This window comes from Haemaphysalis longicornis, unplaced genomic scaffold (assembly GCF_048455015.1).
Source record: "Haemaphysalis longicornis isolate Haplotype H1 unplaced genomic scaffold, Haemaphysalis longicornis Haplotype H1 scaffold_12, whole genome shotgun sequence".
In the NCBI taxonomy this organism is placed as follows: domain Eukaryota; kingdom Metazoa; phylum Arthropoda; class Arachnida; order Ixodida; family Ixodidae; genus Haemaphysalis; species Haemaphysalis longicornis.
Window position 1 is genome coordinate 41,286,436 of NW_027526225.1, and position 116,278 is coordinate 41,402,713.

Sequence of the window (116,278 nt, forward strand, 5' to 3'; positions counted from 1 at the left end):
AGCTGCTTCGTGCCTATATTCGAATATATAGAGGCGTTTTTGGTATAGAACAGAAAAACAGAATTGTTACCGACCACTGAAAACAGCTTTGTTTGTGCGCAAATTTAACAGATGTGTCTTTTTCGCATCTCTCAGAATACAATGGGACGAACTTTTATGCACCATTTTTCCCGAAGTTTGCGGAGAGCCCAGCGCATCACACAGTGTCACTAAAGCGGACTTAGAAAGATCATGTGGGGGTTCGCTTTCATACTTTTTTCATTTTTTGCGAATGTCACCTTGGGTTGGTGGGAAGATAGAGACGGTAAGTACGCAAGAGCTCTAGGACACTTAAGAAGTAACAGGTACTATCAACAAGCGTTTTTCGTTAGTAACCACTAAAAGTGCTTTCGAACTTCAAAAAAATCTTAGGGGGCTAACGGCAGTCACCGAGGTTTGTACCCAGTTGCCGCTGTTGGGGTATGTTCAGCATTGTAATGATTTATATGTACTGAATTATAATTTTGTCAGGAGAGTGTGGGGAAAAGGAAGCTGGAAATAGCGCGAGAAATAGTCTAGCTCCATAAGACGACACGGATCGCTATGGGGCTACGGCAACCAGAGCTGAAATATTATGGAGGTAAACTGAACGGTAGCTTATAAATTGTATGATTGATTGTGTTTTGTTTAATGCGCCGACGCAACGCAGGCGATGAGGCGCGCCGTAGTGGAGGGCTCCAGATTAATTTTTACCACCTGGGGATCTTTATAGTGCGCCGAAATTTTGTGCACACGGGCGTTCTTGCTTTTCGCCTCCAGCTCAAAACCGGCCGCCGCCGTTGGGAATCAAACCCGCGACCTCGTCCTCAGCTGCGCAAAGCCTCAGCCACTTAAACACCGCGGCGGGTTAGGTTATAAATAAACGAAAAAAGACAGGAAGTCTGCCGCTTTACAGCGTTCCCGGCATTATTGCTTATTTTTTCTAGCTGTGCTACCAACACAAGTAGACAAACGGTTGCTGTAATGTGAGATAGGGGCTATCTTTATGGGAAGTGAGCTCTCTCCGTTACGAGAAGGGTTCCAAGATTATTTTAGGTCCGGCAATCTCTACTAAAATAAGCAGATATTAATTTGGCGCCGGACGGGTCTAAAGCAGTAAGAGCCTTCTCCTGAAATTATGGCGCTATGTACGTGACGGAACTTCTATGTAGACAATTAAAAGCGCTAATTTTGCCGTCCTAAATACCGAGGAAGAATAGAACTTAGAAACAGCTGTCAAAACTAGGAAATGTAGTTGCTCCTCTGATTCGTGTTTGATTGTAGCGCTATTTTTTATATTTGCGCAGCATCAACTTGTCTGACCTAATAGCATAAAAGATTTGGTCTGCACTTTTGTGGGAAGTAGCATAACTGTTTCCGGAAGTAATTAGGCACTTCCGTTTTTGGAATGATTCGTGCCGCCCTTATTAGACGCACAACTTCAAGATAAATCGCAGACCAGTCGGGTACTTTTTAAAAACAATCAAATCATCCCCGTTGAATTTCGACGACGGTGGAAACGCGAAGATTTCTTCTATGCAAAGTTCACACCTCGAAGTGCCAGGGTCAAAGCCGCTGCAATCACACTCAAAGCGTCAACGATCAAAGGGCAAAATACCTGCGAGTCAAAGAGGACCGTAATTGAACCACACGCGAGGACGCCGAGCGCTCCCAATTCACAGTGGCTGTTGTTAGCCCATCGTCGTCGAAATGATTTCAACATTTGTGGGACCAGTTGGGTTTTCCAAAAGTTCCACTCCAAACTTTGCCTGTGTCCAAGGCCAGCGCACTCGCAACAAACAAAAATAAAAAGCAGCACGGCGACCGGCATGCGATGTCCGCTGTCCTGACTCCGTTTTCCATACGGTACTTGGTCGTGCACTCCCATGATGACGTTCTCTACGAACTTTCGTTTCTTTGCCTGCACAGTCTGTTGAGATCTCCGTTAGCAGATCGTAATACCGGCGTGGATGAGCGCCTCGCCGTTGAGTACTCCGGCGAGATGGTGGCCATTGCGCAGAGTGCCTTGTCAGCGATCTGTAAGCCCCTGGATTAGGTTACGATATTTGTAAACCTCCCCACCATCTAGGATTCATATATTTCAAAGCCAAGCTGTGTATAGACCTTACGTTCGTGTGTATTACCTGTGTGTATAACACTGGAGCACGCAGAGTGCAAGGCACTGCCATGCGTAAGCCTGCGAATTGGGTAAAAATGTTACATTGGTTCCTCAATTCATGCGACTTTCCTAGAAATATTGCACATGTTTTTCTTCATCACTCATAATATTTTTTTAAAATAAAAACGTTACTTTGTATTTATATGGGGGATATGTAAGTGATGCCACCTGGAAATTTTAACGCGATAGCGTTATTATAGTTATTCGATTTCCACGTAGCTGCTAGCCGTCCGCTATAACACCTGCTCATCAAGCGCCCACAGAAACACGTCATCGCTGTCACCGGGGAGTTACTACTGGGACAGTGAGATGCGAGGGCTTGCCTGATAATGGCGCAGTGGCAACTGAACTGTAGGAAATGAGGACAATAACACAACGGCTGAGATGATAGAAAGTACGCACTTTCAGCAGGTGGCCTACCTGAGCAGGGAGATTTATTTTATGCCAGGGCAGTGGTAGCTCGCTCGACAGGCATGTGCGCCAGCAGTTTCCGCTACTGATACCATCTCACCAAAGCACCTCTCCCGTGGAAGATAAAAATCGCCATTTTTGTTCATTGCTGGGCTGAAGCCAGACATGGCCTACTAGGCGTGCAGTAATGAAAGGTTCAGAATTATTTCCGACAACCTGGGGACCATTACGCTCGCCGCAAAAGAGGCGCACCGGCGTTTTTTTTTATTATTTTTACTCCATCAGAAGAATGGCCCCCGTGGCCTGTAATCGAACCCCGTGCTTGGGCTCTGCAGTGCAACGCCTTCAACCCTGAACCACCCCCGCGTGTTTTCCACGGGAACTAATAATGGGACAAAAAATTAAGGCCAGTCTTACAAAAATTAGGGAAGGCTTAGATTATAAGCAGTAACGAAGTGAAATGAAACCTAGTGTATTGCCCATAAATAAATCAATTTTTAAACAACTTTTGGATATTCCCGTAGTTGTGTTTCCGCCGAAAACTGTGTTTGGGAAACAATGGTTAGCGTCATGCAGCCAAGTTAAAAATTATCCTGAGTATAGGTACCGATGTCCTCCCAAAGAACAGTCACATAAGAGTCATCGGCGTGGCTCGAGTCAAGAAGCACAGCAGATCTCACAATCGGCAAAATAGAAAATACATAAATAATTGACCACATTACGAAATGACTAATCAGGAGAAGATGAGGAATTAGAAAAGAAACGATAAGATTTATGCAGCCGCAGACCGTGAACCGAAATTAGAAGCGCCTACCTTGCAATAAGCTTACCAACACCAAAAAAAATGAAATGAACAAAATCAGGGCAGCAGTTAGGGTAACCCTCCATCTCGCAATCTTTAAACTGGGACGAACTGAGAAGCGGAGTACCACCGGGGTAATAAATTGTGGGGACCAGGGTTCTTACGGCGACCAAGCTCGACTCGTGAGACTCGGCCGCAAGGCTTGCGCGGCTGAACTCCGCCACGGACCGCCGACCGGCGTAGCGGCAGAGAACAGCAAGGAACACACAAGACATAACGAAACGGCCAAACTCGCGCTTATTGGCGCTCCACCAATAACTTGGTTGACTCCTCGCTCGTCCTGACCCAGCCGTCCGGCGAAGATCGGGAGGCCGGTGCAATGGCGCAGACAAAGGAAAGGGAAAGCCGGATCTCCGGTACTCGCGTCTGCCTTCGTCGCTTGCTGGAACCCAAGAGACCCCTTCTTCGTCCCGCGCACCCAGACCGGCCCCCCTGGGCCACCGACGAGCGGTCACGTGAGGACGGACAACAGCGCCACCGCTGCGACACGCCTGCCCCGCGGCGAAAGACGCATCCGCCGAAGGGAGAGAGCGATATTTCCTCCCTCGCCTCGGCGGCGGGCGGCGAGAAATTGGAAATGCGCCAAGACTCTGGGTTTCCCACAAAATAGAATTCCGAGGGATGGATACAGTACATAAGGAACGTCATTAACTTGATGCAGGGACGAAAAAAATCCGAGGCAAAGAATAGAAAAGGGCAGCCCAGCACAGTACCGGGGGAAGGTCAATCGTCGAGGTCTTTGTCGTGAAGTGGCAGTAAATTGGATGTTGTTTTCGGTTTTGATACTGATAGTAATAATGATGGAGGTGACTACGTTCTGGGATTGTACTTCCATAACATTTTTTTAAGAAATCAGAGGAGAAACAACTCTCGTAGCACCAAGGGTGTGGGCCGGAATCACCTACCACGCGATAAAAAATCGACTGCACGGCATCATGTGCATGCCACTGATCCAGCGACTCTGCGTTAAAACTCCCTGCCAAAAACATGGATCGAAACCTTCACAAGGAATGCTGATTCGGAGGGATCAAGTTCGTTTGAGGGAACTTTCAATATCGTGAGAAGACTCTGTAAGGTTCGAAAGTGAAAGGAAGCAATTGTAGTTGACTACTCTGGCAATCTCTGTGAACCTCCTACATACAGGAACAAAAATGTTGAAGACATCGTTTTGACAATCCGTCTAATGTAAGTGTCAAATAGAAGCCTAAAAAACATCCCAGGCTCTCGAAAGGTGTTATATTGATGGCTGCAGGAACAGCACGTAAACACTACGGTAAAATACTCCCACATGCAATAAAGAAAGTTATCGACGTCAGCTGGGCAGCAGGACACAAGGTTCTGAAATAGAATGAGCAACCGACGAAGAGTTGCGCGACCTTGTATGCCAGGCCCTTGCTTCCGTGACTGACGGAGTGCCACCAGAAAAGTGTTAATAAAACGTCTTTACACTCTACACCGACAAACACAATTCTTCCTATTGCCATAAGATTGTCTCAATTCCAAAGAATCGTAAACGCTGTGCAATTAAAAAGACAAGTATCTCGAAATCCCCCGCACGGGGCACCTTGAGTAATAATGGTGGCGCTATTGGCGACACCACGGACCACGAGCCCCCCAACATATACTGTAACCTATCGTGGTGATGTGTTTAGAGATGAAGGGTAACAAACCACAAACGGTGGCCGTTGGAGTCTTGGTCAAGCTCCGGCGGATGGGCTCCCTGTCTGTTTACCAGGCAGGGATATCCGGGACATCAATTAATATCCGGGTAAGGTTGCAGGAGAAAGAACCCTCGTGCCCTACTTTTCTCGAATTCGCACGTTTTTTTCTTTATCTCCCCTGCAATGATCGGCCCCCAATAGGGGCCGATCATTGGCACCCGAAAGGGTGCTGCGTCCTGTGAGCCTGTTCTGCTAAGCACCCCACCGGACATCTGAAGGTTAGATGAATGACGCACCGTTCTCGCCAGCGTCGCAGTGAAAGGAACGGTCTGCGGCGTCCAGGATAACAGAGAACGTAAACAAACCTTCTAAGAGTCCAAGCCCCGAAAGCCCTTAGGTAAATAATCACAATCCAGTAGCTCTGAACCACTTAATAATGGGAAAAGAAAATATTGTTTAATGGAACTGCAGAGGTCCTCCAATGTATCTTAACGATGTGTACGAGATCCTGCACGCTAATCAGCGAAGTGTAATCTGTGTTTAAGAAACATTAAACCTCCAAGCACAGATATTTTTCGAATAGTTGTATGGTATTCAGAACGGACAGGGATAGCAGCACACACTTTTCGGGTGGTGTGGCAATAATCGCCATGAAATTCATAGCGTGCCACCCTATCACTCCGAACTCTGTCGTTGAGGCTGTAGCAATTCGCACAATAATATTTAATAGGTCGATAACGGTGTGCTCATTATCGTGCACTTTCAAGCTGTGACTTCGAGGCGCTGGTTGACGAGCGCCCAAAACATGCATCCTCACAGGCGACCTCAATGCGCAAAGTTCTTTTTGGGGCTCTTCTCGCACGGATGCACGAGTTCGGCTGATAGAGAAGTTTCTAACTTCCTCTGCAGCATGCCTTTTCAACAAGAAACAGCAGACATACCATAACATTGGACACAACACATACTCATATGTTGACTTGCCCATTGGTTCCAAAGTTCTCTATCCTTGTCTCGAGTGGGGCGTGGGCATGGACTCTTATGATAGTTACAAATTCCCCCCTTCATTATTATACTGGTAAAGGCCGAAGCAGTTCATCTTCCCATGATAGCTTCAACGAAGCAAAAGCAATGTGTAATACATTTACAGAAACATCCAAACTACAAGACATCCATAAAACACCTACACGTGGAAGAAGCTACCCAGCTCACCGCGAACAACCTCGATGCCGCCGAAAAGTCCTTTCCCAATGCCTCTGGTGCCCCGTGTAACCAAAGGAGGCCGTGGTGGAATGAGGACGCTAAGAGGGCGCGAGAGGCCCAGAGCAGGGCGTCGAGTACCCTCTGTCGGTACCCCACGTCGGGTAACCTCTAATTGTTGGAAAGGGCAAAGGCGTTTGGAAAACGTGTGCGCCGTTAAGCGAAACGAGATAGTTGGCGCTGATTCGTAACATCACTACACTGATCCGCAGACACACGCAAGGTGTGGACACAAATACGCAAACTTAAAGGTCAACAAACACACCGCCTGTCTCTGGTCAATACGACAAGGGACACACTAGAAGACCAGGCTAACACACTTGCACAACACTTCCAACATGAGTGCAGTTTAGCACACCACACAAACACTCATAAAACGCAAATAATCTACCGAAAAGAAGCCATTAGGTCACAACATATACAACAACTTCTTTAAACTCAGAGTTTTCACTGAATGAGCTGAGGGCTGCTCTGAGCACGTGTAAACCCTCAGCTCCATGCCCAACCAACATCGCATATGCAATGATACAGCACCTTCACGCAGACGCTGTTCTAACACACCTCGCGTATATAACAAGATATGGCTTTCCAGTCCCTTTCCCATGTCTTGAAGGGAGGCTATATTTGTAGCTTTACTGAAAGAATGTAAGGACCCTTCTTCTTCCTCTAGATCACGACCCATTGCCCTGACCATCCTCCTCTGCAAGGGCCTTTAGAAGATGATAAAGCGCATGATCATGTACATCCTTTCGTACAATGGTGTTCTCGAAAGCTCACAGGCAGACTTCTGGGTGGGGCGATCGACGAACGATCAACTCATCGCACTTGACTCGTACATCAAGGATGCCTTCGTAACCGGGAGGATTAGGAAGGCTTATGACACGGCTTGGCGGCACGGGATCCTCATGTTAAACGCCATTTTTACTTACTTGTCAGAGAGAACCTTTCCAGCGAGAGTTGGTTGGGCACTCTGAAAGATTCACGTGTAAGAAAACGGCGTGCCGCAATGTGCAGTGATGAGCTGGAATATTTTCCTAGTTTAGATGAACTCTCTTGGAAAGCACTGCCACCCACAATCTCTTATTGCATGTATGTAGAGGACGTCCAGATATCCTTAAATAATGTAGTAGGTCAATCTGTGAACGTCAAGTGCAGCTGGGCATCAAAAAACTTGCAGGTCGGAATACAAGAATGGTTTTAAACGTAAACATGAAAAAAGCTCTTGCCTTGTGCCCTCCACGAGATGTTGGGTCCATCGAACCCACACATTGCTGCTGGCGTGTCCATTCCAGTGAAAAAGTAGCACAAGCTTTAGGTGTTGTGTGTTAGCAAAACCTTACATTCGCTTCCCACGTCAACGAACGTAAGCATAAATGTCATAAAACAATGAATATTCTTAAGGTTTTCTCGTACCAATCCTATGGTGCCGACGAAAAACTCCTGCTGCGCGTGTATTCTGCTTTGGTTCGGTATTGTTTAGACTAGGGCAGTGTAGTGTATGGGTCGGCTGCTAAAACAGCATTTTGAAAGCTTGATCCAGTGCTAAAGTTGCGGCTTCGTGTTGCGTTGGGTGCTTTCCGCGAGAGCCTGGTGCGAAGTCTGTATGTTGAGCGTAACAAGTGGTGCTTTGAGAACCAATGGACGGGCATAAACTTCCTCGCGCTTTTAAGATTTCATCGCTGTATAACCATCTTTTTTTGTCCTCAATTTAATATTATTTCCACACCTCTGCTGTTTTTATAATGCGCATCCGTTCCTCTGCCCTTTTCACTCAGAGTGAAAGAGCGAGCTTGGGATGTCAGCGTTTTGTTTTTAGACGTGTACAGATAATATGTTTCACATATTTTACCGGCTTGGCAAGTTCACTTTGAATCATGTGACTTTTCATTTTGGAACTTGACAAAGTTTACAGTGGTGCTTCTAAAACATCACTGTGGTGTCTTGTGCAGGTTATGGTTCAACTTTAATGCTGCCAGAATTATGAGCCTACACAAAATCATTTTTTAGCAGACGCATATAAAATTTTATTCAATGTACGACGCATTCTTGAGAATGAAATTCGGAGTTCTATCATCTACAGATTTCTTGAGTGTTGTATGACCATTGCCATCCACAAGCACCGACAAAACCACATAGGTGATTTCGCTGTCAGCACCATTATGTCTGTTTATGCACAAAAGCATGAACTCTTCCTGTGCAGGGTCTCAGGACACGCTAGGATCGCTAGCAACGAGTTGGCAGACGACAGAGCCGCTGCTGCTGTGTTCAGGAACATTGTAGACATAAAGCGGTACCTTAAACAGACCTCAAGGCACCTATAGGACATTACTTGCGTTGAACATGGCAAGCACTCAGGTGTTCACAGACAGGCAGCAAAATACCAGCAGTAAAGCCACACTTGGGACGATAAGCGACCTACTCTCCTAACAGACACACAGGTGTTGCCTTAGCAAAATTACGAATAGGTCACACACATGCAGCACACTACCACCTGCTCACTGGATCACCAAGACCCTTGTGCAGCCGTTGCGAATAGGGCCTATTCATAATCCACATATGTATTCAATCGCAAGACAAATGACACAACGCAACGCAAACACCCCCCATAACTATAAGCATGCATATTCTACAACATCCGTCGTACTTTTACGATACGAGCTATTGTTTTCTGTGAAACCTGTTTTTAAAATACTCTGCTACATCAAATTTTTAGATCTAATTTCTTATCATGCATCTTAACCTGGCATTTACACCAGTCATCTTCATTGTCTTGGGTTTTACTTCACTCTTGCTTTTACTGGAATACTTTTTTTAATTTCGCTCTCACGAAATAACTCACTTTCGGCGGTCTTTGCCCTCAGTGCATACATGATTCTCAGCAGTGTCTCCATATCTATGTGGGCGAAGATAGTAGTTCACACATTAACCTAAACTGTGCTAAATTCAGAAAAACGTCCGCCGGCTTCCACTAAGCCCAGCCAACCACAAGGGTATACTCAGGGGAAAACAATTCAAACATTACATATTCCACTTCTATCAGGATATAGGAGGCGGCATTTACCAGCTCTTCACTCACGATCAGCGCGAGATGACTGTGAGCACAAGGAAAGATGGTACTGCATCAGCAACACTGTAGACTTCCAGTTCCACCTTTCAGACCTCTAACGTCTGTGTACGATCTTTTCCTAAGCCCTGACGATTCCTTTCTAAAAAATTCTCTCTCTCCCTCTCTATTCATATCTCTCCCCTCTCTCCCCCGCTCTCTATCTATCTATCTATCTATCTATCTATCTATCTATCTATCTATCTATCTATCTATCTATCTATCTATCGGTCTGTCTGTCTGTCTGTCTGTCTGTCTGTCTGTCTGTCTGTCTGTCTGTCTATCTGTCTGTCTATCTATCTATCTATCTATCTATCTATCTATCTATCTATCTATCTATCTATCTGTCTGTCTGTCTGTCTGTCTGTCTGTCTGTCTGTCTGTCTATCTGTCTATCTATCTATCTATCTATCTATCTATCTATCTATCTATCTATCTATCTATCTATCTATCTATCTATCTATCTATCTATCTATCTATCTATCTTCCTTTATCTCCCTCCCCCTCCAACCTCTCTCCTCTTTCTCTCTCTCTCTCTCTCTCTCTCTCTCTCTCTCTCTCTCTCTCTCTCTCTCTCTCTTCGAAAAAGCACGAGAACGTAGAGTCGACCTAGGCGTTAGGAAATAAACACCTTAAAACACTGACACCACCAAATTGGCCAACTGACACCGCCAACACTACAAACAGTTGGGCGTTCAGCTTCGCATAGAAACAGTCGCTCGTGCGTGTTTGTCTTTTGAACTTTTTCAAGGCAGCGGATTAGCTTTTTCTGGAATGCTATTTGAGAATTCCGTCAAATTTCTCAACCAAATAATGCACATCCTACAAAACAGCATTTTTGGCAACGTAACAGTAATAAAGCCAATAATAGGTTTCCCTTGCGCCATGTTCTCAACGGAAGTTCATGAGTTGTGCGCTATATGTTGTGCGCTAAAGGTTTCCCATTGCCGATTCGATCATGCTGCAAACCCATTCAACTGACCAAATTACATCCGCACGGATAGTCAATTTGCCCTCAGAGAATTCGCAACTAACTCCTTACCTGCGCACATTCATCACGAGCTGACATACTACGTGGCAGCCCACAGTCACCTGCGCGTATTTCTAGAATGGGTCCCCGGACACCAGGGAATTGTAGGGAATGAAAGGGCTCATGACCTTGCTCTTGCAAATCGAAACCCGAGCGACCCTCAAACCTGGCCCCGGGACTACAGCCCTAAGGAAGAACGCGCCGCCCATCGCAAGGACCGGAGGCAACAGCTGAAGGACCTTCGCAGATCCCGCCGTAATCTTCCTCCTTCCACGTCTGACCTCACACGCCGCGAAGGCACTTACATCCGCCAGGCTCAGACTCTCTCCCTCCCTTGTGACCTCGTTCTTCACTATATCATGACCCGAGATGGCACGCCCCACTGTCAGATGTGTAGTGCCTATCCCGACGTTAAACACACCTACTGGACTTGTCCTCGCACCAGGCGATCATCTCACTTTCTTCATCCACTCCTTTAACCATCCCACATTCTATACTCATGGGAAAACTAGGCCGCTCCTCCGCCTGATCTTCGCCCCATCCTTTGGCCTCGCCTCGCCCGGCACATTGCCCACGTGCGGGGCCCTGACACCTGCGGAATTCCCACCTGAACGTCTTCCAGGCCCACCAGAACCACATTTTCGGCAGCCCGGACATGGGCCGCTTTAAATAAAGTTTGATCTCTCTCTCTCTCTCGAGCGCTTAAAATTGCACGCACTGCGTGGGGGAACATCATCTTCATCACCAACTGTTTTTTTAGTAAATGGTGCCAGGTCCCACCACTTTTATCGGACTATTTGTGCCCGTGCACTGGTGTATTTGGCGCATATCAGCGAGTATCTACGTATTGAGTACGCGCCAGCGGCGTGGACGAAACTGCTTTCCGAGTTTCCGGTCGCATATCAGAGTCTTCGTTATGAGTATGCGCCAGTGGTGTGCTCGCGATATATTTCCGGATTTTTGGGCGACGAGGGTGCACACAAAATGTGAAAAAAGAAAACGAAAGCACATTAAACAATTTGAATTAAAAATAGATGTCAGTGTTCAAAACATTAAAGAAGTTAAATTCATCATAAGTAGCCCCATTTGCCTCGATCCAAGCTATGTAACCTCGACAATCCGCACAACGCCTTACATACCGATTAAGGGGGTGGGTGGAGGGGGTAACCCGTTCTTAGCATCCGCAAAGACCGTATGCACGCTGTTTACCGAAATGTGCAATTTTTTCAAGCTCAATCATATGAAATGAAAATAGTACACAAAATTTATATCACAACTTGCTGCAAGATGCATTCAAAGTTTTGACTTCCCCAACGCGCCTTTTGTAAATTTGTTGCGAGAGAGAATTGTGTATTGTAGTTGGTATTATTAAGAGACTTAAGTTGTGACGACTTTCGAATGCACAGCCCCTTTTATCATGGCGCCGGTGAGCTTTAGTGTAGTTAGTTTTCGTAGGTCCAACTGAAGAAGTATACTCACTGCAACATCATGCGTTTGCATTTGTTTTTTGAAAATGCAATGATGTAAACAACACAAAACAGAATAGGGATAAATGAAGCATATTAATACGGGTAAAGCGGGTGCAAAGTTGTTTATTGCGCTTCGAAGAAAACTGTCGCAAACTGCGTAATCGACTCCAAATAACACGTACCGCTTGCGCCTTCGTACGCTTTAGCCGAACGGTTTGTCAGTTAACAGGCATCTCGGCCTAACGCAATGTAAATGTAAAAAATTAAAGTGGTTCCACTCGACGTGAAAGCTGTCCGAAGTGCGGAGCTGAGATTTGTGATAGGGGATTTGGCGCCGTTCTCCTCTCTTTGCTAGAACACCTCACGCTCTACGCCTCGCTGTCTCGCTCCTGTCTTGCCTAATTAAACAGAGGTTTGTGCAATGCATTTTCAATTTGCCGCCTTCGCAGTGCTCGCGCGCCTTCTGCCGGAACAGCATGAGTGAGAGTTCGGTTGTTTTTGTAGTTGCTTGTATATCGCACGGGCTGGAGACTCGCTGCGCCATTCCCGACGGGTCGCTGTTTTTTTTCGCGCCGCGCCTTTTTTTGCTTACTCTAAAAAAGCCTACCCAATGAGCATTCTTAACCTAATGAACGGGGGGGGGGGGGGGGGGGCACCAGGAAAGTACATATACTTTGCATCAAATTTACCTGCTGTTTTCTTTGAACCAACGCTGACACGTATAGTGAAGGTGGCAGCGGTTCCATGAAGTATCGAACTGTTATGCTTTTGCAAGCCTCTTTTTCAAGGATCCTGGTAACGTTTAGCCCGACGGATGAATCGGGGGACAAGTGTATACCTTTTTGAAGCCTCTGCTTGTGTTCGTGACGTGCGGGGCTCTGTTTGGGTGCGTTACGGTGCTTGAACGTGGTGTCTAGATGGCGGAACAGCGGACGAGGTACGACGACAATCCGGGCTCCTAAAGCACTCTGTGTATCGGGCATGCGCTGTGTGCCTAAACTTTATCACGACAGCGCGACACGCGCAGTGCTCTTGGTTGTTATCACGCTCTTGCCTATATAACGATATGCCAATAAACCCTCCACTCATTCTTGTTCCTGCCATCATGTAGTTGTCTCGATCCTTTACGAGCCGCTCGTCGCTTACAATACATGGTGCCAGAAGTGGGATCGGGGCAACGACAACGATGGAATTACTGAAGGCTCCGCCACCCTTGCAACTGACCGGTAACCTCTCCGAGCAATGGAAACGCTTCAAACAGAAGTTTGACCGGTTTCTCGTGGCGACCACAACGAAAGAGCAACCTCGGAGTGAAGCGGCAAAAGCGGCGCTTCTCCTGAGCGTGGCGGGTGACGACGCCTTGGACGTGTTCATCACCTTCACGTTTGAAGCACAGGAATGCAAGGAAGACTACGCAACCGTTGTTAGCAAGTTCGAGTCCTACTGTTCCGAGGTGAGCAACGAAGTGCATGAACGATATGTGTTTCGCTCGAGGAGGCAAGCAGACGGAGAACCGTTTGAAAAATTTGTTCGAGACCTCAAGAAGCAAGCTGGGCAGTGCAATTTTGGAGACCAGCGTGATTCTATGATCCGGGACCAAATAGTGTTCGGCACGAATAACCCGAAGTTGCGCGAAAAAATGCTTCGGGAACAGCAGTTAACGTTAGGGAAGGCAGAAGAATTTTGCAAGGTAGCCGAATCTGTGACGCAGAGAAACGAGGTCTGGGGCGCTACGCACAGCAATATTGATACTATTGCAGGGCCCGCATATGTACCAAAAGGCAAAAATGCCCGGGATAGCAACACTCAGTACCGCTGCAAAAAGTGCGACCGGCGCCACAGACCGCGGCAGTGCCCGGCATACGGAAAGAAATGCAACATGTGCCACTTGCTTCACCATTTTGCAGTGTGCTGTCCAGGAACATCTAAAATTGCCGATGTCAGCAAAGACGACTTTGATGATAACTTCGCCATCCTTGAGGTCGGCGCTCGGAAGGGAGGAAGCAAAGACTGGATGGTTGAAGCTGAGGTTGCGGGCAAAAAGGTGTCTCTCAAAGTAGACACCGGGTCACAGGCCAGCCTCCTCCCATTTTCAGTGTACAGGAAACTGCGTGCTGCCGAGCAACTGAGGTCTACCAGCTCGGTGCTACGGGCCTACAACGGAGGCGTCATAGCGCACTTCGGAGCAACGTCGCAGAAAGTGACCATCGGCAATGCTTCCACCACAGTGCGGTTCTTTGTCGTCAAAAATGATCGTCAAGCCATACTAGGACTGGATGCGAGTGAAGCCCTGGGCCTTTTTCAGCGCACAGTGGCCAGTATAGGTGCTTCAGAGTATGTGCCGGTTAAAAATTTCAAGCACCTCTTTCAGGGTTTAGGATGCCTGAAGCAACCGTACAGCATTGTCTTGCAACCAACAGCTGTTCCTGTGGTGCAACCAGCACGGCGTGTCCCCCTGTCCCTGCGGGAGCCTCTTCAGGACGAGCTGCATAGACTGGAGCGCGAGAATATCATCGTCAAAGAAAACGAGCCTACGGACTGGGTAAGCCCCTTGGTCACTGTCAAGAAAAAGGACGGCAGAATTCGGATTTGCATGGACCCGAGAAAAATTAACGAGCACATCAAAAGAGAGCACTACCAGCTTCCGAGACGTGAGGACATGGAAGGTGAATTGGCGGGGGCCACTGTGTTTAGTTGCTTGGACGCGAATTCAGGCTTTCACCAGATTGCACTTGACGAACAGACATCCAAAATATGCACTTTTGCTACTCCATTTGGCAGGTACCGTTACCTCCGATTGCCATTCGGCATCGCCTCAGCGCCCGAAGTTTTCCAAAAAGCGATGAGTCAAGTCTTTGAGGGCCTTCCCGGTGTTCATGTGTACATCGATGACGTGTTGGTGTGGGGAGCAAACAAAGAAGAACATGATCAGAGACTGTTGGCAACCTTGAAGGCGGCCGAAAAGGCAGGCTTAACGTTCAACGCAAAAAAGTGCAAGTTTGGGGTTACAGTTCCTTGGCGATATAATAGGGCGTGAAGGCATATCGCCAGACCCAAAGCTTGTAAAAAGCGTGCTTGAAACGCCGGAGCCCAAAAACAAATGCGACGTTCAGCGCATGCTCGGTGTGCTCAATTACTTTGCCAAGTACGTGCCACGCTTGTCTGAGCGGACTGCGCTTTTGCGTGCGCTTATCAAACAGCGCGCGGTGTTTGAATGGACTGACAACCACCGCAAAGAGTGGAAAACCATTTTGCAGATTCTAAGCACGACGCCCGTGCTTGCTATTTTTGATCCCCGGAAGCAGTCCAAGATAACGTGCGATGCATCAAAAGACGGCGTGGGCGCAGCCCTGTTGCAGTATCACCATGGTAGCGAGTGGCGACCAGTGGCCTATGCATCCCGTGCGCTAACGCAAACTGAACAGCGTTACGCGCAGATTGAAAAAGAGGCCCTCAGCATTTCTTTCGGCTGCGAGAAGTTTCACCAATTCGTGTACGGTCACAAAATCATCATTGAAACTGACCATAAACCCCTCCTGTCCATTGCTGCGGAAGGGATTTGTGAGATGCCACCCCGCCTTCAGAGGTTCTTCTTGAGGCTTTTGAAATACGATTTCCTATTGCAGTACGTACCAGGAAAACACCTCATCCTGGCTGACATGTTGTCTAGGACGTCACCGGCTATGCTGGACGACCGCGCTGGTGCCGCAGATGACGTGGAGGTGCACGCTGTGCAAATCCTGGGCTACTTGGTCACGGATGCTACGCGGCAGAAGCTGGTGCACGAAACTGCTCGTGACTGCTACCTGAGCACTTAATATCTGACCTGTCAAATTGTGAAAGCGTGCAGGGGGAGCTGAAGCCATTTTCCTCGGAGCTTTCCATCGTGAACGGAATACTGCTAAAGGGAACAAAAGTGGTCATACCAAAAAGCATGCGACGTGAAATCCTAGGACGAATTCATGCCGGGCACCTAGGATTGCAGAAATGCAAAGAGAGAGCACGGCGTCTGGTTTTTTGGCCTGGGCTCAGCAACGACATCTCCCTGATGGTTCAGAGTTGCTCTACGTGTCGGAAGTATTCATACAAGCAACCGAAAGAGCCATTAATTATGCGCCCAGTCCCATTGTGCGCATGGTTCCGTGTTGGTGTGGACATTTTTTCGTTTGGGGGCAGTTCGTACATCGTAGCGTATGACGCGCATTCAAACTTCCCCGAAGTCCAGCAACTACGAGACACCACTGCAAACACATCGATTGCGGCACTCAGCGCCATGTTCGCCAGGTACGGCGTGCCTCTCGAGGTGTGCACAGACAACGGGCCGCAGTTTTCGAGCTACGAATTTGCAGAATTCGCAAGAAAATATGACTTCAATCATGTTACGTCAAGTCCGCACTACCCACAGTCTAATGGTCTGGCAGAGAAAGGTGTACAGATAGTGAAGCGCCTCCTGAAGAAAAGTGAAGACTCGGGCGACGACTTTTGGCTAGGCCTCCTTGCCTACCGTTCTACGCCGCTTGAGGACGGCAGATCCCCCGGAGAACTTCTTCAAGGTAGACGTCTCAGATCTGATGTACCAGACTTCGGCGACGTGCAGTCTACGGCGGTCAAGAAGCATCGCCAGTCCAGCAGCGGGACACCTTTATCGCCCTTAGATAAAGGGTCGGTAGTAAGGCTTAGGAACGCAACATGGTCACCGAAAGGAACTGTGACTAGAAGAACTTCTCCGAGGTCTTACGAGGTGGAAACGGAAGATGGTCGTGTGTTTCGACGTAACAGACGGCACCTCCTTGCGACTCGCGAACAGTGTGCAGCAGGCGCAAGTGACGATGACGACTACGGTTCACCCGACAGCACGTCTGTCGACTCTAGTGCACCTTCATCGAGCAGCGCCAGTGGTGTTACAGTGCCTGCACCGTCGCAGCAACAGCCGTCGTCCGCCGATGGCACGGACCCTTTACGGGCCCCTCAAGCAGTGCTGGCAACCCCTCCAAGACCAACGCAGGTGCCAAGGAGGTCGGGGCGAGCAGTCAAGCCACCAAGCCGGCTTCGTTACGATCAAGACTTTAATCAACTAACGTGAACTGTTGTGCTTCTGTATTCCCCCCAGAGGATGTATCGGGCATGCGCTGTGTGCCTAAACTTTATCACGACAGCGCGACACGCGCAGTGCTCTTGGTTGTTATCACGCTCTTGCCTATATAACGACATGCCAATAAACCCTCCACTCATTCTTGTTCCTGCCATCATGTAGTTGTCTCGATCCTATACGAGCCGCTCGTCGCTTACAATACACTCTGTACTTGAAAAAAAAATATTTTGCCCCCCTCTATAAACCGCTCGCATTGTGGGGCCTATTGCGGTGCGCTGAATCTTGTGTATTCATATCCCTCGTCAATTCGTATCTGCCTTGCCACTTGGAATAAAAAAGTCACTTTCCATCCTTCCTTCTGCTTCTTCAGTTAAAAACCAGCACTCTCGCAATATGTTGTTCTTTACACTGCGTTGAAGCACGTATGCGATGAAAAAAAAACACGCACAAAAGCTAGCTTGCAATCTAACTACCGCATGATCTCAGCCATAACTCACAGACTGAACGGAGCAGCTGGACCGAAAGTGGATGCTGCAGACCACTTCACCAAAGCGTACCAATTATTGCTGCGAATTCGCGCGGTGGCTTAGATAAAATGATTGTGGTGCTTTCCGAGCTTTAGCGACTTTGGGATATCCAGTAGTGTCCTTATTTCAATTTACAGGCTAAACTCCCGCATGCAGTGCGGCCTAACAGCAACGCCTTTGGCAACGGTGCAACACCAACACCACCTCCGACGCTTTCCGTGTGAATGATATTTTACATTTTTGGCGCAACATGATAGCCTTCAGTGTCGTACACTCCTAAGGGCCAACGTCTTTTTTATGCCCTCCAATAACAGCATTTTCACCTGTGCAATATGCCAAGTCTCCCCACCCGTATTGACACAAGCGTTACCAGGCCAGGGACGCTACTCCGGACCCCACGCTAACCCACAACGTCCGGCATGCAGTATGGTCCCGCGTCCCGCCACAACGAAATCCTGGGCAGCGAACATCAAATCATCCAACTTATGATATCGCCATCATCCATCCATCACCAGCCTATCTACGCCCACTGCAGGGCAAAGGCCTCTCCCATTATTCTCCAATTACCTCGGTCCTGTGCCAACTGTAACCAATTTATCCCCGCAAACTTCTTGATCTCATCTGCCCATCTAACTTTCTGCCGCCCCCTGCAACGCTTGCCTTCTCTAGGGATCCACTCTGTTACCCTTAATGACCAGCGGTTATCTTGCCTTCGCATTACGTGCCCTGCCCACGTCCATTTCTTCTTCTTAATTTCTACTAATATGTCTTTAACACCAGTTTGCTCTCTGACCCACTCCGCTCTCTTCTTGTCCCTTAATGTTACACCTATCATTTTCCGCTCCATTGCCGGCTGAGTCGTTCTCAATTTGAACCCTCTTAGTGAGCCTCCAAGTTTCTGCCCCGTAGGTGAGTACCGGTAAGATGCAGCTGTCATACACTTCCTTCTTCAGCGACAATGGTAAGCTGCTATTCATTATCTGAGAATGTCTGCCATATGCACCCCACCCCATTGTGATCCTTCTAATTATCTCTGCCTCATGGTTGGGATCTGGGGTCACAACTTGGCCTAAGTAGATATATTCGCTTACCACTTCCACTGCCTGGCCACCTATCTCAAACTGCTGTGTTGTCCCGAGGTTATTGATCATTACTTTAGTTTTCTACATATTAATTTTCAGGCCCACGGTTCTACTCTGTTCGCCCAGTGCGGAAAGCATGCTTTGCAATTCGTACCCCGAGTTACTTAGCAAGGCAATGTCATCAGCAAATCTGAGGTTACTGAGGTACTATCGATTAACCCTTACTCCCACCTGTTCTTCATTCAACGTTCTGAATACTTCTTGTAAGCATGCTGTGAATAACATTGAAGAGATTGTGTCTCCTTGTCTGACACCCTTCTTTATAGGTATTTTACTGCTCTCCCTATGGAGGATGATGGTAGCTGTAGACCCACTGTAGATATCCTCTAGTATTCTTACATAATGCTCATCTACCCCCTGGTTCCGCAATGCCTGAATGACTGCTAGGGTTTCGACCGAGTCAAATGCTTTCTCATAATCTATGAAGGCTATATATAGGGGTTCAGTATACTCAGCGCACTTCTCTATCACCTGATTGATCGTGTGAATATGGTCCATTGTTGAATAACCTTTACGGAACCCTGCCTGTTCTTTAGGTTGACTGAAATCTAAGGTTGCAGAGATTCGGTTAGCGATTACCTTGGTAAATACCTTGTAGACGACTGACAGTAAGCTGATCGGCCTGTAATTTTTCAAGTCCTTCATGATATCGCACTTCCTCCCAAAGCACCCTCAATCGGCACGGCTCGCATCCCCAATTGAAGAGGGTGTCGTAAACAACACCGGCTCAGAAAATTGATTGCATCGACACATGGAACTAAATTACTGGACCTCAGTCGGCAACACACTACCACTGTTAACCTCACGCATGAAACCCCTGCGGAAGACTCTCACCTCCTCCACATATGCGATGCTCGCCGCAGCCTCACCAAACGGTGGAAGCGCAACCGCACTAACCGTAAGCTTAGACTGCCCATCGCAAAGCTGACGGAAGAGGCAGAGAACTACGCTCGCCAATTCAGCCGGCAGAACTGGGCAGAATTCTGTGCGAGACTTCAAGGTACCTTGGGCACCTGCAGTACCTGGCACCTGCTCCACTCCCTTATGGAAAGATGGAAACGAAGGCTACCACACACCATCACATCAAGCGCCTCGTCCACTCCCACCCCGGTACCGCAGACCAGCTGTTAAGTAGTCTCCAGCGAACCCTTCAGGAAGACCCTACGCAACCCACCGCCCGCTACCCGCCCTACAAGGGACCCCCTAATCCCTCTCTCGATGCCCCATTCAAGCAGCAGGAGCTGGAAGCTGCACTCTTATTGATTTATTTCCATTTACCCTCAAAGCCAGAGGCATTAAAGAGGGAAGTGGATACATAGATACAGGTCAAATACAAAATTCATTGGATGAGTACAGGCTTGTTAGGTTCCTGGTTAAAGGAGCCATAAAGAGAAAACAAAAGTTTGTTTTATTTGAAAGATTAGGTGTTTCATAGTACCCTAAGCACTTTCCCGGAAGCAAATGACGCTTTATTCACTGAGAAATAAGGCAATTTAAGCCAAAATTTTAAATCTCCCGGGAAATTATACATTTCGTGACGTGAACAATGGTGTCATACGCGCCGGTCCATGAAAGGGATATTTAGTATGTCGACTCCATATAGCACCCATGCGCGGGAATCAAACAGGTACCGGAACTAGTGCCGAAACCGAGACGGTGGCCATTTTAAAAATACTAGTAAAACCTAGTGCACCCGCAGCCCTAGTCATGGAATCGCCTGATCCGGAGAACAAAACTCTCACCGAGAAGCTGGGGCTTGCATTTAACAACCTCACACCACTTGAACGCTCAATGCTTCTAAGTGCGCGAGCGGCAGGAGTTGTGGGATACGCGGATGGACCGGAAAGCGGCCATTCCGCGATAGCCACAACAGAAGAACGGCCAGCCGTCGGCACCGCTGCCTCGTCAGCCCCGTCGCGACGGACTAATACAGACTGCTACGTATGTGCCGCATTTTTATTACAGTTAATAATAAAACAATTTCAGTAGCAGTATCGCTTATGCCAGTTGGCCGGTATCATGTATGGATAGCCGTTCGCGCGAGCTCTCTGCTTCGACCAGAAAGATACGTGCGTCAATGCGCGGTGTGTACGGCATTTTTCCCCTAAGGTCAGAGCGCTTTGACGGCGATTTGACGAAGTCGACGACGAGCACCAGCATGTCCCAGGAGTGAGCTAACGTAAGGGTCCCTGCCGTAATCACTTCCTCGGAGATGAAGCGAAGCACACTCGTATTTCCTTTAGCTCTCTTTCGCCTAAGTTTGCAAAGTTCACAAAACGTAGCCACTTGCTTCACCGAGGTTCGTCGTTGGGCAACACATGAAAGGATATCTCCTCACCGGCAGGGATGTCGCACTCCCTCGACGATTTGCCCGTACTACATGGGCATTTCAAAGCGTAGCAACGAAATTTCATTGTAAAGTACTCGAACAAACTGAAGTTTTCAGTGGTTGTAAACTGGAAACGAGCTCCTAGCAATAGCAGCAAGCCGACACCATTCCGAATCTGCTACGAATGTCACTATTCCGTCACTGCTTGCTGTTCCTTACTCCCCTCGTTTCTATTTTTACCTTTGCTGGTTGGCGATATGACGGCCAACCTCCTGTGAAGTGATTACGATACCAAGCAAGGTTGCGGCTATGCGTGCTGGGACGGTTCGTTGGCCCCGAAGAGCCTCGAACCCGAAAATTCGTCTGCGCGACGGTGGCGACGGCGAGATGTCGAGTTCGGCTGGCGGTAGGTTCGTACGCATTGGCGTACACGCTTGCGTGTTTATTCGCCACTTCAACCGTTTACTTCACCGTCCTTAGTGTCATAAAATGAATGTGCAGTATGTTTAACGGGCATATAGCTCACTATACAAACTGGTAAGCCCTGCCTAACTTGCGTTTGCTTTTGCCGGGCTTCGCCCATCGCAGAACATTCTCGTGTGACATCATAGGTTCGGTTGCGGGAAATGAGCTGGTGGGTCGCATGGTCATTCCTTTTTTTCTAATTATTTAGTTTATTTGAGCGAAGTTTGTGTTAAAAGTGGTGTCAGTATGGTTCTAACTAGGCAATCTTTCGAATGAACCAAACTTCTGTTTCCTCTTCATAACTCCTTTAAACAATGTTAGCTAGTGAGGTACGAAAAAGTTGGTGATCGACAATGGTGGCTGTTGGTCCGGGAAGGTGGTTCCATTCTTTTGAAATGCGGGGTATGAAGGACTGAAGGCAAGCTCTTGTTCGGCAGGGCTGGATTCCAACTTTGTGAACGTGATCGACTCGTGGGGATATGTACATTGGTGGAAGTATGAGTTCGGTGCGCAAATGAGAACTGTGATTGAATATTTCATGAAATTGGCATAGGCGAGAAAATTGACGACGGGATGCAGGGGAAGGAAGGTGCAATGTGTTTTTCATGGACGTTATGCTAGCGGCACGGTTGTAGTTATACATTATAAAACGAGCGGAGTTATTCTGTACTAGCTCTAAGGAGCTGATTAGGTTGTCAGTACTGGGATCCCATATAGAAGAGGCGTATTCTAATTTACAATGGACTAATGTTTTATATAACGTTAGTCTTAATGACATACGTGCGGAAAAGAAATTACGGCGAAGATACCCTAACGTTCTGTTAGCACTGTTGATAATCGTGTTAATAGAAGTGACCAGGTAAGGCAGGAAGTAATATGAACACCAAGATAGCGATAAGAAGTGACTGACTCGAGAGGGGAAGTTTTAAGATAGTACGTAACAGGATTATATAGGGAGCGAGAAATTCGCATTGCTTTACATTTGGTAGTGTTAAGGTCCATTAGCCACGTGTCACACCAGTTTGAAATTGCGTTCATATCAGTTTGCAGAATGTCAACGTCAATTATATCATTAATCTCTCGAAATGTTACTCAGTCGTCCACGAATAAGTGAATGTTAGTAGAAACACAAAAGGGAACGTCGTTAATATATATTAAGAACAAAGGCGGACCTAAAACTGAACCCTGAGGGACGCCGGAATGAACAATACTAAAAGGAGAGTTAAAATTGTTAGCAGAAACAAACTGCGTTCTGTTGCAAAGAAAGTGCTCCAGCCATGTTAAAAGATCGTGACCAAGATTTAATTTGCTTAGTTTAAGAAGTAATAGCTTGTGTGATACCTTTTCAAACGATTTCGAAAAATCTAGAAAAATACAGCCTGCCAGTGAACAACGATCTAGGATTATGTTAAGTTTATGAGTAAAGGAAATAAGTTGGGTTTCACAAGAGAAGGTTCTGGGGAAGCCATGTTGGGCGCTGGTAAAAAATGAGTTACTTTCGAGAAATTTTACAATGCTTGAGTAAAGAACGTGCTCCAGTATGTTGTAAGGAATGCTTGTAAAGAGATTGGACGGAAGTTGAAAGGTGAATTTTTGCTACCTGACTTATGAAGGGCCACCGCCTTCCCGACCTTCCAGTCCTCAGGAAGAGTGCAGGTGTCAATAGATTGCTGGAAAATCTTTGACAAAATAAGAGAACAATACAACTGAGTACCTTTTAAAAATTTGGGGTTAATAAAATAAATACCAGGGCTTGCGAAAACTTTTAGCTCTTGAATTATTTTTTCTATTCCTTTGGGCTCGATCATTATTGGATCCATTTGTAGAAATTGATGAGTCGATATGTTTGGAATAACAATGTTGGGACCAGAAGTAACAAAATTACCACAAAACACATCGTTTAAAATTACTGGGCATAGTCTGTCAGGAATGACCAAGCCATCCTCATCAAGTAGGTTGATTGAATCACAAATGTTGGGGTTAATCACTCGCCAGAACTTTTTTGGATCGCTTAAGAGCATGTTAGGTAAAGTGTTTTGGGAGAAATGTTTTTTTCACTTCTTTTATTTTTGACACGTATTGAAGATTAGCCGCCTTCTAAGTATTCTATTTGGCAGCACAAGAAGAATATTTTGCAGCACAGTACAGTCGTTTCTTCTTGTTCGAGAGGCGCTTTAAGTATCTGGTGCACCACGGGGCTCGGGAATGGGATGAGATAATGCGCAAAGGGACGTATTTGTTTATTAAGGCGTTCACGTTTTCTTTAAATATAGACCAGTTAGTTTCTGTTGTACGGCTGTCAAAATCCTGGAGGAAAAGGTCGAGGAAAATTGAGAGCTCCTGGTTAAGTGTTTCAAAGTCCGCTTTGTTATAAGCGCGAATATGTTTCGTTGTTTTATCGGTTTTTAGTACAGGCATCAGGATGTCATAACTAAGTGATAAATGGTCACTCAGGGATGGTAAGTAAGATATGACTGATACAGTATCTGGGAGGGAAGTTAGTATCAAATCGAGAACATTAGCAGAGTCGTTCGCTATCCGAGTTGGTTCAGTTACAAGCTGTGTAAGCGAAAAAAGAGAGCAGAGGCTAACAAATTCCGCACTCTGGGGCGAAAATGGCTAACGGATGCTCCAGTTGGGAGCCAGTTTATATTTCAAAAATTAAAGACGCCCATTTAAAAAATTGTAGCCGTAGGGTGCCGCGTGACAACGATGTTTAGCACGTCGTGAACCTTGTCAACGAAATTGGGTGGGTAGTTAGGAGGGCGATACCGCACCCCGACAACAATTTTTGGTGCCCAAGTTCCAAGTATGCCCATACAGTTTCTAGTTGAGTGCGTAAGTTAATCGGATAAGATATGATGGATTTGTTTATGGCTAGAAGAACACCACCGCCTTGTCGTAAAGTACGGTCACAGCGGTAAGTGTTAAACCGAGATGGATTGTTATATAGTTCAGCGTCATGCACGTTTGCATTCAACCAAGTTTCTGTTATTGCAATAATATCACCATTACACGTGTCAACTAAAGAGTTAAATGACTCTCGTTTATTAAGAATACTTCTAACATTTGCAACTAGTACGGTCACGGGTGTTAATGCACCCCGTCCCCTCGCGTTTCCCTACGTGGTCTGAGAATTCGAGATTTGTGCCGCGCTTTCGGTTTCGTGAGGTATGTTAGATGAACGTGCTTGAGAGACTGCGCGCGCAGATTCTGTTATGACTTCGTTTCGCGAATTGTACACGTAGCATTTTTTACCAACGAACAGCTTGTCATGTCGCAAATAAAACTCCGGAGAATTTGGCAAGTTATTTGCGAAATCCAGAAGCTTTCGCCGTACTTCGCGAGTAGCCGGTGAGTAGTCTTCTGATATGGCAATGTCGCTTTCTTTTAGTTTTGAACGCAGAGCGAACATCTGGTTCTTTACTTTAAACGACGGGAACCTAATTATGACGGGACGGCATTTTGAAGGAGAAAAAGAGCTGATACGGTGCGCACGCTCTATTTCATTCGGGGACAGCTCACTGCCGAGCGCTGCTGACAACACAGTAAGCGCCTTTTTTTCGCTCTCATCCCATGTTTTTCGCACATCTGGAATGCCATAGAGGAGAACGTTGTTTCGTCTAGACCTGTCTTCAAGGTTTTGTAGTCGAGAAATTACGGCATCGTTCTGGGTTGTCAAGCGCTGAGCAGTGTTCATTACAATTTCAAGTTCCTGTTGTATTGCACCAAAGTCGTTATTTGCAGTCTGAAGAGATTCAAGTCGGGCTAATATATCTACAAGCTTAGTTTCCATAGCAATCTGACTGGATTTTATTGCTTTAGTGTCAGTGCTAAGCTCCGTAGTACGCGCGTCAATGGCTTGTAATAGTTCGAGCACCTTCCCAGAATTGTCTGGTTCCGTTTGCGTATTATGGGAGCGAAGTGTCGGGCCCGGATTTGATTCAATATCCCCAGAACAAAGTAGCAAAAAACATGTCATAGCACTTGCAAGCAATCACGAAAAGCACGTGTGGGCATGGGAGCAAAAATAGAAAGCGATTGTCTTTTTTTTAATGCAGAGCATTTCCTTTAACTCGCGATGTCACCCGGCGTTGTCGGCGTGCCTCGGCGTCCGCAACAGCCGTTCCAGGTGCGCCCTCTCCCCCACTCCTCCTCTCCCGCATCAGGCTACCCTCCTCGCTCTCAACAACAGGTCCGCACCCCTCCCCCTACACTATATAAAAAAAATAATACTTACCGGCACCTGGTGTCGATCCCACGACCCTGCGGGAGGAACGCAAGGTACATGGTACCCACTGCGCCACAAAGCCGACACTGCATGGAAGGCTACGAACGCGCCATATGTCCTTGACTCATTCAAACTACGTCAAGAAGCTGCTGATACAACGCATTCACTACCACGTAACTCCCCCAACACTAAACGTTAACGCAATACACCCACCCCCTATGCGACGCATTTACTCGAGTCCCCCTCGCGGGGAGATGGGCCCTTTTTTTGAGAAAAGGGAGGAGCGTCTACACACCTGAGGAGCGTAGAAAAGATGCTTATAAGCCATACTGCAACGAAGGCAGCTCCCATGCCCACTGAAGATTCCATCGGAGAGCCGGGGCTTTATATGCGTCGGTTGAGAAGAAGTCACTGCTGTCGTCTTGATAAGCAGGTCTGTGTAGTTGTAGATAGCCGGTACGGGAAGTATTCCGCATGCTGGGTTATTGGCGTCAGGCAGCGCGAAGGCACGTGTGCCACAGGAAGCCGGGTGCAAGTAGGGGGGTGGAGTGGCCAGCAGATAAGTCGCTGCCAGGATCATCAGGGCCTGAGGAACGTAGAAAAGATGCGTATAAGCCATACTGCCACGAAGGCAGCTCCCAAGCCCACTTGAAGCTCACACGAAACACCACCCGGGGCAACGAACGAATTCCCAACAAGCTTCTCCAGAACCTTGACGCAGAAATTGACCATCTTTTAGATTACTTTTAACCATTGGGCGGCTGGTACCCTCCCCCAGCAGTTGCGGCATGCAGACATTACGCTGATCATTTACCCAAACAAACCCATTACCACCAAAAACCTTCGTCCCATCTTCCTCACGTCCTGTGTTGGCAATCTTTATAGAACACATGGTGCTGAACCACCCCACTCCTTACATCGAGGACAACGGTTACCTCCGCACAACCCTGTTCGGATTCTGCCCGCACCTTTCTACTCAGGACATCCTCTTACAAATCAAAGAGGACGTCATCGATCCTCTCACCACCTCGAGCAACAAGTCTGTCGTTGCTCTTGATAATAACGGTGCATTCGACCACGTCACACACGAGACCATCCTCAAGGGACTAGCAACCACAAACTGCAATCCACGAATGCACGCCTACGCCTATTTCACTGCATTTCTCCAAAACCGCACGGCCGCTGTCCGCCTCGGGCATTTACGATCCACGAACTTCACTCTGCGCTCCTGGGGGACAGCGCAAGGATCAGTGGTGTCTCCGCTACTATTCAACCTAGCGTTGCGAGAGTTGCACCTTTAGTTAGCGCAAGGCACATGGTCAATCCTGCTCTATATGCACATGACTTCACACTGTGGATTGCACAGGGCTGACCGCGGAGCAGTAGGATTCGCTCCAAACTGCTATTGATGTCATTTAGAAGTACCTGCAGTAGAGGAGCCTCAAATGCGCCCAAGAAACGCGCCGACCTAATCCCAAATCCTCGCCTCTTCATCGACAACCAACCAGTACCCAATGTCGCCTCAAGAAGGATACTCAGTCTAAACATCTCTAAGAGCGGTAGCATATCTAGCACAATCCCCAACCTCCAGCAGACGCTCACCCAGGTCACTCAACTTGTCCGCCGTGTTGCCCACAGTCGGTTCGGCCTTCAAGAACACGATGCGGTTCGCATCATTCAGGCCTTACTGACCAGCCGCCGTATGTACGTGACCACATACCTGCCCATCACAGCTGCGGAGTGAGACAAGCACAACGTGATAATTCGCTAGGCATACAAGACCGCGCTCGCCCTTCAGCCCACTACATCCACACGCAAGTTGCTCCAATTAGAAATCCACAACACCTTAGAAGAATTTCTTGAAGTGCACAAGCAGTCACAGCAACGACGTTTTCTCTCTACATATACAGGGCGATGCACTCTTCAATGCTTGGTTATGCTACTCCCCCACCTAACGACTGGCCGGTTGGCACCGCGCCTGTTATCCGGAATCGAATCACGGTGGCTCCTATCCCCAGAAATATGCATACGAAATACAACGTCGCCCACCGAGCCTCTGTACGGCCGCTTGGCACCGGCTATATGCAGCTAGCTTCAGCAATCGGTACACGGATGCCGCCCGCTACTCCACCCAGCGATCTCACGCTGTTGCCGTTGTCGCCCACCGCTTTAAACAGCTTTCGGCAGCCACTATTGACACCACCACTGCCACAACGGCCGAAGAAGCAGCCATTGCGCCAGCCGCCACTACAGCCGAAGACTACGTCACCATACTTAATGCCGCCGATATCGGCAGCTACTACATCTAAGGACCACGACGCCATACTTAATGACTCGCAAGAAGCACGCCACCGATATCTTCGGGGCCGCATTATTCCCACTGCTCTTCGCATCCTTCAGGCTGATTTTAAACTACCCGACATCGAACTCATCATGGCAGCTGGCCACGCTGACCTCCCCGGAAACGATGCGGGCCGCTGCCTGCAAGTATGCACTCCATGCCGTCTCTGACCGGCGGCCTCCTTGTCCAGATACCCCTCCCACCACCCCTGATCTCTTCACCCACTGCCACCTCAGCCGTCGCAGATATCCCCCCTCACCGTCACCTTAGTCCTCACGAAGCCACTGCCCTCCGAAGGCTACAAACTAACTCTTACCCCAAGCGTACCCTCCTCCACAAAATGTAACATACCCAATACAACACAACCTGTGTCTACTGCCCATCCCCTGGCACCTGGCCCATCCCCTGGCTCCTGGTATGAGAATTCCAGCAATCCCCGTCTTTATATCCGATCTCCAACCCTACATACGAGCAGTGGGTGGACCAGCTGACCAGTTCGGACCTAGCGATTCAACAAGAAGTCGTCTCTAGAGCCCGGGCAGCCAGCCAGGACCACGACATCCCTGACTAACGACACCCCTCACAGGGCTGGTGCTACTGCCAGCTAGAACAAAACTAGCTCGTTTTTATTAAACGTGTATTTATCTCTCTCTCTCTCTCTTCGATGTCGTAACGCGAGGTTGGATCTCGGACGGAAAAGCAATTTTCTTTTGAGAGCCTTTGCTCCTGCTGAGCTGAGTCGTCCTTCTACGTCATTGGTCACGCGAACGAGCATGTATTCAATTAGTTATAAGGTGTTAACTGAAATCTACAAATAGCTGAAGAATACAGATGGCATTGTCTACCTCCCGGAATCAAGAGGTAAGTTCCGCTCAAATAGGATGCGCCAGCATGTGGCCTTTTCCCGCTCATTCATGGATGGCGCCACTCGTTACCGATGATGATTGGTAGCAGTTCGTACAGTGTTTCATATATAACTAAGCCGTTGTGAAGATATTTTATGGCTATTTTTATTCCAGGTAAAATGCCTACTTTTTGTACGCGTTTTATATTTCATGCTAATTTCTCCCTCATCACGCCAGTGGTTTAGGTTGTACATAGGCAGTTTTAAAGAGTTTAATATTGTTAACCCGCTGCCGTTTGTGAGGATTGTTGCGCATACTCAAACAGTAAGTAAGTGCTTTTCGCCTCATGTAACCCTAACCATGTGTTGAGAAAGGGAGATTCGATTGTTTAGTTGATTGATTTGTATGAAGTGCAAATGTGTGGTAACCACAAGAGGGGGGATCTCACCTTTGGTGGCATTTTCGCAGTTACTTGTGCCCTGGTTCAGCTCAGTGTCAACGAAGGGCAACAACAGCAGGATTGCGTGCACATAAAGATTGATCACGCCAACACACTATGCCACTTCCCCACGCCACACACGATGCCCCAGGAAGTTTTCTTTACCGTACAACACAAAAAACAGCGATTGCTGCTACATAATTCTTAGTAAACATCCATGTCTATACCTTGTAAAAAGAGCAGCTAATTCATATCTCCGGGGCAGAAGTCCCCCACCGCCGATATGGGTGGGTTTCCGTGAGGTACAAATACTGCCGGGTGCGCACCCAAGAAGAGGTACAGCGACGATTTCGCATGTTGCCAGGTTGACGGCACTATGTACGGCAGAACAGGGTGTGCTCTCGTGCTAACAGTAACTGGCTGTTTTCAAAGCTTTCAGCATAAATTGTTGTCCAAAGCTTTTTCTCAATCCAGAAATGAGGTCACAGGTATGGTATCGTGGCGGCGGCAATCCAGATCGACAGAGCCTGAAATTGTTGGAACGATACTTCACCTTCACCGCTGCTCATGTCATGCCCAGCTACTTATAGTAAAAGCCGATTTTGATAATTATTTTTTTCGCTTGCTGTATTCTAAAAATTCCCGCGCAACGCTTTGTTTGGCCCTATAAGTTAGTCAGGCGGAGACTTAGTGTTAACTGCCGAAGGTATGCTATACCCCGATAGTGAAATAATATAATTGCATTAGGTTTTGTATTACCAATGCGCCGAACCCGAAATGTACTAAATACTTCCGGAGTTCCTTTTCAAGCCTGCGAGAAGGTAACAAAATGAGTAACCAGGCTGTTTGTCCTGTTTTGCGATCACCAATAAATGCAGCCGGAAGAAAAATTACCGTTGTAGTTGGTCAACAAAAAGCACCACGAAAGCAGGTATTGCATTTGGTGAATGGGACTTTCTATGGATATGTCAAATCTGATACTTTCTTCACCATAGAACAAAACATTGTATCACAAAGTCCAATTATGGCTGCGGCGCAAAATGAGCAAACCTCTTGTCCCGAAGAAGACCCAAAACCCGAAGAAAATAGTTTTGGTTAATGGCTTAGCGTTAACCTGTTCTAAAGGGTGTAGCCACCACCATGACAGCTCACTAATGAGAAACCTTCGACGCACATCTGCTTCAGCTTCACAAAAAGTAGCTGTTGAGTGCGATCATCAGTAAACTAGGCAGCTGCGGGTAGCGCACCATGCAGAGAGTGTAAGTCAACTGCGGAATCCCTCTTGCCCTTTTTGACGCAGACATCGGTTCCTAGTTAAGGCTCTTTCGCACAACCTAACTGTTTGCACGAACGAATGAGCGGTTGGTTTCCTTTCTGGCAACATATTCTATGCTATTTAACGTATGTAATTTAAGACATATCAGAAAACGTCATGGTTCAAAATTGTAGGGATATTGTGTTTTCTGTTGGTATTTTGTCTGCACTGCACTGTTCTATTGCATATACTTTAGGGGCACTTTCCCTTAGAGTAATGTTTTTAGGCTGTTGCTATTGAGCACCGAGTTACTGTACTGCAGAGGCTACTAACACAAAAATTGCCGGTTATTATAAATATTTACAAGATTTTCCGTGGTGATTAGGCAAGACCTCCCCAGCATATGTAGTAATTTTCATTGTTTACTCCCATGGATCTTTCTCGAGTATAGGTGACTGCCTGCCCTGCACATGCCCAAGAAAGTCGAAAACGCACTGCGAAGGTCCAGGACCCTACTGCTCCTGCCGATTTGGAAAGGTTTACGAAGTGGGCAGCACGCGCTGCGTTTCAAAAGCTTCGATTTGCAGCGAGAAGCCTTCGTGGTGAGTAATGGTTCAGCTCGGCGCATTACGTTAATACATTCTTTTTAAATTGTATACTTTTGTGTCACGTAAACAATGTCACCAATCTCAGTTAGAAATACTTTACACTTTCCCACGATGGACTAACATCTGAAGCTTTGTGAGTAATTGTTCACAGACCGCCCATGCCTTGACCGTCTACATTGGCTAAACTGAGAAAACGTTTGCTAGGCTTGCAGCCTTACGTTAAAAGCCGATGAGTTCGTCTGAACACAAGATTACAAAGCGTCAATGACTTATCGAAACTATAACATATCTCCTGCGTTAGTACTTTTTCAAGGATTCGAATTAGCGCGCAGAATTTCTGTCAGAAAGTGTACCCTCATGCGGGGATACAGTTCGAAAAAATGTCCATGAGAAGGTGGTTGTGATAACAGCGCCTTATATTCTGAGGATGGGAACGCCTGCTTTCAAAGACGAAGTTCAATTTAATTCCACCGCAATGAGGCCGACGGTCCGTACATTCATTCGCATCGTCTCAAGCTTCGACAATCTCGATTTACCATCACGTGGACGCTAGAGGCAGAACCGGTACGCCTTTGAGAAAAAAAGGTCCATAAACACATTGACGGTCTTACCGGCCATGTCTTAGTGCCCCACTTCGGCGACGGCGCTAACCTTTGTATCCAGGTCGGGCGACACAATGGTCCAACAGAGAAACACCAGTAGGCGCAAGTTACCCAGAATTCCGAATGAAGTCAAATCATTTCGACCGATTTTAGACTGGTGCTGATTACTCCGGTACGAATAGTGCACTCAAAGAACAGTTTTCAATGGTGACAAGGCCATGTTAGGGGTGCCCTATATGTACGCGGGCGGTCAACGTATGTTCCGTATTGGCATGTGCACCAAAACGGTGCACATTCGCGGTGCGAGTTTCCGCGTTGGTTCTTTTTCCTGTGTGAGTGTTCCTCGGGCCCCATACTCTGGTTTCCCATTCTTCGGGGGCGCGGGGCTGATTAGCTTGCTGGAGCAGAGCCTCCCATTTTCCACCCCATGGAACCTGAACAGCGAGAGTGACCAATGTAAACCGGCACTACGAATCAGCAAAGGCAACGTTACACTACCTACGCGTGCCATCGTCTGTATTATCATAGAATGCACCCAGTAATACTCAAGCGGTTCCGGCATCGTAAAGCACGTCTGGCTATTCCGCTCTTGAGAAGTCCGGGACCACCGTATTCGTTGTACGCCAATAAAGGAAAAAAAGGTTTTGTTCCAACTAGAAGGACAAAGCTTTTCGAAGTTTTTTCATTGAATCCAATGAAAGCTACGGCCTTCTACGAAAGGCTTCGCCATTTGTATTAGCAAGAAAGCTGGGAGCTGTCCTTGGAATAAATTTAGAGCATGCGTTTTGTAAGCTGGGGCTCCTAGTAATCTTACATGATGACTAACAGTGAACAAAATGAGCAACTACACTAAAGAAGGAGGACATAAACAAGCGCGATCAAACAGTGCTTGTTTGAGTCTTCCTCTTTTGTGTCTTCGTCCAGTTTTTTGCTGTTAGCCATCATATCGTTTACGGCTACCGAGATGTCATCTGCAGGCATCTTCATTAGGTGCGAAAACAAAACAAAGCACGATGCAATGATAATAACGCAAAGGCAAGCAAACATGCAAGATAAAGAATCAATTTACAAAACCCTAAACGCGTGCGAAGGCGAAATTTAGGATCCTTACGTTGTGACCTCCCGTAAGATGAAATCCTTGATCTCCTGCGAGAAGAAACCGTCATTGCTGTCAAGCGCATGATTATACGACATAACGACATAGATATTCTTATGAAGCACCTGGTCCTGACGTTCAACAAGACTCAGCATTCTGAATCTCTGAAACTCGGCTACATGGTCCACCGAGTTCGTGCATATATCTCAAACCCGCGCCGATGCTTTATGTGCCAGAGGTTTGGACACACACTGCACAGTGGTAGGGGCAAAGAGACGTTTGCAAAGTGTGCCAGTACCGATCCTACCACGAACTCCACTGCAGCGCAGGAAGCAAAGTGCGCCAATGGACCGGGCCATGCACTGCGTATTCAGCGAAGGGAAGTGTAGGAGAATTCCTAGATGAGAAACAGTTGAAGTTTTTAAGATAAAATAAGGGATTTTGATTCAAGAAGCGTGACGAAGATTCTGGTTTGTGTGAAAAGACACTTTCGCCGAGTGTTGGCACCGGATGGCTGGGACGCCTCACACATCCGTATAGACACAGGTCATCTTTGCTAACCTTGCCCGGCCCAGCCTCCCCCTATGCAGAAGCCACCTCAACTACAGTAGTTTGCAAGCATTTTAGCACCAAAGGCACTGCAACCACCTGCCCTCTCTAGTCTGGCTGAGGAGGTTATGAGGTTGTACCTCCTTCTCGTCCCTCTGGCCCCAAAAGGACATTCGGTGACCCTCGTACCTGTGCGTTCTGAAGGCTGAAGGGAAGAACTCATCCAAGACCCCTGCAATGAGTGGCCCTCAAGCAATAAAACCACCCCACAAAAGTGGAATTAAAGTAACTAATTTTACCCGACTCGGACTAAAACTAAGATGAAATTACAGTTACCTTCAACCATTGCAACTGCACAGTTCTAGTCAACCACCGAGACGATATTCACATCTTAACAGACAAATATTAACCCCAAGTAGTGGTGTCGCAGGAAACAACATTACCAATTGACATGACAGAAGTCTCCACGATTTTCACGTTCACTGAATGGACTAAGAAGAATGCACCTTCGCTTCAGGGGGTGTGGCTTTGGTACCGGGTATAATTATAAAGCCAATACCACTCAACACAACTCAACAATGTGAACAAGCGGATCACTGTTTTCTCCATTGATCTTCCGCCAACTGATAATGCGTCATTACAGAAACTTGATCTTATTCAGCCACTTCCTCCACTGTTAGTTATTACAGAAGATTTTATTGAGCATTACTGGTCGTAGAGAGGAGACAAAACCGACAGCAGTGGAAAAATATCGAAACGTGGGTAACTGCTAAAAGTCTTGTTGGGCTTATAATAAATACAAGACACATTTTTTTTCCAAGTACTACAAGCACTTCGAGCTCAGTGAGGTGAACTATTTACACGAAAGTGGCCACTTAAGTGCTTATTGGCGAGAAGTGCAGCCTCTACCTGCCATCAAAAGCTGTCCACCAAAATGAAGGTTCGATAAAGCAGAGTCGGTAATATTAGGGATTTGGTAATATTTGAGGGATTTGATATAAACAGTATGTCCATCCAGAGAGTGGGCAAATGCCCGTATCTATGACGAACCACCTAAACCTGCAAACGTGGGTTTCCCGCAAGCATCTGGGCGAATCTCTAAGCAACTAAAGCAATGGTAGAACGATGCTTGAGGAGGAGCCCGTAAAAAGTAGAACAATGCTTCGGGTGTGTTCAGACAATTTCCTACCAGGAGAACTGCCTGAGCTTTAAGGCTGCCGGGGCTGCTGCCAGGAAAATCCTAAAGAAAGCAAAAAGAAACTTGTGGCAAAGCTTTGTAAGCACAATAAACGCTGCCACACCCGAAATAAAGGTCTGGGACGATGTTTGCAACGTCAAAGGCAGCTACAGACGATTTACTGTTCCATTTTGTTCTACGGACGGCGCGTGCGATTTGTGGGAAACTGAAGCACAAATTTTAGGGGCCAACTTTGCATAATTCTCTCGCGATACAAATTAGACACAATAGTTAATGAGACCCAAGGCTATTGCCGAAAATCACGAATTAAAAGTAGTTGCAATAGCATGGACAAATATACTCGAGGATATACATTGTACGACTTTACAAGGCGATTAGATGAGTGGAAAGCAACATCTGTCGGCCCTGACCTTATTCACTACGCTTATATGCAGCCCCTAAATGACAGCTGCTTAGAAGTGCTCCTCAAGGTCTTTAACAAAATCCTGAAAACAGGTAGGCGGCCCAAAGCACTTAAAACGCTGTCGTGATTTCATTACTGAAAGAGAGCAAGCCACCAGAGAGTCCATTAACCAACCGACCAGTAACGTTGACGGCTGTCTGTGTAAGAGATAAAAGCTGACGGAAAAGTTTAGATTTCTCTTCATTCCTGGACGTTCGGGTTACCTAGATAGGTTTCAATGTGGTTCCGGGCAGTTTCGGTCTACAACCGGTCACTTTGTTTGTTTTCAAATACTGATATGAGATGCTTTCGTGAACAAACAGTTTTACGGTGCTGTCTTATCAAGGGCGAAGCCCGTGAGGTGCTCTGGCTGTTGTCTTCTGATATCATCGTATTATAATGTAGTCACGGTACTAGAATACCGGCACAGTCGTTTTCAACGTCTGGAGCTACAACGTAACGTGTAATAGAAGAACACACTGGGACACTCGTTTTTCAAAGCATCGCACTATAACGTTTTAGTTACATTGGAAAAACGCGTACCAAGAGAGCACACCATGGCAATCGTTTTTGAACAACTCCAGCTAGAATTTTTCGTGCTTCAATGACCAGACACTTACAGCAAAGCTGTTTAACTAACCCCCATCCCGGTTTCATCTCCGTGTGAAAAAACGCCAAGGCGCCAAGAATACATTTATACACTACACGCTTGGCCTCTCACCAGGTTTCACATTACGGTTTTATCTCGGATGGCAAATACGCTAAGACGCCACGAATACACATAATACTGCATTCGTTGCTCATCCCAAGGTTTCACGATAGTGGTGATGGCCGACAATTTTTGAAATGGCTAAGGCTTAGGTACCATTTCGTGGCATGGAATTGTCCAGGATATAGATGCAATGGAGATCAGAGGGTGAATTTTTTCATGTGTACCACATTTTCTTCAAGAACGAACCTGTACGCTGAGATTTGGCAATGCACTCCCCCATTCTTTCAGTCAGTAAAAGGAGAGTCTCACGGTGGTGGGCTCAGTTTGAAACTTCTCTGTGTGAAATTTTTTGGAAAAAGTAAGCCCACCAGGTTTTATCTATTCCATTCACGTCAGTGACGTGCAGATTGCGTGCTCGTGATGGAACTGGTGAGTCTGTGAAAGGCAAGTGCAGACTATGCTGAAGCGGTAACAAATATGAATGGATGAAATTGGTTTCCTTTTTCTCCTGAAAAGTGTCCGTGTGTTTTCTTCGTGGGAAAGCGAGGTATTCATGCCAAGCCCGAAATAAAAATCATGGGTGTGCTCGTCCTCGTACCCAGTAGACGCAAATCCTTAGGCATAATTTATGGCTCCAAATTCACATTTGGAGCACACGTAAGGAAACTCAAAACAACATGCATGAGGACACAACATCTGGAACATTTTGTCGCACAAGTCATGTTATGCCAACGGTGCGTGTGCGCTAATATTTTTTAGTTCACTTGTGCGGTCTCGTCGTTCATATAGTTGTATTTTATATGGGTCAGCCCACCAGCCTGTTCTCAGCACGCTCAACCCCGTTCCCAACCTGAGAGTCAGGCTTGCTTTAGGTAGATATCTTTTTTTTCCAAAGTTTGCCCTGTGGCATACTAGATGTAGGCGTTTACAGAAACACAAACAAGTTATTTTGGTGTATAAAGTTCAGGAGTTGTCGGTGACACGGCCATGCACCCGGTGTTCCAGGTCAGGAGGGCGGCCAGAGTGGAGAGCGGTTGCACGAAGGTTCCGCAGGGGAACTTGGTGCAATCTAGGGCAGGCCGAGAGCAGGTGCGCAACATTGACGGCCCCAATGGCAGTGGCGCAGAATGGACAGGTGGATCCATATGGTCCGCGGTATTGCGATGACCAGGAGGCAGTCACGGACAGCGAAAGGGCCACCCCAACGCGTAGTCTCCGCAGCTCAACCTCCTCTCGGCGAGTTAAGCCACGAAGAAGGTTTGAACCACACGGAGGTGTGAGTGCTCGTGTGGTAGTAGTGGCCCCATGAGGGTACTTGAGGCTTGGGCGGCTAGATGAGTTTCCCCCTGTATTACCTAGCACAGATGAATGGGGCGTCCATTAGGTGCGGATCCGCAGCACCGTGCTTCTCGCCAAGTGATGCAAGGCATCTGAGAAAGATTTCGATTGCGGCACGCGACGAATGCCATGTATGGCTTGCGTTGAGTCAGTTCGAATGATTAGTCGGGAGTACGGCCCCACCCTGACAAAAGGTATTAAGGGGACCATTCCATCATGTATTGCAAGTAATTCAGTAAGATATACCGGTGGCAGTGGATTGTCGGCATATGAACAGGTTTCGTCAACCTCCGGTAGCTCGGGAGAAACCCGTGTGGTGTGTACCATGCCATTTTTAGCGCTAGAATCTACATTCGCAATGATTGGGTCGGTGTCTGTACAATGAAGACCAGAGACGTGTGCCGCGGCCTTGCCAAGGACTGGGTGAAGGAGACGACCGATAGCTGTACTCGCTGCCGTGGAGGGAGGTCCGACCCTTTCACAATTGTATCTGCCACAAAAAAGCCCATGTAACGGGCTAGTTTAGCACCTGCACCGATTTTAGAGAGCTTACAGGTGCGGGCAGAACGGCGTTGATGTACCAGCTCATCGATAGTGTTCAGCTGCGCCTCGGCCTGCAGAGTTGGTACCGGGGTCATTCGGGGCACACCAGTAACAGCCCGCATGGCATCTCGGTTGATGGCTTCCAGGCGATCCCAGTCGCTCATCGCAAAATGGTGGAATTAGGCCTGATACACGAGTCGGGGTTGTAAGACAGACTGAACAAGGAGGCGAGCAATTCTATTTCGCGAACCGCCTATCTCCTTTGCTATTCGGCGTATCAGGTCGATTGTGCGTGCAGCACTCTCCTTTGCCAACTTAACCCATCGAGCCGCAGATCCTGACGAGGCAATGTCGAGACCAAGCAACTGTCGATTTAAAATCTCTTTTAGTGGTTGCTGATCAATAAAAAACGGGACATGCCGGTTCCCAAGTCGGCCGCGCCCATTGTTATTTGCCACTGATAAATATGCCTTTTTCCTTTGAAAGTTGAAGCCCTACCTTACCGTACCAGTATTTGGTTCTGTTTAACGCCGTTTGTAGAGCTCTTTCTTGTACATCGATGTCAGGGTGAACAGACTACACAGTCATGTCATCAGCGTGCATTATGTATTTTGCATCCGGAATTCCCGCCCTCTGCCATGCTAAGGGAAGAAGGCGATATTAAATATTATTGGCGCCAGCAATGATCTCTGTTGAACCCCTCGATACGAGGTGAATTGGCCTGTAGCTTTTCCGGCAAGCGAACAGGGAAGGTGCGGTTCTGAACAAAGGCGTTCACAGAATGCATACACCACCTCCAAATTTGCGCCACCCAAGGATCACAACAATAGCTTCATGGGTGACGTTGTCGCATGCATTCTTAAGATCCGTTGCCAGGACCATTCGAATCCGACGATAGCAGCCTCATATAAGTATCATAGAGGAGAAATGCTGGAGTCCGTCTTCAACACCAAATTGTAACCTGAATCCAATTTGACACGGTTGTACCACGAATACCGCTCCAGCCCCACTAAATGCGTGTCGCTAACATGCGCTCCATCAGCTTGTATATCATCAATGTAATAGATTTTAGCCGAAGGTTGGAAATGTGGTCTGGGGTTTCGGCTTGGTTCGGAATTGCAACGATTTCAGCGTGGCACCACGAATCCGGAGTGATGGCTGTAGTCCAAGCTATGCTTATAGCCTCAAGGAATACATTGAGAGTGGTACCGTCCGTGTTCTTGAAGGGCTCGTAAGGAACGCCATACGGTCCCGGTGCTGTTCGGCGCTTGGCTTAGTCGATGGCTCCCAAGAGGTCCGCCATTGTTAAAGGAGCTTCAATTCCTGCTATGTCTCCACGCGTAGTCAACGAACCGGATCCATTCGGCAAACAGTTTTGCACAGTAAAGGGATATGACGGGGCTTCGATGAGCTACTTGCGGATGTATAAGCGACAGCGGACGGGTCTTGCGAAATGCTAGTAGAGCACTAGCCGGTGGATCCGGAGGACGTTGACTGCGTTCCATTGGTTTAAACGTTCGCCAGATTGAAGAATTCGACGACGAAGGGCCAAGCAAAGCGCATTAGCCTAGCCAGTGGCCACGCGTCAGTAGTCGTTCATGTCAGCGTGCTGCTGCTGTGAGGCATTGAAGCTTCAGCCGAGCTCGATTGAGGATGCTTTTCTCAGTGAAGAAAGTTCAACTTGGAGGCGGGCGGCCAACAGACGGCAGAGTTACAGGTCAGGAGCCGGCCGAGATTCCTTCACCCACGTAGTGCGGGTCGCTGCATTCAAAGCCGCATGGAGCCCGGGACGTGGTCAGGTAAGGGGCTGGAGACTATCGTAGCTGACGCTGATCGATAGACGTGCCATTCTACCACCCGACACAGTCTTCAAAGGCGATCCCTACGACCGCGAGAAAAGTCGAGATGAATAGGATGGTGATCCATGCCCCAGGAGTCTGGTTCACACATCCAGGTCACTGAGCTGCTTCGTAACCACCAAGCTAGGTTGGGAGAGCAAGCAGTATCGCGTGACGTTCACACCGACGTGTGGGCACTGAAACGTCATTTAGTAGCACTAACTGGACATCCACAAAAGTGTCATACCCACATTTACCCCACGCACTGGAGGTGACACATCCCCATGTAGTGTGGGGTGTGTTTAAATCCTCCGCCACCAAAATTGAGCAGCCGGGATGCCGTTGACCTAGATGTGAGACCCAGCAAAGGCTCAGTCTGGCTGCACGGCCACTGTAGGGGCGAGCATACTACGACACTATGATTACGTCCGTCTGAGGAAGGCGAACGAGTACAGGGACAACCTCTTGCCATAGTGTGCGCCATCGCGCCAGGTGGACGTGTGTCTGAGGATAGCTGGAGCGGGCGTAGACGGCTACCTTTCCTGGGGGAACATTAGGCCTAAACCTCCGGCGGTCCAAGACGGACGGAGACGAATACGCCACAAATCCAGGAAGGGAAGAGAGACCATTATTTTTCTGGAGTAGTAGCGCCCATGCACGTAGCGTCCCGCACAGAAGACGTTGGCTAAGTTCTCCGAACTTTCTAGTCATGCCCCTGCAGTTCCACTGCAGTATAGTCTTCGATGAGCCCGAATTATTTCTCTGTATTCAATTTCAGTCTATATGTTTCAAGAGGTTCCGCGTCCAGTATTTTCAGACATAACTGCTCTAGTTACAAATAATTTGCAGGTCCGGCCGGTCGACTGGACACGGCGAACCGCTGGCGAACTTGGCTTTAGGCATGCTACCCGTTTTGCTTATCCAGGCTCTTCTTGGTGTCGCCAGTTTCAACAACGTGCTCTACAACCTCGGCAATCCACCGGTATCAACTACGAATTGACATCTTGGCATGACGCACCAACGCCCGACGGTCCACATATCGGCCACTTAGCTGGAGGTGTGACGTCACCAGGGCTACGAAGTGTAAAAAAAGAGCTGCATCGCTTCGTCTTCACTGGGCACGGTGAACCGCTGGCGAACCTGGCTCTAAGCATGCCCCCGTTTGGTTATTAATGTTGGTCATGGTTCTTCTTTTCGAAGTGATGATATGATCCAAGCGGTTTTACCGTGCCCTCGGCGATGTCTTTACATTGCGTACGAGTGTTTTTCTGTATGCAAAATATTTTTGCGTGACGATGTTGAGAGCAACCCTGCTCCAGACATCCAGAGAATCTTTACACATCATTAATAAATCCAAGGAGTCAACGCAGAATGATATATCCCACATAGAAGCCTTGCAATGCAAGCTTGATGCTTCGCTTTGCAGTATAATGGCTAGACTAGAACAGATCGAAAAACATGCGATAGGTTTTCAACTTCCATGCAGCCTACAGCACCAATTGAACAACACCTCCAGTCTCCCCATAAGTCTGTTATTTCGCAACAGCAAAAAGAAGTGAATCTGGAAGATTACAGCTGGCGGTGAAATTTGGATGTTTTTGTGTGTACCCGAGGCTGAATCAGAATGTGAAGATAAACTGAAAGAGAAGGTTATCGGCAACATTTTTGATAAAAAGCTTGGCGTGAATGTTGAATTCGTTGAGTGTTTCACAGACTTGAAAAACAAATCAAGAAGACTGGTCTCAGGGAACACGATAGCGTCAGAGGCTAACGCAAAACTCGACAAGTAATGTTATACTACCAAGACTTCAATGAGAAGATGGCTGTTTTCAGTGATTTTAAGAAACTGAAAGGCTCAAAAAATCACGTTTAGAACGAGTATTCCAAAGAAACTCTCCGCAAGCGAAAACTGCTCTGCGAATTGTCACGCAAGAATAAGGATGAAGGGCTGGTTCCATAACTTTATGATGATAAACTTAAAATTAACGAAACATATAAGTTTGGGATGACTTAACCAGTAGACGAGTTAAGCTCGTTTCGTACCCCGCGCAGTCTCACTCGAAGTGGCATGATCCCAGCAGTAGTTCTAATCGCTAGAGGCTCATTCTGTTGAAAATGAATGCTCAAAGTGTTGTCAATAAAGCTGAATCCCGAGAAATTACATTACTTGCCCACAATCCTGACGTAGCAGTTATAACTGCGACTTGGTTGACCAGTGATATCACTGACGACTGCGTCTTTCCTTGGTCGTTTTCGGGCTTCAGACGTGACCAGGGGTTACGAGGTGGGGGTGTGGCTGTTCTGTTGAAGAATAATGTGAAAGCGGTGGTTTTAAATCAAATAGAATACGACAAAAGCCTACTTCTCAAGATAACCTTTTCTAGTTTCACCTTTGCCCCATACGTCCAAGGAGTCCAAGGAGTATGTGTACTGTACAGGCCTCCCAGTTCTGATTCTTCTTTTTTGCGAAATCTTCAAGATCATTTCTTTTGTTTCCGCAAAACCAGGCTTATGCTTGTTGGCGATATTACACTACCAAGGATTGATTGGCCTACTGGGTGTGCCGGTGCTGCAGAACACTCTGATATTCTATCCGACTATATGCTAACTCATAATTTAAATCAAGTTGTTCTTGACCCCACCAGAATTTGGCGGTGCAGCTAGGTCCGTACTTGATCTCGTGTTAGATCGCATTTTTTCTGATTATTCATTACGTGTAAGTGACGGGATTTCTGGTCACAAGGTTGTAGCTGCCGATGTCTTTCTAGAACCTAAAACAGTTCGACGGGAGTTAAGTATACATACGTCAAAGACTACTCCAGGGCGAGGGACGAGTCTGTTTTGGATTACCTAGGCATAGCTTACGAAAACTTTCAAGGTAATGATGTCCGGCATTTACGGGAAATGTTTAAAAAGCGTTGCAAATTCAGTCTAAAATCTTTTATACCTGATAAGAAAGAACGAACCAAAAGGGTCAATCCGTGGGTTATCCGGGATAATATTCACTTAAAACTGCAAATTAAACGTATAAATGAGACTCACTGTTCCGATTGTGATATCTTAAATAGGTTAGTCTACGAACTTTCAAGCAGCGTAAATTCCGAAAGGAAACAGTATTTTTGTGAAAGTTTGCTCAGTTCATTTTAAACGATCCAGAAATGTTTCGGAGTTATATCCGCAGTGCACGTAAATCGGTTGATCATTTATTGGTTGATGGCAAGGTTGAAACATCTCGTCACTCAATTGATAATGCTTTCAATTCTTTTTTTCATTCTGTGTTGTCAAGCGATCAAGGTGATGAAGTTTTTCTGGAGGCTCCTTCCGAACAGGTAGAGCTTGTTTGTTTTGAAGGAGTTTTTGAAATGCTTCTGTGATTAGTCCCTAAGTGCAATACTGGCCCGTATGAAATCCCGCACGCCCTTCTCAATCACTGTGCAGAATCATTAGCTCGGTTTGTAACAGTCATTTTTCGTGAATCTTTTCGAACGGGCGTGCTGCCCCATGATTGGCTTACGGCTAGAGTAGTTCCAGTTCTTAAAAATGGTGACCGCTTGCATGTTGACAATTATCGACCAACTTCCTTAAAATGCTGCTGTTGCAAGATCATGGAACATATTGTAGCTAACCATATCCTTAATGTACTGAAAAAAATAAAACAGTGAGTCCCTTCCAACATGGTTTTAGAAAGACATTTTCTACCGTTACGCAGTTGGTCACCACCGTTCACAGTTTTAATTCAGTCTTAGATCACTCCGGGCCAGTAGATGTTTTGTTTTTGGTCTTAAGCAAGGCATTCGACATGGTTTCTCACGTTAGCCTTGTTTTAAAACTTAAACAAGCAGGAATTCCTTCAACACTCGTAAACAAGGCTAATTCATATTTGAAAGATCGAACACAATTTGTAGATATTGAGGGTACTTGTTCCACTTCTCTAACAGCGTCATTACGTGCCGCTATCTTTCCTCGATCCGAACTTCACATATAAAATTCCACCAGGACTTTTCAAGCGGGTAGAAGCAATTCTACATTGCATGCTGTTGAATGCCGCACACACGCGCAACTTCTTTAACATAAAAACTCCCACCTTCCCTCGCGGGAACCCCTGTGTAGTGAGATGCGACGCATAGGCGGAGCGGCGAAGGGACCGCGTTTTATAGCGCGCATAACGTTGAGGGGACTGCGTAAGCCGGTCCCAGTCGATGACGACGTTGGCGTACTTCTAAAGCGGCGAGGACTCTAGGTGTTTGAGCCAAGCGTGGATGTTGCTTCGCCGGAGAACGGCACACCGGTTATATGCGCAGCGCGCCCGAAGGAGAGGAAACCGCGGAAGAGAGAGTACTGCATATGCGCCGGCCCCAGCGCGTCTGCCGTGGCTATGACACAACGTGCCGCGGCTATGACGCAACACAATCCAACACAATCCCCTTTATTCCAATCCAATCCAAATCCAATCCAATCCAATCCAATCCAATTCAATTCAATTCAAGCCAAGCCAATCCAAGCCAAGCCAAGCCAAGTTAAGCCTAGCCAAGTCAAGCCAATCCAATCCAAGCCAATCCAATGCCCCTCGCGAGAGAGTGTTCGCTATCGGAGAGGAGAGGGGGTGAGTGGCGGAGAGAGCAGCTGGCGCGGCGAGGAGAATGCGGGAGGGGTGGACAACGCCGCCGCCGCCGACGACGACGACGCCGGAGGGACAAGGCGAGTGAATCGGATGCTCTGCATCTAAACAGGCTACGTCGCCACTCTGCCCACACTGCGATGTGTAAGAAACCCTGCATCACCTGCTCTGTGAATGTGCTCGATTCAGTGCTCAAAGAGTGTCCCTCGCACTGGCTTTGGGACTGCCGCTTTCCGTGTACATGCAGCTAAAGGACGTTTTAGGACCATGGGCTTGCCCTAAAACTACTTTACGGGCTACCAAAGCTCTGATATAGTACCTGCAACACACAGGTCTAGACCAGTCGCTGTGAAGAGCTCGCCGTCTCTGTGCGCATCAAGTTCTTGAACATCATCGCCATCATCTTCATCACGTCACCAACTGGCATAGCAAGTTAGGCATTTCAGTCCAGCTAACAGACAGACAGACAAATGTTTTTATTTGGGTGGCTCGAGACCGCAGGCTTAAGGGAGGGGGTTAATAATGTCCGGCTAACATCACCAAATTTTATTAGAGATCGCTCTCTCTCTCTCTCTCTCTCTCTCTCTCTCTCTCTCTCTCTCTCTCTCTCTCTCTCTCTCTCTCTCTCTCTCCCTCTCTGTCACTATCTCTAACAGTCACATCAGGTGTCCCCCAGGGAAGTGTGCAGGGGCCCCTGCTTTTTTTGTGGTATGTAATGATTTAGTCTCTGTGGTTGGTGATACTGTGAATATTGGAATGTTCGCGGATGATACCATGATTTACGAGGAAGTGCAGTCTGCTTCCGACCAACATCGGCTAGATAGGGCTTTACGTGACATATCATATTGGTGCGACAAATTGGGCATGAAAGTTAGCACTACGAAAACAGTTCTTTTACGTGTAACCAAAAAAAGCAACCCATCTAATATTTAGGTACAACCAGAGTCCTTCAATGCTTTACTGGTCACGAAACTTCGGCGCTAGTTTCATATAGGGACCGCGCGCGCCACTACAGGCGCCACCGCCGCACGAAGGTCATCCAGCCGCCGCTTTCGCGGCGTATTGGTATGTATTGGCCTGCTCTTGGCGTGCAAACGCTCGCTCCTTTTGGTGTCCGTGCGCTGATTAAGTGTGTTTTTTTCGTAGTAGTTAGCAATGAATAGTCAAGTCATCACCTGCCTTCATTGGGGTTTTATTTTTCGTAGTAAATTACCGTAGACTTCAGCCGCCAACGGCAACGGCTTCTGCGTACTCTGGCACAAGCGCTGCGCCGTCGTGTTTTCGGATTTTTAAATCTCTATTTCTTCTTTTCTTAAAGCAAATGTTGTAAATACCACACATACGGTAGCTGCGTAGTCACGAACTGCTGCGGGCCTATCGACAATACAATAAAAAAAAACTGAAAGAAACCAAGTACGCTTCGTTCAGACTACGCTTAATGAATCCGTTGATTGCTCTGGAATGCACAGGACACTAAAAAAGATAGCCCACTAGTATTGTCGTTTCAATGAGTGGGTACATACTTGAGAACATCTAAAACCCTGCAGAAACGCGAAGGATCAAAACACGAAGAGATATATGTTGCACCATGTGTCTTTCCGCTTCCACGTTTTGCAATTTGCAAAAACAGGAAGCGAAAAAAAACAATAAACTGATTTTATCACGCGCAACAAAAATTCAATGTTACGAAGGGAGACAAAAGAGGGTGGTCCAGCGTACAAAAATTTATTTTTTCGCGGTGCGATGTGGAGCACACGGAGGAAACAGAATATTGCCACGTAGCCAAGAACGACGCAAAGCTTTTCTGAACGCAGCGAGCTAGCGAGCTCCTGTTCTACAAAGACTAGAATGAAACACAAACGTCGAAGAAGCAGTCCGCAGTGTGACGTGCACAGATGAACGTCAATAAAGTGAGTTGCGCGGCGTTTGCTATGCATGCATTACTCTCGGAACGTTATTAATTTCAGATCCATAGAAATGGGATCGAGGACATTGTCGAAGAAACAAAAAATCAAGTTGGCGACAAGCTGGCACCCTTTTCATATGAAACAATATTGCCCGACGGGACGTACGACAAAAAGAGCAAACGGGCGCTCCGGTTGAAACGCCAGATAAGAAAACGGAATCGGCAACGCGCGGTTACAAAACAAACAAGACGAACCCTATGGGATAATTCGCGGAAATATGAAAAGTAAAAGCACAAGGACGTCCCAAAGCTTTTTTACACGCGAGCCTGAGCGCAAGGTAATACAAGTTTGCAAACAGGTAATGAAGCACCGCTACAACCTCACTGATATGACAAAAATCCGGCTTTAAGTTAGCCTTGTACAATTCTAGGTCCACGATGCTCTCAAAAGGGTACATTTCTTTTCCCATTCTCACACACAGTGCATTTCCACGCACTGTCGCACACTTATAATCGAAGCTGAAATCTCCCGTTCCTTGCCTTGGGATGGCGCGCCTCCATTTCTCTCGCAGCTCCCCGTCGCTCGGTCAACAGAACAAGGAAACATTTTCTGTGGTATCGTTGTACAAGCAACGACATCCCTGGACGCAACACATGTTAGGCATCGTCGTTGCACTACTTAAGTCGCATCACAAGAGCGCGAGATGCACGTTACATTTGTTTTCCCGCACAAAAAAAAACACAACTCGCCGCGGCTCCGCCGTTCGGGCCAGCGCAACGCCGCCCGAGGAGTGACCTCAATGAGAGGCTGGCGCCACCGCGCGGCGGCCAAATGCAGCATATGAAGCTCTCCCATTGAGTTACGGAGCAGTTTCGTGACCAGTAAAGAATTGAAGGACTCTGGTACAACATTAAAAACGCCTTAATCGAGTTGGTTAGTAGGTTTAAATACGTAGTTGTGGTATTGAACTCTAGATTAGATTAGATCAACCACGTTCGGCATGTAACCGTTAAAAAACTTCGTCTTTTACGGCATAAGCTTTGAGGTACACCTAGTAACGTTAAGCTGTTCGCGTGCAATTCCATAATTAGGACTAAACTAGACTGGTTGTTTGGACCCCGTACGCAAACAAAAACATTAACGAATTGGAGAAGTTTCAGAGGAGGGCTGTTCGTTATATTTATAATAAATATAAAAGAAGTGATTCTCCGTCCTGTATCATGGCACTGAACAAATTCCAGCCACTATACATTAGACACCAAACTGCCCGCTTAGCTTTCCTGGGATCCCTCATTAAGTGTAAGACTGGATTTTCACCCACTCCATTCATTAGTCCGTAAGGCACGAGGAAAACGCTACACACACATAGCCAGAGTTTATCGCCATATATTTGCCCGGACGAATACTTTTAAGATTTAATACATTCCACACACGGTAGACGACTGTATGAATTGACAGAAAGCATTAATAGATGAAATTTCACGAACGCCCCACACGATCATTTCAGCAACTTTTAACTACTGACGTTGGGGATTTTCACAGCGCTTCTCGTACCACGTTTTTTAGTTTTATTTCGATTGGAAACCCTGTTTGCCCGTGCAGAAATTTAATTTCATCGTGGCCTGTTTTATTTGTAGTCTCCAAGAGAATTCTGAGTTGATGTTACCCATTGTTTTTATTGCATTGTAGATACTATTGAATTGTATGGGCGAGTACATTCTTTTTTTGTTTCGCCCGTCCTGCTTTGACCATTTAGTTGGTCTGAAGTATTGTGTAATTAAATAAATAAATAAATAATAAAAATAAATAAATAAAAATGCCATGTATGTTAAAAGTGTAGAATGGTTGGAAACTTATGGGGAAGCAACAGCTTTTGCTGACGCAAATCTGAGGGCTCTGACACAATTCTATGCAGACTTTATGAGCCAGTTTCTACCGAAATCATTCCGCACTTACATTTAAGTGGGGCCTAGTGGTAGAATTCTTTTACGCGCTGCAACGCTTAACGGCATCCAAGTCAAGCTAGTAGCAATGCGGTTTTGCGATATTCTCGAACTGAACTGAATTTTTATTTCTCGCAACTTTTACATATGTTATACAACAGCTGTTGTGAGGTAAAGTTGGAAACAGGCTGCTTTGTGGCGGCTAGGCACCACCCTATCCTCCACAACACAACCGAATACAAAACAAAGGCAGAAGTCGACAAACATGAAATGTTATCACAATTTGGTGCGCGTAATAACTAACACTAAATTAATAAATTAACTTGACCAGGCTCCAATGCAAGTAACTAGCATTGCAATTATTACTGCAAATAATTTGTATTCCAAAACGTGCAGCGTTAAACCGAGTACACCATATTGCGAAAGACAAAGGCAAGAAACATCGCACATGGCAACAGTTAGTTCAACATACTTCTTGAGCAATTTCTGTTAGACGCTTTATGCTGTCTTCTTTATTGCTAAAAGCGTTAAGCGTACGAGGGAGACTGCCCTGGAGCATTTGTATGTCATAGGTTATATGCACGGTTCGGACATGCGAAATATCAGGACACCTGATGTGCTGTTGCAGAAGGCCTGAGATTGAGATAACTTGGGAGAGACGAACTCTAGCGACGCCCACGTAACATGACGATAATATTTAATCGCGGCGGTCAAGCGTTCTAAGGGTGCGAATGATGCTATTTGCTGATTATTTCGGTGACGTAACCGACTTGGGGCAGCGCGCTCCAAGGACGCGCGTCTAGGTCCTGCCGAATTTTTAGGCGTGTCCTGTCGCTCCAAATCTGTACTAGTGGCTACTGGGGGCAAGTAGATTGAACTGCTTTACTTTATCGCGCTTTTATCGTATTAATCTATACTTCACTATGAGGGTCATTCATGCTTTATTTTAGACGTTGCTAAGAGCTTTTTGCGTACAAAATGTCGTCCTAAGAACCAGTTTCAAACCATTTTTGCCATCGGATGCAGACCGTGCAGCCAGGTGTATAAGGCCCACTCGCAAAAAAAAAGGTTGTGATAGAAATGCGGTATATTTAAAATATTTACAGGACGGTGTTAGGGTATTGAAACTCTCCCTCCGGATTTCGATACACACTTTTTGGAGGGCACTCATGTCTGCTCACGTGCTTTGATGCGGAAAGCTTTGGCGGCATAACGACTTCTTTGCTGATAGATTGTACTTGCGTATTTTTCTTAGCTTCAATTTTTTTAGTCCTTTGGAACGGATTACTTCGACTGGCTTCCTGAATTCTATAACGTGTGTGCGTCAGTTTCTTCAGTTTCATTTGGTAGTGAGCTACGTAAGCAAGAAGACTGGCACACCTCAGCCACTCCAGAATTGTGGTTCTGCGCGGCTGGTATGTACCTGTTCTTCTCACGTGCCATCACGTTCACGTGCCATGCACTATTCCAGAACGTTTAGTTTTCCAATTCACACTTTTGTTAATTTTGAAAACCGGACCCTTTAGCTACTGGCAGCTGCCGATTGCTTGTACTTCGTTCAAGTGAGCATGTTCTACGAAGAAAGAAGACGCAACAATCACAACTTTTAAAACTTGTCTTTTTTTTCGATTTGCTCTCCACCGCTCTAGTTTAAGGAAGTTCCATGTGGTTGTTGTTTCTTTTACACAGTCTAATACACTCATTCCCCTCTATTCTTTGGCGCTCTTTCCGCTCTCGTTCACCGTTCTTCAGTTTTACACTCTTAAATTCTGTCTCAACAATTCCCTTCACAAGCTTTGCGCGCTCTTCTTTCTCCCAGAGGACGAGTGACGGTGAACAAAACCCGTTGAAATGCGTAGAGAATGTGCCCGGTAATGAATAAGCGCCGTTTATTGTCTGCTGTCCTTCGCGTAAGGTTTTCGCAAGATTCGTGCAATACGCAATGCGTCAAGTCAGTCGGTCTCCCGCGCTGATGATAAATGAAACGCACGGTCATATAACGCCTCATCCGAAGCCGTTGTGAGAGCATACAACTGAAGCGCACGCTTCGGCTGCCGATGGAAAGACATATGGAAGAACCTGGGAAGCCATGTGTGGCTAACCACCTAAAAAAGGCGGGAAACATGTCTGCAGTGGCCATAAGCGCACACACCATCCGACTGTCGACTGGTGGTGGTCACAGGTGCGGTTGCTCCCAACGCATCTGTGGAAGGTGCCGGTCACGTATACACGCAGCGCACACAACACCTGCTCCAGCGGTCATACAGCGACAACCGCCTCGAAGTCGTCCAATGGGGGGTTACTACCCAGATGTGTGCACATATAAGGCCCAGTACTTTTCTAGAAACAAAAACGAGCTCGAAATTTGTCCTGCGCTAAAAGAAAAGGTCTGGCGTTACACACATGAAGCTACGGCGACCGTGAACAACGAAATACGCCGCAGCAGCCGCCACCATTACAGGAGTTCAACACGGCCTTGCAATATCATGCCCAAGTTTCCTTCTAGTTCTGGTGTCAATCAAATAAACTCAGCCCTTTCGTGGGCGTGGAGCAGCGAGAGAAGCCCCACGCAACCATGGAATCGACTTCGCCGGTAGTGTAGTGTCGCAGCCACAAAGTTCCTTGCATTTGATGCCCCAGTAACAAAAGTTAGCAGCAAGCAATGGCTGAACGAACTCCCTAGGCCACCGCCAGTCAATGCTCGGTCCGAACGAAAGGTTCACTCGATTCTGTTTACGGTGGCACTAGCTGGGTCTGAAACAGAAGAAGCATGTTCGATCTTCGGATGGACAACGGTTTTGGAAAGCTGCTGTTTTGATAAGGTGAGAGCTTGAGAGAAATTACTTTGGAGGAAGCCGAGCATGGTTTTCAATTATTAGTATTATATTTATTGTGCGTGTGATACGAAAGGTTATTTGCTAATGTGAACGCCAAGTTGTGGTGCGCCTGGAAAAATGAGTCTTTCAGTAGTTCACGATTATGACTTTTAGCCCTGCTTTGCCGTATACAAGGCCGGAGCATACTTTACCTGTCAGATAACCGTACTATTGGCCAATAGGCTGGGGTAAATCATCCAAATTGTTTGTTTTTTATTTAGCAATGTGCTAACGCGTGTCGGAACACGTAAGGGTGGCTGAATAATTTCACACGTAGACTTAAACAAAGTCAACTCCAATAAAGTATCGTACATTGGAAGCGCAAGGAGAGACTATATCAGTTACATTTATTGCAAGATAACAATGCAGACTACACTGCAATAGGCAAGAAGTACGCCAAGTCATCGCGTTGATGCTTGCTTGCAAAAAAGCCCGTGATTGCGGCCTACATTTTGACCCAAATGCAACCGCCAGTTCTTTCTGCTCTAACAAACGCATGTAGTGGAACGCCTCATCTCCGCCTTCACGAACACCGACGAAGGGACAGGCAGCATTCCATCCAGCCATTAATTTGTAGCGTACGACCACACTGTGTTTGGTTTTGCCCTTCTCGCCGTAGTAGGAAGCGACAGGTTCGGCGATTCTCTCCTGAGATAAGATGCCTTACCTGTCATTGCACCACACACAACTCCGTCCTCATGGAGGTAATTCGCAATAAATGCGTTTTCGAAAAATTTCTGTCAAGTGGGATGTAGATTTGTTCTGCTCTATATTTCCATTTCTGTTCTACGAATCTTTCTGTGTGAGTTGAGGGTTTGTTTGCCTAGACAAACAGCAGGCGCCACAGGCGCTAGCAAGTAGTTCGAAATATCCGTAGTGAAACGTACTTGGATCCAAATTAACGGACCTGTGTATACATACGCTTGTTTGTTGCACTTCCTGGACCAAATCGTACTGGTAAAATAATTTATAATTATAATTTATAAATTATAATTTATAATTATAAATATACAGGGTGTTTCAGTGAACACTTTCAAAAATTCCTGAAGGTAGGCTTTTCAAGAAAAATAGGAATTCTCTTAAGGAACAAGCTATCAGGTTCAGCGGACGTCAGCAGTTATAAGAAACATGCGAATTACATAGTTAATGAACTAAAATTGTCTAATTAACTTTTTAATTAGTGAAGTTTGGCCGTTATTGCCAATGGCGAGTTTGTAGCCACGGAAACGACGATAACCGATCAGTTTTCAAAGCAAAGAAAAAGGCACTCTGTAAAGCCCTGCAGCCCGCAAAAAATCGAGCATTTTTCCCCCATGAAACCGAAACTCAGCGCACATGGTGCGCCGGAAGTGTAGTGCAAACGCAACATCCGCTGATGACGTGTTGCTGTGACTGTGTTGCCCAATTCAAGAAGGGGCTGGTGATTCCCAACGCTAGGGAACCAGCTGATATCAACGCCATCGCCTCCTGTATTTTTTCAGCGTTATCTTTTCTTTCGTTGGTAGGCGCAAGAAACAAAGGCCATCGCCCACTACACGGTCGCCCGTTTCGGCAGCCCTAGTGGACGTTGCCGACAGTTTTGCTTTTATTTTTTTTTTTGTCTTGACCACATCTTAAGTGGCTACCAGACGTGCAAAGTGCGAAACGTCACCATCCGTTCATTTTTTCGTTAGCTTTATCTGCTGCTCGTTTATAATCGCTGCGTGTTAGAAAGCGCCTCAGATAAAGGAAAGGCTTGTTTGCTGAGCCAGGAGGGATTTCGCGGCTATAGCTTGCGGCCTTGCGTAGTGCTTGCGGCTTTTCGCTTTAAAATGCTTCTTTACGCAGTGTGCGTGCGACATAGCCAAGACCGTACCACTGGTGTCACCTCTTCCATTTGAGGATCAAGGTTTCAAAGCCACCGCGTTATTATTGTGAAAATGGCTGCGCCAGCTCAACTCCAGTACTCCGTTGCCGAGAAAGTGGACATTTTACTGGCTTATGTGAGCGCGCAAAAGGACGCGCAACTGGCTTCGATGCTGTATGCTGCCCAACATCCTGGCCGTCGTGTGCCAGCTCGCGCCACATTTGTATCGATATTTAATCGGTTTAGAACCACTGGATCAGTCCATGCTCAGAGAAGGAAGCGGCCAGCCAGTGCAACCGAAGATTTTGACATCGATGTGCTGGCATACGTCGCTGTCAGGCCGGAAGCAAGCGTCAGGGAAATTGCCAGCGCATATGGAGCGAGCCCAGCTTCAGTTTGGAGGTCACTTTCAAGACACAGCTACCACCCATATCATGTGTGTCTTCACCAAGAGCTCAGACCAAGCGACTTTCAAAAACGGCTTGATTTTTGCAACTGGTGCCTTATTCAATGCGACGAAGATCGGGAATTCCTCAACAGAGTGCTTTGGACTGACGAGGCCCAATTTTGTAGGAATTCGAGTGTCAATTTGCACAACGCACATTATTGGTCTGATCAGAACCCCCACTGGCTCCGTGAGCATAAGCACCAGGTAAGGTGGTCAGTAAACGTATGGTGTGGTATTTATAACGGCTGTATTGTTGGTCCTTACTTCATTGACGGAAACTTACCGGAAAGAAGTACACAGAGTGCGTCTTAAAGGGCGTCGTCTCCGAGTTTGCCTCAGAGTTGCCACTGGCTGCGCTGAAAAAAATGTGGTTCCAGCACGACGGAGCCCCGCCGCATTTTTCCTCACTGGCTCGTAAATTCGTCGATGAGTCCTTTCCCATCCAGTGGATTGGGCATGGTGGAACCACACCATGGCCGCCTAGGTCACCCGATTTGTCACCTTTGGACTTCTTCCTCTGGGGATATGTTAAAAATGAGGTTTTCAAGACTGAGCCGGCCAACCTCGAGGATATGAAGCAACGTGTGAGGAGCTCCATCGACAACATTCCCAGACAGATGATTTTATCCACTATGAACTCCATGAAAGAGCGCCTTCGTCTGTGCATTGCAATGGACGGAAAACAATTTGAGCACATCATGTAAAATATTCTGTGCAGTCGTCCAAAATATTACTGTTGTGGAGCGCCCAAATAGGCCTACAACCAAATGAAACATTGAAATAAACCATTTTTGTTCATTGATATTTGTTACATGGCTCAAAACAGCTAAAAAAAGTATGAGGTCAGGATTTACTAATCCTATGTCAGCACTTCTTACAACAAATGGAACGGAAGCTGGTACAAAACAATGTCGCGCTGCAATTCCAAAAAGTTGTCAGCTACGATTTTAGCCGTCAAGCCGATACCACGTAAAAATAACTCGAGTGTTGCATTCCGCAATACCGGCGCCGCAAAACAAGCTCTGCACTGGCACAAAAGTGTGCCTTTATTCTTTGAACAAAGCTAGTGCATTGTAAATGGTAATTAAAGGCTGCTTCCGGAGGTAAGTGCACTGGCGGAGCCCCAGGTTGGCTCCTAACAGCATTTCAAAATCCGCAGCTACGTAGTTGGCGATTACTAGACTTTGGCTTCCGCCCAGTGAGTAAGCAAAAGTTGCGCATGATGCACTGCTGCCTATGCCTCGCATCGAGGCTCCCTAGCTAGGGAAAATTGCACTTACATTTCGAATTGGCCGCCAAATCTATTGAAACACTTCACCAGCGGACGTTGCGTTCGCTCAGCACTTCCAGCGCTCATCGAGCGGCGAGTTTCGTTTTTGAGCGCAAAACAAACGCAGGTTTCCTCGCGCTACAGGGCTTTAAACACCGACTTTTTCGTTGTTTTAAAACCTGATATGAAATCGTCTTCCCCGGGGCTACAAAATCACCATTGACAATAACCACCAAACTCTGCTAATTAAGAAGTTAATTAGTAGAGTTTAATTACCCACCTAACTAATGTGCACACCCTTGATACTATCTGGCGTCCGCCGCAGCTAGCAATCTCCTTCTGAAGAGGGTTTCTTTTTTTCTCGAAGAGCCTATTTTTAAAAATTTTTGGCAGTGTTCGCTGAAACACCCTGTATATATAAATTGAAACATATTGAAGTTCGGCTTATAACAATACTTTACGGTAATAAAAATGACCTGTTCATGTACATATTAGTGCTGCACATTGAAAAAATACCAGTATTGATAGGCGAGGTTAATGAACAGAGGATTTTAAAATATTAATTGTAGGTATTTACTCGCCTACGCAACGTAGGCGATGACGCGCGCCGTAGTGGAGGGCTCCGCATGAATTTTGACCACCTGGAGATGTTTAGCGTGCGCGGAATATGGTACACACGGGCGTTTTGCTTTTCGCCTCCATCAGAAAAGCGGCCGCCGCGGCCGAGAATTGAACCCGCGACCTCGTACTCAGCAGTGCAACGCCTTAGCCACTGAGCCACCGCGGCGGGTGATTTTAAAATACACGCTGATGATGATGATTATGTACATAGATGATGAAGGAACACTGCCGCTTGGGCCGGTGCTGCGAATATGTACTGAAGAAGACGAAGTGCAGGAATCGTCCTCCATATATCTCCGTCGCCGGGAGTGGGGTAAAGAATGCTCACAGAATATTTATTTGAAATCAGTGGAAGAGCTACTGATGTGACATAAATTGCGAATGGTTGATTAATTTACTTGATTGCAGGGTTAACCCGCCGACGCTACACAGGGGATGAGGCGCGGAGTAGTGGTGGACTCCGAAATAATTTTGACGAGCTGGGGACTTTTCACGTGCACCGCAATCTCGCACACGCGGGCATTTTTGCTTTTCGCTCCACTCAGAAAAGCGGCTTCTTCGCCAGGGAATCGAACCCTTGTACTTGAGCTCACCTGCACAACGCCATAGTTACTGAGCCACCATGACGGGGAAATTTCAAAGGTCAAATCCAAAGAACCGAAGTAGGGTAGCAAAACAGTGAGCGAAAACACCGGGGCAGTATCCTGACACACCATGTACCGAAATTACTGAAGTAATTACTTATGCTGTTTGACACTGAAGGATGTTTATATTTTGCGCACTTTGTGTCTATTGCAGAGCTTGTGATGAAGCACCGACACTCCTTCCTGTCGAAACTACAGAAATTATCCAGCTGAACTTCCGCACATGAATATGCTGGGTTTTCGTCGTTCGCATCAATCCGAATTGCCGCTGAGAATACCGAGCCCGCTACATGAGTGGTGCACTTCCAGAGCACACAATAAAGGGCACAATTTAAAAAAGTTACATGATTTAGAAAAAGAGACGTCGCGCATTGTTTTCATGCGCGTTTTTGTCTTGATTCGATTCAGATGCAGGTCCTCCGCTTGTAAACGCATCTCTTGCCAAGAATGCGAGTGAGAAGGCCACAAAAGAATTATGAAGTGTTCTTTCTCCCTGCCCGTAATATTTATGTTTTTTCGGCAGTCAGCGGCCTCACAAGATCACCGGTCTCTAAGCTACGCCAAAGCTCTTGTCACAGCCCGAGCAGTGGGGGTGAAAACTGTACGACTTACATTTACAGTGCACTAGAGCCCCAGCATTTTGCTTGTACTTCTATGACAAGCCTGCTTCTAAGACAATGCGATGTTTTTCCCAAAGTCCTCACCGGCATTCGCACGCACAGAGCGGAAATAGCGAAATTTTTATCGCTCCAATGTTTGACCCCGAGCAAGGTAATCTGGTAGGCTGAAATGATATGCTTTTTATCATCAGAACTGTTTAGGCCGAGTTTTCTTCGTGCGTGGCACGAACACACCTCGAAACATCAAGACAAACATGGGGCTAAGGAGGTCCCGGGAAACAAACCAGGGATCTTAGAGCCCCTAAAAACGGCACCCTGACCATGACCACTGGGCCACCCTAAAGGCCGGGGGAGGGGGGGGGGGTTCGGGGGGTTAGTAGCGGTAACAGACTATATGTCGGGCCAATTGGAAAGAAAAAAAAAGCTTGCCGTGGTGGGAATTGAACGTCGGCGCTCAGCGTTTATGTGATCAAAAGGCGTCTATGCGATCGAGCTATCGTCACATTTCGAGCATAAAGCATGTTTTTTTGGTTTTGTAACGCCAGTGTTGGAATTGGAGTTAGGCGGGGGTTTTCGCGCGTGCTAGCGCGATTAACTTTGGGAGAGATGTGAAAGCCTGCGGACAAAACGATCCGGTTCTGGGAGTCATGCAGAAATTTTAGCGGCCAGTTCGGAAATAAATGTCGGCTGCACAGCCCGGTGACCGACGCAGACAGAGGGGCTGCCGGCTCTTCTGTTTGTCCAGCCTTGCGCCAGTAGTGCAAGTTGCGCCAATTGATTCTTGCTAAGAACATAAATCAATGCTGCACTTCAACATTTTTAGCACGGCAGCCAGCACAAGTTCCGCGGGATACGTGATTTGCGACGCCGTTTTTGTAGATTTCACAAATTTTGCAAGACGGCGTGGCGGTACATGGGGTAGCGATTAGCCGTGGCGATGCCTTGCAACTCGTTGCTGATTCAGCAATATAGGTGTTTTTTTTACTATGAATAGTACAAGCGTTTTCATAGCGCACTAGTGAGCATGTGCAAAGGGAGAGAAAACTTCCTCATATCCTACATTGTTCTACATTCTCCATATAATGCAGACATGGTCACTGTGCAGCCCAGCACACGCCATGCCTAATTCTCCAAGGAGCATAGTATCTCGCACCTTGTGACGAAGAAATATACGAAGAAAAAGGCCCCAGCTAATAAGCATATCCACGGGGTGAATGATGATGAGTGGGCGAAGCTCCTGGGGGGAAATCATCGGTAAAACCGTGACTCTTCAGTGAAAGTTCCCCACTACATCTGTGTCCGAACGTAACGTCTAGAAAGTCTCGCTTAAACCGCGCGTCGGCACCTTGGGGCTGAGCTCGCCTGATGCGTTTTGCAGACGCCCCACGAGCTCTCACTGCATCGGGGTCTGCCTGCCGATACGCGCGCTTTCTCGCCGCTTCCCGTTCTCTGACGTTTTGGAGATCCTCTTCGCGCCGCAGCCGTGCCGCTTCGCGTACGGCAGGGTCCTCGCGCCGTTGCCGTGACGCTTGGGCCTCTCGTTCTCGAACGCTGGGATCTTGGCGGCGTCGTCGCGCAGCCAGACGACACGCTTCGGCCTCCCGCTCTCGTACGGCAGGACATTGGCGGCGGCGTCGCGCAGCTTCACGGAGCGCTTCTGCCTCGCGGGCTCGCACATCTGCAGCCTTACCCATCGGGCGACTCCGAGCGCGCGCCAACAGCGAACGGATTTTATTACAACGCTCCCCGCCATCTAGTAAACAATCCAAGAACTAAACTAGAGGTAGCCACGTCATCTAGTAAACAATCCAAGCGCATCTTTTCATCATATACAAGTACCGCCTTCTAGTAAACAATCCAAGAACTAAACTAGAGGTAGCCACGCCATCTAGTAAACAATCCAAGAACTAAACTAGAGGTGGCTACATACATACGTCGAGGATGGACAGACCCACGCCCTAAGGAGCTTCGCCCCTAAAACGACACGAATGTGACAACATCGCACAGCTGTCTAGCTGTTGAGAATTCATGGAGACCAACATATTGTGCTGCTTCTTTGCATTTTTGTTTGGTGAAATTAGGAGACCCTCATATCGAACTGGCGAAGCGCCACTTGACCCACCCGTCAGACATGGCATACACACTAAACTTTTTAACACCCTTAAAGGTGCTAAAAGGGTGCACTCAACATTTTGCACCCTGTTTGCACCTTTTAAGGACTAAAACATTGCTCCGGCACCCAATCATGAGGGTGCCACATATTAAGGGGTGTAAATCTTAACATTTTTACACCCTTTAAGGTGCAAGGAGGGTGTACTGAACATTTTGCACCCTTTTTGCACCTTTCAAGCACCCAAATATTGCTAGGGCACCCCACCTCGAGGGTGCCGAAATTCAGGGGTGTAATCAACAGTTTCATAGGGTGCTACGACCGTTACAGGGGTGCTAAAAAGTATTTCTTCTCGATTGGGGTGTTACCACGGCACCTTATCGTTAGGGTGCCTAAAAGAACGGTGTGTGAATGCAAGCATGCAAAATTCCACAAAAACAGGCTGAATGTTTAAACCGCACATTGCACTATTTCACCGCCCGTTGAGAGAATAAATATGAACTCTCCACATAGACCAGGGGAAAGGCTCTAAAATTGCTGTTCGTAAATTGAACAAAACGTGCTGAATGTTTAAATTCCACTCTGCACTAATCTACTGCTTCGAGTGTATCACAAGGTTCGTTTCGATGTCTGGGTGCACGGGAAGGAAAGGCTACAAAATGCCTCTTGTAGTCCTATAAATAAAACTTTTACGCGAGGCATCGGTGTCCTCAACGAAATCGAATTTACCTAAGAATTTGTTCCCGTATTATTATGCCCCGGGCAAAAATTCCAACAAGACTTTCTTGTTGGGCTCACAGCACGCCTGTGGGGCCAATACGAAGTTCTGTCGGCACTCTATCGTTCCAATAGCCTAGTCTTCCAACAGGGAGTTTAACCTTGATGGCGTTTGTGGGGCCAATAAGAAGCTCTGTCGGCACTCTATCGTCCCAACAGCGTAGTCTTCCAACAGGGAGTTTAACCGTGATGGCGTTTACCGGCTCGCCAACACGATAAGTCAACGCCAACAGACGCCTCGTTCGTAATCAGCGGCGCGAGCGCGCCATCAGACAGAACCGACAGACGCCCTGAAGGTGGTTTTTAGGGCCTAAACAGCAGCGTCTATGTCTGGCATAGACTCTAGACGTCAACGTTTGTGTTCTGAATTTTCCCTTCAGTAAGTAACAGTCAGACGGACGATAACATAACTATGTGAAGATATGCTTTGGCTCATACCACGGCAAGCGCAATCGTTTGTGGCTGCAGCCTCGGTTGCTCTTCGTCCACAACAAATTGAATCGGCTGTACAGCTTTCTTCGAGGGCGTGTATGCAGGGGTTCTATCTTCCTTTTTTGCGCAGGCCGACGGGGGCGGTCGTGTAAAATCATTTTCGCTCGTCGCTTCCGTAGGGTTGCCACCTTCCTGGTTTTGGACCGGCCCGACCGGTTTTTTTAAACAGCGGGCCGGTTGCCGGTCCATATCTAAAACCAGTCGTCATCAGCCGGTTTTTTGGCTTTTGTGCCGTGATTATGCCCGTTTTGGCGTTTTATAAGCGTCAATTCAACAACTAAGACGATAAATACGTGTCGACGACAAGCTGCGCAAAGACACGCGAGCAGAGAAAATACGCGGGCGAGCGCGCTGCCTCAGATGGAGGGGGACCTAAGGGAAGAACAAAATAACGAAATTCTACCGCCGCGGTCAGCAATTGCGGTTACTTTTCAGTGAAGCACATGCAGAGCGATTAACCAAGCTCTCAATCACTTTCAGTACAAACGTTATGTTGATTTCTCTCTAAGAAAACACTACAATAAATGGCACTGCATGTTAAAAAACATGACGTCTTTTTTCAACACAATCCCCCCTCCCCCCCCCGGAAGGCCCGTTTTTTTTTTCGGGGAAAGGTTGTAACCCTACGCTGCTGTTCTGCCTACCTGCTTGCTGTACCTATTACGTCGCCGCCACCGCAAATCCCCACTTGTTACGAACTCAGAGGTTTTCGCACTGTTAGCAGTCGTTTTACACGATGGGTTTGATGCGCCTGACATGCCAGGAGTGACATCGCTTGTAGTATTAGAGCGACGTTGCTTGTCTGCAAGACGGTGCCGGTCAAACAAGCGTTATCAACGCCATAATTCTAACGGCACATTCCATTTATTTCGTGGCTGCCGTGGCTTGCGCAGAAAAGGTCGGGTTGACTGCGATAGCTTTGCTTGAGTCAAATAATGGAGCTTTGGCTCAATCGCTTGCAGCGCTAGCAATGCGGCCTCGTCTGCAAGACCGGTGCGTGAGAAACAAGCGTTAGGACAGCCAGAATTTCAAAAATGCAGCATAAACTAGACCATCGTTAAAGGAGGCGATGACTAGACACAAGCAACAATATTCGTTGACAACTTACGTAAGTACAGAGTTGTTTTAGGCGCCTTGAACACGCCCGCCGACATAGCTGTTTGTTAACGCGTCCGTTTACTGTTTTGTAGGTCAATGGTTCGATTCCTCGTCGAACGTTTTTTTTTTCTTTTTTCTTTTTTTTTTTACGTGAGGGTTTCATTAGCTCCTTTTTTAACGACCAGGGTAAGCACCTGTTCCTTGCTTTCTATCACGCCGACATTTACCGCCCTCTTCCTAAACCCAAAGTAGCTCGTTTTCTCGCACGTTCTCTCTTGAGAAGCCCGCCGTGAAAACAAAACCAAAACAAACGTCAAACCTCTTTACAATATCAGTATATATGTCAATTACTTTATGTGTATTCACTTTTTGTGTTTAAAAACCTTAAATTTAAGTTATAAACACATTTCAGACTTTGAAAGCAGAAAGATAATTACCAACATTACAGTAGTAACACAATTTTCGTCAAACATAGAGGTGTTGCATTTGAAGTCTGGCAACTATCTCTCACTTTTGTGTGTGTTTTTTCATGGCGTTTTGTGCCGAGTGGTTGGTGGCGTGATTTAATCTGTTTTATATATTTCAAGCTTAAATCATAGTTATAGAAGCTTTATGGGTGATGTCTACCCTTCTAACCTACGCGTGTGTTGAACATGGGGACCCCGGAAGAACGATCATCGCCGGATAAAATACTGCGCGTCAAAAGTGGATGACATTGCATCAGAACAAAGCGTGTTCGTGTGTCCGCGAGATGAAGACGACAGTGAAGGAGAATTTTACGTTGGAAACATCGTTTTTGCTCGGGTAAGTACGCATTTTTTATTATTCTGTATTTGGTTGGAATGAGTTCTGGTGTTTATGGGTCAGTAATTCGCTATACCCCCATCTCGTTTGCTCTGAGAGCCTACGTGAGTTAGTATACTTGTTTGGCGCCCAGTCCACCGTTTCCGCAGAAGTCAGCATCAATTTACGCTGAAGCTAGACCTTGGCTACGATGCTCGCGCTATGGTACACGGCTGCTAATAATTTCACATCACGCAAGGCTCTTTAACACCGGGGCGTTTGTTTATGTGTCTCTCAAACAGTGCCTTTGCGGTTGCAGATCGCAGTCGCAATTTCGCGTGAGTGGCACAACGCTGTGATTAGTCCTCCCTCGTGAATACCCGCGGTATACCAAGAAATAACATGAACAGGAGGTTCCCTGGAAGTGCATGTGAAAACGCGTACACGTGATTCCATGGCTGGCGTCTCGTAGGTGTTGTGAAATCTCTCCCCCCCCCCTTCACGAATTCCGTGCAGTGCGCTTCGCAGCTATTGCGCTCGCGAGACCGGCGACCGTACGCCTCGCGGTCTTCGGGCCGCGATATGTGTGCTGTTCTCGTGAAGCTCGACAACAGCGAAATTGCCGTACTCGCTCGCCAACGCGCCCCGACAGCGTACGCGTCGACCGGGTGCTGACGGAGTTGTGCTGGAAGAAAAGCAGGCAAGAGATGAGGGCGCACGAGGTGTAGTTAAACATGAGAATTTACAAAGTGCAAGGTGGAGAAAATAGTATGCAAGGGCCGGAAACGGTGAGAGAGTTCGGGCCGCGTGCCAGCGAGCGAGTGCGGTAATTTACGTTGCCGAGTTTCACGAGTCCGGCACGAATATGACGACGCCCGTCTGAGAGTTCATAGAGGTATAGAATTCACATACGTGCAAATTGAAGGTGAAATGCGCGCATGTGGCCTCGCAGGGAGTTAGCATAGTCTCGGGGTAGTGGGGGAGATTTCACAACGCCTACGAGGCGCCTGCCGATTCTGTCAGAGTAGCTCTCGTGAAGTCTGGGGCTTGATATCGGAGGCATATGTATTGTTTAAATTAGTGCAGAAAATTGAGCCAATTCGCAAGTTCTCATTTTCGCAAAACCGCAGGCCATACAGAGACTAACAAAAAAGCTGTAGGCACTCACTCAACTCGATTTATATTGGAGAATTGAACGTGCAGATACAAGTCAGACATTGAAATGGAGGAGCCTCAACTATCACACACCAGTTCCGATTGAAAGCAAGGGATACAGATGAGCTGCTAGCATGCGTTCCATGCAAATTAGCTCAGTAGCTAGCTTTGCATATATCATGCATACCCCACTCACAGTACCTGCGGGTCTAATAAATACATTCTTACTGTGACCTAAATTTCACTTGGGGTGTTCCGGGAATGTTCTTATTAGTGCCTTGGAGGTTACTGTCTTTAAACGATTAAAAATCTACTTGATGTAAGCATTCGTGCTTTGTGTGTGCTCTTCTTGTATTTCAACAAGTGTCAGCACACTCACAGATTATGCACCTGCAGGTGCTGCTGCTGGCTGTCCTGGGTCAGCTGCCTTCCAGTCCAGTTTCAAAGGCTTTGCCAGGGCCTCCCTTGGCCAACCGACACTGCACCTGCTGTACCCAAGTACTGCCTGGCCTTTCGTTGGTGCTCCGTACGCTTTGCCGCCAGGAATGGTCATTCATCCATCATCTGGCCGCTTGGACCACCCGTTCAGAAGTCAGCGCATTTGCTCGACACATCGGTCCAGGCACTGCTGCCATATCGGTGCACCCACCGATTATGTACTTTCAGGTTAGTTATTGCATGTTGTGGAACTTGCCATGATGTATACCTGTTAGCAGTGCTGTGGCCTCTGATTATTTGAAACATTTTCATGAAGCAGTGCTGTGCGTATGGAGCGTGTCATTGCTTAGCAGAGATATTGAAGAGAATCTGGGGCTGACGACTAAAGGGCAAGAAGAGAAATTGAACTGACTTTGAAGCAAGTATTCGTATGTAATCAAGCCAAGCAAACATTTAGGATCTTTCGATATGGTTTTAAACTTGCAATACAAACTGGTCTACTTCAGATCATACTGGTAATAATCATACTATACCGAAAAGTACATCCCGCAGTCTGTAGAATTCTGACAGCGCTTTTTTAGCAGTCTCTCATGACAGGCACTAATCTCAATGGTTGGAAGATAGTCGAGGTAGCACCAGTCTTTAAATCAGGAGACGGTACTTCACCATTAAATTTCCCTAACAAGCACCATATGCAAGGTCAGGAAACATTTCATCCACTCTCAGGTCGCTAATTATTTATAAAATCACAATATCACATTCGAGTATCACCACGGTTTTCACAAGGGTTACTTGAGAAACACAACTTTCAGGATTTGTTCACGATCTACATTGATCCATTGACACAGGCTTACAAACTGCGGTAGTTTTTCTCGATTTTTCTAAAGCATTCAATCGCATTGCACACCACAGACTACTTCTCAAACTTCACCCTAATGTCCTCACTTGAGCAAAAGATTTTCATTCTTCTCAAATGCAGTTTACTTCTAATAACTATATACTTCTTTTGCTCGTGCCACTTTGTTGTCCCCCCAGGCAGGTTGCTTGGTCTATCTTCCATGTTGCATATCCTCCCATGTAAGTCTATTTGCAGATGATGTTGTAATTTATCACACAATTTCTTTCAACTACTACCGTCAATGCTTTCAATCTGATCTTAGCACAATTAACTCCTGGTGCTGCAAATGGCTAATGTCGCTTATCTCTAAAACAAAGTGCATGACTTTAACGGTGGCAAGTCTCGGATTGTAAATACTTACTTCATTAACAACAGCCTGATTACCTCTTGAGACAAAGGTGTTTTGGTAGGCCGGTAGGGGAGGGGGGATTGCATGGTGGATTTCAAAAGGTACATCGATTGGGAAAATAAGACGTGTGATTAATATTTTCATTTGCACTCCAAAACTCGCTTTATTTCATATGTTTAACCCACTGCCGTGGCTAGGGTGGTGTGCTGTGGAGGCGAATGTCGGTTAGATACCGCTTGGTGTAGCCGCTTTTCAGATGGAGGCAACACGTAAAGACGCCCGTGTTTGGAGATTTCGATGCGCACAAAAATACCCAGATGGTCAAAATTAATGCGAAGCCTTCCCCTACAGTGCTCCCCATATCCCAAGTGTAGCTTTGGCGTGTTAAACCACCGTTTTTTTTTTTTCATGTTTTTGGTATAGTACCAGCTGCTGTAGCAGGTGCAACTTAAAGGTAAAATTATACATAATGTTTCCAAGAGCTAAATATAAAGGCCATATTGAAGTGCGTTTATGGGTCTATCTCATAGCAGTAGTGAAAGGTTATATACTCTGGTGCAGGTTAAGAACGCCAATGGCTCATGTGGTGTAGTCCAGTGTTTGACGGAATGCCGTGTAGGCAGGTAGAAGCATTATTGCAGTGATGAAACGTAGGTCACTGACCAAGTCAAGAAAGCCATTTAACGGTTTGTTGCTTGTTCACGGTGAGCATATGTCGTGGAAAACGAAGCTATATATTGGGCATTACGCGGCGCAATGAGTTTGCATAGATATGGTGCAGATTGCCATCCATTATGTTGATAATGTTGGGCGTCGTCTGAACAATGAGGGACTCGAGCAGTAATCGAGAAGATAGATTGCTCTCAGTTGTCAGTAATTTTGTCTTGTTCCAGTCGACCACGTGTCCCGTCCTCTCACGGTGCTCTGCCAGTGGACTTGTTTTTGCATGGCCCTTGTTCACTTCGTTCCAGTGCTGCATTAATCTTCTGTGCAGATTGCCCGTTTCGCCAATGTACACTGATTTGCATTCAGCGCATGGAATCTAATAAACAATACCCGGAAGCTTGGAGCGTGAGAGGGGGTCTCTCACGCTGACAATGTCAGAACGCAGCTTGCTAGTGGGCACATGCACAATGTATGCACTGCGTGTCTTGAAAATGTGTGCGAGAGTTTCACCGATGTGTGGGACGTAGGTAATTGCTGCACGTTTTGATGCAGTCGTTGTCCTGAATATAATGCCTAAAGCATTATATTCAGAAAGAAGCGAAGAGGGCGACTAGCAAGAATCCACATTGACATTAGCAGGCAGAAGCGTCCACAAGGCCTGTGTCAAAACGTGCTGCAATTCTCGTCTTACACATCAATCAAACTTTCGCACGCATTTTCAAGAAACACATTGTGCACATCGTGCAGGTGCCCACTAGCAAGCTATGTTCTGACATTGTCAGCGTAAAAGACCCCCTCTCACGCTTCAAGCTTCCAGGTGTTGTTTATGTTTTGAACAAAAAAAGTGCCATTTAAACGTGATACCTCCTTCCTTGCCGATTTCTGATGCCTGATTGTTCAGTTTGTGGGGATACGTTTAGCAGATTGCTCACATGTCTAACCTGTATTTGTGCTTGAGCAGTCAAACGCTGATGTTAGCAGTGAAGTAGGTGAAAATTGTACTTTGATTGTAGTTGTGTGCAGATTACCTACATTGTGTTAATTCGTAGAAAAGCAAAATTGAGGTAACCCTGCTAACTGTTCCGCATTGCAGCATTTTATTATGCGAACGTTAAGGAGTTCAGCTGCTTGTTAAAGGTGAAATAAACAGTGGTACAAAAAGAAGAGCATCTACTAAACAGAAATATCTTCACAATCGCAGGATGCCAACGGTCCGCCTACCAACTTGTGTCCTGCATCGTTTCTGCTGGCTGGAGCGGTTCATGGAGCATTTTCCAGCTTCTCAAAGTTTGTGGTCAAGCGCTCCTCCAAGTGAAAGATGCCGCAGAGGGATCTTTTGTTTTAATGCCACAATTTCACGTGCTCAGCAGCAAATTTACTCGTAAGGCTTTTTAAATATTCATCACCCAAGAGGGCATGTTACCTTCGTCTTCGGTGGAATGTGTCTGCACTCAGGTTATTTGTGACAGAAACAAGTGGAGCACGTCATGAGAGTCATTGAGGCCTTGTTGATTGTGCATGCTTCTGAAATGACATTTTCATTAAGCTGAATACTTTCCACATATTACGATTTGTGAACAAATTATGGCAAAAGTCATGATTATTTGTACTACACTGCAGGAAGGAAATGCCAACATACGTTTTAAGCACCTCTGATATTTCAGATCGTTGGCTGGTGAGCAATAAAACAAAACTGAAATTTTTTTAAAGTAAAATCAAATATTCGTTGTCACCAGTGCATGACCATAGTAAGAGCTATCTAGTCACCAAATTTAGAATTAGACACGAAATGCCAAGAAAAATAGGGAAATAAACTAGACAGCTGGCTACAATAAACCAATTCGTAAAATTCCTCAATGTCTATCAAGTGATGATTCAGGCGGGTTAGTTAAGATGTCAGTGGGTTTACACACCCAACTTGCAGGGAAGCACATGAGCTCCCAATATTAACATGTTTTTAGTGAAGACCGTCTTCCTTCATTAAGCTGCTTTGCACATTGATGCCAGTCTGATAAATGTCCTGAATTTTTGTTATGATCAATCTTTGTATGGGAACCATATATTTTTATATGATGTCGCTGTGTATTTCTGAAACTGTATCTAGTCACTAATTCCAATTTGTCATGGTCAGGTTTTTTCAACTGATTCGTAGCTTTTTTAACAATTATGGTATATTTTGTGTGCCTAAAGGAATGCCTCATTGCATGTTTAGCCTGTGTAGTGTTGAAAGCGGACATTTTGCTTCAAAGTGGAATGTCGGGCTAGCAACAAGGTACTTCGCGTGCTGCTCACTTTCATTCATGCCATTATTTTTTATATTATCATTTAAAATTAAAAGCCAACCAATTTGCTGTCGTTTTAATTTTGTCACCTACTTTATACTTTCTTTTTTTTTCAACTTTGTGTAAGGATTGACTATCCATATTTTTATGATACCAAGGCGTTGGACTGGGCTAGCTGGTACATGTTTGAATGGATGAAAAACCATAGGAAAACCCAGGACACAGAAGAGAACGACGGGACAAACTTGTGCCGTCATTCTGTTTTAACTGTTTCCTGTGTTTACCACTGGTTTTTTATGCATTCAAACATTTTTTATGAGTTTGTTGAACAGTGATTAGTTTAGGTGTGTTCAAACAATTGTTGGCTGCGAAAGCTCCCTGTAGCATTTGTATAAGTGCTCTCTGCTTTTTTTTTTTTGAGCCAATACCCCACCACCAGTCTTCATGAGGTGGTCTTTTGTAGAAATAAGTTGAAATAAATATTTGTTTGCATTGCTTTACATGTTTTGAAAGAATTTCTTGTTCATTCTTGTTTCATTCAACCCCGTTTCAGAATCCTGCTTAAGGCATTTCCTCTGTTATTTTTTTTCAGAACCAGGAAGGGTGCTCATCCTCGGTTCTTGCTGAAGCAGCAGTATCCATACTTCACACGTGAGCTCTGAACACACAGTAATTATGGTATGAAACATTCTACCAGTATAAGCCTGCTTTGTAGACGTCATTGTAGATGTCAAAGCTCTTGACAGTGTAGTCCAATGTCTGGTGTAACGGGCAATGTCTACAACTTGTAAAAATTAATTTTGTGGCTATAATGTTTGTGATTATTTTAAAATGCACGTCAACTACTATTTAGAATCGCTGTCTAAATTGGCAGCCATTTTCCTGGTGGATACAGAAAGTGAAAAAGCGCATGTGTAGAGATTTCAGTGCACCTTAAATGTCCCAAATTTGCTAAAGCTAATCCAAAGCCCTCCTTGTGGTGCACTTCATATCCCATGTACAGTTTTGCGTAAAAACAGCTAAAAATTTATGATCAATTTAAACTTATTTTAATGTTTTTAAATGCAAATATTCTCAGTTTAAGCTGCCATATTTAGAGTAAAATATTTTGTAACAATTATATAGCTACCAAAGGTTTACAGAAAAGCTTTTTGCTTTTGGTTGTGCACCTTCTTATCAAAAGAAAAATGTTGTTAAGAAAGGCAGAAGAAACCCAACTATGGAAATTAGCAAACCCTAAAGCTGCGGATAGAATGAATGTTTTGTAGAAAATCTTTTGCTGATTTCAGTTCTAGTCAACTCTAAAAAAGTCTATCGACGTAGAATGCTTACCGTGAGGCACCTCGTAATACTAGCCAAAACTAATGGGCCCTGGCTGTTGGCTTTTCATTTGCAACAGTGACAAATGACCCCACATCCACCGGCAGGGACATAATGCAAGGCACCATGTACAAGCTAGCCTCATGATAAAATAATGTTTTCTGAACAATGGCATTACATTTCAACCATGGGCTTCACCAGGGAACTTGTATGCATTGTTCTGTGATGTTTGCAGTTCTTGTTATTGCTATGTGGGGTCATTTAGTCTAAAGGTATGTTTATAAAACTCCAAATACCACCAAACCTTGCAAGTGCTGTACCATATGAATATTTTTCCGTAAAGCAAAAACAATAATGCAAACGAAAATAAATGGCTTGGGTACCCAACTTTTATAAGTAGATTATGAGCCGCAGTACGGAGGGAACTATATTATGAGCCGCATTACGGAGGAAACTATACATTTTGCATTTGGTCTTCCTTGATATTGAACCTTCCTGCTCAGCTCAAGAATAAGGCACTAAACATTGCAGGTAGCTACCTTGATTGGAAGTTTGATGCAATACTAAGAAGCCAAGGGTTTTAAGGTTCAAGGAAGTTTTGTGTGGTTGAAGTGTTGCACACCTAATTGCTTTCACTGCACAGCATGGTTAGGCTCTGCAGTGAATCTCGAAGGATGTGTACTGCAGTTCGGCAAAGTGAACATATAATTGGTTTTTTACGAAGTTTTGGGTAATCAACTACCTCTAAAGTTATAACTGTACTGAGATGTGGCTCCTGACTTTTTAAATTGATGTTTTAACAATCGGTGACACAAGTTCAAGGAAATTATCAGCTGATGTTGAGCTTCAATGGAATGTCTCACAGAACCGAGCTTGGAAAGCACAAATGTTTCATACCATAATCGTGTGTGATATTGTGCAATATGTGGTCTCGCACCTGCTGCACCTGTGAACCGAGGATGACGCACCCGTTTTGTACCCCTTTAGGTGGGTGCTTTTGCAGAAGATGCTCCTACAGATTGGGGTGCTAAGTAGCACCCTAGGATACTTTTAGGCGGACAAGGGTGTTTATAAGGCACCTGTCTTCTGGGGTGCTTCACAGAGGGTGCTCCTGCGGCGACAAAATCCAAGCACCCTAAAGGGCGTAAAATATTCAGTTTTTAGGGTGCTCCTGCGGCGACAAGCTGAAGCACCCTTTTGGGCGTAAAAATTTTTAGTGTGTAGTGAACGTTTATGGCACAACTTAGACTTCCTCTAGGCATTTAGTTCAAATAAAAATTTCCCGGGGGCAGCTTCTGCTGCTTTTCACGAGAAACAGCCGCTGCAGGTAGCAATTGAACCCATCAACTTGTGTTTAGAAGGACGGCGCCTTATCTTCTGAGCCATCGCAGCTTGTAAATATCATAATGAAAGGCGCAACGACAACAGTATAAAAACTTTTGCTATCCTCTGTGTGTTTCTTCTCGCTAAAGTGCGCACTTAACGCTGTCCTTGCCAATGTAATGGTGCAAATGTCTTTTTTGTGACTCATGCCTAGCTGTGGTCAAATGTATAAAATATAGCATGAGAAATTGAGCGTACTAGTCGTAACATGTTGCAAACCCTAATACTGTATGTAATACTACGACGAGTGGAGCAACAGATCAGTTCTGCTGGTGATGTAGCACAGTGTTTATTGTCCCGCAGATTCTGACACAAACAAGTAATGGATTCCAAAAGAAGCGTGCTGTAGCAAAAATAAAAGTTTCCGCAATAAAAAATGTTTTTCGTCTTGCTGCCAGCTTTATCACCACAGGGTGGCAGCTTGGGGTGGCGTTCTTCTCATATTTTTTCACATTTATTTTCTATGCACCACCCCCACCTTTTTCTGGACGGATTATCTATAAGCCTGCGCTTCCACAATCAATATTATATTTCACCGCCAGGGGAGGATTCTCAACTCCTTACAGCATATTGCTTCCTTTATTTAGCGTGGCAATATGTATGCACACCTCAAAGCAGCGCAACTAACTTGTCTGGGCACAGTGACGACACTGGGAGAAACGCGTTATTTGCACCAGACGGGAGGATGTACCTCTACAGCATGATGCGGCATTGCTGACGTTTCAATTCACTTAGCCACTAAATTTTATAAAGGTCATTCTGAACAGAGATGCACGGAGCAATTTTCAAATCAGACGGCGTACAAACCACTGCGAGCACATCAGCGATAGCGGCAGCTATTTCTGAGGTATCCGCAGTCCCCAAGGGAGAGCACACATGATGGCACGCTGAGAGAGCCTGAGATATCTGGTCTTTTATAGGGGTAGTTAAAATGTTTTATTGGACTGGACTCTGTAATCGCATAACGAATGATTGACGTTAGAACGTATGGCGCGAACATTGTTAAACATGAGCAGTACACTCCATTTTATGTTCCTGTTTGGTGTAAGCAATATATGTTACTTAGATTACACACCAACTATTCGTTGTTGGCACACACTTTTAAACCGTCATTGCTATCGGTAAAAGACCTGCAATGTAGATTGAGAATTCATATTTCATGTTTTTTTACTTAGCAAAGTTCAATGCTAAAACAGAATAATATACAATAAATGTATCAATAAAAGATAGTTGTAGGTGATTTCAAGGCCTTTTTACATATTCGCTAGAAAGAACTGATTACAGTGAGCCACATGTCGGTTATCCTCTGGACGGTGATTGAGAGGAAATATTTTTCGGGAGAATATTTGAGGCAAGTGCATGTGGAATTTCTCATTCGACTAAAGAAAATGTATCCTTCATTACAGGTACGGAAGACCGGTGAAGAAATGCCTGGAATGCAGTTGTCCTGATGGCACAGGGACGTGCCGACTAAAAGGCTTAGACTGCTACTGCTACACTGGTATCGCTATCATGAACGGCATTCCATATTGTGCCGTGAAACCGGAATTATGCGAAGGGCCTACTTATCACATGTAATTATTTTCCTTGCATACACCGGTACTGTATCCATGCTTCAAGTGTGTTGAATTAGCCGTTGACAAATATATATATAGTCTGAAAAGATAAAAACTCACACAGAGCGCGAAAAAAATAAGGTTAGTAGAGACAGAGACAAACGAGAAAGACGTAGAAAATAGAAATAAGTTTACGGACGTTTCCCGAACAGGACCGAAGAAAGAGAGTCCTCTCCCTGAAACGTCAGTAAACTTATTTCTATTCTCTACGTCTTTCTCGTTTGTATCTGTCTTTACTAACCTTATATATATATATATATATATATATATATATATACACATATAAACGTGCTGAAATAGCGACCCCTTTAACTTTGTTATAGACGCCTTTGATATATATATATATATATATTTTTATGTATATATATATATGTATATATCAAAGGCGTCTATAACAAAGTGAAAGGGGTCGCTATTTCAGCACGTTTTTTTCTGTAAGGCCACCGAAGTCGCCTCCATTGGTCATACCCGTAAATCCACCGCTCGGCGCAACGTAACATTATTGGTAAAGGTGGTGGAGCGTGTCCAATCCTGGCCCCAATTCTTTCCCCTGGCCCAACGAGTTCAATCATTCAGGCTCATTTTGCATCTAACTGAAGCGTGTGTTCGAGTTTGAGTTCGTGCGATGCTAGTGTGGTATCGTGAGTATGAGCCCGAGTCAGCCCGCGTGAGTGTGAGCCCGACTGAGCTTGAGAATGCCTGAGCCCGAGTGAGCTCTGACTCCATGTTGAGTTCTGAGCGTGAATGATTTCTTAGTCCACTTTCGTTTTCAGTCTATTTGATGTCTGAGGTTATTTTGTGTTTTGATTTCTATTTTTCGTTCATAGCCCGAGTGAGTTCTGAGTCAGTTTTGAGTTCTGAGTTCACTTTGAGTTTTGAGTTCATTTTTACTTCGGAGTTTATTGTCAGTTTTAAGTCCATTTTATTTCTGAAATAGTTCGAATTTTGAGTGCATTTTGAGTTTTGACTTCATTGTAAGGTGTGAGCCCGAGGGAATTCTGAGTTTTTCTCTCGGTGTTAGTTTGACTATGGGCCTCGTGCACTGCAGTTTCAAGTAAACACTTGGCGCGACGTTATAGCGGGCGGCGTTTTTTCTAAAGGACAAAATGAGTATACAGCAGATTTCCGTTGGGCTGAATTGAACACCAACCGTGAAATTAGTATGCAAGACATAACTGTTTTGCTACGTTCACAGTGGTTATTTTAACATAAATATTTCAATATAAATATTAAGCGAGAATGCATGCTAATACATTTTACAAAGCGCCACTGCACTAATACAAGCAGAGGGCTGTACACGGAGGAGCTGCTGGCGACGCCAACGTGTAGAAAGCCCATAGTACCAAAGAAATACAAAAAACAGAACCGTAGTTGCGTTTTTGTATCTGTACGGTACTTTGCTTGGGAACGCTGCGAAAAAATGCTGTGCAGGAAAATATAAAGATAGCCTTAACACAAAAACATCAGCGCAAATGTTTACCCTACGCCGTGGCACAACAATGAACAGATGGACACACACCAGTCAACATTCAGAGACTCGCATTTGCAGCTATGTTTCAAATATTTGAAATATAGAGTCCCGTAAAATTTTTTGATTGCGTTTCTGCCCAGCTAAGCCCGAGAAAACGATTTGAAGTGGGCTTGTTGCGGGAAGCATTTTTGCTGACTCATTAATATGCGTGAGCACATGCAAGTAAGTACGTTGTCATGTATATTGCACGAACAATCACGCACAACTTTAACAGCTTCGAAGCAACCTCCATTATTCCAAACGGCTCTTTTTTCTTGGGCACTACGAGTGCGAGGGGTTTATATTTTGATGATTTATTTGAGCGTCGCAGCTGGTCTTCAGTTGTAGCAATTGCGAAACGACTGTGTCAACGCAGCGCGGAGGCAGTCCCGCGTTTGTACACAACTTGTTTTGGGGTTATGAATCGGTTTCGTGTCTCGCTTGCGAATCATTTTCTGTGTATTAAAGTGCCGTTTGCCTGCTCGTGTCGCATTGCAACAGAATAGCGATCATTTGTTTTTTCCTCTTACTGATAATCGTACTGCGCTGACTTCCATGCTTTTTGACATCGCCTACTCACGGAATTCAGAAGTTATGACTTCGTTGTCCGCAAGACGGTTCTGAACACAGCACGTCACTGACGCCATTATGCCAGCGCAGGAGGCCAACAGGGGAGCGTACAGGAGTTTCTCGGCAATGTCCCAGCTTGAGCTCGAGTGAAGGGTGATCCCAAAAGTAAAGTTGTGAGTGAGTGCAGCCGGTCTGACTTTCTCTAGCTAAGCTAACGATAGTATTTTTATACAGTTTATAGTTTGTGTATTGCGCTTGGGCGGTGAGAGTGTGTTTAAGCAGTCCATTTTTGATTTCCAGCGAGATACGATTGTAGTAGGGCTCAAGCCCCAAAGATTACGCTCGTGCGTCCGTATATCGTTAGTAACCTGCATTGCTTCACTTGCGTGATTTTTGCGCAAGTGTTTGTGTCCGCTAGTAGGCAGCTATGGTTGGCTGTTAAGTTTTACGCGTCGCTTTTGGCTCGGACTTCAGGTTACTTGTGGGTGCGGCACCATTCGCCATCCCCATGGTAGGTTGGAGTAGTAGTTTCGAATCTTCAAAAGGTTGTTGTAAATTTTAATACGATCAGTACTTTCTTTCTCACACGTTTTAGCGGCTACGTGTGTGACTGATAATGAACAGGTGATTTCATTACAACGACATATCTTGCCTTTTCCTCCTGATAGAAGCTATTGAAAGGAGGGAGAGGGCGGAAAGAAGGCACGTGGATGCGTGCGCTCGCTGGTTGTTTGCCTGCTTCCGTAACAGATAATGATACGTTAGGGGTCAAGAAGGAGAACGTGAGCAAATACATTACTATGCGCTGAAACAGCGACGACGAAAAAACGCGCAACACACACCACAGTGCCGAACCTCCAACTAGGTTTTATTGAAAAAAGACGCTGCCTATATACACAAAACTAAAATACTAAAAGCATTGCGAAGTCAAAACGCATCACATTTGTAATAAGGCTACTTCTTTATCTGACAGCGATATGGATGGAGTACTAACACAGTTATCCCCTGCCTGCCTGATAAAAAGAGCTTCAAGAATTTTGCGCTCAAGCTTTCCTCTTGCTCTCCGCAAAAACGTTGTGCTATGTAACAGGGGACTACACTTTCATATTTTGCAGTGCTCAGTGAGGTGCAACCAGCATTATTTGCAACTGTCCAGTTATGCTCCCTCACCCTCTCATTCAAACACCTTCCCGGTGCCTTATGTACACTTTTTGCAGCTCTACAAGTGTATATAGGGCAAACGGGAAGGTGTTTCATGCTGCCGACTATGTAGCCGTCATGGAGCTGTGAATGTACAGGTCAGGAGCTGTGAATGTACAGGCTTTGTAACTGTTATTCATTTGCTCAACGGCAAGTAAACCTCGACTCAGGGGAGGTATGTGGACCTCTAGCATAAATCCAGCCACTCTGTTTATCTCCTTCGTTTGCGGAAATAGCCAGTGTAGGTGTATAGGAAAGGCTGGTGCCTCTTAATGTGGATACCGAATACACTACACAACCGACGCGAGTCTAGCAGTTCTAGATTGCCCCCACATGCCCATCACAGCGAGCAGAGGCGTGCCAAATAAGTGTTCTTTTTTTCTGCAGAGTAGAGGGCAGACGCCATCGGCGTTTAATTGTTTTTTTAGATTTCTATTTATTTGTAAATACCGCAGTGTCTCTCGAGAATTTTGCAGTGTGGGTAAAGGTAAGTAAATATACATACATACAAAACAAGGCAACAAACCATACAACATAAAATGCACAACAATAAAAAATACATATCTTATTACAACCGCTTTCCAATGAAGTCAATGTTTCTCTATAACCGCTTCGTTAGGGGAATCATTCCATCGAACAATAGGTCGAGGAAAAAAAGTTTGTAACGGTATTTTGAGGGTTCAATGCTGTTATCGAAAACGCGCGGCGGCAACTTGTATTATAACCGGATGAACATTTTAAGATACAAGATGTGTCAATGAAGTAATGCTCTCTAATTAATTGAAACAAGAACTTGAGGAGGCAAATTCGGTTTCTTTTTGAGACGGGCAACATCCCGCTTTGTTCGAGGAAAGCGGACATTGTGGTGCGCCCATATGAATTGTAAATAAATCTTACAGGCTTTTTTGGCAACCTTTCTGATTTATTATTATCGGACTTTGTGAATGGGTCCCAGATTACTACTACGTACTCTATTATAGTTCGTATGTAATTTATGCAAGAAGACGTACAATCGGTGTGCGCGAATTTAGGGAAAGTCGTAAAAAAATACCTTGTGTAGTGATCTAGCTGTGATGTTGTCTATGTGCTTCGTCCAGGAAAGCTTGTAGGATATCCATTGGCCGAGGTACTGGAAGTGTTCTGCTTCCTGCTGACGAATTGTATTAGCTTTGCATTGGTACTGGAAGGAGACTTTTTGGGGTTATTTTCATGAAGACAGTTTTTCTGAAGTTTAGAGACCATTCTCACTCTTTGCACCAAGCAAATATTTTCTGAAAGGCATTGTTTAGTCTAACTGGTCTTGTCGAGATACTATATTTTAATATAAAATGCAGTCATCTGTATAAAATTTAACACGAAGAGAAAGTTGAAGAACTATGTCATTATTATATAATAAAAACAATAAAGTACACAGTACTCACCCCTGAGGGACGCCAGAGTAAGCCAGCCAGTGCACATTTGAAAAAGCACAATTGATTGCAACAAATTTACTTCGACTTCCGAGGTAGGCAGAAATCCAGGCAAATAATTTAGCATTTCGTATATTATGTCCTAATTTGTGCACAAGCTAATGGCGCGGTACTTTATCGAATGCCTTTTTAAAATACATATATAGTGCGTCAGTTGGTTTTCCCTCATAATGGGACTCGCAAAGTGATCAACGATTTCGACTGGCTGAGTGGTGGTCGAGAAACCATCCTGAAATCCGTGCTGCATATTTATTAGTTCCTTCTGTTTTTCGAAACAGTTAACTGCATGCTTGTAGATGATATGTTCTTGAAGTTTACATGATGTTGAATTGAGTGAAATGGGGTGGTAATTTTGAAAGCAAGTTTTTACTCGGGTTTTATGTACAGGTTTGAGTTTGGCTATCCTCTACTCATCAGGTGAAGCGCCACCATTTACAGACTTCGTGAAAATAACATAAATATTTTCCACAGCAATCCGTGTATCTTTTTAAGAAGGAATTCGTGATATCGTCTAGTCCTGGAAATTTTTTGATACCAAGATGTAACAGTAAATTCAAAATTCCAGGCTCAGAAATACTAACATAAGAAAGGGGGGGCGATATATTGAAAACGCGGGAAGAGCATTATTGGCCATTGTGTAAACGGACGTGAAGTATTCATTAAAGGCGGTGGCAGTAACGTCATCGTCGCCGGCACATTTTCAATCTATGACGAAAATGTCACGAGAGCAAGACTTAGGTTCTGCAGAATCTCCCTGGGCACGCCCTAACTATACTTGGAAGCGGGAAGCCGTAGTATTTATCCTTACCTTCAGAAATCTTTATTTTAGCTCACTTGACTTTTTTATCTATTACCGATTGCTGCTGGATCTTTTGTAGAACTTTTGAACTTCTTTTTTTATCTCTTGAGCTTTCGTTGTGATTGCAACGTGCCCGGAGTTACCTGAAAATTGCGGTTTTTGGATTCCTTAGAAATGTTGGCCAAAAGCGTTCTACACACATTAACTATGTATTTGAATTGGAGCCACAGTTCACTCACAGCGGAAGTCATGCTTGCAAAACTGTCGTAACACATTTCCAACATGTTAATGATGGATACCTCATCAGCGCGAAACATATTCTGGTGCATGCAAATCTTATATTCGATAGTATGTGCATGCTGTAATTTCAACACAAAAGATTTGTGATCCGACATACCTGCTGTGACAAGACATGACGTCTTACTTTCCACACTAACGCTAAGAAAAAATAAATCAAGAATGGAGGCTGATTCGTTTTGCGTTCCCGTGTAGTCCCTTACGATCTGAGATTGGTTATACCTCAAACATTAACATTTTTTCTTCAGCTTCTGTACTTGCAGAAAAATCTGCCCAACCCACATTAGGCAAGTTGTAATAACATCAATTATCAATTTATCGCCAGGATTTTCATGTTGGAGAAGATATTTTTTTAGTTATCTCAAACGAGAACAGAGCTGTTTGCTGTTCTATAAACTACTACAATTATATGTTTAATTTTGTTAGTGTAATCGGTACAGAAGATCACTTCAACACCCGAAATGTCAGGCATCCTTAAGACGCTAATTTAACTTTAAAAAAAAAATAGCCGCTCCTCCACCCCTCCGGTCGCGGTCCTTACAGAAAACCGATAGTTTGCAGGTACAAATTTGCTGTCGAAGATGTCATCCCTCGGCGACGTTTGTGTGAGTAAAGCAACTTCCGCCTCATGGGTAACAAGTAATCCTTCGAGCTCAACAGGTTTGTTTACAATGCTGCGGCAGTTCACATTTCCAACAGTGAATACCTGTATAAGCTTGTAGGGTCACTTGTTCTTGCGAATTTTGCATCGTTTGTCGCTTTCTTCGTCCAATGTATACGTTGCCGATTAAATGCTGAGTTTGTTGAAAAACAGTCTTGTTTTTGCTCCGGCATTTCTCTACTGGCTCAAGCTTTGCCATCACTACTTTCAGATTTCATTTATCCTCTTCGAAAAATCCTCTGATACAGATAGAGTTGTTTCTTTCAATTTTCCAAAGGTGTTTAGCATTGGTGCTTTTTCCCGATAGTCAAGTAGCTTAACGATAACCAGGCGGCTTCTACCACCATGCCAGCCTAGACTGTGACACCTTTCAATGCCTTCAACTGTGACTCCGAGTTTTTCTTGGGACACGACATTTCTTATCTTATCCGTTAGTTCTTCGGGTGATTCCTCATCCTGTCCATCTATTCCATAAATTATAAGATTGTTTCTTCTGCTCCTATTTTCCAAGTCATATTATATACAAGGTAAGCGCTGTCTTTTGAGTGCTAGTACTAGTTAATTTAAAATTATTAACTCCCGTTTTTAAACGATTTATGCTAGAATGTTGAGTTTCCCGGCCACCAATTCGGTTCGTCAATACTGTTATTGTTTATTCGCTTTCATTTTGCCTGTCCAGAATGTCCTTAATGGAATATAGCATGCTGCTCTGGCCAGCTCGCAGTTTTTCCAACATATCATTTTCTGCAGGCCCAGGTTTGACTCGACGTCACCACATAACGAAAGATTCACTTTGAAGCCGCACCCATCACTAAGAAACTCTGCTACACTCGGTAGGCAAGGCAGCAGCACTAAAAAATGGTGGTCGCTTCTATAGCACTTAGCAGGAATGTAAAAACCAACCTGAATCAAGAAGCAGAAGGGATGCATCAGCGTCTTGCCAAGTACGCTGCTGCCGAGCCCACTGGCTTGCGAGATTGGTGCGACGCTTTATCTGGAGAATTGAAAACCCGCGTGATGTGACGTTCCAGACTTCAGCATAGGCTCACTAGTAGCGGTGACAGGCACGAAGTCGTCGTTGATTAAACATTTGTCCGCACGTATCTGCACATTGACGATAACGCCTCCGAGGTGGCCCTCAAACAGTGCAGGCGAAAAGCAGCCATCTGATGATGTGTGTGCTTGCAGCAAGGTAGCGGTCACCTGAATCAAGAAGCAGAAGGGATTCAAGAGCGTTTTGCCGAGCCCACTCTAATTAACTTAGCCGCACCATCTGCAGTACCCGATTTTGTTAGCTCACATGAGTAATCATCATGTACGTTGGGTAGAAACTTGTTATAACGGGCATTTGAAAACTTCCGGAAGGTTTCACGTTGATCAACCAAGTGACTAGTGCGCATATTTCGGTACGACTGAGCCTGCCAATGATATTCACCTGCGAAATTCGGTCACTTATAATTCTCAAGGCTTTTTAGTGAAATAAAAAAAAAGCATTAGCAGTCTGACCACCACGGCATAGAACTTGTTTTATGGTTAGCTTAGGTCACTACTCGAACGCCTCCACGGAGAACAGGCCATAAAGCTATGCGATGCACCTCACCACAATATATCTAGGATAAATAATTCTCAGTCCGTTAGATGCTAATAAATGCAAAGCGGCTTGGTACCCAGTTCAAAACCCGCAAATTAACTTTACACAGTTTGTATGAGCAAGCGTGCGTGTTTTGTAAGCGAGTGGCGCAAAATTCACAGATTCGGCTATTTCAATTGGCACGCGCGGTACAACGACGAAACCGTAAGCCACCGATCGTATAAAGGCACGATCCATTTCCTCTTCACCACCTTCCTTGCTTAGCGGTAAGGCAAACCTTCGTCAAGTAACTAAAGCACGCAAGCATGCAAGAAAGTACAAACAAGGAGACGAACGAAGAGACATAGGAAGGAACGGACGGACGGAGAGACCGACGGACGTACGAGGGGAGAGCGAACGAGTAAATGAGCGAGCAAAGGAAAGAACGAATAAATGAACGAACGAACGAGGGAGTGAATGAGCGAATGAACGAACGAACGAACGCACACACGTACGCACGTACGTACATTTATATGGGTCTCTTTATCGGAGATAATGTGACTCCGAGCAAAGCGCTCACACCACCGCGAGCACCTGGGTGACTAGATATATAATACTTCCCTGTAACGTGCATTTGTAGTTCACTAAAATTCAAGAAATGTTCAGAGGGGGGAAGGGGGGGGGGCGGATGCCGGAGCACGAAGCCCAGCCGACGACGCGTTGAGGAGTCCCAGATCTGTTCCCGCAGCCGTAATACCGGCGTTTTTTGAAAATGAAACGCAGAAACGAGGAATTCACAAAATACGGCAAGAAGTGCAGGGAAGAGTCGGTGTTGATTTCGGAGCTTTGAACCCACCACGGCGAAACGGTGCACAATTTACAGCACGCAGCTATGCCGCGAAGCCTACGGAGCACTACACGGCTTGCTCATAGAGCCACCAAAACCATTGGAACACAACTCACAAAACGGATTTAAAAATCTTTCATTCCACTCTGTGAATGTTGGCGACCATAAAGGCTTACTTGACAAAGGATTTTAACTAGAGAAAATGGCACTGTGACTATCAGTCCCCACCGTTATTGAGTTTCGTACATGGTCTGTATTGGAGGGCAAAAATATTAATTCACATTTGAGAATCAGTGGACGACACCATTTAGCAGGGTCTCGCATACTCGAATATTTTCGGCGTCCTCAACTCCCTCGCATCCGAACTATACGCCCGTCCCCTAATTAAACACGACAAAATATGTCAAATACAAAATGTTGAATTACGTCTTTCCAATTTGTTCTTTTGTGATCATCCCGCCGCGTTAAACTTTGTTTCCTGGCGGACACCTCCTTCGGAATCAGCCGCCGGTTAGCAACGAAGCACGCAAACAAAATTCAGGTGACCAACAACAGGCCACTAACGCACAATCGATCGAACCGGCATTCTGACACGCGTTTCACGGTCGCGCAAGAGCTGGCGGCTGCGTCTCAACCCAAGGTGGTGCAGGCATTTGTGGACGCTGGGGCCAAAGACGACGTGGTGACCCCAACACTACAATGTCCTTCCCAACCGGAGTCTTGCCAAACGTGCTTCTACGAAACACGCCGCACCATGCCGTCTATGCTGGCCGAGCTAACGGCCATCCGAGACCGCTTGCAAGCACTAACTCCTGCTCTTCATCAAGGCTCTGGAGGTATTACTTTACAAATTTACACAGACTCCAGGGCGCCCATACGTGATTTACGTCGAGTACGTAATCACTCAGCTATCTCAAGAGACATTCATGACATACTGGATACGTACCCCTGCCCTCTCCGGCTGTCGTGGGTCCGACAAAATTCTCTCCCCACTCACGTTGCGGCGGATGGTGCCTGCCACACTGCATTCGTTCCACGACCATTGCCTTTACTGACTCTAGATACACCAGGACAGTTTCTCCAGAGGAGAGAAGATCTTCGTCGCACCACACGAGCTCTAATTCCACCGTGTGGAACGGACCTCCCAAGCAGGCTCGCTCGCTGGGAGGAGGTCTTGCTGCGAAGACTTCTTGTTGATGTAGCCCTCTTTTGCGCTGTTACCCAGGAGTGGGCAAAACGTTACCATGCCCCGTTTACACAAAACAGACCCTTTTGCATGGCTCCTGCCGAAGATGCCGATACTGAACATTTGCTGAGGACGTGCCCTTTATGGAAGCGGCAAGAACAAGAGGCCTTCGCGGCACAGGCCTCCACCCTGGCTGTCCACCTGACCTTCATAGGTGGATTTCGGGACCCCATCATCGCTCCTTCCTTGCGTTTCCTCACGAAACGGGAGTTAATCTATACTTGTGACATAGCGTTTATGCCAAAGGGCATACTATCGCAATAAAAAAATGCATATCTATGAACGTCTCGCACTTCAGAGGCTCGCGGGAACAGTTGGGTTTGACCCAAGGCGTTTTTTTCAGGATGCAGAACAAGAATGCACGGGACCCTAAACAAAAACAGCTTCGATGTAAATGAACAACAAAGCGAGAGCCTATGACCTCGGCCAATGTTTGTTTCTCCCCAGGGCCCAAGCGCACCATCGAACAAGCAGCCTCTCTGTCATAAACATAAACACGCCGGCTATGCCAAGAGTTTCCTATCCAATATATACTGACATTTGCTTACAAGCGGCGCTAATTATCATAGCCTGGCAAGTATAGCTTTACTACATCGGCATAAAATTGTTTCTGACCTCACAGGAGTTACGAGATCAGGTCATACTGAATGCAAGAATTCGAGCACACGAATTTCCACCCGTATAATTTGTTACCACGCGTGAAATTTAAAAACTGTGAATGCTATTGAATTCTGAGTCCGTCTGAGCCCCAGTGAAGTTTTAGCCCTGGTGAATTACGAGTCCATTTCTAGTTCCGACGCATCGCGAGTTCTGTGTCGATTGAGTTCTGGGTCGTTTTGAGTTTTGAGTACATTTGATTCCTGAGTTCAGTTTGAGTTTTGAGTCCATTTTAAGTTCGAAGGCCGAGTGAGTTTTGAATCCATTTTTGATTTCTGAGTTCATTTTGAGGTTTGAGTCCATTTGAGTTCGGAGTTCATTTCGAGTTTTGACTCAAAATTAGGGGTTCTGAGCCCGAGTCAGTTCTGAGTATAGTTTGAATTTCGAGCGCGACTGAGTTCTGAGACCGTTTGCGTTCTGAGTCCATTTGTGTTTTGAGTTCCATTTGAGTTCTGAGTTCACTTTGAGCTCTGAGCCCGAGTGATTTTCTAGCCCGAGTCAGTTCGCAGTTTTGCGCTCCGTGTGAGTTTGAGATTGAGTGAGCGCCGATGTGTTTCTCAGCAACGACTGTGAGTTTGCCTTAGTGGTGTTTCCAAAACAAAAGCCTTACACATTTGCTGCCTCTTCTTGCGAGTATACCACTCAACCAGAATGCACGTGTGCTTTCATCTCTCTCAGACAATGTTCGGTACGGACAGAGGTGGCAAGCCACGGTGCTCGTAATATATGCTTTGTTGTTCAAGCCAAACGCTTTCACACTTTTTACTCTTTATAACGGTCTCTCTCAGTACGTTGTACGCCGTTTTCAAGCAGAAACCCCGAAGAGTGGCGTACTCTTGACAGAAAGTCCAAATGTTTCTGCTTCCGCGTTAAACACGTGGCACGCCGCTACTTCGGTCACCTCGTGTTTTCGTGTTCCGACTATTTCTCTGCACAGTACCCTGACTACCAGGACCTTCAATTTCTCTACGCAGTCACTATTTCTTCGATATCAATGCTCAGACTTCGCAATGCAGCCGCATTTCACCGTCTCCACAGCGAAGCCATTTCCGGCCTGCTCGACATGTTTGGGGAAAACTTACCAATGCCCTTTTGGGAGCTGAAGCTGCATCTGTTACCTGGCTCAGAAACCTTCTACTGACTGCTAAACATTAGTATGAATCCTGGTAGACGTAACTGTTTCTTGCGTTTTATTTCAGGTTGTCGTAGTCGCAAGTCGTCAAATGTGCGTAATACGCTCATCTCACCGCCATCGTCCGCGCAAAGTAATAGCACCACCTGTGCAAAAATTTGTTCGAATTATTAGGCTGGAGCACAGCTTCAGTTGTCGGAGTGTGCCGCGCCGGAATACAAATTGCTGGCAACGGTGGTGTCATTTTCTTCCCAGTGTTTGTAAAAACCTACATGCATAATTATCCTTGGCCTTGATTGCCATTCGAACAACACCGCAGCAATACACCGCTATGTGCGACTTCTCCGGCTTGTGCTTTCTTCTTCCGATGGCACTCACGAGCACCGTTTGGGCTTCCAAGAGAATGTCCGTTTGCCACCAAACGCTCTTATAAACGTGTGGCGGTCGTTAAGCTGGCAGTCTTCAACAGGCGATTGTATCTTCTCCGCCATTATAGACGTGCTGCTTCGGCCAAACGTCACTCTTCCGCACTCCGCTCGTACTTTTACCGAAATCAGTATGTACGTTGTTTCCCAACTTCAGATGGGGAACCTAAATTCGTCCACCCAGAATTTGGGTGGTGGCGCTGTGCCCTTTCGACACTTAGGAGGTTCGTGCCATGGATGCTAGCCCCTTGCAGACTACAGACCTAGTTTCAGCCATGCAGGCATGTCAAACGGTACAACCGATCAACTCAATAATTGCGTCAGACGTTCCGTCGCACCAGGCCGTTGACACATTTAAGACATACAAGCGTATATTACCCAGAACATTCATTTTCAACTGATACTATTCGTGTTATGATCAAGGATGCTTCAGCAATTTACAGGCGGCCCTAGCGCGTATATCTAGCTGTAGACCTCATTATCCAAGAGGTGCTACAAAAACGGTGAGTAATATATCACGTAGTCAAATACGACGAAGGTTTCTTTGGGGAGCAAACTTTATTGGAGAGAACTTGGGCTCCGTTAAGAAATGAAAGATGACACATGCAATGAAGGAGAGTCAACGAAGTTACTTGCGTCAGCGAGTGTCAGCTAATCAAATGACGCGGCATTTACCATACGAACATTTACTTACCTTTGCGCCCGCTATTTTGTCGAACAGTCGAAATACATCGAGAGCAAAGAGCAGCATTGTAGCCATGTGACGGCAGGGCGGAACACTTTCCCTGTGCAGCATGGAAATAAGAGGGACACACGTGCTTCTTTCCAACGTAGATGAGACAGACAGAGCGGCCAGACGCTGGCAACAAAAGCACATGTAAAAAACACTAGACATGGTTGGCGGCAGCAACCCATGTGATAGTTTAATTTATGTTAAAATATAGCGGTAGTCAAACCACTTTATTATCTCGCCTAGTAAAGCCTCAGGCGAACCATGTGGAGGACTTCAAGGTGCTTGTGCAACCGTAATATGCCGGAGTCACCGTCGACGACAACCTCGTGGATAAGTTCGCCATCACTTGCCTGAATTTTTTAGGGTACGGAATACCGTCGGAGGAGCTTCTCACTGTGCCGCGTCGTCGAATAGCGTTCCAAGCCCACACATCATTACACAGGTGATACTCAGCGTTTCGGCGTTGCAGGTTGTAGCGGCAGGCATCCACCCGTCGCTCGTGAGTTGTACAGACTTTCGCAAGCTGGTGGGCCTTCTTCGCACGCGGTAGATATCCTTGTACGTCGTTGTTGAGGCCGTCGTATCGCCCGTGCGATACGACGGCCCGTGCGATACGACGTGCGATACGACGGACCGACTGTGCGTGGAAAGTGCAATCTCTACGTGCAAAGTGTGCGTCGGTGCAGCTGTTGTGTCCGAGTGAACTTTTTTTGGGCGCGCAGGAAGGAAGACGTTATAAATTCTAGATACCAACGATGTACTTATCCAAGGATAATCATGTTACAACATTTAAGGTAGGTTTAGCAGGAGGTAGGAAAGTGACTAGACCAGTACCGCTGTTGTGCCCGTTGGAGTAGGGCGAGTGAACTTTGCCTGGCATGGAGGATGTTGTAAATTCTATTTGAAGCTCGCACTGAACTGTCACGTGATTCGAAGGAGTCACGCAAGGAAGAGGACGACGAAGGAATCTCCGTGCAGTATGCAGCGCGTGCAGTGCCTTTGGCTTTGTCTTTAGAAAAGAACACGACGCTCGTTGAAATGGATGCCGGGTTTCGCGTCTCTTTCCGTCGGGGCCATTTCCCACAGATTACCCACAGCCCCTTCGAGTCACAACACCCGGCTCGTTGACGAGTGCCATCTCCTGGTACGCCATCGCCTTCACGAGGACCTTTCCGCGTTTGGATTGACATTTGTAGCTCCATGTGGTGTTCGGGGTGTTGAAGTCGCCGAATATTAGGAGCAGCCTGTTCCCCGCCAACTGCTCCGCTTGGCTCACCGTCTTGTCAAAGCCGAACTTCCTGCGCGACGGTCAGCAGTGCGCGCTCATCACGAACAGGTTGCCGCTGCTTTCGATGGTTCTCGTGTGGATGTTCACCAGGGTGTGCTCGCAGCCCTCTTGCGCCATGAGGTGCTGGTCTGCTACCACTTTATTGAGCACCAGGACTGCCGTGCCCTCTTCCGTCTGGTACGTGTAGGACACGTGCAATGGGGGTCTGGGTTTGCCGTGCGTCTCCTATAATGTGATCTCGTTAGAGTAACCCAATAACGTTACACATTCACGGCTTCTTGTCGAGGCCGTCAATACGTAGTTGAAGTTCGGCAGCCTTGTTGCGGATGCCCCTTCAAATACATAGGTAAACTAACGTTGTCTCCCCCACAGGATATCTTCACACGGTTTGGGCCTATTTTCGTTTGAAGTCGTTACGGGGACGCGCCTGCTCGTGACCGTCTCCTTGGTTTTACTGGTGCGACCCTTTTTCAAAGCCGCAAACCGGCTCTTTGCGGTCAATGCCGCCATGTTGGTGGCTTGCCGCTCTTACTTGATTGACGTGCCTCTAAGCTGGGTTTCCATAGCTTGCAGTTCGGCTCGCATGACGCCATACTATTCCGTGACTGGATTGATGGCTACTAAGATCGGTGCCATGTCGCCCCCTTGCGGCATTGCTGTTTCTGATTAGATTGTGGCGCCGCCATCTCATCGCGCCCCCCGGTTTCGGCATCCATCTCCTCTAGGTTCGGCTGGGCCGACATGGACGGGCTCGCCTTTCCTCGCGTGATACGAGGCGAGGGCGGGTCCCTTGGTGGCACTTTGCGCTTCACGTTAGCGTCTCCAGACGCTTCGGTTGGTTTGACTGCCCCAGCCACAGTCCTATCGCTAGCTATCGCATCTATTTTCTCCATCAGTGCCCTGATTTGCATGTTCTGCAGTTGGATCTGAGTGTTTTGCTTTTCTGTGAGTTTTTTTTTCAGTTCTGCACATTCGCGCACTCTTTGCGAGTCTCGGCGTTTTGATTGATGTTGCCGGGAAGGGAGGAGGGAGGGGTTTTGAGAGGAGGAAACTCCTTCTTGTTAGCGAGAGCGAGGCCACACCTGTAAGTCCAGCCCAAATTTTTTCTCGGCATTCATTGGTCGGTTTGACCGGGAGTGGTTTCGACAACGACGTATTTCAGGGAGGCCTTCAAGCAGCCCTCTCAAAGGTAGTGGTTTGGTTATTTAGTTTATTCTACACTTTCATAGAAGGCGCTGCAAAGCCAGTGAACCGAGGACACACAGTAGAGCAAAAGAACGAGAAGGCTCAGGACTAAATATACGAAACCTAGGAGCGCCGGGGAAACGGCCGAGGCAATAAAAAAATGAAGTGAAAGAATTAGAGACAGCGACCTCAAATAAATAGAATGGGCCCAATGAAGTCTTTAGACGTATACAGAATCGGGAAGCGGGAGATCAAGAGGGAAAACTTCCTTAATAATACATAGGAGAGTGCATTGCTTTGTGAAGCCCGGGCAGGTTGCTTGAGAACAAAAACGCTTAACCGGGAGCCGGTAGAGGAAGAACTATGCGCTGGTTGCGGCAGGGAGCCAGAAACCATGCGACATATTGTGACGGAGTACAAAGGTATTCGTCCAGTCCTCGGTGAGGGAGACATCCGGCTTCAGGAAGCCCTTGGCTTTAGGGTAACGGAAAAGGGAATCGTCAGGCAGTAGAGATTGGTAAAATAAGGTTGTATTGTTGTTAAGATAAGAGCAGAGAATAATCCAGAAAGACATATGAAGAAAGATGTCAGACTAACCCACAAATTTCATAAAGGTTTTTTTTTTTGCCGAGGTGACTGAAATTGGCGTTACGATTGAACTCGCTGTGCAACGCCACCCCGTTACAAAATGGAAGCCGCCTACCATCATAATCATCATCATCATCAGTACCAGTATTCGCACGTTCCTTCTGATAGGACTACTGTACCTGGCGAATTTTTGTTAGGGTTTATATTAAACTTTTTCTAACCCATACCGTATGGCTGTACCACCATGGGCGCGTACGTGGGCCTGCTGCTTATGTCAGTTGGTCAGTGTTGTGTTGGAACACCAGCGCATCTGACGGAAGTCTACGGCAGAATATGCCGTCAAATTGCCGCACTGTCTGCTTAGATGTTGGCCTGTTCGTTCGCAACTCTTGTTGTTTATCCACCATTCTTACTTTTTTAACAAGAATGTGCTTTCAATTAAAACGCAAATAGCTGGTTCACCAAGCCTATAAGCCCTGCCTAATGAGCGTTTGCTTTTGCCGGCTTTAGCCAGTGGCGCAGCTGCCAGTAATGCGTCGTTGGTTCTAGTGCGGGAAATAATCTAGTGGGCCGCATCACAACTCTATTTTTTTCTGATTGCATAGCTGTCTTCAGTGAAGTTTGCGTTAAAATTGTGGCCAGTGTTGTTCTTAGGAGCGTATTGTTAGAATGAAACAAACTTGCATGTTGTCTTCAAAGGCCCTTTAGGTGTTTTAACATTTCTTTTTTAGATGCATAGCATATCTTAGTCGAGGCTGCGTCATCCAGCGTCCAGACCTCTCCTCCTTTCCACAACAGCTGTGATAACGCCGCTCTCTCTCCCTTCCTCCCCTCCACAGTACCTGTGCAATAGCGCGCGCGCTGCTCCTCCTCTCCCCCTCTCCGCACTACCAATGCCCGCTGCTCCTCCTCTCCCCTCCTCCTCTCCTGATTCAGATAACCAGGTCCGCGCCGCTTCATCCTTCAGTTGCTGCTTTCTGTCGAGACAACGCTGCGCCGTCCGATGAGCTGACAATGGCCGCCAACGATTGTGGCTGTGAACTGGCTGTCACGCGTTCAACCGGCAACAACCAGTCCACTTCCAGAACCGCGAGCACCTCTGAAGACAAGGCTGCGCAGAGGAGAGCCTGCGACGCAGAACGTAAACGCCAGCGTCGCGCAGCGGATCCCGCGCTTCGATAACGCGAAGCCGCTTCGTAACGCCAGCATCGAGCAGCGGATCCGGATGCCGTTCGTCAACGCGACAGCGCTTCAAAACGTCGCCGTCGAGCAATGGATTCCTTGTTTCTAGAACGTGAAGCCGCTTCGAAACGCCAACGTCGAGCAGTGCAAACTCCGTGCAAAACCGCGCAAACTCGTACAAACACGAGATGCTTTGCATCTCCTCAGGGTTCCCACGTGGGAAGATGGTGTAATTTTTTTATTTGGCTTACATTCTTCTATTTCATTTAGAATGAGTGAACACCAAGGCGAATGATGCGCTGTATTAATAACAGTTATTCTTTTACAGGAGCGGAGAAGAAAATGATGGTCCTTGCATAACTTGCAGCTGCAGTGGAAACAGGAAGTTCTGCCCGATGCGAGGCGGGAAGTGCATATGCAAGGGGGGTATGATATTCACTCATGGCAATTACACATCGTGCGTGACGCGCTCGACGAAGTGCGGCTAGGCTTGACTGATGTAAATTTGCAACCTTTCTCTTTAAAGAACCATTTAAACTGTCGCGTCGCAAACAGTACGATTTATTTGTACGAATAAATCGTGTAATTTCAACCGTAAACACCAAGAAGCAAATTGAAAAATTTTAAATAAATTTAGAGGAACATTTTTTCTGTCCACTGGTTAATATTTAGTACAGTCTACAATATTTGCTTTGAGAGAGGGAGATAAACGTTTATTTATCTTGAAGGTGAAAAAAAACATTTTTATGCTTCGATCTTCGTGGGACGCAAGTACTGGGATTTCGGTAATCGCGTCGAGCACGTATCTCATGGACGATGACTGACCTTGACCTCTAGCTTAATCAGGATTGTCCTCGTCAACAGGTTTTTGTCTTCGACTTGAAACCAGTATTGAAGTCAGGCAGTGAGACGCTCTTTACAGCGAACACGGGTGATTTGATGCCTTAGAGGATTTCAAGCAACTCAGTCCGGGAAAAAATGACGCTGAGGAAAGCCATATACGAAGTCACTGATCGTCTTACGCCGTTCCAGCCGACACTCCTGGGACATCACCACTGGAGGCGCCGCGTCCAGACTACACAAACATGGGCCCGCCATTTTGTAGCGTAAGCTACACTGGCCGAGGTTGAGCAGTTTCGCGCGGGCCGTGAAGGGCCGTTCTGCGCAACCGCGAGGAGCATTGGATTGGTTTGGATCGGATTGGCTTAGATTGGATTGGATTAAATTGGATTGGACTGGATTAAATTGAGTTGTTTTGGATTAAAATCCAATCCAACTGTACGGGTGTGTAGAGAATTGAGTCTGCACATTCGCCGGTCCCCGCATTCCACAGGAGTGACGTCACAGCCGCGGCAGCCACACTGGTGCCGGCTCGTGCCTAGCTGCGCTCCTCCGTTGCGCAGTAGCCAAGTCTGACGCTGCGCCGGAGCCCCTTGACAGCCGTTTCGCGTGGCTCCTGGAGAGCTGTGCTGCCGGAGGAGCCATGCGCGAGGAGCATTGACTGCACTGGATTGAACTGGACTGGACCGGACTGGACTAGGTTGGATTGGCTTGGCTTGGAAATCGTTTTAGCAACAGTAAGCAAGATATTCAGATAATCCTGGACAACCAGAAACACAAGAATAACCAGCTGAACCTCAGCTCACGCTACGTACATTCTGGCATAGCCGAGATAAGCCACTGCTGATTCTTATCAAGTCACTTGTTCAAATTTCGCGTGTTTGGCGTCTCGATGATGGAGTATGAACAGTCTCCTCTGTCATACAGCACTGCAGCTTCGTAGCACACTGGATTTTACGTTTATACGCATTGAGTGTAGTAACATGGTTGAGAGAGCTAGTCATCTATATCCGTCAGCCAATCACCACTGTTACTCAATCTAATAGTTGCCCAGTATATGTTTTTTCCTTTTATTGATGTGCCACTTAGGACTCAGGGCCAAAACAAGTGCAATAAAGGCGCAAAAAATGACGCTATATAAAATCCTATTTCTAAAAAGAATAAATTCACACCATCTTCCCGCGAGGGGAACGATGGGGTAGATGCAACGTATCGGGGGTTGCCATTGCATTTCCGTTATGTTAGCGATGTCAGCGTGTGGATTGCTGTTGTTGTGTATCCTATTTACGCAGCATGTACACCCCCGATGCGTCGCATCTACCCCATGGTTCCCCTCGCGGGAAGATGGTGTAAATTTTTTACCGAGCCCAAGCTGCGCGCTAACGCACAGCTGGCACGGCGACGTGAGCGAGCGCAGCCGAGCGCAAGCTACGCGCTGACGCACAGATGGCGCTGCGGTGAGAGCGGCGGAGCGCGCAGCTGCCGCGGCGAGGAGAATGGGGGAGTGATGCGGACTACGCCGTGACAATGACGTGGGACAAGGCGAGTTAAAGAGATGCCTTGCATCTAAAAACACGCAAAACACAAATGTTTAAAAGGCTGAGGCAAGCGTTGAACGCGTTTTTACATGTTGTACAGCACTCATTACTTGCCAACACGCATTTTTCTGCTAACTGTTGATTTATTTGTGCTAAAAATGAACTGGCTGCTTTCTAAAAAGACATTTTATCATAGAAGTTAATGTCACAAGTTAAGGTAGGAGCACTGTGGTTTAATACTAACAAAGTTTAGCTCACAGAAGGTGCCGCTGCCGGGTAACTAATTTAGGTTGCTTTGACAAAGCTATCACAACTAAAGTCGCCCCTTTCGATTTGTCGACGCTGTTGCCAGTAGGGTAGGTGCACGAGTGCGAAGTTCCTTTTATTATTCTGCGGATAAACCAATGCTTATGGACGTCATTATAAGAACTATGTGAATTATGGTATTAACTCGATTCTATGGGTAGAGCATAAGTGATTAATTGTCGGGTTTAACGCACCGCCGCAACGCAGGCGATAAGGCGCGCCGTAGTCGAGGGCTTGTCGACGCTGTTGCCAGTAGGGTAGGTGCACGAGTGCGAAGTTCCTTTTATTATTCTGCGGATAAACCAATGCTTATGGACGTCATTATAAGAACTATGTGAATTATGGTATTAACTCGATTCTATGGGTAGAGCATAAGTGATTAATTGTCGGGTTTAACGCACCGCCGCAACGCAGGCGATAAGGCGCGCCGTAGTCGAGGGCTCCGGATTAATTTTGGCCACCCGGGGATCTTTAAAATGCGACGAAAGCTCGTACTCACGGACGTGTTTGCATTTCGCTCCACCAGAAAAGCGGCCGCCGCGTCCGGGAATCGAACCCGCGTCATCGCGCTCAGTAGCACAACGCCTTAGCCACTGGGACACCGCCGCAGGTGGGCGGAGAATAATACTAACGCGATTACACAATACCAGCCTCATTGTGAGCTTGGCACTTTTGACTCGTAACCGAGTTTATAATTATGCCACTTTTATCCTTAGTTTTAAAAAGGCATGTAACATCAATGAGGCTGGTTTGCCTGCACGTTAGAGAGCAGTTCAGGTGCATACAGTATTTAAACTAGCAATATTTTACCTAATAGAACAAAAGTGAAAGTCTGGTCCCAATTGTTCCTCTAAAAGCGGTAGTGCCTTCGCGGCAGGAATTGATACCCCCAATATGTAAGCGCAATTGCTTCCTTTAACATTTCGACATTCGGTGTGCTCTGTAGGATTATTCGCTCAGGTTTTACATTTCTGAGCCGAGTTACCACGAGTACAAGTAAAGACTATGCGCACCGTGAATTGTTAAGGTGTCTTTTGTTAAAGAGACGTCAGTCTGCTGTCTAGCCATATCTACTGGATGAGCGGATTTTGTCGTTTCAATTGCGCTTAGGGACACGAACGGGAAGCCCAGCCGGTTCGCCATTATTCCAAGAGGGGGGGACCAAGGGCCGGTGAAGCAGCTGTGAAACCCTCCACTATACTCTGACGGAGACAGCGCCTGTGGGGAGGAGCTAGTTCCTTAATGTCACTGCACCAAAACAGTTCCCAATAAAGTGGTTTTGGTTTCATTTTCAGTGGGACAGAGACGCGTTTGCAACAGTTCATTTCTTCGCATGAGCATTGTGCTTGAGTGTGTAAACGGTGATCACCGAGCCTGCCAGGCCAATCAGCGTCCCCGTCTGACCACTTCATTTGTTTCTGCACACAAGACAAAGTTTTGAGTAGAGAACTCGGATAGACTTGATAATATATACCATTGACGATAGCTTCAAATGCTGTTTCCTAAAGAAGTGGCATGCACTAATATCAGGCTCTTCTGGATCTAAAAACTGGGGAGCACCACGGACTGGTGTAGCGTGCATACATTTGACGGGGGGCGGCGTCACATCAAAAGAGCAGTACGCACGCACTACGGCGAGAAGTGAAATTCAATTTGAATGGTAATGAGTTGCCCCCTGGGTTATGGTGGACAGCCATATAGTGGAAGCTCGTGCTGCAGAACACGATTCTCATCAGGCACTCTCGTTCCTCTTTCTTTTTATATTTCTCTTCAATCTACGCACTATATTCCTTTTTCGACTGTACTATTTTGCCTTATCTGGTTCTTTTAATGAAAAAAAATCTTCTTGGCCAATCCCCCTGAGTGGGTATGCGCCACTTTATGGGCCACCATCACCACCATGCATCCTATGCTCAATCCCCACGCCTATCGTTCGCAACTCCTTCATGAATATAGTACCGGCGCGCAGGTTATGTACCTCGGGATAGCTGTCGTACGGCAGTGGCTAAGTTGTTTATTTACAGCATTATTTCGTGTCAACCACCCAACGCCTGAATACCTGAACGGTGTTTAGATTTTACCGTTCTCCTAAAGTTTTGGAATAACTGCTCACCACCCCCTCCGCCAGTAATCAGTGGTCACTAACGTCGTAAACATATTGCATCAGCTAGCTTTGTCAATCGGCAACATCCCGAGACCTAGTCCGCGTGGCAGATACATCACCACCGAGCCCTCCCCTTTCCATTTGTTGAATGCGTGATCACTGAAGCACTAATTTGCCCGCCTGGCGAAAAAGCGCCGTGCCCATAGGCCCGTAAGCGGGACCATCAGCAAAATTTTATTTGGCAGCCGAACCAGGCAACCGATTTTTGTTGGGCTGTGTGTTGCCTAAATCCTCTCATCAAAGCCGAACTAGACGCGATGGCCTCCTTTTTATCATCACTTACGGCAAGTGTTGTATACCGTGGATGGTTTTTCTTTTAAAACAGCTGACTTGTATTCCTGACTGTAAATTTTTTTTTGTTAGCCTCACCTTTTGCATCACTTGTTTTCAAACACAACTCGTCGATTGGTCAATAATGGTGACAAGCCACAAGATGATCACGTGGTTCCAATTCACGAGTTTTCGTTTGGCTGTGGCGTCAACATGCTACCCTCTCACCACCAAAATCTCGAGTACCTAATGTTAGCTGCCGTGAGCTCATCTCCAATTAAGAAATACCAATTTGGCTGCGACCTAAGCTTAGAAACCACTCAATATCCCATGCCATATCAGGGGGATTTGCCATTGACAATGACAGCTGCTTCCAGAGGCTCATGGGCCATTCAGCTATTATTAATGACCATAGCATAAACACACACCGTCTTCCTAGCTAACGCGCTCACAGCTCAGCTAGAAGCCAAGATGCACACGCATGCAAAGTCATCGCAGTCTCTCAGGTGTCCTGTATCTTTTTGAGAAAAAGGAGGGCTTTTTCAGTCTGTACTAATTCGATTGAATAAAAGGGAACTAAACAGCTTGATTTTGCGTACTACACCTCGGCTCTCGAAATAAAATTGTAGAAAATGGCGATGTTTTCGTGCGGGCACCGTCATAAAAATATTTCAAAAGGTTTTCTTTCCAGAAATGTTTGAACAAAAACTTTCGTACGGAAGGCATACGAAAAGGACGTTCTGGCTGAAATATGACGCACGGAGCTTGTCCTACCATTCACTACAGAAGGTTCAGATGGGAAGGTGGTGTAAACTACCTGGGTTCCTAAGTGCCGAGGTTTATGCATACACGTGAGTTCATCACCTCGAAGAATATTCCAGTCCTCACTAGGTAAAGTAAATATCTGGAGGGATCCTCCCAAAATAACATGTTGGGCATTATGCCAAGTCGCAGAGAAGGGGTGCAGACTTGTATACATACAGTAATGTACAACACCCCGGTACCGGCAACGTGCATAAAATGTTTGCAGAAGTGTGCACTGTTGTGGCTATGGCCGTGATATTGAAACAAAATTGCAGAATCAGCAGCAAATCTCATTAGACACGCAAGGCTTCCGCAGCCAGTTACAGGCAGTTTGCCATCTTCACACGGTATTAGCTGGAAGGCAAAATGTGTATTTAGGCAAAAACATGAAACACACGAAACAAGGTGTTTCGTTACACTATATTGTCGGTTTGAGCTATGAAGCTAGAATATGCATCAAAGCAGCTTGGTTATACACCCAATTGGCGACGAGCCAATACAGAGAGAATGCCAATCGTGCCCGCCGGTGCATTAGAAGAGAGCCGAAAGATAGCAAATGGAGCCTACTCGACTATCGCGAGCTTCGGTCTTCCAAGGATTTCATTGTTTCCGCAAATACCTCAGACCTTATTTTTATTCCTCCGTAACATCTTGGTGGGGCGTGCGAGATAACTGCGGGCGCCAGGTTCCTCAAGCATCAACAACTAAAGGCAGCACTCTTGTCCTGGTCTAGTACAGCACTTGTCGTCGTATCCAAACCCTGTACTCACGTAATAAAAGCGATTGCCAGTAACGCTTTACACTTGCAAATCTGCAAAGACTGTGCCAGATTCGAGCATATCATACACGATCGCCCCCCTATCCAATAGCCCGAAAGCCGCCGCATCAAAACGCAGTTCACCCCTTTCTCAAATACGACCTCCACCTCGCACTGCAAAGACCTTTTGCCACCTGCCCGTCTACCTTCCATCTCACCCGGCGTGGCCACTGCTACGCCCGAATGTATAGCATCAAAACAACGAAGGGGACTCAAAGCCATGATCTGTGCCGTTCTTTCCCATTAAAATACTGAAATATTCAAGCTGTCGGTACGAATCATTGAAGCCTTCCTGAGGAAACAAAATGCGAAGCTGGGGGCTGGGGGTTCAGTCAGTTTGCACCGTATGCCGACAGAACTTTCATCCGAGCCCTTTCCAACGGTTAGCCGTGGCCGAGCAACCTACACTCAAGCTTTTTACCACTCGAACAAAAACCCTGCCGACTGGATGGAGAACGCCTGACGACAGATTTATATGATTTCACAGCTTGCGTCGTGTTGGCCACTTGACGAGATACTGCCACAGCTGTCAATTTCTGCCATCACGATTACGATTTTTCAGATACGGCTGCCTGTAGGTCGGTCGCAAAAGGTTTTCTCCTCGCCCTCATCTTCAGGCTCACGATGACGCAACCCGAATTCTCCTGGACCACCGCACCCCGTCGCCGCAACGTCGCAGGTCCCGTTCGCCACAACCTCACCAGTTCTTGCCGCCGGCCCCATTTAGAGCTACCCTCAGGATAACTAAGGATCGCAGTTGGAGGTGACACTGTATCCACGACAACACCACAAAATTCTGTATTAACCCTACCTATCAGGAACAGCTTGCTAGACGTTTATATGGACTACGCACCTGCTACCGCATTCGTCGACACTGCACCATCGATATAGGTTTTGTGTTACACCCCTCGTCGTCACCTTTGGCGAGTACTTATGCCGGCCCCATCACTCATCGTATGAGTGGACGAGCGCCTACAGTCGTAGGATTGTCTAAAGCCCGAATTAACATCATTCTTTGTCAAACTGTATTTTTTTCACTGTATTGGAGCAATGCTTCATGATTGGTTCTTGATTTCCTGACTTAACATTTCGCAATCATCGATTGATCGGCGTGGATTTTCTCCAACTTTAATTACAATGTCCTGCATCAAGGACGAAGTCGAAATCACACGCTGCATGTGTACTTCATTGGCGAGCCAACACAGCGCATGGTGGTCTGTTGCAACCTTGAACGGTCTGCCATACACGTATGGGCGAAGTTTTGAAATGACCCATATAATAGCCAGGCACTCTTTTTCGGAGGCAGAGAACTTTTTCTCCTCCTTCAACAGACCACGGCTGGCATAGGCGATTACGTTTTGGCACCCGCTTTGTTTTTTTTGTTTTTTTTTTTTGAACAAGGACGGCACCCAAGCCTATATCACTGGCGTCCGTGTGTATTTCCGTTTCGGCGTTTTCGTCGAAATGAGCGAGCACGAGCGGCCTTTGTAGGTGTTCTTGCAGCTCGCAGAATGCCTTTTCTTGGTCGTCTTCCCAGCTGAAAGGGGTGCTATCTTTCCTCAAGCGCGTGAGCGGCTCTGCAATGCGTGCGAAGTTTGCGACGAAGCGCCGGTAGTATGTGCACAGTCCAAGAAATCTGCGCACGCCCTTCTTACCTGTCGGCCTTGGGAAGTTCGCTATGGCTGAAGTTTTCGCCGGGTCAGGCAGGACCCCCGCGGCGTTGACGACATGGCCCAAAAACTTCAGTTCCTCGTACGCGAAGCGGCACTTTTCAGGCTTCAGCGTTAACCCCGAGGTACGGATGGCGACGAGTACCGACTGCAACCTTGCGAGGTGTTCGTCGAAAGTCCGGGAGAATACCACAACGTCGTCGAGGTATACGAGGCAGGTGTGCCACTTCAGGCCAGCTAGCACAGTGTCCATGACTCTTTGGAACGTTGCTGGTGCCGTGCATATCCCAAACGGCATCACCTTGAACTCGTATAGGCCGTCCGGGGTTATGAATGCAGTCTTCTCTCGATCTCTCTCGTTCACTTCAATTTGCCAGTAGGCTGTCTTCAGATCCATCGATAAGAAGTACCTCGCATGGCAGAGGTGGTCGAGGGCATCGTCGATTCGTGGCAGGGGGTACACGACCTTTTTGGTGATCTTGTTCAATCGCCGGTAGTCAACGTAGAACCTCAGTGTGCCGTCTTTTTTTTTTCACGAGTACGACCGGCGCAGCCCACGGACTTTTCGATGGCTGTATAATGTCGTCGTTGAGCATGTCATCGACTTAGTCCGGATGGCTTCGCGCTCGTGTGAAGAGACGCGGTACGGTGACTGTCGGGGTAGGTCGGGCTCCATCCTCGATTATCCGGTGCTGCGCCAGAGGTGTTTGACGTAACTTTGAGTTCGACGAAAAACACTCGCTGTAGCGACGCAGCAAAGCCAATATGTTGTTCCTTTCTTCTTGCGGTAGCGCCGGATTCACGTCTAAGGGGTGCGGAAGCTTGAAGGTATCGTCGGGTGCGCGTTCGAAGTCGGCGACTGCTATCACGTCATTTGCTTGTTGCGTTTCTTCGACGAACGCAATTGCAGCGCCCTTGTTTAAATGCTGGTACTCCTCGGTGAAATTGGTGACCAAAACGTGGGATTTGCGCTGCTTAAACCGCGCAATGCCTCTTGCGACAGACACACCGCGGTCAAGAAGCAACCTTTGGCCGCTCTCCAGGATAGCGTCGACGTCGGGAGCAGCACCTTCACAGTAGACGGTGATCATCAAGCTTGCGCGGGGTGGCAGGGTGACGTGATCATCGGCGATCCTTACAGCTGCACGGTGTTCGGGGTTCGATTCCGGCGTCATGGACTGGTCGGAGGAAAAAGTTATCGACTTCGTCTGCAGATCGATTATTGCGCCGTTGTCCGTCAAAAAGTCCATTCCGTCAATTACGTCGCGGGAGCAGTTGGGCAAAACGACGAACACCGCAGGGTACGTCGTGCCGTCTATGGTCATGCGCGATGTGCACGTTCAACTTGGCATCACGAGGTGGCCTCCTGCTGTGCGTATGAGCGGACCGTCCCATCTGGTCATAACTTCAGCTTAGACGCAAACGGTCCGCTCATTACGGAGTAGTCGGCTCCCGTGTCTACGAGGGCGACTACATCAAAGCCGTCGATGGACACCTTGACGTCGGATGCCGCCTTCCTCGAGTTCCGGGTCCGTCGGGGCGTCGCATCTCGGCTTTTGCTTGTTGACGGTCGGGCACTGTGCGTCGTCGTTGTCGACGTCTTCTCAGCGGACGTCTCGGTCAGGTCGGGTAAGCGTCGCGGCGTATAGCTGTCGGCGTGTTCGGGAGTCTCTTCAGGGTTAGGTCGGGTCGTCGGGATGAGGGCATGTCGTGAATAACTTTCTTCGGCGCGTCCTTGCGTCGTTGGAGGGTTTCCGGTTTTTCGCCATAGAGTAACTTCACCTCCAGAAGTTGCTGCTTTAGTTTCCCCCGCGTGGGCTGGGGGACCTTCCACGGATGAAGTCAGCAGAAATATTTATTGCACGGCACTGAACGGAACAACAAGTTCACATTTTCAACATTCTTTGCAAGACACATATAATAATAAACAGTGAGTAATACACAACAGAGACAATACACAGTAGTGAGAGGAAAATACGTTTCCAGGAATGAAAAAAATGCACAAGTAAGGGTATCACAACCACACAAAAGATTTATTCTCCACGGTAATTGAAAATGCAGAAAACCCAGAAACTCGGCCACCCACAGGTTTACTTGTATCTACGACACCCTCAGGCTCTGTGCGCTGTGGCAGTCATACAAAAATATCAACCATAACATAATCTAGACACTGGGATACTTGCAACTGTTTACAACCACTATCTCCGCAGATAATTTTTTTAGTCTGGAAATTTCTCCAGTTAGGATGTGAAAGAAGGGAAAAACTTAGGCTTTGATGGCCTCGCTTATTTGAGAGAGAGAAAGAGAATTTGATGAACTCTAATGAGGTCTATTGCCTCGGGGCAACTTCAAACCAGTAGCAGTAATTGAACAGAAATCACATTTGTGTGGAGATGCAAGCGCAAAAGGTTAAGAGGAAAAAAATCAACTTCCTATTGGTTCCTTGCCAGGGTGCATTTTCCCAAGAAGCCGCGTTACCTCCCCAAAGCGTCGCCTTCCCAGTAAAGGCAAAGGGCCAAGCGGGGATATTTTAGGTGCGTGCACGTAGTCAACCGACAGGTTCCAGGCTCGATTATGGCACACAAATTCATGCCTTCCGCTGTCAATACAAGCAGTCTAATATAAAAAACAGGGAAGCAGTACATGCTTCTCGTGTATGAGACAATGGTGGCACATTACAGAATCCCATAAGCATTTGACAACGTAGGTCCCAACATGGTTCTCTTCATCTAGGCCAGTCTTACAACACGCAGCACGTACGGTGACAAACGGCATTTAGCATGACCTCTTACCCTGGCAGTCTTCATAATGTAAAAGGGTTTTTGTGGATGTATTGTTTTCACAATATTACAACTAGCAGCAACAATAATTTGCGAGTGGACTTTAGAGGCGGTATACGCTGTTAGTGGTTTTAATGAGATGAGGCATGTCAGTGATAAAAAATAGTTTGTTCCTTGGGTCAACGACAGTCTTTTCAGTGGTCACGCCTTATTGAGTTCCGAGACTTGCGTTAGATTTTAGGTGCTAATGGCAAGGTTCAGTAGATGGAATACAGTTGCGGTATTCATCAGAAGCATCAATAAGGCAGCAAGAAGCATTGCAGGCAGTCATCAATACAACTGAATAACTCTGGGAGAACAGTTGGCACGGCCACTTTTGTGAGTCCTGTGAGGGCAGGATCCATTAAGTGCTTACACCATGTTTGGTATGACGAATGCAGCTGGCTCGTTGGCTCTGTCTTGAGGGCACTTATAGACCTGCACAGGTGATAGGTGATATAGTACACAAACTGCTTGCAATGACAGATGATCTGCGAATAGTCTGTAAATTTCACTGCAACTAGTATTCAAGTATTGCCTCCAGTGCATGCCACCTATTTAAAACACAAGTTCTCTTATTCTATTCAGCAATCATGCGGTCAAGCTATTAGCAACACTAAAAATATGGGTCTTTGTAATTTCGCAACACTGGTTAGACACATTCTTAATGCAATTCAGCTATTGTTTGGGTTAACAAAAATGATAACGCTGCTCACATAGCCTGAATTTCTTTGTCTTTTTTTTGTAAAATGAGGGCGAAGAGCGAAAGCGAGCTGAACGTTAAATAAACCTGTTGCCCCACGGGCTCGCGAAAGAAACGCATCCCGAGAAGGGGACCTGGCGAAAGTATATTTGGGCGCTGTGTGGGCACCATGGCAAGCAGCAGTGAGCGTCGTACTGAGTACTACTGACTGCCAAAGGCCATGCCTTAAAAAGATATGACAAGAAAACACACAGTTCCGACTGAATAGGTGCAATCTGCGCAATACGTGTTTAATGAAACTATTCAAAATATGACTAGAGAAAAGAGAGCAAACGCTTGAAAAAACGGCAAGTGTGGAACAGTTCTATGCAATGCCTGCGATACCGGAATTGATATAGGATGTAGAACAAAGACCAAATTTGAAGGTTTCAATGCACTGCGCACTCACCCCGCCTCGAGCAAAGCTGTCGTCTGCCGACGAAAGACGCGTTTTTACCATACCTGACGCGCCAAAGTGAAGCGACGAGCGCGGGTTATCGGCGTCGGCGAGCGGGTTCGCTTTGTACGCAGGCAGCTTGGTATGCACCCATGTGTAAAACTTACGATGAGTGTACGGCTGCTGGTTATGCCCAGATAAGCCAAATTAATGCAGGTACGGCTACTTCGCCGTGTACAGTGGTGATCTCGCTAAGGGTGAACACGGGAGCGCGTGGCCTCCGGTACTATCAGAGCAGCCTACCGTGCCCACGCGAAACATCACGCATGCGCTGTGCGTGCCGAGCGAGACTATGCTTTCAGCGCGCGCACTGCGTCATAGGAGCGCCTGCGCGTCGTCTGCTATGTTTATCGCGCGTGTAGCAGTAGAGCCATCAGCCACTGTATGAATGAGTGGAAACTAGAATCCACAAGAAAAAATTGCCCCCACCTCCCCGAAGGGAATCGTGAGGAAGTGCGAATGCATTTCTTGCGCCGAGAGTACACGGCGTAGTAATTCTGCCATCGCCTTGAGAGGCGCAGTACCGGCGAGGGGGAGCTGTCAGGCGAGGGGAGAGGCGCGCGCCGAGGGTGAGTGCAAACCTAACGGGGGGAGAGGCGCGCCAGCTGCAGAGCATGTGACGTCACGGCGCGAGGAGAGGGGGAGCAGACGCAAAGGCGCCAGCGCGCGGTCACGTGGGAGTGTGACGTCACGGCGCGAGGAGCGGTGCGGGAGCCGGCGCGGGCGCGCGCAGCCACGGCGCGGTAGGGTGCCTGGATGTTCCTCCTCGCCGCCCCTCCGTGACGGGTGGAGACAACTGCGTCGTCTGCTACGGAAGCCGCCATGTTGAACGCCGCCGCTGGGGCAGCGCGCTGCAAGCACGGGGATGTCCTATCGGATTCTTATATGCACACGCATTCCGTGGCCACAAACCGCTTCCAGAGGGAAGGAGAACTTATTTGTGGGCTTGTTTGTACGTCTTAACAGTGAAAACACTGCGCTAGCTAAGTCGACAAGATGACATAGCGGGAGAAACACGGCACACAGAGGCGCCTCCGCGCCTACCGCCTATACGTGCGTCTCCTACTTTTTTGTTTTGTAAACTTAAGTCAGCGCAATGTCTCTACACTTTTAAATGTAACACGCATAATAATGCATCACAGGCTCGCTTCTTGATCGTTAGTTTTGGTGTTAAATCTCATCTGCGAAAAAGTTGCGTCTTATATAAGTGCGTTCGACCGGCAATGTATTGTGAAAAGACTTCGCGGGAGAGGTATATGTTACATGAATTGCCCTGTTCTTCCACTAAGTCTGTCTGATTTCGCAGTTAACTGATATTAATCATGAGCCTTCTTTGCCGAAAATCATAGCCGCAAAAAGCATACCTTGTATATGCAAGATAATGCGCAAATGGCGAAGCGAGGGCACTCAGTTGTTGTAGTAGTGTATGTAGTTGTTTCTCCAAGGGGAAAAGAAAAGCTAAAAGTGAATGAACGAAATAGCAGAGGCTTATCTAAAGCACCGCAGTTAACACATAAAGAAAAAATCTGCCAAGAAGCCCCAAATGTATAGCGCTTTGTAACTGAAGAAAAATGCCTAATCGGCGAAGCCATTTAATAGGTACAGGAAATAGTGGCGCAGCATGCAGATGTTAATTTTGGGTGAGGCGGTGGACCTTAGAGCTGTGAACAGGCCGAAATTTCTAGGCCTGGCCCGACGCGCCCCGACAGAGACACGGCCCGGGCCCGGCCCGGGCCCGAGAAATTCATAAAAATTGAGCCCGGCCTGAGCCCGACGAATATTTAAAATCTGAGTGCGAGCCCGGCCCGAGCCCGCCAGAGTGTTGTTAAATATCATCCCTAGTCCGACAGGATATTAACATGAACTTGAAGATGTTTGTTGTTAACCTAAAAAGCGTAAGCACAAAGCGAATACGACTGTCTAAGATTTAAATTTCCTTTAAACTTGGACCGAATTTTGTACAACTTATCCTCACTTAGAAGCTTTTTTTTTCGGTAGCCGTGTAACTTCATTTGCCAGCCTTCGAAATCAAGGCACACCCGAGGATACCTTAAATGGTTCCCAGTAAGGTGATTTTTTTTTATTATTGTAATTCTTCAACAGATATTGCACCTTGCGTTCTTCCATTCCTTGCTGAAATTTTTGTCTTTCCCTCTAGTTACGTTGGCAGCATGATTTTATCTGCGCTTCAGTTCTTTCTTGCCTTTAGTCATGGCTCTAAAGAAATTCTTGCGCGAAATAATTATGGGCTCTGCTTAGAAAATTGGTTCTTCAAACTCTGCACACACTGCAAAATCCAGGCCACATTTGTTCTGTTTGTTTTAGTTTGAAAAGGGTTTGTTTTAGTTTGAAAAGGAGAGCAAATACAATCATGTTGTAGTCGGTGGCTGGAGTGTCCTCGTTTCCTGGCCCGCTCTCTCCCACTAATCTGATGGTTTGATTGATTGTAGGGTTTAACGCGCCGACGCAACGCAGGCGATGAGGTGCGCCGTAGTGGAGGGCTCCGGATTAATTTTGACCACCTGGGGATCTAACGCGCGCCGAAATCTCGTACACACGGGCATTTCTGCTTTTCGCTTCCATCAGAAAAGCGGCCGCCGCGGCCGGGAATGGAACCCGCGACCTCGTGCTCAGCAGCAGGAACTAAGCTGGTGGGACCCAGACGTTTCTTTTATTGATGTGAAGGCTTTCTAAGTGAAATCGTTTTTTTATCATATCTTTTAACGGCGCGGTAGTGAATCAGCACTTCCTTTTTTTTTTTCACTTTACCGAAAATATCAAAGAACTTTCTCTTGCCAACAATTTAGAATTTGCTGCACAGGATAGCCGTGCCTCAGGAACTGCCCGGGCCGGATCGGACCGGCCCGGCGCGACAAAATTTTTGGTTCAAGCCCGAGTCCGGCCCGGGCCCGAAATATTGCATGCTACCCGGCCCGAGCCCGGCCCGCGGGTCGGGCCGAGCTCGGGCTTTCGGGCCGGCCCGGGCCCGTGCACAGCTCTAGTGGACCTGGGAACTTGCAAGAAAACTATCAGAAAAAAGAAAAATCGATTCACAATTAAAAGTAAAAGGATTGGGGATCATTTGGTAAAAAGTTAAAACAAACAAACACAACCAAACAAAGCGAGAAGTCATGAAATATAATTGAAGGGGAACTGATTACAACAGAAAGTCTCCCAGTTTGCTACACACAGCCACATCTCGTTATAATACTCAAAATGATGCAATGAAATCCCAAAAGTACGTGTCTGGTTCAGCACCTTCACTTGATCAATTGAAAATATTGCACAAGATACCACCACAGAAACATTCGCCAACCATTCCTGCAGTGGTTTGTGCACAGAGGCACGCAGCAACCAGGCATTTTGAGCCGCTAATCGCGGCCAGACAGTTACAGCACGTCGGCCGCTGCACAATTCGGCGGTTCCGCCGCAGTAGCGGAGCTCGTCATGGCGGTCGGCGGCTCCGAAAACCGGTCGAGGCGGCGAGGGACCCTGCAAAGAATGTCTCCACCCTTCACGGAGGGGCGGGCAAGGAGGAACATCCAGGCACCCTACGGCGCGGGAGGCGGAGCACGCGCGGGTCACGTGGGGTGTGACGTCGCTGCGCCGTTGCTACAGACGCTCCTCTCCGCTCCTCGCGCCGTTGCTAGGGGAGAGGAGGAGGAGCAATGCGGACGGCGGATTCAGGGTCGCTTATAAAGTGCATCGCACTTAAAATTGTTTCCGTGTGAGCGGTAATTCGTTCTTTAGCTCAAATACAATGGTTTCGGCACAGCAGCGTAACTCGCCCACTTGTTTCAAACAGACTCAATCGAAAGATCACGCAGATTTTAACAGCACTTTATTTTTGCAAGTGCTTACAAAACGTTTTTTATATGCACATGGAAGCACGCAATTCAAGGCTTCGAAGGTGGTCACTCAAAGTGGGCGCAGGCGCTACGACCTTCATTCAATATACGGGAGAAAACTATCTTATTTTACCTTTTTATATTTGGGCGTTTTTATGCAAGAATCCAGTAGTCGTGGATAAAAGCAAGGTACCATTAGCAGACGAGACACAACATACCAGACGACGAGCCGACGCTCCGATGACGCGATGCGCGCGCTGAAAGCAAAATATCGCTCGGCCCGCAGAGCGCATGCGTGATGGTTCGCGCTGGGCACGCTAAGCGGCTCTGATAGTACCGGCGGCCACGCCCTCACGTGTTCACCCTTAGCGAGATCACCACTGTACGTTAGCCCGGACGGCTTTGCAGTGCATCACGGCCATAATACATAATAGCAGTAACAGTTGGCCAAGCTAGCAATGGCTAGCTAGTGTAATACAACGCAGCCTGGGGCTCACGTAATTCAGTGCAGCGACAGCGCACAACGCCTGCTTCGCCTACGTACCGCCGGCCGGCCGGCCACTTCCGCAACTCACCGCCGTGGTTTGCGGCACGTAAACACTACGTGCCACGACGGGCGCGTACTGCTGGCATCCCTCAGCGCTAGATAAAACGGCACAACCAGCCTAAAATACCATTACGTCCGGCTAAAAAATGGTGTCTTACGCCTGTCCGGGGCGTTTCCAAAGCGCTTATCCTAAAGACGCAGCACTAGCTATGCCTGATTCCCTGAGGTTATGCAGTGCTCGCAGCGTTTGCAGTAACAAGGAAACGTAAATATGATACGCCACACCAGCACTTTAATAAAAGAAAGTCTCACTTTTCGTTCAGGATGCAAAACTGATGTCGCAAAGAAAGCGCTAGGCGTTTCCTTCTCAACAACAGAGGTTAGCACGAGGCTGCAGAAACGCACGTGCAAACGCTGCCGAAAAAGCCAAATGGCGGCTTGCGCTTGCGGCTTGGCCAGGCTTGGCGCAAAGAAGACACAAAAATTTGCATTCACAGCCATTCAACTTATTACACAAATAAAATGTGTAGTCTAATGTGTAACAAAATTTTAAAAGTATAATATTGTGTGTTAGCTTAATTTTAAATATATAGTTTTTTACCACTTGCACCAACTGCCGGATGGTGCGCGAGTCAGGCCACTCGGCCGCGATAAGCCCGTGGGTCCACTCTTCTCATTTTTTATTTCTCTATGACGGTATCGCGAAATTAGCTGCGCGCATCGCCGGGCGGCTCCCGTCGGCGCACACACGCGCTCCAGCGCACCGGTCTTACAGCGCCCCGCTGTCGCTGCAGGGAACCACGGTCCCGCTCATTGGCAACCGGAAGCAGTAAGCCTATGGTCAAACCGCTCTCACCTTCGTGGTATACAACAATGCAACACCTCGCTTCCACGGGCGTCCACGGGTGGCGCTGCATGTGCCGGCGGCCACGCGCTCGCAGTGTCGCGTTCAATCCGTGAGCACTGTACATGGTCAAAACTTCAATATGCCGCAGTTGTATGGGACACTTTTACTAAAAAAGATTCCCACCAGCTGGAAATATTTCAACGAAAGGCGGTAAGATTTATTTTTTAAAATATAATCGGTGTGATTCTCCGACAACTTCGATGAAACTTAATAACATTCCAACATTAGAAGCACGCAGGAAAATTAGTGGACTGCGGTCTAGCACCCGCTAGCGCCCGCTAAAAATGCCGCTCGCTGAAGCGAGCCGTTTTGCCCATGTCTAGTTGGAAACGCAAGCGGCCTCACGTACGCACGCTATTTCGCTAAAATAGCGTCCGCTCGGCTTCCGTCCGCTAAACGCAGAAGCAGCTTAACGTACGGCACATGCGCAGTGTGAACGGCGCAAAGAAATAGCGTTCGCTAACTGTTCGCGCACGGTTAAGTACGTTATTCTAAAACTCTCTAATAGGACAGCGGCCGCCGAATACGATCAGTCCAAGACGGCAGCGGCAAATAAGTGGGTTGCCGGAAACACCGCAAGTGACCATCTAGGGACAACTTATCTAGGGACCAGCGAAAGTTGTGCACGTAGCTGACGACTGTGAAAGGTATCTAGGGTAAAGACGAGATAACCGAAACCGACAGGAAAGGTGCATATCAACGGCTGGAAAATCAGCTCGCAGTACGCCAGGAAGCCAAGTGGACGTCACCTAGGCCCGTCGCAGCCAATAAAAATGCTGCCGCCTTTTGCGACAGTCGTCTGCTTTAGAAGCTGCGATCATTTTGAAATAGAGCAAACATTGCTAGTTAAATTGCTCTAGAGCTGGAACATTGTTGTCGGAGATACATAAAAACACCCACACATGCAAATAACCACTTCCCGTTGCGCGACTACATTTCAATTTTCACATGTGTGCGGAAAGAAGAAGACGCTTCTAAACATTAGCGCGCGTTTATCATTGCTGCTATTGCAACACTATAACAATTTACAGAAAGCAACATGCTTATACTGACAATGCAGTGCTGTCAAATAGAAAACATTATGTCTCAACTAGTCTGTGCTGAAAAACACCCGGATATTTTGCGCAGAAACCGTCGCCGCAGAATATTGTCCTAACAAAACGTTCATGCAGATGACAGCGTCCACCGTCGCTGGACAATATTGTCTCAAGATTCGACCACTGCTTTTTGTAGTCCTCGACAGATCTTTTGATTGCTGGGTGCCGAGAATTGAGGGTTTCGCCGATTTCACTCCACGTACGCTTTTTCGCTTGGAGTGTTGTTTTTGAATTGAGCCTTTCCAGGATGATTTTTTCTCTATCCCTAATTAGGTGAACCAATTCAAGTTTCTCATCGTCACACCAATGCTTTCCCTTGTCTCTTTTTTTGGGGGGGCAGCACAATCACGTGTGGTCGCTCTCACCTTAGCCATGGCTGGTCTGCTTGCTATGCTTGCTGTGATAAAAGGAGGTCGTACCGAGGGACCTTTCTTTTTTTTTTACTGCCATAAATAAATTTTTTTACATAAACATTCTTTCTATTTTTCTGCATCACCGATCATTTGTAGTCGTAGGCTTGATTACGGCGACACACAACCGAAGCGATCGCCTACGCAGGCGCTATCCCGTTTTTTTAAGCCTTAACCACTAATGCCGCAAGGCAGTCCCCAGCAACAAAACGTAAATTGATCAGGCAGAGTCCTTACATGTAAATTACCACCAAGAGACTATCCAAATATACGTCCTTGTACTTTTTTTTATCAATGCTTAATAATCTCTAATTCAGTGTGAACACTGCAATTTAATGAAAGAGATTAAAGCTACATCCCCACCACACAAGCTCCCCTTACCGGTGGTAAATATGCATTTGCATTAACTTACTTCTGGAATAAGCAGAAGGCTCGTTAATCCTTATCTGATGTATTATGTGACTTTTTGGCACTTTCTAATAATTCCAAAATAGAGAATAAATGAGCATATTTTCACTGGTAGCATGAACATTTATTTTCATTTCAAGACTTGTCTTGAATCGTACAACAAGGATATTAATGCAAACACGCAAACCTGAAGTGCTCTTCACTAACATTAATTAGGATGATTCACTTAGTGAAACTAGTCGCATGTCTGCTTCATAAGCCCCACGATAGTCAATTTTACAGAAAATTTAAATATTCAGTGAGGAAGAGAGGCACTAATTGCTACCGCCCATGCGCTCATCACGAGTTTTGTTCGGTATGCGCACCCGGGGACAACGAGAGCATCGACCCCCTGACAGATGCCGTGGTTGATGTGCTGGGGAAGGACAGCCCCATAATAGCGGATAGCGCGCATCGCAGGCACAAGGGACATGGACCATGAGGAATTTATGACTACCCTTAATGGGCCCCTAAATAGTGTTGCGTACAAGGGTGGAGGCCAGAACTACACACAAGAGCTGAGGACAGTGAAGGGGAAAGGGCAATGCAGGAGAAACAAAGGCACCAGGTCAGAAATCACAAGAACATAGCATGAAGTGCTCAAGACCAACCCCCCGAAATCTCATGGTTCAATGCATTCACTAAAATTTTTTCAACCCGATCTGCTTTCTCTTGCTGACACCATACTGTAGTTGTCACGCGAAATCCTCAATAACAAATGATAGAATTGAGTTGCGAGAAGGGCTTGTTGAACTTGCGGGCTGTCGGGCACTCATTGAATGAAAAACAACGCATAGTTCAAAAGGATGGTACCACCAGACATCCATGCAAGCTACGGGACATAAGTTCTTGAAAATGCATCAGCACACAACTGTTCATCACCTTCAATGCATACAATGGCCACTTCGCAAGAAGAATGGTTTTACCGCCATTACTTGCAGCGTACTGCCGAAAGTACACTTTTTCCTTCAATGTACATTGCAATGACTGCTGCTTTGGTTGACATATTGTTCAGCCGCCTGTGATGGCAGTACCAGTGGCCATAAATTAGCATTTCCCAGCCATGAATGGGGAAGCTTGCTTCTAACAAACCCGCACATATATAAAAATATTTTACAGCATTGGGAGGGAAGGGAAGAGACATTATTTGGGGTAACGTATGCACAAACATCATCTAGTGCCTACATACAATTGGCCCAATAGCTGTACTTACACCCAGTGCACTAAGCTTTCATGCAGCGTTTGAATGTTGTGGGAAGTCGTGGAGATAACACAAATGAATGAGTAATGTCCTATGGCAGGGGTCGGAAACGTGCAGGGTCGCATTATGCGGCCCCTGCATATCGTCACAACCCCCCTCTCCCCGTCACTTTCTGTCTGAAGGCCCACACGCCACTTTTGACCTCAAAGTGGTTAGGTGGTAGGGAGGGAAGGAGGGAAAAACGTTTATTAATAGAAACGTGAATTGGTCGCTTACAAATGTCATTGTCCCCCGTCTTGACACTTCGCCAGATTATTGTCAAATATTGGGAATCATTGTCAAAATGTATTTTCCTTTAGCGGAATTTTGTTTCGTTATTTGCATATCCCCCTCTCAGTTTGGCGTCCGGCCCCCGCCGTGTTGGCTACATGCAACTCGGCGCGTCACTTGGGGACGGGAAAACAGCTTCCTAGCACCACTGTGCGCGTGACAAAGAAGTGCGGTATTTGTCAATCACTTTGGCTCAGTAGACGCTCATTTGCAGGTGGCTGCTAGAAGGAAATCATGAGCCATCCTGTGCTGGGAAGGTGGATAACCAGTGAAGCTGAGGTTATCCAGTATTTAGTTATGAGCTCTTGACGGGAACTCGAGCTGCGAATAGCTGTTCCTCGACAACATATAATCTCAGTAAAACCACCAAAAGATATATCTCAAGCTAACAGCTCCACAAAGCACATGTATTAGTTAACACAAGTTGATGTTCAGGTCCCCAGATAACGATGAAGCCGGACCCTCTGATTCTCCGGAACTGTACTCCATTGAAGTCTTGGAGTAGCAGGAGCAGGAGGAGAACAGGCAGGCGGAGAAAGAATAAGCTGAAGGGGAAGAGGCGACCCAAACATCTGCGGGCGGCTCGGGTTGGACGCCCCCACCGGAAACAGCACATGAAGAGTGCCCGGCGTGGGAGGAGTCCGGATCACCACCTCCGGCAGGCAGCCCGCCCTCTCCTTGCACTACAGCAGCTCGTCAGGGCAGGTCCACCACTACCAGTGCAGGTGTGCTGGACGAGCTGCAAGACCTCCGGGATTTAAATGAACAAACTATTCAGCTCGAGGAGCAGGTGGTCAAGGGGCGACAAGCTAATGAAACGGCCATTAAGGCTGCAGCAGAATCAGTAATTCTGGCCACAAATTCTGTGTCTGCAGCAGCCAATGCTGTACTCACAAAAAATGAGGAACAGGTGCGCCTCATGCGTGAGGAACAGAAGTGGAGGAGAGAACTATTTGAAATGAAAAAAGCACAGCTAAAAAAATAGAAGTTTTCTTGTCCTTTCTTCACATTTTATATCTTACTTGATGCCCTGCATGGAAATACAGGATAAGCCAAAATGACAACTGCAAGGCTGTGCACCCATACAATCTGTTTATTTTTAATGCTTCATATGCATTGAAACATGCAACAGACGGGAGGACCATGCCAACTATAAGTACACTTGGTTTTACATGGTTTCTCAGTTGGAACCTTCAGTCCTCACTAAATAACTTTATCCCTAAAAGTCTGATTTGTGTGGCATGACTTTATGTTGTGAAATAATATTGTGATTAGGAAAAAAAGCCTATGCCTGGGACAGCACCAGCTTTCTTCGACCAACACACGACCAGAGAATAAGGTACATTTGCGTGGTAAAGTAGTTGGTATCACCACACGCTTAACTGCGGAGTGCCAAAATTTCTGGAGGAATACACCGTAAAGGAAAGGAATGGATAGCGAAGCTGTGCGTCAACTGTTTTGTTCGTTTCCATTATTGCATGTTCATCTCGTAAATTTCAGAGCCCTCCGTTCGAACGCTGAGACAGCTCGAGAGGTCTGAGAGGTGCCCGAAAGATTCATGCTGACATTAGACCCGATAGGGAAACTCTATAATAATAATTCTTGCTGAAAGGGTTAGTGTAAAGTTTTGAAAAATTTGGCATGTACCTGCTCCTTTCGTTGCAAATGTCGACGCAAGACGATAGTCCAATGGCGCCCCTGGCACGTAAATGCATCCCCTCTCTTTCCCGCTCACCCCTCATGCTGTTCTTTCTCGTTCCTTTCAAGGTAACACGCTAGAGGTTCGCTCAGGTGTTTTTAAATTTATCGCGTTGCGCTGCTCCAACTCAGGTGCTGCGATGCCAGCGCTGCCGTACGGCGGAGATGGCGTGTATCGAGCATAGGTCGCTGTACTCACTCGTGAGTACATTCATTTGTACTCATTTGTACTCAAACTCACGAGTGAGTGCGATGATGAGTGAGTACACACCCAGAAAAAAAAGTGAGTACGATGACGGGTGAGTATAGGGGTAAGTCCACTACTCGTGAGTACAGTACTCATAAGTATACTACTCATGAGTATGACTATCCATGAGTACAGTATTTATGAGTATGAGTAATCATGAGTTTGAGTACTAATGAGTATAAGTACTCGTGAGTACACAGTACTCATGAGTACAATACTCATGAATACTGGTTTTGCGAATGCTTGCACTCTTGAGTAATGCGCTCGTGAGTACAGTACTGCAAAAACGTTTTATCACGAGCTCGAGTCCGGACGCGCGTGTACGGGTCGCAAACATTTAGCGGTGCCGCTGTTCAAGGATGGTAAAATTAAACAACGAAAACTGCACCTCCCTCCTTTCCCGGTCCCTGTTTGACGCTGTAACCGTTTCTCGGCGGTCGCTCGCTAAGGGGTCACAGTGAAGAAGAAAAAGCGAGGGGGTGAGGGCCCCGCGGGAAACGCGGCCGCAGTTGTTGACTGCCATAGCTATTTTTGTTGACGCGGCCTGTGAACGCGTGGCGGCTTCATTGCGCTTGCTCCCTTCCGGTTGTTATAGGGGGGAGGCGGTGGAGGCTGCTAACAATACACGCACTAAGCGCACTGAAGTCCCTCTTTTTCGGTCTTCAGAAGTTTCCGTAGACGCATCTCACGCCGTGTAGTGGTTTCGTGAGTTGAACCGCTCATTTCAACAGTCGCAGTTAATTTACGTAACTCGCGTCAAACCGACTGCGGGGTATGAAACGTTTGTCTCACCTAAATTGTCCGCATCATTCCGCTGGGCGTAGTCAAGCGACAATTTGGCTGATGTACTTGCGCCCATACGGTTTTATTAGGTTCCCGTTTTGAAGCGTTTTGGTCAGGTTCGCTAGTAATATGGTCTCGTGTAGCGCAATTTACAAGTGATCATTTAGCCCCACCGTGCAGGCGCGGGAATGGAATTTCCCCCAGCAATAGAAATAAAATATCCCAGTACACCTAAGCACGTTTGTGAGTTGTGAATCAGACATCATAACATCCAGTTTAACGCGTGCGACGCCTTATTTAGCCTCGCATATTTTGTCGAAGAGCTGTGGCATCTTGCCGCTAGAGGAGCGTTTTGCTTTCGAATGGCTTTACTTTCGAGTGGCAACCCCATTCGCCACTTCTCGTTTATGCCACCGTGTAATGAGGGAGCTGATGATGACGGTGAATTTCGGTGGCTGTTATTCTCCTACCTTCACTACACTTTACAGACAAGGCGACCACCCCTCGCTAGCAACTTCTGCTGAGTTTAAGCTCGCACTCTGGGAGGCCTCATGAAGGAATCGTTTTGAAATGATGAACGCCAACGCCAGACGCCGGGATTGTCGCTTAAGCTCGCGTCTTGGAACGTCTTGTAAAACATGTGGATTGCACATAACGATGCCACCGCTCTTTTAAAGACGATAGTCTTTCTTGGGCTCCTTAAACCCAGAAATTTTGGTCTGTCTGTATGTCTGTCAGTCCGTCTGTCTGTCTGTGACTCGATTCAGCCACCCGGCCAAAGCAAAAGAATGCCTGCGCAATAGTCTTATATAGTCACAGCTAAATCTACCCGTCTTGGTCCGGTGTAATGTTCATACTTGTCAACATTGTTGAAGAAGAACAAGACATTACGCAAATATGAGACAACAAATCAATACAGAAGTGATATTTGCAGTGTTCCTTTATAAAAATTCAAACATGCGTGACTTTTGCGAAATTAAATACTTCATCAACTGCAGAAAAAGAATTCACTCCGCCGTCGCCTGCTGTCGCCAGCGCCACTATAGCTTCTGGCGCCATTTTAAGAAATCAACCGGAAACAGTTAGGCAAGGTTCCACTAGATAGTTTCCACGTTCTGCTTGCAACGCACGTGGAGTAGGGAAACGCGGTTCTATAAACGTTGAAGTAGGGTGCCTCGATTAACGCGCATCTTCGCCGTACGGCAGCGTTCGCATCGACACACCCGGTTTGGAGCAGTGGAACGCGGGAAATTTAAAATGATTTAAGCAAACCTTTGGTGTCTTTACCTTGGGAGGAGCGCGACGCAAGAGGAACAACATGAGAGGTGAGCGGTAAAGCGAAGGGAGGCATTTACTTGGCAAAAGTCGATAAAGACTATCGTCTTTTGACGACATTTGCAACGAAAGAAGCAGATACGCGGCCAATTTTTTGATCGATCGCTGTCAGCTTCCTCTGCGCTGCTCGAGATAAGAGCTGCAGATTTCCACTGTGCAACCAACCCACCAACACAGCAATACAGTGACATCAGTGCAAGCTATCACGCCTCCGAAAAACACGTCTGCGAACTTTGTTCTCGAGTACACGAAGCACGGCAGAGCAGTTCGACACTGCTGTAACGGCTGCCAAACACCGGCAGCAACTGGGTGACCTGCGGCCCTCGACTTCGAGCTTAATTATCAGCGTCAGTTTACACCAAATTTAATTTATTTAACAGTGCTCACAAACGGTCGTTCCTTTAATTGCTGTGCATATTTTACGGTCGAATACAGGAAAGATTCATTTCTTTGCAGAGCTGGAATAGATTTCTTGTCCAGGTCCTGAGATCTTCTGTGGGGTGGCTTACCTGTAATAAACAAGGAAGGATGGGGGTGGGGGGGAGGGAAGGAAGGCGCATACTTTAGTGGGTTGAATTTCACAAAGATGAAAGTGCCGCTTTTAGGCAATTTGTGTTAAGACAATGCTTTCATGCTCTGACTAAATCAACTACTTTTACAACAGCTGCTTGACCAGTTTTTTTGTATATAAAACCGGTGCGAATGCCTATACGAAGCGGTTCGGTACTGCACAAAATACTCAGCAGCATTCAATATAATTTACTTCACACAAAACGTATGTCCAATATGTATTTTTCTGCAAAGAAATTTTCTACTCGATCAACTTTTCTGATGATCTTTCACAGGGCTCATCCTAGAAGAGATCAAAGAAGTACTTTCAGTTTCAATATATTTTTATGTTGTTTTCATGACTTACGTGCACACTCCTTAATAGTTCAAAGGAACTTAATTTTCCTCTAAAGTCGTACATTAAGAAAATTCCAGACGTGTTGCGAATAACGCCCTGCTTCAGATGGCTGCAGTTGTATCCCTCTGTGTTCACGCAAGGAAAGGCGCAAGACAAGTGTTTCATATTTTCCTTCAAGCAAATAACTTAGCAATTGTAGTATTCATAGAGCAAATCTTGCATACTGCAACGAATAAAGCAATAAATATTTCCTTGGTCAAGTTTGAATGCGTAGGGTTCTCAACCCGTCGAAGGCGAACTTGCGGCTCCACAAGTTTATTTATTTATTTATTTATTTACTTATTTATTTATTTTTATTTGATACCTGATTGCCTTTGCATGCATTACAGCAGGGAGATACATAACACTAAGCATCAAATATGAGACCAAATAACAAAATAATTCTGTAAAGCACGGTGAAAATCGTTTTTATAAACAGCGGATAAAATCATACGTGGAAGATAATTACAGTCTCATCTTGATCTAAAATAAAATGAATCGCGCAAGGCGTCCCCTTAAAGGAACGTTAATAATTTGCTTCAAGCTACCGATCCCACTTTGGGATATGTAGAATGGCGCTTCGATATACTTCTCCGCTTCTATTCCAGTTTTCGAATGATAGATATTACGAAAAAATGTCAACCTCAGGTTTCGTCTATGATCTTTCCCGTCTTACCATTTAAGTTTACTTTTATTTTCCCTCATCCTAAGTTGACAGTGCCAATACCTAATACGGATCGCACTGCCCTATTCTGTATGTTTTCGAACGTATCAACCAGCATCTTGCTGTCAGGATCCCAGAAAACACATGCGTACTCCTACATTGAGCGCACATGAGTGAAATACGGTTGTTCTTTTAAGCTAGGTGAAGGTTCACTGAAATTTTATCTCGGAAAGCCAAAAACACGTGCAGCCGTAACTTTTATGCTGTGAACGTGCCTATTTCTCTGACAA

The 116,278-nt window shown here is 46.6% G+C and overlaps 2 long non-coding RNA genes across 2 annotated transcripts; both read left to right on the forward strand.

Annotated features, from left to right (window-relative positions):
• Window positions 1–208: 208 nt before the first annotated feature.
• On the forward strand, window positions 209–89,767 carry LOC144161930 (uncharacterized). The gene is made up of 4 exons (XR_013320534.1): window positions 209–304; window positions 31,108–31,258; window positions 71,533–71,700; window positions 89,430–89,767. It is a non-coding gene; the product is annotated as an uncharacterized LOC144161930 (long non-coding RNA).
• LOC144162579 (uncharacterized) lies at window positions 61,394–67,923 on the forward strand. Its single transcript, XR_013320715.1, has 3 exons — window positions 61,394–61,656; window positions 63,187–63,456; window positions 66,343–67,923. It is a non-coding gene; the product is annotated as an uncharacterized LOC144162579 (long non-coding RNA).
• Window positions 89,768–116,278: the final 26,511 nt, after the last annotated feature.